This window comes from Schistocerca serialis, chromosome 4 (genome assembly GCF_023864345.2).
Source record: "Schistocerca serialis cubense isolate TAMUIC-IGC-003099 chromosome 4, iqSchSeri2.2, whole genome shotgun sequence".
Classification (NCBI taxonomy): domain Eukaryota; kingdom Metazoa; phylum Arthropoda; class Insecta; order Orthoptera; family Acrididae; genus Schistocerca; species Schistocerca serialis.
Window position 1 is genome coordinate 778,194,314 of NC_064641.1, and position 144,179 is coordinate 778,338,492.

Sequence of the window (144,179 nt, forward strand, 5' to 3'; positions counted from 1 at the left end):
GCACGAGGGAGGACTCGAACCTCCTCCGGGACCAGCCGCACAGTCCATGACTGCAGTGCCCTAAACCACTTGGCTAATCCCGTGTGCCAATGCATTAAGTGATGCAGTGCAGCCGAAGTGGCAACGCAGTCACTACATCTGCTGGTACACATCTTCCGGAAGACGAAAACCGAATTTTGGAAACTGTTTTTCACTGTCGTGTTTATATGTTAAGGTCTTAAGCGGGTTTGCTAGCCCATTTAAATATGGCGCCTGGAAAACAGATGATACAGTTAATGATTTAGTCAGCGCAATCGCTATTTCTCTTTGATTAAGTGAGGTATAAACAGCTTCAGTCTAATATTTCCACTTATCCTTTACTGTACAAAAAGCCACACCATCCATATTAGCTGAAAATTTTTAAAAACAAGACAAAAACTGACTGCCCAAGCACGTTTCAAATCCGGTTGCGTCTACATGGGAGCGAAAATCGATTGCAGAGTTGGAAAACTGGCAACAAGAAGCGGATTTCCAGGATCGATTTTGAAGTGTTTACATGACCACCCAGAAGCGGAATTGGGAAATCGGTTTACGAAATCCGGTTTTGGGAGCCCCAGGTAAATGGGGTGTGTGGGAGCTTACAGTGCCAAGACTCCTATACGTATTCTGCTGGCAAGAGCCGTGCAGCCCGCTACCTGTCGAGTGACAGCTATAGTGGCCGGCACGAAAATAGGGCTTCAAGGTCATCTCGCCCTCTTATGGCATGGCAGTCTTTTTTTAATAGTGATTATCTCAAATGTTCATAAAAATTAAAAAAATATTGGGCAACTACATTTTTAGTCTAGAATATGTTGGAGTACTTTCCAAAAGAAAATTCTCACTAGCTGCTAGGAAAAAAAATGTAAACTAACGTTACAAGATATTTTGGACAAAAATAATGTTTTACTTCAACCTGTGGTAGTAAAAGAATCACTCATGTAATTGGACTGAAAAAAATGAATATCCTCAAAGTTTACAGATGCATTTGCTGCGTCTTTTATTTCGGAAACATAAAAGTATTCTGAGATAAAAAATAACATATTATAAGAGGTGTGAAACTGTGACGACTGCATAGCGAAAAATGTAGTTGCAGACGAATTTTCGCTCTGTAGGACTGCGAAGAAACTTCCCACGAGAAAGCTGTTAAGAAAACTACAAAATTATTTTTGGTAACATTTCTGACATCATTATTGTACCGTATCACGTACAGAGGCAAATTGCTTCCGCGATATTACGTGCGCAGCAGCGCGCGAGCCGTTGTAGGCCATCGCCAAAGAGTTTTGTTCGGATGGCTCGCTTTAATATGACTGACAATATTCCCTACTTCCCGCAAATATGTTACTGGCTGCTAATATATATCCTTCGTCAGTGCATCCATCACTCAAAACGCCAATATACGCTACGCAGAAGTAATTGTAGTTATTTTGAAGCGAATATTTTCACTGTAGTCGAGCAAAATATTTGTTCGAAAGGTTTTGTGAAACCCAAGTTTTATCTAGATTTGCTGTAAGCCTATTATTCTCAGCACGCAATACGAGCTTGGTACACAAAAACCTCGTTCTTTTACTACTGCAATGTCTCTGTCTTGTGTTACAAATTTCGTCCATCATTACAGTTTCTGAATTAAAAAACAAGTGGGCGGAAAAGACAGTGCATTGAAGTGACTGGTCAGAATAATCAATTTTATCACTGTATTTCTACACCCATCGGATACTGTCATCTGTCACACTAAAGTAATACAATTCTACGTTCTAGCTTTTTGTAAAAGTCGTCAAATATCATTTCTATGCTCGTCTCGGAGAATAAGAATATGTGCTAGGAATGTTATGATGCTACTGCACTGTTTATGTTAACAGTCGATACAGAAGCACCACGACGTTTTGCCATTCTATGAACTGCATTACCCTTACCACGAAACAGCCAGTAAATCCTTCTATGAAAAAAAAGGAGTTAAATTTTGAATGTACAAGTAAACTGAATGCAGTAAGATTATATCCGAATGTAAAGACATTCGAATTAATGCAGAATTGACAATCTTATTTTAATTGACAGTTACTGTCGAGTAAACTAATAGCCACCACTTGCGATAAATTCATCAGACGTCTACTGTAAGAGAAAAACATTCGTAGTATGTCCTCTATAACTGAAATGAATAGACAACCATTTAAATCACGTCAGCTTTTTACATAGACGGCACTTACCTGAACTGAAGGATCTTCTGGCTCCGTGTCTTCAAATTCACTGTCGCTTGTTTCAGCCAGATGTATCATCACAGATTCCACTATGGTGTCTCTTATACTCTGGTTCAAGAAACAAGTTTCTTGCAATGCTTCTGCGTGCTTTACGTACCTCTCCTAGTCCTGTTGAGTAACATAGTCAAGAGCTTCCTATGTTAGCTTCTCGACATCAGCAAGTTTGAAAGTAATATTTCTTGTCGCTACTTCTCGCTTTACTTGGTCTCATATCAATTCAATGGGATTACACTGGCAGTGATACGGTGGTAGACGTACCACCTGGGGTCCCATTTCGTTTGCCAGTTGATCTAATTCGCAAGTCTTTTTGACACCTATGTTTTCTTCCTTAGACAGGAGTTTCGACTTCTTTTCATCGACTGAAAATGGAACATTCTTTCTCTTTAACCACTCCATAATATCTGCCTTGCGCCAATTTGAAGGTGGCAGCTTTTCTATCCGAATGGTGTGGTAGCTGGCGTTGTTGTTGTTGTTGTGGTCTTCAGTCCTGAGACTGGTTTGATTCAGCTCTCCATGCTACTCTACCCTGTGCAAGGTTCTTCATCTCCCAGTACCTACTGCAGCCTACATCCTTCTGAATCTGCTTAGTGTATCCATCTCTTGGTCTCCCTGTACGATTTTTACTCTCCACGCTGCCCTCCAGTACTAAATTGGTAATCCTTTGATGCATCAGAACATGTCCTACCAACCGATCCCTTCTTCTAGTCAAGTTGTGCCACAAACTCCTCTTCTCCCCAATTCTATTCAATACCTGCTCATTAGTTATGTGACCTACCCATCTAATCTTCAGCATTCTTCTGTAGCACCACATTTCGAAAGCTTCTATTCTCTTCTTGTCTAAACTACTTACCGTCCACGTTTCACTTCCATACATGGCTACACTCCATACAAATACTTTCAGAAACGACTTCCTGACACTTAAATCAATACTCGATGTTAACAATGGCGTTATCCATCACGATAATTGACCTTTCTTCCGGCGCAGACAACAGTCGAATAAACCAATTATTAAGAACTTCTCCATTCATTTCTGAATGGTAATCGGATTGGCAAGAACTTTTCCCACCACGAAAAACAAATTTGACCTCTGGTATGAAACCTGTGGTTAATGAACCAACGTGGGCGGCGATTAATCGGTCACCTTTACCAGTAGGCACTTTCAAACCGCCGTTTCCTTTGGAGTCGTGCCTTATATACTTTTTGGAGTGGTTCTGCGAAACCCAAGTTTCATCCAAGTACACTAAAGGCCTGATCTCTTCAGCACGCAAGAAGTGCATTGTACGCAAAAACTTGGTTCTTGCTGCTGCAGTGTCTCTGCTTTCCATTAATAATTTGCGTTCGTCATTACACTTCTTGAATCGGAAACCAAGGGAGCAGAGAAGACGAAGAACGGACCTCTCTGAGCCCGAGTGATTAATTTTTTCACGGAGGTCAGTCTGCATTTTTTTAGCCGTTGGATACTCTTCCCTGTCGCAATATCCAAGTACTGTTCTACGCACGAGCTCTTTGTTAAAATCGGCAAAGTCGGTTGATTTCCGTTCAAGTTTGTATCCCTTTCCTGAAGAATCGAAACACTCATTCATGTCTGGAGATTCTTCCAATGACACAAATTTCCTAATACGGCCTGCAGTTGACTCGGAGATACCAAACACTTTAGCAGTAAGTTTACGAATTTGCGCAAAATTTAAGTTATTCCTCGGCCAGATCAGTAAAAAACTTGAGTACATTCGATATGATAATTTTCGATTGTTTACAAATGTCTTTCCGCCCATTACGCACACTGATCGGAGGAGTACTACAAATAGGCCGTTGCTCCTGCATTGTTGTTCACCACAGAACACACGTCAAAGCACCTTTCTAAAGACAGTAAGGCAATGATATCAGACGCGGGCACTCCATATAGCATGGTAACACTGACCTTTCAGCTGCTCTGACCTACCACACCGCTAACATTACCTACATGGCAACAAAGCCAAAAGGCGGGCGAATCACAGCCCACAGCCCCTATTGGCGGCAGGCAGCAACCGTGACGTTGAGGACTCTACTTGCATGCTGGCCACTATAAGAAGGGTCATCAAACTTTGAGAAACTGGTAAGTAAAACAAATTTGAGGGTTGTAGGCTGAACTAAAGTCCTAGGGGCTACAAAGACTGCAGTGTTGGCTTCCGTCACACAGCTTGAGGATGCTGCCAAGGGGCATCACTGTGGGGGTCGGATGCGAGGGACGTCGAGTACGTCCCACGTGTCCTCCAATCGGTCCACTGCTGTGGCTGCCCCAGGTACTGCCTGCACTGAGGTTGGCTGCTCACCTGTGATTGAGTGGGAGATCATTTGCTGGCAGCCAGCGAAGGCACTTTATTGTGAATAGCAGAGTAATCATGTAAATTTAGATTTAGGTGAATATAAACACCATAACTGGGAAACATCACATGTTGAGGCAGCTGTCAAACAAATGTTGGATTACTGACACAACCCTTAGAAGACCCAAGAGGTCTACTAAAGAGACTGCCAGCACTATGGTTGTTTGACCTCTTCAAGAATATTGTTGAGATTGTGGAATCATTACCTGATGGGATTTATGGAGGATATCAGAAACATTGAAAGAAGGTAACTGGTTTTTTAGCAAATTAGGGGAGACAGTGGCCCAGATTTTTTATTTCCCCTTGAGTTTGGATTGGGAGGAAGCAGAGGGATGAGTTGGGGATGTAATATTAAAACAAACACTTTTTCGCTGTGGCACGTTGTTTCCATGACATTTCAGCCATCATCTTTCTACTCTAAATGCAAACAGGTTTGTTGTCACTGCCATACAAAGGATGACATTACAAGTGTAATAACATTACGAAATTAGAACTCACACATAAAGATTTTGGTGTTTGTTTTTCTCGAGTTTTGTACTGAGTGGAATGGTCAAAAACTTGACTCTTTGAACTTTTCACGAAACACTTAACTGTGAATTTCAGAATAGTCGTGAATCATTGCAATGAAATGAAGTGCCTCAGCAGATCCATCCAGAATTTTGGGTTCACCTCCATTATTAGGAAGATACCCACAGATTTCTTCCTCTGAAGTATCAATACGAGCAGCTTCAACTTTTGTAACTTCAGCACATTCAACATCATTACTACCTTCCTTCAAAAATAATGCACCAATATCCATCAATACACACAAAAATTCATCAACAGCTGACGAGACTAATGTACACCACCCTTATTAACCTCCTTAACAACTTTTGCCATCACAATATCACCAGAAACATCATCACCTTCATCACTATAATCATTGCAGTACCGCTGCTTAGTACCTCTTTAGAATTTTCAATACCCTCTAACTCCACCAAACCTCAGCCTCCTCTTGGCACATAGAATCTTTCATTGTATTAACATTCACACACTCTTTTGTCTCATATTCATAAAACAAATCATTTAGACCTAAATCATCATCTTTATCGTTATCTTTCATTATCTTAGGATTATGCCTTTTACGTATGATCTGATCTAAAAATTTACCTATTTGATTCTCATCTCTTACTAATTTCATTTCAAAATTCTGACACCTTTCTGCCAATTTATTGACACCTATCACATTTCCATTTATTCGCGTCCTATTCATCACCGATTTATTTTGCTATCTTCAGAGCGGCGAAACTTAGTTTCCCGATCTTACCTTATGCTGATTCATTTTGCCAGGTGCCAGCCCCTCAAATCTACTTTCTTGGTGTCAGTCCCTTTCACAAAAGTATGTGTTCACATTACCCCTTTCAAATTTATCATCGAATGTGTTCCTGTTACCGTTTCCCTTATCAAAACTGCTGTTTATGTTTAATCAATAACTTCCTGGATATCTTTCATAGTAGTTACTCAGACTGTAGTTATGATTTCCACCCTGAAAACTATTTGTCTGCTTACTTTGCAGTTTAAATTTCAACACGCTTTCTAATTTTTCTACAAAGTCCAAAAATTTGTCTATTGAGTTGCTAGGGCTGTGTACTAGATCCCACTGCAATTTTCCTGGTAACCGCCTTTTCAGCGTCGTTATTTCAGTAAGCACTCCCAATGGACATTTCACATGCATTAATCTCGCAAGTTCACGTTAGCAAAATTCTTGCATTGACCCATTCCCATATTTAAATGTTGGCCATTCAGAAACTCATTTTGGAGTATTGTTTGCAACACTTCACTCCAGAACTTGTTCAGGAAACTGATTTCAAATATTTCGTAGGTAGTGAACATATCACTGTGTATATTTGCCTACGATTGCGGCTCACCTTCCAAATGTCTTTTCATGAATTTTATCTTCATCTCATCGGACATTCCCCTTATAAAACCATCGCTGCATGCTGCTACAAAATTTACTGGGTGATATTTACCGTTGTCTCCAAAACATTTGACCGTTCCCGAGTTCATCCATGGAACTCTTATCACTGTAGAGGTTTGAAGTGCAGCTAAAGAATTAAATTCGCCTTTTATTTCATTGATTTGCCTTTTAACTTCATCATTTTCAATTTTAATGCCAGATTCAACTTGTTTCTTTATTTTATCTACTTCTTTCTCCCCTTTACCTATTCAAATGGATAAGTTGCTAATAGCCTCTCATCACAGCCATTAGAGCATCTTGCCCACTCATACAGTTTCTTACTTTGCCTTCCAGATCTGCCTACAACTTCTCCACCTTATCACTGAAATTTTTGTCCACTTGATCTACCTTAGAGTCAAGTATCCCAAATTCATCAGAAACTTTGCCCATTTCATCCCGGATGGTTTTTACTTTTCCGTCTATCAATGCCTTGATTCCACTAGCAATTTAACCTACTTTATCTTTCACAACCAAAGCTATTTCAAATTGAACTGAATCAATTTTTAAATTTACGTCACCCATATTGGTTTTAACAGAATCAATTTTGGATCCCAATCCTCTTATCGCTTGCACTAATTGTGACATCATGTCCTCCAAAATTCATCTCCCTTGCCTGATTTTGGACAATTTGCCCTACTAAATTTACTGCTGATCATGCTCTCCTGCTATGACTTCGGGCTAAGTGACTCTCTAGAATTTTTGGACCCACACAAACTAGCTGACTGCTTAATTATAGCAATGTCTATTATTGGTGATTGAACTACAGAATCATACATAATCTCACTTTCAGCCTAGGTACTTGCCTTTGTCATGCTAGATCCTTCTGCCATGATATTGCTGCTGATGTTGCATTTGAACCCAACGCTGGAGATCTTGTAGCCTCTGCTGTGGTACAGCAATCTCCGCTGTGTGATGAATCACCGTTCAAGATGCTGCTGCTGGCTGGAACCATGTCCTTTCAATGTTACCTCTTCTTCCATGTTGCCTTTTTTTTTACTCCTAACCAATGTTAAAACTCAGTGCACACAACTGTTGCAAGATTCGTAGCTCAGAGCCCCCAAGCAAACTGCCTAAACTGCTACAGACTTGGGACCTAGATCACAGAATGTCGTTAACTGTGAGAATTACAATTGTAATTTCACAACTATTAAAGAAACCAAATATTCAGTCCTGAATCAATCTCACATTCAGCTTTTGCGAGAGGTCCTTCCTATCAAAGTTCAGATAATACTTTTGAAAACACTTTGCAGACTTCAAATCCAATTCTAAAACTTTCCAGACTTCATATTCTGCAGCTAATACTTTCCAAACTCCAATCCTGTTCAAACATGCAAGATTCTTATCCCTCAACTAACACTTTCCAAATTCCTATCCTGGACAAACCCCCAATTGCGAGCTAACATCCCAAAGATGTTCGGGCTGTGCACCTCCTCTTCGTTGAAATGTCTTGGCTCAAACTCATTTAGGGGTTGAACTGAACATGTCGTATTACACACCCTAAATTAGACACTTGTGACCCTTTGGTTCAATTGTCTGGCTGATGGCAAGTTTGTGATATTGTATGAAACATACAAAGTTAATATAACACATAATAACAGTAATAATAATATCAGGAACTAAATTAACGACCCATAAATGACATAGGCCACACATTTGCGATTTGGCTAGAATAATGTTTATTCAGAAAGCAAACTAATAGCAAAAGTGGTCATATTTAGAATTACTGTTACACTGGAGTGCATATCCATTTGACACAGTTCAATCATTCACAATCACATCACAGAATAAAAGTCCAATACTCCACCTTGTTATCTATGCGAAAAGTTAAGAGTTCACACCAGGCGTGTGACTGCTCACTGCTCAGAGACTAAGTCTCGCGATGTCACACAACCCAAAATTTTCTAAGTCGTTTCACTTCATAGCTACCTACAGACCGACTGTCCACTTTCACATCTCAGTCCGAACTGTACCCTTTGGTGTCTAGACCAGCACTGTCCCTTTGCCTGTCTCCGGCCACATATCCCGCATTCTGAACATTGTTGCTCAACTGACTAGTGCAGTTCCCTTCCCTGAAGCCATCCATCTGATTGCCTACAGCTTATTCTACGTTTTTTTTACATTTTAACATATTTAAATTATCGAAGCTTGACCACTTTCATGTTCTAAATAAAGTAACAATAATATCCATCACACAATAAATGTTAAATTCTTTTACATAAAACCAATACAATTGCCTTATTGACTTTGAATGTCATGGCCAATAGCCTTGCACCAATGTACTTTCTGGTAAACAAATAAAGAACAAAAGTAACTACTATGCACTTAACTTTACAACAATATTCTATTACCTAATGATTCAATAAGGTGTCATGCTGCCATTGTTCAATGTGTTTTGTGTGCAGGAAATGATGATCTGATGCTTAACTGAAAATACTGATAATTTAAATATACTATTTTTTAAGGAAACAAAGTCAGAGAGCTGATATTTACAACATTTGTCATTTTAATGATGCGCTTTTATATGAAATGTACTATCTTTTAAGGAAACAAAGTCAGAGAGTTGATATTTACAACATTTGTCATTTTAATGATGCGCTTTTATATGAAATGTTGATCATTAAGATCGACCAATGCATTCAGATCTTTTGCACTCATGTCTTTGTTACAAAACTTATTAATTTCACTTTAACAGTAAATCCTAAAATATTATAGATATGATCAGTGTTCAAGTTTTATTGGGATCAACATGAAAATTTAAGAAAGATGGTAGATTAAAATTACTGTGGCTTCACTACCTGAATTACTGCAGAATTAAATAGCTTTCATAAATGTTTCCCTTTATGGCAGATCTTAGGTCCGCCATATTTAGCACTGCTATGCCTCCCTGGGCACAAACAGCTCCTATGGGGTTTCGCTATGATGTAGGTTCTTGTCTGTCTCACTTGCACACAACAGTGCTTAGGCCTGATCATCCTGGCCTCATTCAGCACAATAGATGCCTGTGAATTTCCCCATCTCGTGGCGAATCTGCACTCTTTGTGGCACACAGTCCTGGATGACGGGATTTGTTTCACAATGCCTGGAAGGCTGTCTCTTTTGGCCATATACTTAAATAAGAGCATAATGCTCTTTATCTCACAATTGTTTCACCACACATCACTCATTGTGTTCTTTTGGTCAGTTTCATGGAACATGTGTCAACATTTACATTTGACATGTTCTGTAAAATGCTCACCAAGGTAAGACTTGTATTCCAGATTTGGTGACACTGGAAACTCCTCTGATGGAACATGCATCCACAAATTACTCTCAGACTGAGGACAAGAAATGGAATATTGTCCTACAGTGCCCTTTTGCTAGTGTCAATGATTTTTACAATTGCAATGGCTCCTTTAGCATTTCACTCATTGTTTTTGTTGACACCAGTTACAATATTTTGTGTGTTGATGTTGATTACCAAGGAAAATGTTTGATGGGGTTGTATTCAAGAAAGTTTCAACTGAACAAATTCACAGCAAAAGAGTGAATTTTCAACCTTATGACTGTTCACTGGTAAGGCGAAAGATGATACCATGTGTATTCCTGGCAGATGACACTTTTCCATTACAGATAAACATTATAAAGCCTTGTCCAGTAATCCACAACCAAGATTCAAAAGAAAGCATTTTTAATTATGTAATGTAACAGAATGGGACAGTATAATACACAAAGAACTATACTGTATATTTTGGAGTTTGAGACACTGTCACACAATCTTTATGCAAAGTCAAATACAGGGCTATTACAAATGATTGAAGCGATTTCATAAATTCACTGTAGCTCCATTCATTGTCATATGGTCATGACACACTGCAGATATGTAGAAAAACTCATAAAGTTTTGTTCGGCTGAAGCCGCACTTCAGGTTTCTGCCGCCAGAGTGCTCGAGAGTGCAGTGAGACAAAATGGCGACAGGTGCCGAGAAAGCGTATGTCGTGATTGAAATGCACTCACATCAGTCAGTCATAACAGTGCAACGACACTTCAGGACGAAGTTCAACAAAGATCCACCAACTGCTAACTCCATTTGGTGATGGTATGCGCAGTTTAAAGCTTCTGGATGCCTCTGTAAGGGGAAATCAACGGGTCGGCCTGCAGTGAGCGAAGAAACAGTTGAACGCGTGCGGGCAAGTTTCACGCGTAGCCCTCGGAAGTCAATGAATAAAGCAAGCAGGGAGCTAAACATACCACAGCCAATGGTTTGGAAAATCTTACGGAAAAGGCTAAAGGAGAAACCTTACCGTTTACAATTGCTACAAGCCCTGACACCCGATGACAAAGTCAAATGCTTTGAATTTTTGGCGCGGTTGCAACAGCTCATGGAAGAGGATGTGTTCAGTGCAAAACTTGTTTTCAGTGATGAAGCAAAATTTTTTCTTAATGGTGAAGTGAACAGACACAATGTGCCAGAACTGCGAGTTCGCATCAACGATGCTTTCGAACTCATTGATGGGGACATGCTGCGCCGAGTGTGGGAGGAACTTGATTATCAGCTTAATGTCTGCCGAATCACTAAAGGGGCACATATTGAATATTTGTGAATGCCTAAAAAAACTTTTTGAGTTTTTGTATGTGTGTGCAAAGCATTGTGAAAATATCTCAAATAATAAAGTTATTGTAGAGCTGTGAAATCGCTTCAATCATTTGTAATAACCCTGTACATGTGGAAGTTCTAATTGCATCATTCCTTACTTACTGTATGTATGAAAATCAATTAACTTATGATAAAATTCAGTTCTGATCAGCTGGTAGAAGGACTGTACTACAAACCCAAAATATGTTGAACCAAATGTAAATACGATGAATTCATTGAGGACAGCTTCACAATCTGAACACAGGGATTGTAATACATTTATTATTTTATGTACATGTGTAGCTGTAACTTAGAAATGTAAAATATAATGTAAACTTTTGCAGTTCTCTTAAAAAAGTGAAAAAAGTTTCTTTTGTAAACCTTGACATGTCTCCTGTACATCAAATCAAATGATTTAAAAATTGTATGTAATGAGATGAATAAACCACATAACATAACACACTGAGAACATTCTGTGTAGAAATAACATACAAAGGAGCAATAGTAATAATGATAGAACTCAATGTAACGGCACCAAAATAATGTCAGGACCAAAAGTTGTCGTGTGATTGTGTAGTAATTAACAAATATAGTAAGTGTACTGTTATCAATGTACATTGCATGTAATTTCAATGATGAGACAAAATTATTTCAGCATAAGAACCAAATTATATCAACACATTAATTATATCAGACATGTTTTTATAATTTGTCAAGCTAAAATTTGTAACCAGTTGTGTAAAAGCACACAGATTTCAATTAGAACTCTAATTATGTGCAGTTTATACACTGTTTATAGAGATCTTGTAATTGTTCCATGTTATGTAAGGATAAATGGTGCTAACTGTGTTAGTATTGTAACAGTTTTAGTAAAGTATTACACCAATACTGTGTTAGTTCTGGATGAGATTTTGGTATATGTCGTTGTAGAAGTAAACTTATGAAACAATAGTTGCAGTGTGTTGACTACATGATTTTAATAATTACTGTACCATAAAAACTGTCCTGGTACATCTAACTGAAACCATGAATGCTCCATAAGAGATGCATTACTTATTTGCTGAAAAGTAACACCAACCATTTGATGGAAAACAAATACGAAAATTAAATATTTGAGTTTCTTCCCAGAAGCTACAGAACATTATAACATGGTGGAGATGTGCTTGGATGCGCTGAAAACATGAAGACTGGTAAATTAATTATTTTCTCAGTTACAGGTTCACGGGAAGAACAAATATATATATTGTTAAGTGGGAGAAAAACAAAATTTTATGGGCTGGTTTGGACTGCATTACTGTCCAAGAATGTGATGGACAATAAACAGAAACTAAGTTATGAAATAAATGACTGGAAATTGATTGTGTGGAGCACTATAGTCGTGAACATCGAGAAAGTTAAGTAATGTGATTTTCATATTTTTTCTGTGTTGTAGTGAAAAAAAGTGATTAAGCTATATGACACACTTTTTCTGAGGTTCTCAAATACTTAAACCATATTAGATATGGAACATCAGGAAGAGCTGGTTAACAACAAACCAATTTTAAAATAACAATATGGAACGTAGTAATGGTCTTAGCAAGGCAGAAATAATTTTGAACAATAATGTTGAACTGAATTAATTGTGATGAAGGAGCAGTAGGCAGGAATGTTAGCAGTGTTTGCAGTCCTTTCCGAAGCTTCAATCAGAGATAGCTTTTAGAACCCAACAGCAACTTTTTTGAACAACTCTTTAAGCTTTTTGGTGAAGAAATTGACAAACAAAATGATGATTTAAGTAATCAGAATAAAGACTTGGGCAGTAGAATTGAGGCATCAAAAGGTAAAAGAAATAACAGTTTAGAGGAAACAAATAACAGGATTGATCCATCAAAAACTGAACTAAGGATCTGCTTACAGCAATCACTGGCTGGCAGGAGTAATGCTACAAAAAACGAATTAAAAGAGCTGAAGAATGAAATTTTAAATACTAGCGTTCAAGTAGTTGAAATAAGAGAGGATCTCGGTAAATACAGATTAGTTGTAGAGTCACAGCACAAACAGACTGATGCATGGGTCAATACTTTAGAAAGTGAAGTGACTGAATTTAAATCAAATTTTATTGGTACAATTGAGTAAATTGTCAAAAGTTTAGAAATAAGCACAATGAGGTAAAACAAATATCGTCATGTGTTAAGATCCAAGATGGGTCAAAATAATTAAAACCTTGAAAACAAGTTCAGTAATTCAGAGAATAAAACAGAAAATCAAATTTCAGTAATTAATAGTAAAATTGTTAGGTGGCAGCAATTGTAACGAGCAATGTGGATGCATGTAATGATAATGCAGGTAATGTTTGTAGGAAACTAGCTGAATCACAAGAAAGGTTAGCAACTAAAAGCTCCAATAGCAAGTATAATAGGATATAAGCCAATGTACAAATTAAAAGTTTTCCAGGAGATAATACATTTCACCCAGTTGATTTTCTATAACATTGTCATGATAATTTTGTTAGTAGTATGAGCGATTTGGTTAAGATAAAGTTTGTAAAAATTTTTTGGATGGGGAAGCACTCTCTTGGGCTAACCAATATATCAATGCAGACATATCTTACTGTGATTTTGAAAACAGTTTTCCGAACAAATTCTGGTTAGAAACTGAACAAGCCAGGATCAAAACTAGAGTTTTAAATGAACCACTTTATAGAGAAAAGAATGGTAGTATGAAAGAATTTTGTGAAGAGCAACTGAGGTGATTAATTCACCTAGATAAATCATTTGATCAGCTAACATGAATAGATACATTAAAGAGATGATTACCAGACAAAGTGCAATATCATTTGCCTTATGGACTAGAAGATTCCATTGAACAATTTTTTGAAACATGTAGATAAACTAGTCAGGGCATTAGAGAGAATGACAGGTATTGTTTTAAACAAAATGGGTAAGGTAGAATTCCGCATGGAGGGGGCATGAAAACTGCATTGAAATAGGTAATTATGGAAGGAAATTATAGAAATAATTATCAGGTTTATTCAAACTCCTTGACCTAGATTTCAATGTCTTTAAAGAGTTCATCTTCAGGATGATCAATGGTTCAATCCACAGTAGTTAACATTATATAGACGTTAAAATATATGTTAGGTATACAGAAAAAAGTGAAAAATAACTGACTACTATATAACAAATTATTCACACATACTGGTTATATAATGTGGAGGTACATTAATATTGTAGACATGAGGCATCAGGGAAGAGGTAATAGAAGAGGACCACAGTGGAATGAAAGAAATAGGAATTAGAACAGAGAAAATGAAAACACAAATAGATCAAGGGAATGGAGTAACAGTCCACTTAGCCACAGCAGATACAAGAATAGGGGCTATGATCAGATAAATTAGGGAGCATTTCATTGGTAGCTGGCCAGTTTGGGGTGAGGAAACATAAACAAAAGTAGGCTAGTTATCACTAAAAAGATTGTGTATGAGAGAGAAACTTTGGACATACAGCAAAAAAATAGAGGTAGATATGAGATAAATAGAGTGTATTTTTATAGCAGAAGTATTGCACCAATCATGGGCACACAAACAAAAGGTACGGAGAATTATTTAGGAATAAAGGAGATGACTTATCAAATGGCAGAAGTGCTGCATCATTGACAGGCACACACACACACACACACACACACACACACACACACACACACACACACACACACACACACATGCACATACCTGTGTCGCTACACTGTGTTCGACTGCCAACTCCTTAAGGAAGGAGTGAGGAGCTGGCATTCGAACACAGTGTAGGGACACAGGTATGTGCATGTGTGTTTGTGTGTGTGTGTGTGTGTGTGTGTGTGTGTTTGTGTGTGTGTGTGTGTATGTGTGTGTGTGTGTGTGTGTCTCTGCATGCATTTTTTTCGTACAAATGGAAAAGGAAGTGCATTCTGAAAGGTAGCCAAGCTTCGTACCTCTTGTTTGTGTGCCTATCAATGATGCAGCACTTCTGCCTTTTGATAAGTCATCTCCTTTGTTCCTAAATAATTCACAATTGTCAGCCAGAACTTTCTGTGCATTACCATATTTTTAAAAGAAATTTTGGAAGTAAATGAACATTGATAAGTGTGGAGTGGATCAGAAACAATTTCTCATTGTATGGAAGTAGAACCAGACACAGAACCATTAAGAAATTTTTACCACACATCAAGCAATGAAGATTTAGTGGTGAGAAGAGAACTGATGATAAGTCTGATGAATTTGGGCTATGATTTAGAAGTAAACTGAGCTCCATTATCAGAAAAAATATCTTTTGGGATTCCTACAATTCCAAAGTAATTGTTTTAAAAATTTTGTATTATGCTTTTACTGGTTACTTTCTTTGTAGGATATAACTTTATAAATGTAGAAAAAATTCTACCATAACCTAGATATTACGATAACCCCTTTTTTGCTGTTGTTAACTGCCCAAACAAGTCAACTCCTAACAGTTCCATCTTATTACTCTTTTGGTTAAGTTGTAGAAGTATAAATTTTCTTTATTCTTTTGGATACACTTCAAAGCTCCACATATCCATAACTTTCATGCACATACTTCATTAGATCATCTACATACTGTTGCGGCCGACACAACTTTCATTTAGCACTATCTGGGCTGTTCCTCATAAATAATACTCCCTCATAAACTTTATAATATTTTTCCACTTCTTCTCTTCCTTTCTTTCCCAGGTAACTTTTTAAAAGCTTCCAGTTTTCACCATGGTTTTGGTTTTCCTTTATTTCCTTGCAAATCCATCTATTTTTTTTATTTTTTATTTATTTATTTATTTATTTATTTATTTATTTATTTTTGCATTCATGAAGATATGGTGAAATTAGCCAGTCAGTTGCAGAAACAAAATATTTATTCCAACCCCTTGATCTAGGTTTCAACACCTTTTAAAATGTCATCTTCACACGGATCAGTGGTTACCGCTACAATAGTTATTGTTACATACATCTTAAAATATAGGCTAGGTATAGAGAAAAAGTGAAAAATAACTCGCTACAAGCTAAAAAATTATTTGCACTTACTGGTTACGTAATGTTGTGGATGTACATTAAAAATGTGAACATAACGCACCAATGAGAGATAAAATTCACTTCCATAATAATGAGACAATACAAATCATGCAGATAATCATTGTACACTACTTCACAAATGTAACCGGTGAACTGACAAGAATGAGTAAAAATAATAGGACTAAATGGCTTAAAACAATTAAAATATTTAAACTGTGACATAGAAACATGAGATTTAGAACCCGTATGATAATACAAAGGCCCAGTGTATGGCATTTCATTAAGATATCACCAAAAACTTTTTTTGTAAAAACTAGCGAATTATGTAATCTGTAAAATAACTTAATCTACATCGTTTGTGAGTCAAAGTGAGGGAAAAGGAGAGGAGGGAGGGGGAGAGCAAAGGTCAGTTCACTGTGGGAGGGGGGGGAGGAGGGAGTAAATAAAATATTGGGGACAATTGTTATAAAAAGGGAATAAAAAGTACAGAATTACATATTGTGCAGTCTTTATGAAAGACCAAATGGTAATAGAGTGAACCACTTACAATCCATGGAGCAGTGCCACACCACCTCTTCACTGAAGAAAACATTCAGAACCACACCCTCAGCTGGTAGTCATGGTGACGATCTTCTAGGGCTCTGAAGGGGTTATTCTGTTTGACACTCTCCCTCATGGTGCAGCTATAAACTCTTAAAGTGTACCATGCAACCACCAGAAATTGAAGAAATGACTTCAGTGTGTTCATTGTCAAAAACATGCAAATGAACTTCTCCTTCCCCACGACAATGCAAGACCTCACACAAGTCTGCACACCTGAGAGGAGCTCATAAAACTTCATTGGACTGTTCTTCAACATTCAGCCTATGGCTCAGGACTTGCACCTTCCAACTTTCATATGTCTGGCCCAATGAAGGAAACAGGATGTGGATGATGGGGAGGTTATTGATGCAGCAGTGTGATGGCTCTGATACTGACCAGTAGAGTGGTACCACGCAGGCAAACATGTCCTACCAGTAAGGCTGCACAAGGCCATTGCATTGAACAGAGATTATGCTGAAAAATAGGTTTTCATAGTCAAAAGAGTGGGAAATAATATGGTGATTAGGAATCCTGAATAAAATCAACCTGGTTTCAGAAAAAAATGTGTTACATTAGTTACTGAACACTGATCGTATATTATCTGTAAAGGTGGGTTTACACAGGATATCAAAATTAAGTTTGTCATTCTGTAAAATTAGTTTCAAGTTTAAGAAATTTAGTTTCAATTTGATTTTCTTAAGGAGGTTGCCAAACACAGGGAGCATTTGTTGTAAATCGTGGTCAGTTCCACTGAACATGATGAGTATTTAATCTACATACTGGGCATGAATAAGAATATTGCTCTTCAAATCAGACATTTTTGAAGGAGTTTTCTTCCAGTGCACTCACGAATATATTTGCTAAAATTCCAGCTAATAGGCATCCCAATGCTAAGCCAAAAGGTTGTTTATACATTTTATCATTGAACTGGAAGTAATTGTACTGTAACACTACCTACAATGAATTCAAGGGCTGAGATGTTTAGAATATTGAAAATTATTTTCTATAATTTTAAGAGTTAAGTCTTCATGACCATGTCAAAAGGAACCAACTGAGAGAAAGAATTGTATTCCACAATTTGTATTGATGAAATCTACACTATTTTTAACAGAATAATTATTTTCAAAACCAAAAACTTATTTGCTCTTGGTGTGTAGAAATCTAGCCAGTTTGTCATGAGCACTACTTGTCCTATTAACAATAGGGTGGGTCAGGTGGTTATCCTTATGTACTTTAAATTGGCTCTTTAACAGAGGTGGCATTGCAGTTATGTTTGTTAACCTTTTATATTGGAATTCTTTAATATTTTTTGTTCTACCTGACCAATTTCTAATCTCTTTTGGTACTTTCTGGTCGGGTCATTATCAATTTCAGAGATTCTTTTGCTCAAAAAATACTAATTTTTTGGCAACATATTCACTTTTTTGGGCAATAACAAGCATTTTCACCTTATTTGCACTTGTCTCTGAGGCCTCCCTGTTCTTTACCTTACAGTTATACTTGTAATATATTTTTTTCTTCTTTTTGTTGAATGCACTTGTTGGCAGAAATGACTTCTTTTCTAAAATGTTTCTACATTTGTGACCAATTCTGGTCTGTTGGGATTTATCTATTTTTATACTATCAAGACAAATTTTAAGGTTGTGGGCACTGGAAAGCAGTTAGTCAGCCATCAACACAGGGCAGCAGGCAGTGGATCATAGCCATTATGTCACCTGCCTGCCAGCTGGTGGACAGCAGTAGGTGCATGTGGTGTGCCTCCACACTTGCAGCCATAATTAACTGAGACCACCAGGACTGGAGTCACTGCTGACAGAATCAACCAGACAGAGGCAGTTTCAGAACAAGTATCTGCTCAGCCTATGCTGCACTCTTTCTGCATTGCTGGATGACAACACACAGTAGGCTGCTGGATGCCACAGCCATGCCTTTGCTTCCTATATTAAAACATGGTGTGAACCTGTAATAAAGCAGTATGAGAACTCCTCGATGCCTCACTTTCACTGAATGGTGTCCCCATCCATAATCCACTTGGCTTCTTTAAAAACAACAACAAAATTATCTGCAACTCTATGGTCATTTAATGTGGCTGCAGTACTATACTTAAAACCTTTATTGGGTTTGCACTTCTTCCTGCACAAAACATATTGAAGTTTTGATTAACACTTTTTGAAACAAATTATATTCTTGGTAGTTAGCCACTGTTGATATAAGAAAATTAAGCTTAGATGCTGTATTTCTTAGTCTAAACAACTTTCAGACATGTCTGTATTTAATTTCACATTTACAGTTATGCAATCAATCAAATAATACCATTCCAGATGCATCTTATTTGAAAATTAAGGAAATCTGTAAACATACTAGGTATAGTGAGACATAAGGAATCCACTTCTTCATTTAGTTTCTCCTTTTTCTTATAGATTTCACTAATTATGTCAGCCACGATTTGCTCTACCTGTAAGTCCTGAAGTAATTTGGTGTCAAATGAAGTCTGTCATACCATTTATTAGAATCAGTGTCCATACCTGTTTTGAGAATTTAAAAAGAAATGCCCATATACCTGTATTTGGAAACAGCCTTAGAGACCTGGTCAGGTATGAACTTTAATGTCTTGAACATGGCTGAATCCAGCAACTGTACAATGGAATCTTTGTGAGGATGAAGTGAAATACAGCAAACTAGCTGCAGAAACAAAAGGTTTATCCAAACCCCTTGACCTAGATTTCAACATCTTCAAAAATGTCATCTGGAGAAAGATCAGTAGTTACACTTGCAATAGTTAACATTACATATATGTTAAACTATAGGTATAAAGAAAAAGTGCAAAATAGATCACTACCATCTAACAAGTTACTTACACTTACTGGTTACATAATGTTGAGGAGGTACATTAAAGTTGTAGTCATCAGTCCAAAATGAAAGATAAAATTTACTTCCAAAATAATAAAACTTTACAAATACTGCTGATCATCATTAGACAGTACTTCGCAAATGTAACTAGTGAACTGACATCACACTGATGTCTCTTAGGTTAAGGAAAGTTATGGACATTAGAGGACAGTATTTTTATGTGCATGATGTGTGCGTAAGAGTAAGTAAAAGTAGTAACACTAAAATGGCTTAAAACAATTAAAATATTAAAACTTCAATCTACTAACAAGAGATTTAGTGGCCACATGATAATATGAAGAACCAAAATATGCTATTTTATCAGGTTATTGCCCAAAATTTTTTTTTTTAAAAAAAGCAAATCAATTACATAAATTGTAAGGTAACTTAAAGTAGATCATTTGTGAGTGATAGCAAGGGGAAAGACAGAGCGAGGTGGGCTCTGGTGGGGAGGTTGGTTTTTGGTGGGTGGGTGGGAGTTGTAAGTACGATATTAGCGACAGTTGTTGTTTTTGTTGTTGTGGTTGTGGTTGTGGTTGTGGTCCTCAGTCCAAAGACTGGTTTGATGTGGCTCTCCATGCTCATCTGTCCTGTGCAAACCTCTCCATCTCTGAGTAACTATTGCAACCTACATCCTTCTGAATCTCTTAGTGTATTCAGCTCTTGGTCTCCCTCTATGGTTTATACACTCCATACTTCCCTCCAGTACTAAATCAGTGATACCTTGATGCCTCAGATCATGTCCTACCAACCACTCCCTTCTTCTAGTCAAGTTGTGCCACAAATTCCTCTTCTCCCCAATTCGATTTAGTACCTCCTTGTTAGTTACATGGTCTATCCGTCTAATATTGAGCATTCTTCTGCAGCACCACATTTCAATAGCTTCTATTCTCTTCTTGTCTAAACTGTTTATTGGCCATGTTTCACATTCATACGTGGCTACACTCCATACAAATACTTTTAGAAAAGGCTTTCTGACACTTAAATCTATTCTCAGCGTAACAAATTTAGCTTTTTCAGAAACATTTTCCTTCTCATTGCCAGTCTACTTTTTATATCCCCTCTACTTCAACCATCCTCAGTTATTTTGCTGCCTAAATAGCAAAACTCATCTACTACTTTAAAAGTGTCACATTTCCTAAGCTAATCCCCTCAACATCACCTTATTTAATTCGACTACATTCCCTTATCCTGGTTTTGTTGATGCTTATATTATATGCACCTTTGTCTATTCCATCCAACTGTTCTTCCAAATCTTTGGTGTCTCTGATAGAATTACAATGTCATCAGAAAACCTCAAGGTTTTTATTTCTTCTTCCTGGATTTTAATTCCTACTCCAAATTCTTCTTTAGTTTCCTTTACTGCTTGTTCAATGTACAGATTGAATAAAATTGGGGATAAGCTACAATCCTGTCTCACTTCCTTCTCAACCATTGCTTTCCTTTCATGCCCCTTGACTCTTATAACTGCCTTCTGATTTCCATACAAATTGTAAGTAGCCTTTCGCTCCCTGTATTTTGCCCCTGGCACCTTCAGAATTTGAAAGAGAGTATTCCAGTCAACATTGTTAAAAACTTTCGCTAAGTCTACAAATGCTATAAACATAGGTTTGCCTTTCCTGAACCTAGCTTCTAAGATAAGTCATAGGGTCAACATTGCCTCACGTGTTCCTACAGTTCTGCAGAATCCACACTGATCTTTGCCGAGGTTGGCTACTGCTAATTTTTCCATATTGTTATAAAAATACAATAAAAATTTTAGAATTACATAATGTGCAATCTGTACTAAAGACCAAAGAGTAATCTTATTTACAGAAAGAATAAGTAAACATCTCAACTGAACCACTTTATTGTTATATTATTGGAAGTAATAACAGAAACAGGGATGTAGGTACAGGGGTACAGTTTATAATGGGAGGGGTCCTCCATGGTGCACAGTAACTGTAAATAAACTTCTAAACAGACAGAGATTACTGCATAACAGATGTCAAACAATGCACACGACTATAGATAGAGAGATGAATGAAACACATTTGACTCTCAAGAGAGCAATACATCATGCCTTAAATGACTACCATAGCAGAATATTGTCAAGTGATCTTCACAGAACCCAAAGAAATTTTGGTGATGTGTAAAGGCTGTAAGTGGCACCAAAGTTAGTGTTCAGTCCCTAGTGAATGAGACAGAAGCTGAAATTGAGGGTAGCATAGCAAAAGCTGAAATGCTTAACTATATTTTCACACATTCCTTTACAGAGGAAAACCCAGAATTGCCCAAATTTAATTCTCGTACCACTGAAAAGATGAATGAATTAATTATTACTGTCAGTGGTGTTGAGAAACAGCTGAAATTGTTGAAACTGAACAAAGCTCCAGGGTCCAATGGGATCTGGGTCAGTTTCTATATTGAGTTTGTGGCTGAGTTACCCCCACTTCTAACTATAATCTTTTGTACAGCCCTGAAATAAAAAACTGTGCTCAGTTCTTGGAAAAAGGCAAAGATCACACCCATCTACAAGAAGGGTAGTAGAAGTGATCGACAAAACTACCATCCAGTATCCTAGAGATTAATTTGTTGTAGAATATTAGAACATATTCTGAGCTCAAATATAATGAGATATCTCGAACAGAATGACCTCCTCAATGCCAACCAGCATAGATTTTGAGAACATCGATCATGTGAAACCCAACTTGCACTTTTCTCACATGGCATAGTGAAAGTTTTGGATCAAGGCAATCAGGTAGATACAGTATTTCCTGATTTATGAAAAGCATTTGACTCAGTATCATACCTATGCTTATTGTCAAAAGTATGATCATATGGGATATCAAATGAAATGTTTGACTGGACTGAGGACCTTTTGGTAGGGAGGACTTAGCATGTTATCTTGAGTGGAGTCATCAACAGATGTAGGAGTGACTTTGAGTTTGCCCCAGGAAAGAGTGTTGGGGCCCTTGCTCTTCATGTTGTATATTAATGACCTAGCAGACAATATTAATAGTAAAATCAGGCTTTTTGCAGTTGTTGTTGTTGTGGTCTTCAGTCCTGAGACTGGTTTGATGCAGCTCTCCATGCTACTCTATCCTGTGCAAGCTTTTTCAACTCCCAGTACCTACTGCAACCTACATCCTTCTGAATCTGCTTAGTGTATTCATCTCTTGGTCTCCCTCTACGATTTTTACCCTCCACGCTGCCCTCCAATACTAAATTGGTGATCCCTTGATGCCTCAGAACATGTCCTACCAACCGATCCCTTCTTCTGGTCAAGTTGTGCCACAAACTTCTCTTCTCCCCAATCCTATTCAATACTTCCTCATTAGTTATGTGATCTACCCATCTAATCTTCAGCATTCTTCTGTAGCACCACATTTCAAAAGCTTCTATTCTCTTCTTGTCCAAACTATTTATCGTCCATGTTTCACTTCCATACATGGCTACACTCCATACAAATACTTTCAGAAATGACTTCCTGACACTTAAATCTATACTCGATGTTAACAAATTTCTCTTCTTCAGAAACACTTTCCTTCCCATTGCTAGTCTACATTTTATATCCTCTCTACTTCGACCATCATCAGTTATTTTGCTCCCTAAATAGCAAAACTCCTTTATTACTTTAAGTGTCTCATTTCCTAATCTAATTCCCCCAGCATCACCCGACTTTATTTGACTACATTCCATTATCCTTGTTTAGCTTTTGTTGATGTTCATCTTATATCCTCCTTTCAAGACACTGTCCATTCTGTTCAACTGCTCTTCCAAGTCCTTTGCTGTCTCTGACAGAATTACAATGTCACTGGCGAACCTCAAAGTTTTTATTTCTTCTCCATGGATTTTAATACCTACCCCAAATTTTTCTTTTGATTCCTTCACTGCTTGCTCAATATAGAGATTGAATAACACTGGGGAGAGGCTATAACCCTGTCTCACTCCCTTCCCAACCACTGCTTCCCTTTCATGCCCCTCGACTCTTATAACTGCCATCTGGTTTCTGTACAAATTGTAAATAGACTTTCGCTCCCTGTATATTACCCCTACCACCTTCAGAATTTGAAAGAGAGTATTCCAGTCAACATTGTCAAAAGCTTTCTCATAAGTCTACAAATGCTTGCCTTTCCTTAATCTAGCTTCTAAGATGACTTGTAGGGTCAGTATTGGCTCACGTGTTCCAACATTTCTATGGAATCCAAACTGATCTTCCCTGAGGTTGGCTTCTACTAGTTTTTCCATTCTTCTGTAAAGAATTCACGTTAGTTTTTTGCAGCTGTGACTTATTAAACTGATAGTTCGGTAATTTTCACATCTGTCAACACCTGCTTTCTTTGGGATTGGAATTATTATATTCTTCTTGAAATCTGAGGGTATTTCGCCTGTTTCTTACATCTTGATCACCAGATGGTAGAGTTTTGTCAGGACTGGCTCTCCCAAGGCTGTCAATAGTTCCAATGGAATGTTGTCTACTCTGGAGGCCTTGTTTCGACTCAGGTCTTTCAGTGCTCTGTCAAACTCTTCACGCAGTATCGTATCTCCCATTTCATCTTCATCTACATCCTCTTCCATTTCCATAATATTGTCCTCAAGTACATCGCCCTTGTATAGACCTTCTATATACTCCTTCCACCTTTCTGCTTTCCCTTCTTTGCTTAGAATTGGGTTTCCATCTGAGCTCTTGATGTTAATGCAAGTGGTTCTGTTATCTCCAAAGGTCTCTTTAATCTTCCTGTAGGCAGTATCTATCTTACCCCTAGTGAGATAAGCCTCTACATCCTTACATTTTTCCTCTAGCCATCCCTGCTTAGCCATTTTGCACTTCCTGTTGATCTCATTTTTGAGGCGTTTGTATTCCTTTTTGCCTGCTTCATTTACTGCATTTTTATATTTTCTCCTTTCATCAATTAAATTCAAAATCTCTTCTGTTACCCAAGGATTTCTACTAGCCCTCATCTTTTTACCTACTTGATCCTCTGCAGCCTTCACTACTTCATCCCTCAAAGCTACCCATTCTTCTTCTACTGTATATCTTTCCCCCATTCCTGTCAATTGTTCCCTTATGCTGTCCCTGAAACACTGTACTACCTCTGGTTCTTTCAGTTTATCCAGGTCCCATCTCCTTAAATTCCCACCTTTTTGCAGTTTCTTCAGTTTTAATCTACAGGTCATAACCAATAGATTGTAGTCAGAGTCCACATCTGCCCCTGGAAATGTCTTACAATTTAAAACCTGGTTCCTAAATCTCTGTCTTACCATTATATAATCTATCTGATACCTTTTAGTATCTCCAGGGTTCTTCCATGTATACAGCCTTCTTTTATGATTCTTGAACCAAGTGTTAGCTAGGATTAAGTTATGTTCTGTGCAAAATTCTACCATGCGGCTTCCTCTTTCATTTCTTAGCCCCAATCCATATTCACCTACTACGTTTCCTTCTCTCCCTTTTCCTACTACCGAATTCCAGTCACCCATGACTATTAAATTTTCATCACCCTTCCCTATCTGAATAATTTCTTTTATTTCATCATACAATTCTTCAATTTCTTCGTCATCTTCAGAGCTAGTTGGCATATCAACTTGAACTGCTGTAGTAGGAGTGGGCTTCGTATCTATCTTGGCCACAATAATGTGTTCACTAGGCTGTTTGTAGTAGCTTACCCGCATTCCTATTTTCCTATTCATTATTAAACCTACTCCTGCGTTACTCCTATTTGATGTTGTATTTATAACCCTGCAGTCGCCTGACCAGAATTCTTGTTCCTCCTGCCACCAAACTTCACTAATTCCCACTATATCTAACTTTAACCTATCCATTTCCCTTTTTAAATTTTCTAACCTACCTGCCGGATTAAGGGATCTGACATTCCACGCTCCGATCCGTAGAACACCAGTTTTCTTTCTCCTGATAACGACATCCTCTTGAGTAGTCCCCGCCCAGAGATCCAAATGGGGGACTATTTTACCTCCAGAATATTTTACCCAAGAGGACGCCATCATCATTTAACCATGCAGTAAAGCTGCATGCCCTCGGGAAAAATTACGGCTATAGTTTCCCCTTGCTTTCAGCTGTTTGCAGTACCAGCACAGCAAGGCCGTTTTGGTTAGTGTTGCAAGGCCAGATGAGTCAATCATCCAGACTGTTGCCCTTGCAACTACTGAATAGGCTGCTGCCTCTCTTCAGGAACCACACGTTTGTCTGGCCTCTCAACAGATACCCCTCCGTTGTGGTTGTACCTACGGCACGGTTATCTGTATCGCTGAGGCACACAAACCTCCCCACCAACAGCAACGTCCATCATGGTTCATGGGGGGGGGGGGGGGGGGGGCTTTTGGAAGATGATGCAGTTATCTATAACGAAGTTCTATCTGAAAGGAGCTTCATAAGTATTTGGTCAGATCATTCATTCATTCATTCATTCATTCATTTCAAAGTGGTGCAGAGATTGGCAACTTGCTTTAGGTGTTCAGAAATGTAAAATTTTGCTCATCACAAAATGCAAAGAAAACATAGTATCCTATGACCATAATATCAATGAGTCACTGTTGGAATCTGCCAACTCATATATACAGGGTGTTACAAAAAGGTAGGGCCAAACTTTCAGGAAACATTCCTCACACACAAAGAAAGAAAATATGTTATGTGGACATGTGTCCAGAAATGCTTACTCTCCATGTTAGAGCTCATTATATTACTTTTCTTCAAATCATATTAATCATGGAATGGAAACACACAGCAACAGAACGTACCAGCGTGACTTCAAACACTTTGTTACAGGAAATGTTCAAAATGTCCTCCGTTAGTGAGGATACATGCATCCACCCTCCATCACATGGAATCCCTGATGCACTGATGCAGCCCTGGAGAATGGCGTATTGTATCACAGCCATCCACAATACAAGCACGAAGAGGCTCTACATTTGGTACCGGGGTTGCGTAGACAAGAGCTTTCAAATGCCCCGTAAATGAAAGTCAAGAGGGTTGAGGTCAGGAGAACAAGGAGGCCATGCAATTGGTCCGCCTCTACCAATCCATCGGTCACCGATCTGTTGTTGAGAAGTGTACGAACACTTCGACTGAAAAGTGCAGGAGCTCCATCGTGCATGAACCACATGTTGTGTCGTACTTGTAAAGGCACATGTTCTAGCAGCACAGGTAGAGTATCCTGTATGAAATCATGATAATGTGCTCCATTGAGCGTAGGTGGAAGAACATGGGGCCCAATCAAGACATCACCAACAATGCCTGCCCAAACGTTCACAGAAAATCTGTGTTGATGACGTGATTGCACAATTGCATGCGGAATCTCGTCAGTCCACACATTTTGATTGTGAAAATTTACAGTACATACTGACGAAACTAAAATGAGCTCTAACATGGAAATTAAGCGTTTCTGGACACATGTCCACATAACATCTTTTCTTTATTTGTATGTGAGGAATGTTTCCTGAAAGTTTGGCCGTACCTTTTTGTAACACCCTGTATACCTGGGGGTAACACTTTATGTAGGGATATGAAATGGAATGATCACTTAGGTTCAGTCATGGGTAAAGCAAGCGGTGGACTTGGTGGAATGATGAGAAAGTGCAATCAATGTACAAAGGAGATTGCTTACAAATTATATACGTGGCTGGTTCTAGAATATTGCACAAGTGTGTGGGACCCATACCACATAGGACTAACAGGGGATATAGAATGTATTCAGAGAAGGGGTGCATAAATGGTCACAGGGTTGCTTAATTCATGGGATAGTGTCATAGAGATACTGCAGGATCTGAACTGGATGACTCTGAAGATATACATAAACTATCGCAAGATAGTCTGTTAAAAAAGTTTCAAGAACTGGCTTTAAATGATGACTCTAGAAATATAATACAACCCCCTACGTATTGCTCACATAGGGATCGTGTGGATGAGATTAGAATAATTGCTACATGCACAGAGGCATTCTAACACTCATTCTTCCTGCACACTATACTTGAATGGAACAGGAAGAAACCCTAATAACTCATACAATGGTGTGTACTCTCTGCAATGCACCTCATGGTGGTTTTCAGAGTATAGATGTTGGTGTAGATGTAGAAATGACATCTTCATAATCACCAGTACCCCTTCATGTTGTCAAAAATAAGGCCCTGAAAATATGTAGGAAATTTTGGTATTTAAGTTGCATGGAAAGGAAAGCGTTTTTGATGAAGAGAAATTGTTAATATCAAGTATAGATTTAAGTGTCAGGAAGACTTTTCTGAAATTATTTGTATGGAGTGTAGCCATGTATGGAAGTGAAACAAGGGTGTAAACAGTTTAGACAAGAAGAGAATAGATGCTTTCAAAATGTGGTGCTATAGAAGAATGCTCAAGATTATATGGATAGATCACGTAACTAATGAGGAGGTACTGAATGGAACTGATGAGAAGAGGTATTTGTGGCAGAACTTGACAAGAAGAAGGGCTCAGTTGGTAGGACATGTTCTGAGGCATCAAGGGATCACCAATTTAGTACTGGAAGGAAGCACGGAGGGTAGAGGGAGAGGGAGAGGGTAGAGGGAGACCAAGAGATGATACGCTAAGCTGATTCAGAAGGATGTAAGTTGCAGTAGTTATTCGGGAATGAAGAGGCTTGCACAGGATAGATTAGCATGGAGAGCTGCATCAAATCAGTCTCTGGAATAAAGACAACAACAACAACAATAACAAGTTGAACCTGTCCATTTAAAATACAGGCACCTTTATAAGTGAAATGCTTAAAAATTTTCTCATTATTCTAACAAATATATTCTGTAGCCTTTAACTTATATATACAAGAGCTTCAAATCTTCTAGTTTCTGTGGTGCATGTTGCCTTAAGGCCACATTTTTTCATCCCAGAATATATCGCGCAGTATGCATATCTCTATCCCCACATAATGTAATCAAATTGATCACAATTAATAATGGATATGAACAATTTTAGTTGACTGCATTAAAAAAAAATACAGCTTCCAAATTTTCAACATTAGGTAAAGTTATATGAAGACTGAAAGAGAGAATAAGAAGTTAATTTCAATACCTTGGTAACGCATCACACAGAATTATTAGACTCCTGAATAAAAAATATGGCTGCAGAGTTGCATCCTCTGTTGTTAACAGTTTAAAGAAAATTTATCCACACAATTCATGCATTAGGAGAACAGTTCACAAGTTTAGGTGCATATAAAATTGTGTGGAAGACTGTCCTAATTATTATGTAGGACAGGTAGGGAGGTCTTTTAAAATAAGGTACAAAGAACATACACTAGGTAAGGGAGGTGGAAATGTGTGCAACTCAACTTTTGCCAAACCCTTGTTTGCTCTCCAATTCACACTGTCGGAAGCAGAAGATTTAGAGCTCTTGCACAAGGAAGTTGAAGAATACAACTAGATTTGTTGGAAGAATTCGATATTTTTTAAATTTAATCAATGAAGATGGCTTTATATTAAATAATCATGTGCAACTTAAACACTGAAATTGCCAAGGTATTTTTGGGGCCTTATTTTTGATAGCATCAGACATGGGTTTTTAGTAATACAGGTGATTATGAAGATGTAATTTTCCTCTGTACCTACTTCCCTGGTTCTGTTATTACCTCAAGTAATACATTGGTAATATAAATGTTCAGTTTAGATGCTTACTTGTCCTTTCTGTATATAAGATAACTTTTTGAACTTTAGTACAGACTGCATATTATATAATTCTATAATTTTTATTCACATATTTTTATTGTATTTTATAGTAAATACCCCTAATATTTTACTTTTCCACTCACCTCTCACCTACCCACCACCCTCCTCTCCCTCTTGCTTTCACTCAAAAATGATCTACTTTATGTTATTTTACAGTTCACATAAATCACTGGTTTCTTTAAAATTCCAGGATAGTGTTACTGGTTTTTTAAAAATTATTTTGAATGGCAACCTAATAAAATGCTATGGATGGGTCTTTGTATTATGTCATTGCCACTAAATTACTTGTTTCTAGTTTGTAGCTCTAACATTTTCATTGTTTTAAGTCATTTTAGTGCCATTATTGTCACTCACTTACACATACAAATACTGCCCTCTCTCAAATGAAACTTTCCTTAATCTAAGAGACTGTGGACTAATTACAGTCAGCATGATTTCTATGATTTTATTATTACAGAAGTTAATGTTATTTCTTATTGGTGGCTTATGGCTATAATTTTTACATACCTCCACAATGATGGTTTTAAAGATGTTGAAACCTAGCCAATCAGTTTCAGAAACAAAAGATTTATTCTAAAACTGATTGGCTGCATTTCACTTTGTCCAAAAAAATTCAATTCTAGAGTTGCTGCATCGAGCCATGTTCAAGATTTTAAAGCTTATACCTGTCTAGGTTTAAAAGGCTGTTTCCTAATACAAGGATATTTGTTTTAAAATTCTCAAAGCTGGTATGACCATTGATTTTAATAAACAGTGTGACAGACTTCATTTGATGCCAGATTATTTCAGGACTTACATTAATGCCAATTAAGAGCAAATTGGTACAGCAAATCATGACAGACAGAATTAGTAAACTCTATAAGGAAAATGACAATTTAAATGAAGAAGTCTGTTCTTTATACCTCACTAAAGGGTGTTTACAGACTTCTTTATCTTTCAAATAGATTCCATCTGGCGTAGGTTATATTATTGGTTGCATAACCATAAATGTGAAATTAAAGACAGACATGACCAAAAGTTGTTCAGACTTACAAATGGAAGATCTAAACTTAATGTCACTTCACCAGCAGCGGCTAACAATTGTGAATATAATTTTTTTAAAAGTGTTAACTTCAATATGTTTTACACAGGCAGAAAGCTCTATGCTAATAAAAGTGCAGCACTGTGCCCAAGATAAATGATCCTAGTGTTATAAATAATTTTCTTGTTGACTGTAAAATTAGCCTTTATAGCATTAAAATAAACAAAATCCAAGCAACAAGGATCACTCACAAACGTAATATTATTTTAGAAAAAGAAGGCATTCCTGCCAACAACAATTGCATTCAACAAAAAAAAAGTGTTACAAATACTAATTGTAAATTAAAGACTACTGAGGCCTGAGAGAACTGATAAAGGGAATATGATTATCACCCATAAAAGTGGATATGTAGCCAAAAAATTTGCATTTTTTTAGGCAAATGACATTTTTCATACTGCTACTAACCCAGCCCACAAATCACAAAAAGAGATTAAATACTGCTTAGTTAGAGCAAAAAATACTATAAATAATTCCAGAAGAAAAAGATAATAAACACAATTCCAAAGCCACCTATGTTAAGAAGCCAATTTAAGCTGCTTTATCGATGACCATGTGGCCCACCCTTTGTTAATGGGACAAGTAGTGCTCATCCCAAAATGGCTAGATTTCTACACACTAAGATCAAATAACCTTTTGTCTGAAAATAGTTATTCTGTTAAAAATAGTGTAGATTTAATCAATAAATTAAAAATGGTGGAATGCAATTCTCTCTCTCAGCTGGTTCCTTTTGTCATTTCAAGTCTGTACACAAATGTTCCTGAAGACTTAACTCATAAACTTGTAGAAAATAACTTTCAACATTATAAAAAATTAACATAACTACAAATATCTCAACTCATGAATTTATTGTAGATAGTGTTAAAGTGCAGTTACTTCCAGTTTAATAGTAAAATGCATGAAAAGTCCCTTGGTTTAGCATAGGGATGCCCATTAGCCAGAATTTTAGCAGATATATTCATGAATGCACTGGAAGAAAACTTTTTCAGAAGAGTAAGAATCTTATTTATGCCCAAAATGCAGATGAAATACTCACAGCGTTAAATGGTACTGACCATGATTTACAGCAAATGTTCCATGAGTAACAATCTCCACAAGGAACTCAATTTTACAAAAGAATTAAATAATGAAAAGAGGGAACTAAATTTCTTAAATTTGTAACTAATTTTAAAGAATGACAAAATTAATTTCCATATCTTTTGTAAAACCCACCTTAATAGTAATATAATTCTGGGAGACACATGCCACTCACAAGCCCATAAAGCCACATTTTCTCACTCCCCAATACATTTTGCAGTATGCTCAGCTTTAGCCCAGCAGTTTTAAAAAATAAATAATTTAGATCAAATGAATCAATTATTAATGGAACTGGATAGATAAAAAATCTATTCACTGAACAGTGGCAGGAGAACACACACACAAAATAAAGGCTTTTACTGGTGCAAGCTTTCAGAGCCAATGGCTCCACAGAAGGGTTGAAGGGGAAGGAAGAGGGTTGAAGGGAAAGGAACTTAAGAGGTTTAGAAGAAGGGGTGGAGTTCAGAAAAGTCACCCAGAACCCTGGGTCAGTGGAGACTTATTGGACACTATGAGAAGGTAAAAATAGATTATTTTTGTTGTTACAATTAATAATGGCTATGGCCCAAGTTTAGTTGGTGTCATTTTAAAGAAAAATACAGTTTCTAAATCTTTAACTTCAAGTAATATATGAGGACAGAAAGACGGAAGAAGAAGTTACTTTCAGTACCATTTCTGAGTAACATATTGTACAGAGTTAATGGACTCTTGAATAAAAAATGTGGCTCCAGAGCTGTGGTCTCTGTTATTAATAGTTTAAAAGAAAATATAATCCACACAATTCATGCACGAGAAGATCAATTCACCAATTCAGGTTCTATAAAATTATGTGCAATAACTTTCGTAATTATTATATTGGACAAATTGTAAAATAAGAAACAAAGAGCATCTGCTAGGTAAGGGAGGTGGAAATGTGTACAACTCAACTTTTGCCAAATCCTTGCTTGTTTTCCAACATGTAGCACAGAAGCTAGAAAACTTAGAGCTCTTACATAAGGAAGTTAATGGTTACAGACTAGATTTGGTGGGAGAATTAGAAAATTTTTAACCATTTCAATTACAAGGATGGCTTTATTGCAAATGAACAGGTACAACTTAAACACAGAAATTTCCTAGATATTTTTGGGACCTTACTTTTGACAATGTTAGACAAAACAGTCTTATGGTGATTGATTATGAAGATGTCATTTTCCTCTGTATCTACATCCCCCATCCTGTTATTACCTCCAGTAATACATTGGTAATGTAATTCATTCAATTTAGATGTCTACTTATTCTTCCTGTATATAAGATTACCTTATGGTCTTCAGTATAGTCCACACATTATGTAAGTCTATAATCTTCATCCACACATTTTTATTGTATTTTCTCTCACTCTTGTGCACACATCCTGCATGTAAAAGTACTGCCCCCTCTTGTCTGAAACTATCTTAACCTACTGGACATGGGTACAATGTCAGTTCAGTATATACATTTGTGAAGTACTGTCTAATGACAGTCAGCATATTTGTATGGTTTTATTGTTGTGGAGGTAAATGTTACTGCATTTTATGGACTATAAGACTGACATTTTTCTTCAAAAAATTGTTTTCAAAATTCAGGTGCACCTTCTTCTAATAAGTCACAGGTGCACCTTATACTCAAAATTAATATAAAAATGTCCAGTGTTGGAGTCCTAAAAACAGCCAAATATTTGATGGTGTGTGAAACCTAGCTCTCTCTGGCAACATTGGATTCAACTGGCAGCAGCAGTGCACCGATGCAATGAACATGAGTTGTGGGAATTCACAAGCTTGCTAACACTGTCTCCTCCCCACCCTGCCATCACAAGGCAGAACACTGTCTAGCCTATGATGTCATTGCAGTCTATGGTGCCTTTGAACTTGAACTGAAAGTGATTTTTGTTATCAGTAACAATACAATAATTGTGTTAGTAGCTATTTCTGTAAAAGAAGAAAATAAAAGGTATTCATATTATGCATGCTATAAATTTAAAGTAATACCATATGCAGAACAACATGGAACCAGAGCAACTGAGCGGCATTTTGGCCCTCCACCAACAGAAAAAAACCATTCTCGTTTGGGGGCTAGTAGATAAGAACTGAAAAAAATGGGGAATACTAAATGTGCAAATAGAGGACCAAATGCAAAATGGCCAAAACTAGAAGATGACATGTTGAAATGGATTCAAGGACACCATCAAAATGGCACTGGAATTAACACAAAAATGATTCAAAGAGATGCTCGTAAGCTAGCACTGGCATGGAACTTAACAGACTTTGAGGGTGGAGGTGGTTGGTTTTACAGGTTTAGGAAGCATCATGCATGGACTTAGCATGTGAAACAAAACAAAAATACCTCAGAAAATGCCACAAGAGTATGAAGAGAAAATATTATTTTTCCATCACTTTATCATCAACATTGAAAGAAAACCAGTGTGGAAATAAGCCAAATAGCGAATATGGACAAAACTCCTCTGACATTTGCTGTGCCAAGCAACAAATCTGTTGCCCTGAAGGGTGATAAACTGTAACTACAAAAACAAGCGGACGTGAAAAAATTCATTTCACTGTTGACCATTAATGTTGTGCTGATGGTATTAAACTTAATCCAGTGATCATTTACAAGAGCAAAACAATGCCAAAACCTTCTGAGATACTGCTTAGTGTTGTTCATGTACATGACAAGGGTTGCACGGACAAGGCTGGTATGAAATTATGAATTAACAGTATGTGGGAGAGAAGTAAAGGTGCTTTATTGAAGAATATTTCTCTTCCTGTACTAGTTCAGTTAAGCAGTCATTTTAAAAATCCTGTGAAAGAGAAACTGAGGCAGGAAAGTACAGAGTTTGCTGTTATTCTGGCAGGACTTCACAATTGCAAACTCTTGATGTCTCGACAGATAAACCATGGGTGATGCATGAAACCCAACATGAACTAACACTAAAGAGAGCTTTAAAATGATCTACAATAAAACAACTGTGTCAGTGGATAAAACAACCATGGTCTAGAGTGAGAGACGACATTATTCTCAAATCTTTCATAAGTAATGCTCTTGATGGCAGTGAAGACCATCTTGTATATGAAGAGGACAACGATTATGTTGAAGAGGAAGAGGAAGAAGAAGAAGACGAAAGTTCAGATGATGAGTTCCATGTATTTTAAAGGCCAGTTTGGTTTTATCAGCTAATAAATTTTTTTCAGTGTGGTTTTGCAATAAAATAATAAAAATGGAAAATGTTATTTTTTAGAAAAAATTGCTTAAAAATTAAGGTGCATCTTGTTGTTGTTGTTGTTGTGGTCTTCAGTCCTGAGACTGGTTTGATGCAGCTCTCCATGCTACTCTATCCTGTGCAAGTTTTTTCATCTCCCAGTACCTACTGCAACCTACATCCTTCTGAATCTGCTTAGTGTATTCATCTCTTGGTCTCCCTCTACGATTTTTACCCTCCACGCTGCCCTCCAATACTAAATTGGTGATCCCTTGATGCCTCAGAACATGTCCTACCAACCGATCCCTTCTTCTGGTCAAGTTGTGCCACAAACTTCTCTTCTCCCCAATCCTATTCAATACTTCCTCATTAGTTATGTGATCTACCCATCTAATCTTCAGCATTCTTCTGTAGCACCACATTTCGAAAGCTTCTATTCTCTTCTTGTCCAAACTATTTACCGTCCATGTTTCACTGCCATACATGGCTACACTCCATACGAATACTTTCAGAAATGACTTCCTGACACTTAAATAAATACTGGATGTTAACAAATTTCTCTTCTTCAGAAACGCTTTCCTTGCCATTGCCAGCCTACATTTTATATCCTCTCTACTTCGACCATCATCAGTTATTTTGCTCCCCAAATAGCAAAACTCCTTTACTACTTTAAGTGCCTCATTTCCTAATCTAAATCCCTCGGCATCACCCGACTTAATTAGACTACATTCCATTATCCTTGTTTTGCTTTTGTTGATGTTCATCTTATATCCTCCTTTCAAGACACTGTCCATCCCATTCAACTGCTCTTCCAAGTCCTTTGCTGTCTCTGACAGAATTACAATGTCATCGGCGAACCTCAAAGTTTTTATTTCTTCTCCATGAATTTTAATACCTACTCCTAATTTTTCTTTTGTTTCCTTTACTGCTTGCTCAATATACAGATTGAACAACATCGGGGAGAGGCTACAACCCTGTCTTACTCCCTTCCCAACCACTGCTTCCCTTTCATGTCCCTCGACTCTTATAACTGCCATCTGGTTTCTGTACAAATTGTAAATAGCCTTTCGCTCCCTGTATTTTACCCCTGCCACCTTTAGAATTAGAAAGAGAGTATTCCAGTCAACATTGTCAAAAGCTTTCTCTAAGTCTACAAATGCTAGAAACGTAGGTTTGCCTTTCCTTAATCTTTCTTCTAAGATAAGTCGTAAGGTCAGTATTGCCTCACGTGTTCCAGTGTTTCTACGGAATCCAAACTGATCTTCCCCGAGGTTGGCTTCTACTAGTTTTTCCATTCGTCTGTAAAGAATTCGTGTTAGTATTTTGCAGCTGTGACTTATTAAGCTGATAGTTCGGTAATTTTCACATCTGTCAGCACCTGCTTTCTTTGGGATTGGAATTATTATATTCTTCTTGAAGTCTGAGGGTATTTCGCCTGTTTCATACATCTTGCTCACCAGATGGTAGAGTTTTGTCAGGACTGGCTCTCCCACGGCCGTCAGTAGTTCCAATGGAAAGGTGCATCTTATAGTCCATAAAATACAGTGTATCTCATTAGTGGCTTAAGGCTACAGTTTTGACATATCTCCACAATATTGTGTAATCAGTAAGTCTAAATAACTTCTTATAGGGTAATGAGTTATTTTTCACTTTATCATATGTGGTCAGTGCAAAATTCTGCTATCACATAATTATTTCTTTATTTCTTCAAAAACTTGTTGACAATCATTATTCCATTCCAGTAACATATTCCTCATTAAAAGGTTATTCAGAGAAGGTGCATTCAAAGCTTGAGTTCTTACATATTTTCTTTAAAAGTTAGCTAACCTAAAGAATTATTTAAACTCCCTTTTTTACTTAGGGGTAGGAAATTTACATATGTCTGGAATCTTATCACAGTCAGGCAAAATTCCTTTCTCAGAATATCAGTGTCCAATAAATTTCAGCTGTTTCAAAGCAAATTTACACTTCACTGACTTTAATGAAGTTCCTCCATTTCCTCAACTTTCTCCCTACTTCTCTTAATAACTCCAAATGCTCTTTCCAACTTTTTCCTATGATTAAAATATCATTTATATAAACAATCAGTCTTGCTAGTAATTCCTACCCAAGAACAAAATCTAAGTGTCACACAAACTCTGTGACAGAAATGATTAATCCAGATGGAACAAAATGGTGTTGATAAAATCTACCATCATACAGAGAAGCATTATATTTACTGGATTTGGGTTGAAGTGATATCTGTCAAAAACCTGAGGTAATATTAAGACTAGTCATGTAAGTTACATCTTTAAATTTATGCAATAGTTCATATATTTTCAGGATTGTGAGTTTCTCTCTCTAATATTTTGTTTATGTGTGTCAAATCCTATACAAGTCTTATCCCTCCATCTCTTTTACATACAACCAAAAGTGGAGTATTGTCTTCACTCCAACTCCTTTCTATACATCCCCAGTTTTCAAATTTTTGTAGTTCTGTTTCTACAGCCTTCCTTCTAGAGGAAAGTATTCCATAATGTTTGATGAAAAATAGTTCATGGGCACTTAAGTTAATTTTACACAGGTAATTCTTCAACCTCCCTGTATGCCATCAAAACATCACAGTACTCCAATAAAAATCATCTATACACTTTACTCCCCAAGACTTTATTAGTACTGTCCATGCCATTTGTAATGATTTATTTTGTTTAAAAAGAAATTTCTCTTTTTTGTTCAGTAAAGTATAATTCCTTATTGTTCCAACAAAATCCTACTTTAACTTTTACAATTCAATTCATCCCCAGCATAATGTCCTTGCTCAAATCAGGCATCACAAAGCAACCCTTGATAAATTGTATGTTATTAATTCTAAATGACAGTAATATTTGTTTATTCACAATTTTTCTATGTTTTCCAGTAGCTCCTCTAATCTTATCTCTATTACAATTAACTGAACAAAATTTGGACTGTGTTTTGTTCTATCTCTTAATTTTTCAGATACTTTACAAATAGAACTCTCAGTGTCAATCATACAGTTACCTTCCCATTTATCATTTTCAGTATGAATGTAGGGAGTTTCCTGTACATCACTGTCATCTTTGTTTCCTGTCTCATACAAAAGATCCTTCTCAGTTTCTTTGATACCTATATCTGTTACTTCATCTTTGATTGTGTGTGTTTCTATTTTTGGCTTCAGGGTAGTCACAGTTTTCTGAATTATTTCTTGTCTCCTCCCAGAACTTTGGATGCAAGCTTTCACATACCTTTTTCATTGTATCTTTTGTTTTACTGACTCTGATTTCATTAACATTATGATCCCATCCCAAGTTACCCTTAAAATTTCATTACTTATTCATTTTTCATACTCCCTATCAACCTTAAAATTGTTTACTGTTTTATTGTTATCAGCTGGTAAAATCTCAATCTCAAGTAGCTCCCCATCACAGTTCTGGGCTTCCTGGATATGTTTGTTGCTGTCCCCATAAATTCCTTCCTTTAACATTTTATCTTTAACTTCCACATAAATCATGCCATCTAATTTTCCCTAGAAGTCTTTCTCACTTCTTATTTTCTCTTCAACATCTTCACTATCCTCACTAATATCGATAGTTACATCTTCACTGATGTCACAATGATCATCTAAGATACCCTCTTCACTCCTCTTACTGCTACTATGTAATATAGCATTTTCTTCTTTACTTACATGATTGTCAGGATCACCAGCTTGATGATTAGAAACAGTAATTTCTCTTTTTGCATCTGTTACATCCTTTGCCAAAGATGTTGTTGAGTGACAAGTGATATACGAGGGGCGGCACTTGAAATTAGCGGAGGTTGAGGCCAGGTGCCACTCGTACATCACTTGTCACTCAACAACATCTTTGCGACTGTACTTCCACCTCGACTGACATCTTTGCCCAATCTCTTTGCCTTTACAAAAAAGATGTGCGGATGGATATGTGTGTGTGTGCGAGTGTATACCTGTCCCCTAATCCCCCTAAGGTAAGTCTTTCCGCTCCCGGGATTCGAATGATTCCTTACCCTCTCCCTTAAAACCCACATCCTTTCATCTTTCCCTCTCCTTCCCTCTTTCCTGATGAAGCAACCGTGAGTTGCGAAAGCTTGAAATTTGTGTGTGTGTTTGTGTGTTTTTTATTGTGTCTATCTACCAGCGCTTTCTCGTTTGGTAAGTCACAGCATCTTTTTTTAATATATTTTTCCCATGTGGAATGTTTCTTTCTATTATATTTATGCTGTATACACTATTTTACAGGCAGACATCACAACCTGAAATTTAAATACATACATTGCTATATTGTGTGAAGATCAGAAAGTGTCATTTTTTTGTTGCAAAAACTAACTTACGCTGTATACGCTGTTTTAGAAATGGATATTACAACTTGAAATCTTCTACTCAATAACAGCTTTTCTCTATTAATGAATGCTTAAGTTTAGTAGTATTTACAGTAGCAGTCTTGAGGTCAGATGGTAGCCTGTTATAAAAGATTGTTCCCTGTTTGTTACATTATAGTCTGGATTTTGCTTCACAAATGTTATTGCCTGAAGGATGCACATAGAGTAGAGAGTTAGTGTTTTATATTTTCTGAAGATTTCTCGACAAGGCTCTCTCCTATTTACCTTAGCTAACCCTCTGAAGAGCATGTCTGTATAGACAGTGGGTGCCCCACCTCATATCTCAGTACCATATTGAAGATGTGGATTAATCACTCTGAAGTATATTTTTCTCAAGTTGTCATGGTCCATGACGGCTGAGACCTGTCTCAGCAGATACATCTTTATATTAATTTCTTATAAATATGGTCTGTATGTTCTTCTCATGATAGGTGTTCATCAACACTTATACCCACAAATTTGTGTTTGTTTGTGTAGCTAAGAGCCAATAGAGATGTAAATTGAGTACTGTTTATGTTCTAACTATAGCTAAGCATAAATTTCATTGTCACTGGCTTCTCTGTAATTGGTTCATTTAACAATTCACTTTCAACCCTCGCTTGTTCAGTTTCTGACCCAATTTATTCAGAAAGCTTTTCTCAAAATCATAAGCCATCTCTCTGTTAGTATACTAGTTAGCCAAAGAGAGTGCTTCCCCATCTAAAAACTTTTTACAAACTTTGTCTTAAGCAAAGCAATCAAACCGCAGGTAAAATTATCATGACAAAGTTGTAGAAAACAACTGGTGAAGTGTATTATCTCTTGGAAAAATTTAAATTGGTACAGTGATACGTACCCTGCTACAGTTATTATTGAAACTATTAGTTGCAAAACTTTCTTCCAGTTCAGATAGTTTTCTACAAACATTACCTACACTACTATCACATCCATCCACATTGCTAGTTACAGCTGCCTCCACCTCAACAACTTGTATCATTAGTTACCAAGATTTGGTTTTCTGTTCTACTTTCTTAATCATTAATTTTACATCCAAGGTTTTGATTTTTTGACCCATTCTGGTCTTAATACATAGCTTTCTTGTTTTATCACATTGTACATTGTTTCAAAACTTTCACCCATTTTCTCTACTGTTTCAGTAAATTTTGTTTTAAATTCAGTTACTTTACCTTTCACAAAGCCAACCCATGCATTGATTCATTTGTGCTCTGACTCAATAACTAATTTATCTTTGTTGAGAAACTCTCTTATTCTGGCAACTTGAACTTTGTATTTAAAATTTCATTCCTCGACTGTTTTAACTTGGTATTTATGACATCAATTGTACTGCTTAGATCACTTTTTGATGCTTAATCTCTATCACCAAAGTCTTCATTTAGTTCACTTTTTGATGCACTTCTTTATTCTGTTTGTTAAATTGTCCCATCATAAATGCCTTTAGCTGTTGATGTTGGTCCTCAAAGTCCTCTGTGATCAAAATCCTTGAAGAGGATGCAAACACTACTAGCATTTCTACCTACTGCTTCCTCATCACAATTTTGATTAAGTTTGTCATTATTGTTCAAAATTATTTCTGCTGCACTAAGATCATCACAAGTTCCATACTGTCATTTAAAACTATGTCATTATTAACTACTGATTCCTGATTTGCCATGTCTAATTATATTGCCTCAACACTCCACAACCTAAAAATAGTTTTCACATGACTTAAACACTGTCTATGACTACACCACAGAAAAAAATTGAAATTTACAGTACTTATATTTTCAGTGTTTATGATGATGACATCCCAAATAATTAATTTCCATTCATTTAGCTCTTCACATTACTCGCCAATCCACGTACTTCAGTTTTGGTCAATAATACTGTTGATGCCATCAATATCCATAATTTAGAATTTTGTTTGGAATTTTGTTTTGATGATGCATGGAAACCTGAAACTCAAAATTTGATTAACACATCCATCTCATGATACTAGGCAGAAGCATTATTTGCATGTCAATACAGTAAGTACAGACATTTGTAAGAGAGGAGTGTATCATACTGGCATAATGCTGTACAGTCACATGCCACCCTTTTTGAAACAGATGCAAAATTTACAAAAGTTTAAAGTGAAACTGAAAGAGTACTTGCTTGACCACTGCTTATATTCTGTTTCTGAGTCCTTAGAGTACCAGAAAAGTATAGTGTAACTGCTCAAATATTCTTAACCAATCTATCATTTTATTTCATTATATTAATTTTGTCATCAATATTCAACATGTATTGAATAATATTCGATTATTTATCTTTTCAAAATAACAATGTGTATGATGTTGTATATACTGTATGAACCTGACTTGTCCTACATCGTTTGTGCAAAATATATTCCTAAACATGATTTACAGGACCAATAAAGAAATACAAATACAAAGATATAATTATGTCTATAATTTAGGTTTAATGCAGCTCCTCCACTGAAAAATATCATCTGGTTTCAGTTTTATGTAATTTCAGGCAATTCGTGGTGAGTTCACCAAAAAATAAAGTAGTCAAAATATGCAGAATTCTTTTAAAATATGTAGGCAACATGGGTTTAGTGCCTAAAAACTGACATAAGATTAGATGCTATATTGCTACCCACTGTGGGTGCTTGGACAGGAGACAACAATAACTTAATCACTTTATCCATTGTTTAAACTGAACATATTTCAATTTGTAATTGAAATTTCTGTACTTTCACAAAACTAGTTTTGGAATTTAACATTACATATCATTAGAACAAATCTGAAACAGTTAGTTTAAAAATATCACAGTTTTCGTATTAAAACTTTATGAAATACATCAATAGCAATGCCATAGTTATTTCTGTAAATTGCTTTAAATTTATGGTATAAATTTTGTTGCTAACTTGAATGCTGTATTTTTACAGTGGCTGTGTCATAATTACTATTACTATTCTACATATAAATTCCACAAAGCATATGTTGGCCCTATGTTCACATTACGGTCAACATATTTTTGATTTGTAGTGCAATACCTCCATAAACATATCAGAATTATTTAATTTCGTAACACAGGAGGTTAGCAATGTTACAATTTAAACTTCTACACATTTGAGTATAGCACCTTGTCTAATATTGCATGATAGCACATAATCTCTGGTATGTGTGGAATTGTGCTCTTCATTTAATACTGTCCAAATCTGCTACATGACACAGTGATCATGACTTTAGACCACCACACCTCCACCCCTTTGCCATAAAGGCCAAGGAAAAGCAGGCAACAGCATATGGTATAGACAGTCAGTTACCCATCCAAATACTGCCCACACCTGACAAGCAGCTCTATAGGTTTACAATATAGAAGACACTACAAACAATCCTGATAGACGAACATCCACAACTGAACATTATAGCAGAGGCTGAAAATACTGCTTCATTTGTAAGGTTCTTTTTATTTAAAACATGACTGGTTGTGGGCTCTTACATGCCCATCACCAGGTGTTATACTGAAAATAAATTAGCTCCACTCTCTTATTTATTTTCAGTATAACACCTGACAATGTGCATGTAAGAGACTGAAATTGGTCATGTTTTAAATAAAAAGAACCTTACAACTGAAATCGTGTTTTCAACCTCTGCTATAGTGGACACTATTTGTTTAGCATGTGAATCTGTAATTACGTGTACACATTTTTGTAATGCCTGCTAGAGTCGCACAAATTTCCATGAATTTGCAGTAATCATTCAAATGTCATGCAGTTTTTCCCCATAGATATTGCTGTATGAAATTTCCATAAATGTATGGTGAAAGGAAATTTCAAATGGCTCTTAAAACTATGATTTTATAACAGGTTATGTAGCCTAGCAAGAATTATTTCATTTTCTGCCTGAAAATTTCACATTATAAGGTAGGCCTACATCATTTAGCAAATGACAACAGCTTGGTGTTACTTGTAGCTGTAATTGGATTTCCCAGCCCCAGTGGCATTATCCTGGTATAGAGGAAGAGATGTTTGCCATAAAGTGTTATTAGTGGTCGTTTATGAAATTACAAATGTACATGTGATGGTGTGAGTTCAAGAGAGCACTGTACTGTAACATTATTTACCACAGGAATCAAATTTTTATTTCAGGTTGAAAAAGAAAAACTATCATCTGTAAAAATTTTGTTTCAGTATATTCTCACATCGAAATGCAAGTTGAGTAGTGTGGTGCTGACTAAGATGTCTCAAAATATTCTGCTGATTTTTCCACCTTTTGTCCAAATTTCAAAAGAATGTTTCAGTGAAATCTAGAATACTTTTGTCATTTTCAGCAAATTAAAAACAATGAATGGTTTTGAATATTCCAAAATATATATGCTGTTATTGTCATATTTGAGCTTCTCTTAATAAATGAGTATTATACATGGGCTTCATCTCATCATCTAGTGACAGATTAATTTTATTTACATCATTGCTAGAGGTTGCAGAGACGTCTAGCCAATCGCAGTATTAGAGGGGCAGCCACGATGTTGAATGGCCGGCAGTAGAGAGGTGAGGCAGGAGAGCAGGTCAATGCTGGCCCAGTGAAACTCAGCTATCAAAGGTAAAACTTTATTCACACAAGCATCTCTTTTGCAACAGCATGTAGTAGTGACCACGCCCCCACAGCATGTGGCAGGGCCTTGTGGCCAGTGAGGTGACATCCAGCATCCAGTTGGGTTCTTGCAGTAGTAGCAAACTCTGCAGAGTATATCTTTGCCTCTAGCACTGATGGTGTGTGGTGCAGCGGTGCCCACAATGTGATGGCAGAAAGTAGCTGTTGTTCCCAGGAAGCAAACTGCTGCTCCTGGGCAGGAGTCCAGTTTGCTGATGGAGTGGGCCTGGAATGGCCCTGATGTACCATGCACTGAGTCTGGAAGGTTGGCTTATTACAAGAGGCAGATACTGTGACAGAGACCCGAACTGGTGACTTCTGCTTGTGGTTGTAGATTGTTCAATCATCTAGTGCAGGCCCTATGTCCTAGTAGAACTGCTAGGCTGCAAATGAATCTTCTAACAAAATGACAACTATTTATTCAGATAGCAGTGCACACCTTAAGATAATGTGCTGCATCCAGTCATGTTTTAAACAACACTACTGAAACTGATCAATGGAGAAATCTCCTTGGCTGTACTGCAAGAACTGTGCCTTACTGCTGTGCTGGCAAGTTTCACCGTGCTTCTTTCTCCACACTCTCACAGCTTATCCCATGACCTTGCAACCTCTTAAACTCCAAGGAGTACATTTCTCATCAAAATTCACATTACAATAATCCACATAAACTCATTTCATGCTCTAGGGATCCAGTCCACCAGAATATGCACTGCCAGTGGATTGGGTTGATGAGCAGCTCTCTACCTAAGATGAGGGCTATGCAAAACAGATTGAGAACCTCGGTGGTGCTACATATCATGGTACTCAGTCACAGTTGCTCATTGTTGCTCTTCCCTACATCACTGCATATGCTGCCTCAACTATTCTGCTGAAATTCGTCCCTATTGTGCAGCTATTATATGGTTCAGGGAATCAGTTAGGTCTTGTTTCAGTAGTTCTTCTGATCAGTACAGCTGAGGCAGTGTTACTTTCAACTTGGTAGTTCGTGCGACCATGGTTGGTGTTGGAAGGTTTGCCCTGTTACGTCACATGCTCCACTGTTGATCAGCTACCCACTACCTCTCACCTCCACTCATCTTTCCTCTGTGAGACTTCCCTGTTCATAGTAGCTGACCAATGCTACCATGTTGTCATTCACAGCTTACTGGAAAAATGGTGTAGGTTCCACTGTGCCCCTAACACTCTGGCCAGGCACACTCTAATCTTCTCCCTCCAACAGTGTTGCATTTCCTTGTCCTTCATTAATACACATCTGTTTCTTTCTGAGATTAAGAACACACTGCCTTTCCTTACTTGTGTAAATTTCCCATGGAGTGGATGGTATAACATTTAAACTGTGCCTGTCTATTCGCTACTGGGAATGGAGCTAGTACATAACTTTGCCTGGTCAGTCCTCACTTTTGCTGATGCTATATGGCAATAGAAAGGTAAACTCTGTCTACTGGGCTCTGTAATCACTCTCACCTCTGGCCACACTTCCTGTTACAGCTTTTTCAACTCCAAGTATTGCTCTGGTGACAAGGGTATAGGGCTCAGCTGCCCAAGCAATGCGTGATGAATGGTTCAGCATCACCACCTGAAATGGAACCACCCTTCCAGATGACTCATAAATTCTGCAGATTATTATTGTAACACACACATATAGGAAGACCAGCTGCAGTAAGACCAAGGATTCTCTTTCCTAGCGGAGCAACCTACATCCAAAGGAATTTAGATTAAGTATTCCTTAACCAGCAACAGAGAACTGACTCAATAAATACAAGTTTTTTTCGTTTTTTTTTTTTTTTATATGTTTAACCAGTGGTGGAGGAGAGAAAGAAGCATGTGCTTAATTCTGTAAGTGCCGATATTACTATTTGATGCAATCTATAACATGTGAAGAACTCGCTGATCACATTGATAGTAACTGGAATACTTCCCAAGGTAGTCGGAACATTTCACACCCATGCAATATTCTGTCTGCTAGCGATTGTAACAGCCTCATCATAGTGACTCTTGCTTCCAACACATCCACCTGTGCTTGCATGATTCCCAGATCTCAGTTTATGGTATCCTCTGATGCCTTCACATATTTCATCATCTCACTTGTCAACTTCTGAAGATACTCATATTATTCAACACTCTGTTCTCCAATTTTGCTATCTGCATGGTATGCCACTCCACCACTGACTTACTACCCTCTGCCAACTACTTCGCCACTTTTACAATTTCACTCAACTCTCAAATGTCAGTGGCATCTGCTGTTTTGAACATCCAGCATCGACCAAACACTTCTTCTGTCGATGTAGTGAATGTGGCACCATTTCTTCTGCTTGATGCATCTGTTCCCGTGTTCCCATAGTCATTCATACAATTTATGCAGGTTCTCACATTTCCCAGAAACTTCCTCAAGCACACGCCTGCTCTCGGCTCCATGTCAAAATCCAGAAAACACCTCCAGCCTCCTCACTTCATTCCTTAACTTTCACGCTCCAAAAATTAAACTTTTAGCATCAATTGATGGCTTGTGACCATCTTAGCCTCTTGTTTTGAAAAAGAACTCCTCCATCCAGTTGCTGATTCCAAAGCACCCCCAACTCCATCCAGGTGAAGAGGTGAATCCCCACTGCCACAACTATAACCCTGCCATCGTTGCCCTTGGAGTGCAGCAACTTGAGGACAGGAACTACCATCATGCCACCTGCACCTCAAAAGGACTGTTGTGAGTGGCCAGTGTTTGCATACAATGAAAATTAAAAGAACCCTTACTCTAACACAAAATTTATTCAATACCCCAATGTACACTCCTGGAAATGGAAAAAAGAACACATTGACACCGGTGTGTCAGACCCACCATACTTGCTCCGGACACTGCGAGAGGGCTTACAAGCAATGATCACACGCACGGCACAGCGGACACACCAGGAACCGCGGTGTTGGCCGTCGAAAGGCGCTAGCTGCGCAGCATTTGTGCACCGCCACCGTCAGTGTCAGCCAGTTTGCCGTGGCATATGGAGCTCCATCGCAGTCTTTAACACTGGTAGCATGCCGCGACAGCGTGGACGTGAACCGCATGTGCAGTTGACGGACTTTGAGCGAGGGCGTATAGTGGGCATGCGGGAGGCCGGGTGGACATACCGCCGAATTGCTCAACACGTGGGGCGTGAGGTCTCCACAGTACATCGATGTTGTCGCCAGTGGTCGGCGGAAGGTGCACATGCCCGTCGACCTGGGACCGGACCGCAGCGACGCACGGATGCACGCCAAGACCGTAGGATCCTACGCAGTGCCGTAGGGGACCGCACCGCCACTTCCCAGCAAATTAGGGACACTGTTGCTCCTGGGGTATCGGCGAGGACCATTCGCAACCATCTCCATGAAGCTGGGCTACGGTCCCGCACACCGTTAGGCCGTCTTCCGCTCACGCCCCAACATCGTGCAGCCCGCCTCCAGTGGTGTCGCGACAGGCGTGAATGGAGGGACGAATGGAGACGTGTCGTCTTCAGCGATGAGAGTCGCTTCTGCCTTGGTGCCAATGATGGTCGCATGCGTGTTTGGCGCCGTGCAGGTGAGCGCCACAATCAGGACTGCATACGACCGAGGCACACAGTGCCAACACCCGGCATCATGGTGTGGGGAGCGATCTCCTACACTGGCCGTACACCACTGGTGATCGTCGAGGGGACACTGAATAGTGCACGGTACATCCAAACCGTCATCGAACCCATCGTTCTACCATTCCTAGACCGGCAAGGGAACTTGCTGTTCCAACAGGACAATGCACGTCCGCATGTATCCCGTGCCACCCAACGTGCTATAGAAGGTGTAAGTCAACTACCCTGGCCAGCAGGATCTCCGGATCTGTCCCCCATTGAGCATGTTTGGGACTGGATGAAGCGTCGTCTCACGCGGTCTGCACGTCCAGCACGAACGCTGGTCCAACTGAGGTGCCAGGTGGAAATGGCATGGCAAGCCGTTCCACAGGACTACATCCAGCATCTCTACGATCGTCTCCATGGGAGAATAGCAGCCTGCATTGCTGCGAAAGGTGGATATACACTGTACTAGTGCCGACATTGTGCATGCTCTGTTGCCTGTGTCTATGTGCCTGTGGTTCTGTCAGTGTGATCATGTGATGTATCTGACCCCAGGAATGTGTCAATAAAGTTTCCCCTTCCTGGGACAATGAATTCACGGTGTTCTTATTTCAATTTCCAGGAGTGTATTACAAAACAGCACCCTACACATAATATCATAAACAATTACCAATAAGTTCAAAGAAATACTTCTTTTATTTTCTCAACCTCAATGCAAAGGGCACATTCTGCATGAGTCCATCCACTTTCTTACGTCCACTCCTCTATTCCTCCTCTTTGTGTCCTTCTGTGGCTTTGGTCCTAGTACTCCTGAGACTAAATCTAGATCACTTCAGAATGGCTGCAGGTGTTCTACATGCACTATTTTCAACTTTGTCAGCAACTGTAGCCTAACATTGACTGATGACACAGACTCACACCATGCATTTCACTTCAGTGTCCTGCCTCTCTTATGGCGTCATTTTATCTTTCTGCACCTGTTGCCATACTTCTATTGCCAGTCTAGTGAAATTACAGTTTGACTCTCCATCCTTCTTCCCTTAATTGTATCAAATGTTAATTGCATTTTCTTGCCATACAGTGTCTCACATGAAGAAATCCCATATTATTGTGTGCTGCAATGACAAATAATGTGAGTTTATATAGTAACTTAACGTCCTTCTCATTGTATGGTGCACCTTTTTTGTTCCATCATTTGACTGTAGGTGAAGCAGACTAGTTCTCAGTTTTTTCACACACTATCAATATAACTTTTTATCAAATCTGACATAAAATTTGTCCCTTGCTCTGTAATCATTGTCTCCAGGACCCCAGACAAGTATCCAACTGTTTACCAGTGCTTGTTTGACTGCAGCCGCTAGCTAGACTGGTACAGTGATCATCTGCACATTCCATATAAAGTGATCTGTTATTGCCAACACAAAATTATTCCCTGTCGGCATCCAATTATATGGGCCTAACACATCTCCCCAACCATTTCAAATGGCTTTGGCACTTCTGACAGTCTCTGTAATGGTATTAATTTATGACTCAGTTCCATGTGCTGTACACACTACACACAATTTCTCACATACTGATCCACATCTTCCCTTCCACCAATACCTTTTAGCCACCCTTTGGCTTGTTGCTCTGCACCCTCCATGACCAGATAGTATGTGATCATGCACATATCTCAGTACTTCCTCCTTTAACTTAACTAACACCATTACCAATGTTTGTAACCTAGTTAACTTACACAACATATCGCCATACATGTCAAACTGTGGCTGTGTCCTGCTATTAGTATTCTGCCCTGCTTGTACTATTGCTACATTCCTACTCAGAAAATCCATATTTCCTTGTTTCTTATCTGACTTATGCACTACTTCCTAATCAAACTCACTGAGACTTAAGTCCCAACTTCTTAATCTGCTGAACAAGTCATTTTTCCTCAGTGACCATTTCAAAGTGTCATGGTCAGTCACTGTTTTAATCACTTCCCTTTCACTGAAAATATGTGACACCATATATGAGGCTTATCATTTGTTTTTCCATAGTAAAATAGTTTTTCTCTGCTCTGTTAAATTGTCTCAATGTGTAAGCCACAGGATGCTCCTCACTATTGACTCAGGATGCACCCCAAAACATGGTTAGATGTGTAATGTGATATTATAAATTCCTTTGAAAAATCTGAAGAAATTAAAACTGAACTTGACATCAAAACTTCCTTCAATCCTTCAAACTTGGTATGACAATCATATTTTTGCACATTCCACCTCTGCATACATACTTTCTTCATCTGAGTTTAACAGGAATGACTTTTAGTGGACTTGGGATTCCCTCCCATGTTTAACAGCTGCTTATTTCTTCCCTGCCTACCCCTGTTACTGTTACCAATGTTCCATTGCTGATACCGTCATCTCTACCCCACTGAGGCTGGCAACACTGCCTAAGCACATGTCCTATCTGTGCAGAACAATTCACAGCTATCACATACACCCATTGACATATAGGCCTCCTTACATTCCATAGCTAAACTGACACCAGAATGCAAATCCTTTGGAGCACCTGCGTTTACCCTTCTAGACAAATCAGGTGATAAGCCTCTCAGGTATTGCATGGCTTCCTGCAGCAAAACTTTACTCACTTCATCATTTTTCCATAGTTCACATGTATGCACATTCACCTTTCATACATTATCAACAAAATCCTCCAATGCCACCCAATGTCGCTTCATAACAATACTTAATCACTCCATAAAGAAACTTGCTCTGTTCTGCTTCTTATACCCTTGCAGAAGCCTCTGTTTTAATTGCTCAGGTGTTTCCACATTCTTCAATGTCTTTGTACATCCCACTAAATGCAATTTTGCCACCTGTAACAACTGATCGTCAGCCCATCCTCCACACATGCCAGCATCATCAGTTCCTCCATGAAAGATACCATATCCTCAGATGACCTTCCAGAATTTGGAGTGATTAGGCTGGTGGCAGCTGGATCCACCTCATGTGCTGGCATCTGGAGTGATGCTATTTGCTCATCCTCAACTTCAGTTTATCCTCATAACTCTTTTATTATCTGCCGACAGCTGTGTTACCTTTATTCACAATACACATATTGCCTCTGGCTCCAAAAGGCTCCACATCCATGATGCTGCTCCTAGATAATCTTATTCCCTCATTCATACATAATACAAAGTACAAATATGCAACACCTCACACACTGAAAATTACTGATAAATTACACCTTACATCTTATCGTTAACCATCTAGATTCCCTGCACTGCTTCACAACATGACCATAAAAGTGGCAGCTAAAGCACTCCACTAACACTGATTCTGTGCACAGTCCAGGATGCCTGAGCATATTGCACTGCAGACATCTAATAGGCTCCAAGTGCTGCTGTCTGCAGATACCCTGAAACTCAGGTACATCAGCCAGTTCCTCTGACCTAACCAAAGGAACCTTTAAATTATGGTGACATTCCCACCTACACTCCTGTCTGTCACACACACCAAAATAACCAACAGTTCACCAAGCCAAGCCAAACTCATCTTGCAATAAATTCGCAGTGTTGTTACTATAGTTGGAATGCCACTACTTTGCACTCACCAGAGGCCAGGTGCTGTTGCAATACCTCACCACCACATTCTGACAGATTTGCCCATAAAATAATATTAACATTACAGATGGAGCAAATTCTCTTGCTTGTCTGTAACTAGTGTCTTGCATTCATATGCTATGAGTGGTAATGTGTCTAATGTGTAATTGTTCATGGAGGATGACTATTAAGAGAGTGAGAGCAATCCAATGCTGAATAACAGTATTTTTCATTAGGCTGGTAGTTCAATTTTGTACAGAGAGATGAGGAATGCATTCTTCTTCAATAATTTTCAGAAATGTTCACATCTTTAATGTCATCATTTTTCCTGAGATGAGGAATGCATTCTTCTTCAATAAAATTCAGAAATGTTCACATCTGTAATGTCATCATTTGTCCTCCCAAATCTTATAAAAATATGAGAGTTGTGCAGTATTGTTCCCAGTGATTTCTGAAACTCTGTCTAAATCACTATACCTTTTCATTTTCTGATATTCCAAAAGTATGAGACACAAAATCTCTGACTGCTGCTTGCAACTTCTAATGTTGAAGACTGTTAAGTTAGTTTTTTTTTTTTTTTTTTTTTAATTGAGTCCTTTGATCATATGTAGTACAGCGTACAGGATGATATTGGACTTATTACTAAGTTCAAAATGATACATATTTAAATAATCATTTTTCAACATGCTACCAATTTCAATAGTTGTAGTTCTTACAATGATACAATGTTACAAATTACAGTAGCTTTAGTTCTTAACAGTTATTCTGGTCCAAATATTCCTTTACTGAGTAGAAACAGTGTTACTGTAGATATTCTCTGACAAATCTTTCAAAAGCACTAATATTTTGTAAGCATTTTATACTATTTGATAGTCTATTACAGAGTTTAATACCCAGATAGCATGTACCTTTCTGATACAAACTGGTACTGGCTGGGGGTACATGCAAGTTATATTTTATTCAAGTATTATAATCATGTATATCTTTGTTTTTTAAAGTATTATCATCATTTCCAATCATATACTTTTTTTATATAATAGAAGGAAACATTCCACGTGGGAAAAATTATATATAAAAACAAAGATGAGGTGACTTACCGAACAAAAGCGCTGGCAGGTCGATAGACACACAAACAAACACAAACATACACACAAAATTCAAGCTTTCGCAACAAACTGTTGCCTCATCAGGAAAGAGGGAAGGAGAGGGGAAGACGAAAGGAAGTGGGTTTTAAGGGAGAGGGTAAGGAGTCATTCCAATCCCGGGAGCGGAAAGACTTACCTTAGGGGGAAAAAAGGACAGGTATACACTCGCACACACGCACATATCCATCCACACATACAGACACAAGCAGACATATTTAAAGACAAAGAGTTTGGGCAGAGATGTCAGTCGAGGCAGAAACGTAGAGGCAAAGAAGTTGTTGAAAGACAGGTGAGGTATGAGTGGCGGCAACTTGAAATTAGCGGAGATTGAGGCCTGACGGATGACGAGAAGAGAGGATGTACTGAAGGGCAAGTTCCCATCTCCAGAGTTCGGATAGGTTGGTGTTGGTGGGAAGTATCCAGATAACCCGGACGGTGTAACACTGTGCCAAGATGTGCTGGCTGTGCACCAAGGCATGTTTAGCCACAGGGTGATCCTCATTACCAACAAACACTGTCTGCCTGTGTCCATTCATGCGAATGGACAGTTTGTTGCTGGTCATTCCCACATAGAATGCATCACAGTGTAGGCAGGTCAGTTGGTAAATCACGTGGGTGCAAATAACCAGAGCCACTTCCGTCCCCTCAAACCCAGAATCCCCCACAGAAGAACCACAAAAGTGCCCCACTTGTGACAGAATACTTTCCGGGACTGGACCAGACTCTGAATGTGGCTCTCCAGCAGGGATACGACTTCCTCAAATCCTGCCCTGAAATGAGATCCATCCTTCATGAAATCCTCCCCACTCCGCCAAGAGTGTCTTTCCGCCGTCCACCTAACCTTCGTAACCTGTTAGTTCATCCCTATGAAATCCCCAAACCACCTTCCCTACCCTCTGGCTCCTATCCTTGTAACCACCCCCGATGCAAAACCTGTCCCATGCACCCTCCCACCACCACCTACTCCAGTCCTGTAACCCGGAAGGTGTACACAATCAAAGGCAGAGCCACGTGTGAAAGCACCCACGTGATTTACCAACTGACCTGCCTACACTGTGATGCATTCTATGTGGGAATGACCAGCAACAAACTGTCCATTTGCATGAATGGACACAGGCAGACAGTGTTTGTTGGTAATGAGGATCACCCTGTGGCTAAACATGCCTTGGTGCACAGCCAGCACATCTTGGCACAGTGTTACACCGTCCGGGTTATCTGGATACTTCCCACCAACACCAACCTATCCGAACTCCGGAGATGGGAACTTGCCCTTCAGTATATCCTCTCTTCTCGTCATCCGCCAGGCCTCAATCTCCACTAATTTCAAGTTGCCGCCACTCATACCTCACCTGTCTTTCAACAACTTCTTTGCCTCTACGTTTCTGCCTCGACTGACATCTCTGCCCAAACTCTTTGTCTTTAAATATGTCTGCTTGTGTCTGTATGTGTGGATGGATATGTGCGTGTGCGAGTGTATACCTGTCCTTTTTTCCCCCTAAGGTAAGTCTTTCCGCTCCCGGGATTGGAATGACTCCTTACCCTCTCCCTTAAAACCCACTTCCTTTCGTCTTCCCCTCTCCTTCCCTCTTTCCTGATGAGGCAACAGTTTGTTGCAAAAGCTTGAATTTTGTGTGTATGTTTGTGTTTGTTTGTGTGTCTATCGACCTGCCAGCGCTTTTGTTCGGTAAGTCACCTCATCTTTGTTTTTACATATACTTTTTTACGTACATTAGTGTGTCAACAATAAACATACACGGTAGAGGTAGTATATTCAGTGCTTTAAATATTGGTTTGCAGGACTGTCGAGCACCACTTCCTGTCATAATCCTAATGGCTCTTTTTTGTATTCTGAAAGTCCCTTGAGCTGCTGGGGAATTTCTCCAGAATATGAGTCCATACTTGAGATGGGCATTGATGTACGCATAATAGGCATGCAATAGTGCCTGTTCATTTAGGCATCGTTTGAGAACCCTAAGAAGATAACAGCCCGTGCTCAGCTTAGCATTAATTTGTGCTATGTGTTTGTCCCATTTTAAGTCTCTTTGTATCCAGATGCCGATAAATTTTGTAGCCTCATCATTTGCAATAGGGTGCTGATTGATTTTTATTTCTGGATATATCAATGTGGTGTTTTGGTGGTTATGGAAATTTAAGGCTACTGTTTTGTTGTAGTTTATTATCAACTGATTTTCTGCTGTCCAATTACTTAAATGTTTTGTAACTGTGTTTACTTCTTCTTGTATATCTTCATTTTTTGCTGCTTTTACCAGTATTGTTGTGGCGTCGGCAAACAGTATTACTTTGTGGGAATCAATATGTATATCCAAATCATTGATATATAACAAGAAGAGTAGGGGTCCCATTACCAACCATTGCGGTATCCCGTAAGTGATTGGGCTTTCTGATGATACATATTCTGTGATTATTCATGCTTTATCATCTATATGTCTGATGGATACTTTTTGTTTACGGTCGCTGAGAAATGAACGAATCCAATCATTCGCCAACCCCCTAATTCCATAGTGCTCTAGCTTCTTCAATAGGGTTTTGTAGTTTACCATATCAAAGGCTTTGGTTAGGTCCAAAAATATACCTGTTGTTTGTTGTTTTTCATCTATTGTTTTTAATACAGTAGATATGCATTCATAGATTGCTGTCTCCATTGATTTCTTGCTTCTAAAGCCATGTTGAGTATTAGATAGCACACTATTTTTGTTTATAAACTTTAACAACTTACTACACATAATTTTTTCTATTACTTTTGAGAAACAGGATGTTAATGTAATGGGACGATAGTTTATTACTTCATCTTTGTCACCAGATTTGAAAATAGGGATGACTTTTGATGTTTTTAGTTGATCTGGAAAGATGCCTGACTCTAGGGAGCAGTTGCATAAGTGAGTAAGGGGGTCAATTATATTTTGGATACAGAGTTTTAGGATTCTGTTTGGTATTACTGTTGCACTTGTTTACCACTTGATGCTGAGTTGAACTAAAATTAGTTTTTATTAAATTTTCAGCTATCCCAGTGAAGTATTTGTTGAATATGATTGCTGTTTCTGTAGGCTGTAAAATCTTTTTTCTGTTGTGTATCAAGACAATGTTCTCCTCAGTTCCCTTATTTTTGCCAGTTTCTTTTTTAATGATGTCCCACATAGCTTTCACTTTATTTGTAGAATTATTTATGTAGTAATCATTGTACATTCTTTTTGCCTGTTTAATGACCTTTTGTAAGATTTTAGTGTATGTTTTGTAGTGAGTATGCATTTCCTCAGTGGCATTATTTTCTTTGTAGATTCTGTGGAGCTCCCTTTTTTTCTGGCAAGAAGTTCTGATTCCCTTAGTAATCCAACCCTTTCCTCTTGTCTTCTCTCTTATAAGTTATTATGTTGTAACACTGACAGAAATTTGGGAACACTTTTCAGCTACAGTTGCCTCCATCTCAAGACATAGATAATCTCCTTGTGAAGAATAGCCATTGCAATTACTTTCCACAAAGTAGCAGTAATCTTTCCATATTGTCTTTCACTGAGCACTTATTTACCAGCTAGTGTCATTAATTCCATTTAACTATGGCTTGTCCACACTCCATTGTGTTACTAACTCTACCTTGACCTACAAACAACATCACCTAATCACCAAATTGTATGTAAGATAATCCACTGCAATATCTCACTTTAAAAAAAATGTAATCCAAATATTTTTTATGTATGTCTCAAAAAGAGTGGGTGAAGCAGAACTCCTTGTTGAGAAGGAAGCGATAAGCTCTAGAAAGCTTCTGATTTATTTTCCTGGTTATATCAGGAGTATGTGAATATCACAGTGTATTTCTCAGGTGGTAGGATTGCATCCTCCTTAAAGATCCCTGTCACAGGAGCTGGCCTGAAAATGTTCATAGAGTCTCCACACCACAATATCCAGTATCATGTGAGTGAGGACGTCCTGTAGCAAAAAAATATAGATGGATGTTCTTCTCTCATTACTCTCACCATTACTACTCAAAACTAAACTCCATATGAACAGGCCTTGGAATCATCACTACTTCCATCAGTATTTGCTCATTTTGCTGATAGGAGCTAGTTCTCCAAGCCACTTTCATCAACCATTTGGTTTTAATGTAAATCATGCTAGTTGCTTGGCATTCTTTTCTCCTCCCCATTTTGTTTTGCCGCTACTCATCTCCATCCTGTCTATTTCCTTTCCCACTATATCACCATCTTTCTTATGTTCCGAGATATTACTGTTCACCAAGCTGGTAGTGCAGATCATAAATTAAATGTGTTCATCATATACTCAATCAAGAGTGTGTATAAAAGGTGACTAACAACTGGAAGCAAAGTATTGAAAACCAGGAAAAAAGAACACCGTTTAATTCAGTGGACTATCTGAAATTAAAAATGGAATCTGGATTCCAAGCAATAAAATTTTTTACTGTTTTGTCAAAACGTAGAAGGTACCCTCATTGAAGAAAAACTAATAAATTTGAAGGATAAACAAAATATTGTTTGGAAATGGTTACTACATCAACATTACTCAACATAATGTTAGTGACTAAGATTTAGTACAAGCTGTGAACATATACTAAGATAAGTTTCCACAAAACAAAATGAGCATAAAATTTGATGTCAGTCTTCAAAGGCAAACTGAGACATCAAGTGTTTTCTTCCTGTTGCTATAGTATAATGGAGTACTTAGACAAAAGTAAATAATTTGCATAAATGGTGCCACTAAATGAGGTCAGAAAATGAAAACAAATTATTCATGAACGTATCACACATTTGTACAGCCTCCAGTAGAAACAACCATTCCATTTAGGAGAAAAAAGGGAAACTAAGATGAAGGTAACAAAGTTCATTTCCGGGTTTAATAGCACATGTGCACCAACTTCTTAAACATCACTATATAGTTATCAATAGATAAATAAATGACCATAAAGTAGAAACAAATTATTTTAATTATGGAAGTCACAAAACTCAATAAAATATGAAACCAAATGTGCATACAGATTGGAACTAAGCTTATAACACATCTTTCTGATCCACAATATTCTGTCCTCAATTTTCACTAGCCCCTTCCCCCACTCACCCCAATCCCTGTTCCCATTTCTCCCACATAAACCCATTAATCTATACTCACACTTTACTGTCTGCTCCAAAGGTGTGTATTCAACTGATGCAATGCAAGCACTGGGAGAGGATGTGGCTCACTTCCTGGTCTTGGAAACTTAGTAGCTGATGCAAGTGGGATACATACAGTCATTTCAGTGCCCCACAAACTTGTAAAATGTGCTGTAATGGAGTCTGTAAATTTTTCTTTGTTTCTGGGTCAGATCATGTAATGTGGTGTGTTTCTATAAATTTGAATGTTTAAGATAGTCTTAGGTTATGCCATATGGTTACAATTCAGTTATTCTTACTTTCCTTTCAAAAATTCTGCTTAATTAATTAAATTTTATGAACAAGTTGAGCTGGAAGCACTAGGACACTGTGCTGGAGATCAAAATAACACCTGACCTGTTTTGTTTATTACTGCAATACTGTTTTCATTCAGTGACAACTCTGCTACTAAAATGTGTGATACAAGCCATTTCCAGTATCTGACTATTAAGCGCTCTATAATAACACACTAATTTCACATTTCAGATTTCCATTATGTTGTGAGTACACCAAAAGCAGCAAAAGTATGTTTTGGATCTGGCTGTCAACGTGATGTTATGGGAAAGCCAATATCAAGACACGGAATACAATTCACAACTGAAAAATTTGTTAATATAGGCCCAGCATCTTATGAAGTGAAAATTGATCTTCTATTACACAAGGTAAGATGACGAAATGTTTTCAATAACTGGAACACTTGTGGAACTCAGTGGTGCTTGTTAGGAAGTTCCTTGGAATTATATAGTGTGATCAGAAACAGTTTTAAAATCTTATAAGGATGTTGCAGGGTAGGTTGTGCTGAGAAATATTGTTAAGAGAAAAAAATTGATACATTGCACCATTTCACGTTTAATTAGCATTGGAGTTATTCAGTCAGGTGGCTGTAGGCACAAATTCAAGCGGCCTGACAGAGACAGTGTTGCCAAACTTCCCCTTCATTTGGTTTGCTCAAACAAAACAAACATGGCTTTTTCTCTCCTAGCTTAAATTTAGCACTCCTGAAAAGATTAATCTTCATCAGTAATGAGTGTCTGAACAAGTGGTACTCCACAAACCCACAGATATCTGTGCATTGCCATGTTTTAGCACCTGCACATGCTCCAATTTGCACTCACAATGACTTGATTGGCTAACATCAATGGGAAATTGCACAACATATCGAATTTTTTTCTTAACGATTGTTTCTCAGCACAACCTACCCTGCAACATCCTTATCAACTTTATAGAGTGTTTCTGACCATCCTGAGTATGTTTTAAATACAAATGAGGACAAGCAACCACACTCATATAAGTGATTAGTGTGTGGCATGTATAAAAATGCAAAAGAACGGTGATGTAACTAACCTTTAATATGGTCCTCTGTTTCTACTGTACATATATCTAAACACAGATACCCTAACAAACCCATTTCTACCTATTAACAATGGCTCATATTGACAGTAATTGTGTGTGGGGGGAGGGGGAAGTAAGGGGGGCTGGGGAGCAGGGGGTGATAACTGCTGGCAGTGGGCAAGGAGGTAAGTGGAAGAGATAAGACAGAGGAGGAAACAGGCGGCTTTCAGAGGAAGTAGCAAAACAAGGACACCAAAGGTGATATTGACAAAACAGAATACGTAACATGAGGGTGGGCATGGGGTTAGAAGAAAGAAGAGTATGGGAGAAAGTTAAGCAGGAAAAAAGTTTTGACATGTGAAGAAAAGAAGTATGGAGACTGAAAGGAAATGAAAAGTGTTGGGAAAGGGCTAGGAGAGTTTTAGATTAAATTTCTTGAAGGTATGTTCCCATCTACATGGTATGTAGTTCAGGAGAGGTAGTGCTGGGTTGGAAGATCCAAATGACATCAAAAGAGAAGCTTCTACAGAACTGATTGGTTTTTATAGTAGTGTCCCCTTCCACTTTCACCCATGGAGCTTCAGACTGAAAATTAAAAGCAAAAAGGCATTACAAGTTGTGGGAACTGCTCAAAGAAGTAAAATTATAGTGCTTATAATATAGCAAACAACAAAAAAGCCAAGTAAATATTGGGAAAGGAAGTGGATTAGTTTGGTTAGATTACTCCACAAGCTAAATCATCTAAATACATGTACACTTCAGAACATAACTTGATTTGTTTTAATCAGAGGTAGAGGAGTTGTCTGGTTTCAGTTTTTGTATATGCATAAACTACGTATTGATGGAATGATTATTGACATTTCAAGATACGATATTTAATGCTTTCAGAAATCACCAGTCAATCTGAATTGTAATTCAAGGCACTGATTATCTTACTCTTTTCCTCATCTGGTTGTGGATTTCTCATTTTGATGTTGAAATGACATCTATCTTCCCCTTGGCAAAATAAAATTTTGTGTTGCAATCTGCCATATGAACAATGAGTTTCTGAGGCTCATTGAACATCATCATTTATAAAAATAAGCATTATATCATGTGAGTTAAATTCTTTGCCAGCAATAATACATTCACAACTACATCTACATTCTGAAAACCACCATGAAATGCATGGCAGAGGGTATGTCCCATTGTACCATTTATTAAGGTTTCTTCCCATTCCATTCACATATGGAGCACAGGAAAAATGGTTGTTTGAATGCCTCTTGTGTGCTGTAATTGTTCTGATCTTATCCTCATGATCCCTATGTGAATGACATGTAGGGGGTTGTAATATATTCCTAGAGTCATCATTTAAAGCCAGTTATTGAAACTTTGTTTAACAGACATTCTTGGGATAGTTTATGACTCTCTTCAAGACTCTGTCTGTTCAGTTTCTTCAGTATCTCTGTGACACTCTGTCATGGATCAAACCTGTGACAATTTGTGCTGCTCTTCTCTGTATATGTTCAATATCCCCTGTTAGTCCTCTTTGGTACTGGTCCCACACGCTGGAGCAATATTCTAGAATGAGCCCCTTGAGTGATTTGTTAGCAATCTCCTTTGTAAGCTGACTGCACTTCCTCAGTATCCTGCTATCTGCTTTACCTACAACAGAGCCTATGTGATCATTCCACTTCATATCCCTACAAAGTGTTACATCTAGGTATTTGTATGAGTTGGCTAATTCCAACAGTGATTCATTGACATTAAAGTTATAGGATACCATTTTTTTCATTTTGTGAAGTACACAGTTTTTCATTTTTAAACATTTAAAGCAAGTTGCCAATCTTTGCATGAAACATTATCAAGATCTGCCTGAATATATAAGCAGCTTCTTTCAGACGATACTCTTCATTAGATATAACTGCATCATCTGCCAAAAGCCTGTGGTTACTATTGATATTATGTGCAAGGCTATTAATGTACAACATCAACAGCAAGGGTCCCAACACACTACCCTGGGTCACACCTGAATTTACTTCTACATCTAATGATGACTCTCCATCCAAGATAACATGCTGCATCCTCCCTACCAAAATGTCCTCAATCCAGTCACAAATTTCACTTGATACTCCTTATGATCATACTTTTGACAATAAGCATAGTTGTGCTGCTGACTCAAATGCTTTTCAGAAATCAAGAAATTCAGTAAGTCATGTGACAAAAGTGTGAGTTGGATTTCACATGATCAATGGTTTTGGAATCCATGCTGTTTGACATGGAGGAGGTCATTCTGTTCCATATACCCCATTTGTTTGAGCTCAGAATATGTTCTATGATTCTACAATGTATTGACTTCAAGGATATTGGACAGTAGTTTTTTGGATCACTTCTACTACCCTTCTTGTAGACAGGTGTGAGTTGTGCTTTTTTCCAAGAACTGGGCACATTTTATTATTTGAGGGATCTACAATAGATTATAGCTGGAAGAGGGGCTAACTCGGCCACAAATTCAATAAAGAATCTAACAGACATTCCGTTGGGCCCTGGGGCTTTGTTCATTTTTAATGATCAACTGTTCTAAACACCACTGACGCTAATACTTATTTCACCCATCTTTTCAGTGGTACGATGATTAAATTGGGGCAATTCTCCTGGGTTTTCCTTTGTAAAGGAACATTTGAAAATGGAGTTAAGCATTTCAGCTTTTGCTTTGCCACCCTCAACTTCAGTTCCTGTCTCATTTGCTAGGAACTGGACGCTTACTTCGAGGCCACCAACAGCCGTTACATATGACTAGAATTTCTTTAGTTTTTGTGGAAGATCATTTGACAGTATTCTGCTATGGTAGCCATTGAAAGCATCATGCATTACTCTCTTGATGGCCAAACACATTTCATTCAGCACTACACTTTGTTTTACTCCTGTTGCAGTAATTTCTGTTTCCTTAGAAGTTTATTTACAGTGACTGTGTACCATGGAGGATCCCTACAATTATGGACTGTTTTACTCAGTACATATCTATCTAGGGCATTGTCTATTATTCTTTTAAGCATCAGCCATAGTTCTTCTTCATGCTCCTGCCCTGCGCTGAAATTTCAAGTTCCTCATTGAGGTATAAAACTGCTGATTTTTTTATCTAGTTTACTGAACATATATATCTTTGTTTTAGTTGTCCTTTTTACATTGCTAATCATTGATGCCACAACCACATCATGGTCACTGATACGAGTTTTGATGTGGACACTCGCAAAGAGTTCAGATCTATTTGTCACCGTTAGATCCAATATATTTCCATCATGAGTGGGATTGCAAATTATCTGTTGTGGGTAGTTTTCAGAGAAGGCATTTAGCAATGTTTCACTGGAAGTCTTATCATGTCCACTACTAACAAAACTATTTTTTTCAGTTGGTTGTTGGGTGATTAAAGTCTCCACCAATGATTACAGTATGATTTGGAAACCTATATCTGCAATAAATGCACCACTCACATTTTCCATTTGCTTATCCTTTCACCACACACTTAAATTTTCCCAAAAATTCTCACTGCCATCAATTTTAGGTTTCAACCAGCTTTCTGTACCTAGAATTGTATGAATTTTACTGCTTTTCAAGACCACTGTTGTGAATTCTTTGACAGTTAACCATCAGGATTGTAATACTCTCATCTTTTGGAAGTATTTATTTTGATTTTACACTGATATTTCTGTGTTTCCTACAGCAATTGTTATATGGATTGGAAGGAGAGACACCTAATCTAAAAAAAACCTTGTGTGCATCCCACACACAGTCAGCTACCTGAGCAGCAGCTCTGATGTGTAGTGTACAGCTAACCCATTTAGGGGGATCCTATATTATCAACCCTATGCCACAACTCCAGGAAGTTGCAGCCTAGCATGACACAGAACCTTTGAAGTCTCTGCTTGAGACCTTCCAATTCTCTCAGAACCAAAGGGCCATGATCAGTTTTGGGGGCAATGCTGCAAATTGTGAGCTTTGTTGAAATTCCATGCACAAGGATGGTCTCCTGAACCTTCTCTGCCAAGAGTTGGAATGAACCAAATATGACCTTGAAGCCTAGATGACAGACATCATTTGTTCCAATGTGCATCACAAGCTGCAGCTGATTGCACCCTGTTGCTTCAGTGGCTGCTGGAATAGCCTCTTCAGCATAATGAGGCCCCAGGCATACACACTGAGTGTACCTGGTGTCATTTCCTGTCCCTTGCTGCCATTTCTCTAAGGGATGCCATCATTCACTGTACATTTGAACTGCTAACGATTATTCAGCCCCTGCCCTTTTGCATTTGCCTCCTCTTGATGCCACACAAAACAGGTGGAATGAGTCTCGCTGACTCAGTTTATGTGAAAGATACCTAACTTGTTGGTTTGGGAGGTCACCAAAACATCCTGAGTCCTCCCTAGTCCCAGTCCATCCTGTGCAGGATGCCTAGGTCTACCACTGACATGCCACTCTGTCAAGTGGATGAGTAATGACAGACGCTGTACTTTCTGCAGAGGAAACAGGATCCATGGGAGGGGATAATACTTGAGTTACCTGTGGTACAGTTATCACAGATACACAACTCTCAGGAGCTCTCGCAACACACCGATTTGCAGAAGCTACCAAACATCTGACAGTAGTCAGGCCAATTTTCAGCTGCTTATGAATGTCAATCAACTCATCCTATGTTCTAGAACAGCAGGGGCTACATCTTGGCTGGTGCAATGTATTACAGGACAGTGAACAAATAACTTTAAATTAAGTCTGCTGATTATCTTTTAATCTTTTAAGCCAAAAAGTTGCCAATTCCGTATAAGAATTGAAGCAATTACACAAAAAGCAACACGAAAACCTGTGGAAAAAATTATTAGCCTCCTAAAACTTTTTGGGGTTAATTATAGTTGTTAGCAAACTCGAAAACTGAGTTAATTTATGATAAATGTAGGCATCATATATGGCTACTCCTCTTTATGGGAACACTAGATGTAACAAAATATGTTTGTTAGAATATCCGCTACAGTAACTAAACCACAAATGCTGATTTACTACAAATTACTCATATATTATGCACAGGACAGTGTTAGCTTTCAAAAACTGCATTGATCTGAAATTCAGAGATGATATATTCTTTGGCAGCAGCTGTGAGCCAAAAATGATGGTTTGCTACAAAATAAGTTATGTATTCAAAACACTTGTACTGGTAATCTATGAAAATATATATTTTTAAGTCTCCAAATATTCTCAAATATAATGAGTTTATCATGTAATTATGCAATGAAATCAGAAAATGATTGTTTTGGACAAGAATAGAAGTACTGTTCTCAAAAATTTTAAAAGAGCACAATTAAGTTTAAGCCTACAATTGAGACAGCAGTATGAGTTTACATGGGGCTCTTGAATGTTTGAAATTTCACAATGTATCACAATACAAACAGGTATCAATACAATCAATGAAAGATTCTGAAGAAGCAATGTTAATAGTAAAATATGCAATCTAGAACTTCAGATTGGCATGTAAACCTTATATACGCAGTCTCACACAAAGGAAAATTCTGAAGTCAGCTTTTATACATAAATAAATGTTTGAATGGCATGTATTTTTCACTTAGCTGATTCTGTGGCAACTTCTGCACTTGCATACTGGAGAAGAACACTGCAACAGGAGTTTTTCTCAGTCAAAATGTGCAGCACCAACAAAGCTTGTCTTCTGCCTGTTGTAGCTAAGAACATGAATCTGTCATGTAATCAGTTGTTGATGCACTGTGCTGCTGACTGTCAAGTGTTTAGTCAACTCTAATGACAACTACATAATCGTCAGCTGGCATTTGTTCAAGGAGATTTGTGAGCAGCTGAATCAATTCCTTGTATTGATCACATAAAATTTGTATGCAACAAAAAATTCTCATTTAGTGCCCTCATTGAGTCAACAACATTGATTGATCTGTTCATTGGTGTTTCTCATAAAATAAATTTGAACAGATTTGTGATCTGCATTTGGCGCTGGTAGTACTGATCCTGCACAATGGTAAAATCTGTCCTTGCACTTTGAATGTTGTCATACAATTCTCACATACTATATTTGTTGCACCAAATGATGTCATCTGGTAACATGCATTATAATTCCATATGTTCAGCAAAAATTCTTTTGATTGGTTTGTCACCTGATACCAATGTTGATAATGGGTGGTGAATTTAATTCTCATAATTTTACTTTTCCATTCATGCAGTACATTCATTATGTTTTAATCTTAAGTTTGAGGACACTGTGTTACACGCACAATTTGTCCGTTTTGCCAATAACCACACTTGGATGAAGACTGTAATAATAATCAGCATCATAATAAAATGTAGCAAGATGTAAATCAGTATGCAGTGTTCATCTGAATTGTTTCATTTTATACATGTACTGAAATTATATTTTTTCTTCGGAAAGCTCTTTGTATGACTTGGATTCCTTCTTACAAATTTCTGTTATAAGCTTTACATTCATGAACTGCTTATGCAGTTTTTAGAATTACTGTTCTGTATTTAAAAAACAAATTTTTATTAAATCATTAGCGAACCCGGCAATGCTTCACAAGTACGAAGCATGTATCGGAATTGGATATACATCCTAATCTCCTCCTCCCCACTCTCTCTATCCGCCCTTCTTCCCCCTCCCTCCACACTTTGTCTATCTCCTTCTCCTCCTCCTCCCCCTCCTACCTCTGTCCATCACCTCCCCCCTGCTCCTTCTATATCTTTTATCCTACACTCTTTCTATCCATCTCTTCCTCCATTATCTCTCTGTCCATATCCTCCTTCCCCTTCTTTATATCCATTCCTCCCCCCCCCCTCCTCCATCTCTGTCCATGTCCTTGCCCACCCCCTCTCTCTCTCTGACCTTGTTGATTGTTATTGCAAATTGAATCTTGATTGGGAATAGAAGTCAAGATGAATGTGTTAATCAGTTGGAATCATCAGTACACAGTCTATGAGAGAGACCTTTCCAGTTGCCGGATCTGTGAGGACAGTAACTTTAATAACAGTATTTTGCATAGTTTTAATCTACAAACAGATAAGATTATAAAGTTATCCAATAAGACAACTTTCCTGTTTTCTGATAAAAATGACTACAAAAAGGAAAACAAAACCACACATTTTCACAGCAGAGTTTAGCATGTTATTTCTTACAATCAGTTTAACTGAAAGTGTTTAGTGTATAACATGTCTATATCTCCAGTGGTTTAGGCTGTGCGTTGTCTGGCAGTCAGTCAGTCACTTCGTCATGAAGGGTTTCATCCAATTAAATCGTTCCTTGAATGTGAGTGAATTCAAACAAAACAATTTCAGTAAGATTGTGAATTCATTGAAATGAAATAAATTGGAATTCATTGTTCTGACAATAATTTTTTGTTTTTTGATGCATTTGTTGCAACTCTTGATGATGACTGACATTTTTTGTCTTTCTGCCCAGAAAGAAAATGATTAGTGCCAATCCTTCACCAACTCTCGAGCATGCCATGTACAACTATCCATGAGAAAAACATGGCCATTCAAGGTTCATTCCACACACTTCCAATAACTCACCTTGGTATTTATTAATTGTAATTGCAAATGCAAGGCAAATTGGAAATGGGCCACATTTAAATTGAAATGGCAAGTTGGTTGTAATCAATGGTATTTTTGCAATTGGAACATCCTTCCTTTGAACTTTCCTATGGTTATCATTGCTTCAATCACATTTTTCATCAGTGCCTTAACAGTGAGTCTTGCTGCATTTCATAGTTTCAGTTGGTCCAGATTGTGTAACATGATTATCAATGGGCTAACTTTGTGCAGCAAACTCTGAGAGGCCATTTCAGGAATTCAGGTGGATAACTGACTACATCTGAATTGGTAATTGGATTGATTAATTGAATGCAATTGGCCAGCAATTTGACTTTAAATTTTTATGTTCAGATTGTCTACGTCCATATTTTTCACTATCAGAATAGCTCGTTTGTTCAACCAAAGACGGTTTTTGTAATTTGCATTAATATGATGCAATGATTATGCAGTTGGCCTGCATTGCATGTATGCCAACCAATATTTTGACACATCACTGGTGGCATTTTTTCCCCACAGAAATAAACTACAAACTGAAATCAATTAAATGTATGCAGCACACCAAATTTCCATGAATGGACTTCAGCAACACATCAAAGATATAATCACTATCAATAACACACTGAAATATTGATTTCTATTGTATTCATTTTCATAAAATATCAATATTCAATGTGGAATTTGTTGTTGTTATAAAAACATGTGACAGTAGGACTATTAAATAAGACTCCATATGTGGACACAGTGAGATGATTCAGCAAAACAATAGGCTTAGTTAACAATTCCTCAATCACGCAACTCCACACATTTATGGATAAGTGATATCAAAAATGTATCTGGATAGTGGCACACAGAGATATATAACACATTTCCATGAGTGACAAGTGTTGATACTGATGTGAAAGTAGCTTCATCAGTGAAGAGTATGAATTCAATTAATTGATAATTAGTGATCATCCATTTGTAAAACTCTGATCATTGAGATTCACAACCTATGACAAGCTGCAGCACTGACGGATGAAACAACAAATGTAAGCCATGCTGACATTATATTTGCCATTTTTTTATATGTTGAATACTGATATATATCAAACTTCTCCATGGCCAAATGATAGGATTACATCATACTGACAAAAAGCCATGTATTGTGATCCTATTGTTTTCTTTTGCACCCTCAAAAGTGTATGTACTGAAAACTGTACCAGTCACAAGAAGTTTGTAGAGGACACAAGTAAGCACTCTTGAAACAAGTTCCTGGGGTGGAATACCATGTAAAGTATTCTTGTGTGGTAAGAAGAGCACTGTCATTACAAAACTGATAAAGAAAAGTGATATTAGCATTTATAAAGAGTTGTGGAATTTATTGAAATTTTTGTGATTTATTGAAATTTTTGTGTTATCATCAACACAGCTTGAAACTACCACCCCTTTTCATTCAAACACTGTGTGTTTTTATTTTGATTAACTTATCTTCACGGAATAAAAACTAGACATGTATTTAACACAGTTTTACTCAGAATTTTGCGTACAAGTCTTCATAAAATATTTATTGTTCCTCTTGAACTACTAGCATACTTTCAGTAATAAATAAATACTTAATTTGATTACAGCCTATGAGTATATATGGAGTTGGCCCAGGAGCCAGAAAAGCACCTAGGTTCAAGATAAAGTATCCAGTGGTCCCATCACCTCAGAAGTACTACCTGAAAAGCTGCATTGCACCATCAACTCCAGCTCAAGCTCCATTTAACTCTGATGTACAGCGTATGAAAACACAAGTAAATCTCAATCCTGGGTAAGAACAAAATTTTCACAAACTTTTATCTGTAGCAGTACAGAAATTGAAGATACTGAGCTATTATACTGAAGGTATTTTCTGTGAATGTGCCAAGACATTCGATTGTGTAAAACATTAAAATATACTTGAAAAACTAAAATGTTATGACAGTCCTTATCTTCATAACAAAAAGCAGAGACCATATTGTCAAAATACATCACATGAATACAGCCAAGCTCAAACTGAAGAACATAAAGTATGAGCTCCCATGGATTACTTTACTGGGTCCTTTCTTTTTCTTTCCGTACATAAATGCCATTTGTATGACTTTAAGAAACTATTCCAAAACTGATTTTTGTATAGTTGGCTTTTCTCATATCGATGAATCCAATAGAATTCTTGAAGTAATGGGAGCTCACTGCATTTGAAACACACGTCCACTCTCAACCAATATGAGTAGCATAACACAAGCAGTGAGATGTATAGATATGTCCATTAAAGGAAGAAATTGTCAGAGAGAACGATCTGCATAACAGTCACAGAGTTTGTTTCAGCTTTTGATTTTATAGATAACACTGATGACATGGGAGTACCAACACAGGGTTCAAACTCAGCTGTGCGAGATACAGTCCAGATGATCAAAGGACCAACATCCATCTGGTTTACAATAAACACCTTTAAGTTCTAACATTACAAAGACATGGATTATGCAGTTTCATACAAAATAAACTCCCAATACAAAAAATAGACATCAATGGTGTGGTGTAACCGCCTTTCTGGGGATTAATGATGTCAACAGAAAATAATTCGTAGTAAATGTCTTTATGAAATATCACTTTTCTCAATGGTATCTGGAATAAATGTTCTTGACATTTGATGGGTGTAATCCAGTTTGTTCAAAATATTAAACATTGACCAGAACTTATTGCTATTTCATTGCTTCACTGCAGTTGATGTTTCCTGTAAGTTTCTTAAATGAAAACAGGCCAAGGAACACCATGGTACACCATACTGGAATCCAAAATGATTTTTTGAGGATCTTGCTAACAACTGGTAGATTTTAGTACATAGCAAATGAACTAATTACAATTGAATCAGTAATTTTGATAAGGCCATGTATCCACCAAAATAAAATTTTCAGGAGAAAGAAAAAACTGTTTTGATTGCAAACCAAAGTGTAAAATGTCTTTGCTGTATTCAGACTACAGTGTAGGATATGTAACATAATGTGACCATAAAATTGTGTGCCAAACCAATATGTGACCTATTTCATGGTCCTTAGACCTTGTAAATAACCATCTTGAGTATCTTTATCAGCAAAACTATTCATATGGGTAAATGTTTGCATTTGCAGTTCCTCTGTCACAGTCGTGAAACACTTTCTTGGGCACCTGAAGACACCAACACAATCAATCAACATGTGATCAAATAGCCCATTTTTCAAGGCATGGGTGTAGGCTTATTAAGATAGGATTTCTATGAGTATTGCTCATTATGTCAGTAAGATATCACATAAGGTATAGTTATTGTGTTCTAGGCTCAACATCAGATACCACACCCACCTGCATTGAGGTCCCATTTTCCGTACTGCTATGACATTCTCACCATAGTTCACATCCTGTTCCCCTTGGACTTTTGCTCTTTTTACTCTATCACGTTTACTCAAACTACCCTTTTTCCTTCTCTTTAAACACTCACAATTACTGACACTATCACTTTCACTCATTGTAAACAATAGTATGACATAACCCTACAAGGAAGCACTGTCAGTTGTCTAAGCAAGCTTATGCTAGGCACGCAGCGCTTCAGTGGTCAACATGTGACCTAACAACTGGTGACTTCAAAAAGCCAAACCACAGGAGATATGGCTCTTTTCCATGGAAGGTGAAACATGACTCTTGGCATCAGCCACAAAGGAGTGAGCAGGACATAGCCTTTTCACAGTGAATGCCCATTTCTTCAAATACTCCCAGATTTTAAGGTAAAATGGAAAAGTTGTGGGGATGGACATATAGACCTTTCAAACTGACTGGTTCAGTTGCGTAAGTTGTTGATAATTACAAAAAATGTTGTCAAACAATGGTTACAATTGAAATGCAAGGAATGTGACACAAAGATGATTACTTATCTTTTCTTTTCATGGAAGAGTAAGTGAAATGATACAAACAAACAATGTTAATTACATTTTAGTTAATTACACTGAAACTACATTATCTCAGGTATTGCTACCATGTTTCAAGCTTATAATATGAGTACATTACTTTATAGCATGAACAGGATTTCAATATGCAATACAACAGTCCAAATAAACAATTTGTTTATGTTGTTAATCTACTTTTGTTTCATAAATTACAGTAATTATAAGGTAATTAGATGTTGTTATATGTTAGCGAGAGTAGGAAAAGGGAGAGAAGGAAACATAGTAGGTGAATATGGATTGGGGGAAAGAAATGAAAGAGGAACCCGTCTGGTAGAATTTTGAACAGAGCATAACTTAATCATAGCTAACATTTGGTTTAACAATCATAAAAGAAGGTTGTACACATGGAAGAATCCTGGAGATACTAAAAGGTATCAGATAGATTATATAATGGTAAGACAGAGATTTAGGAACCAGGTTTTAAATTGTAAGACATTCCCAGGGGCAGATGTGGCTCTGACCACAATCTATTGGTTATGAGCTGTAGATTAAAACTGAAGAAACTGTAAAAAGGTGGGAATTTAAGGAGATGGGACCTGGACAAACTGATAAAACCAGAGGTTGTACAGAGTTTCAGGGAGAGCATAATGGAACAATTGACAGAAATGGGGGAAAAAAATACAGTAGAAGAATAATGGGTAGCTCTGAGGGATGAAGTAGTGAAGGCAGCAGAGGATCAAGTAGGTAAAAAGACTAGGGCTAGTAGAAATCCTTGGCTAACAGAAGAAATATTAAATTTAATTGATGAAAGGCGAAAATATAAAAATGTAGTAAATGAAGTAGGCAAAAAGGAATACAAACGTCTCAAACATGAGATCGACAGGAAGTGCAAAATGGCTAAGTAGGGATAGCTAGAGGACAAATGTAAGGATGTAGAGGCTTATCTCACTAGGGGTAAGATAGATACTGCCTACAGGAAAATTAAAGAGACCTTTGGAGAAAAGAGAACGACTTGTATGAATATCAAGAGCTCAGATGGAAACCCAGTTCTAAGCAAAGAAGGGAAAGCAGAAAGGTGGAAGGAGTATATAGGGGGTCTATACAAGGGTGACTTACTTGAGGACAATATTATGGAAATGGAAGAGAATATAGATGAAGATGAAATGGGAGATACGATACTGTGTGAAGAGTTTGACAGAGCACTGAAAGACCTGAGTTGAAAGAAGGCCCCGGGAGTAGGCAACATTCCTTTAGAACTACTGACGGCCTTGGGAGAACCAGTCCTGACAAAACTCTACCATCTGGTGAGCAAGATGTATGAAACAGGCGAAATACCCTCAGACTTCAAGAAGAATATAATAATTCCAATCCCAAAGAAAGCAGGTGCTGACAGATGTGAAAATTACTGAACAATCAGTTTAATAAGCCACAGCTGCAAAATACTAACGCAAATTCTTTACAGACGAATGGAAAAACTAGTAGAAGCCAAACTTGGGGAAGATCAGTTTGGATTCCGTACAAATATTGGGACATGTGAGGCAATACTGACCCTACGACTTATCTTAGAAGAAAGATTAAGGAAAGGCAAACCTATGTTTCTAGCATTTGTAGACTTAGAGAAAGCTTTTGACAATGTTGACTGGAATACTCTCTTTCAAATTCTAAAGGTGGCAGGAGTAAAATACAGGGAGCGAAAGGCTATTTACAATTTGTACAGAAACCAGATGGCAGTTATAAGAGTTGAGGGACATGAAAGGGAAGCAGCGGTTGGGAAGGGAGTGAAACAGGGTTGTAGCCTCTCCCCAGTGTTATTCAATCTGTATATTGAGCAAGCAGTAAAGGAAACAAAAGAAAAATTCAGAGTAGGTATTAAAATCCATGGAGAAGAAATAAAAGCTTTGAGGTTTGCCAATGACATTGTAATTCTGTCAGAGACAGCAAAGGACTTGGAAGAGCAGTTGAACGGAATGGACAGTGTCTTGAAAGGAGGATATAAGATGAACATCAACAAAAGCAAAATGTGGATAATGGAATGTAATCTAATTAAGTCGGGTCATGCTGAGGGAATTAGATTAGGAAATGAGACACTTAAAGTAGTAAAGGAGTTTTGCTATTTGGGGAGCAAAATAACTAATGAATGTTGAAGTAAAGAGGATATAAAATGTAGACGGGCAATGACAAGGAAAGCATTTCTGAAGAAGAGAAATTTGTTAACATTGAGTATAGATTTAAGTGTCAGGAAGTCGTTTCTGAAAGTATTTGTATGGTGTGTAGCCATGTATGGAAGTGAAACATGGACAATAAATATTTTGGACAAGAAGAGACTAGAAGCTTTTGAAATGTGGTGCTACAGAAGAATGCTGAAGATTAGATGAGTAGATCTCATAACTAATGAGGAGGTATTGAATAGAATTGTAGAGAAGAGAAGTTTGTGGCACAACTTTACAAGAAGGAGGGACCAGTTGGTAGGACATGTTCTGAGGCATCAAGTGATCACAAATTTAGCATTGGAGGGCAGCGTGGAGGGTAAAAATCGTAGAAGGAGACCAAGAGATGAATACATTAAGCAGATTCAGAAGGATGTAGGTTGCAGTAAGTACTGGGAGATGAAGAAGCTTGCACAGGATAGAGTAACATGGAGAGCTGCATCAAACCGGTCTTAGGACTGAAGACCACAACAACAACAACATGTTAGCTGAATAGTTTCCTCTTTTAGCTGGGATAAAATGCTGAACTTATCCACTTCACAGAGTTGATTTGTTGCTGTTGCTGTAGAAAAGAAATAAGTTGAAGTCCTGGTATAACAAAGACTGACCGAGTGGGTAGTAATGCCCAGATTAATTTGTGCCACATGTAATTTTGAGTTTCAACATTGTTTATTTCTGTGTTTGAAATATTTCCAGCAATGAGACACGCTATTGTACAACTGTAAAAGGTGGCATAGTGTGTTCCTTTAAGAATCAATTACACAATTACAAAACAGATTGGCACAGAGGCCACCTCAAAACTTTGAGCAAGATTGGGTGCACAACAGTGGTTCTGCATGGGCCTTATATACACTTTGCTGCAATGAAGTGATAATTAAAATCAGAAAATTAGATAAATACAATGAATTTTGACAGATATCAGAACAGTGAATGACACTGCATGAATCCTAAAATAAAAGGACATTACATAGTACATGAATTTCATTACATTCACAATGAAAAGACTCAGACATGTAAATATAAAAACACATATTACATTTAAGTTGATAGTTCATAAAATATCAAATATAATATCCCTAGTTTGTTTCCTAGCTTTAATAAAAATTTACTACATTTCAGTAATAACAGTCTTTTGAAAATGAGCCTTACAGACAGGATAATGCTTTGCAATTACATAATAAGACTATTATTTTAACTTGATTCTGTTCTTTACTTTCAAATAATATCAGATTTAAAACATGTGTCATAGACAATGATCACAGTTGTATTTTAGTGATTTTAAGAAAAGACTATGGTTTCAAACATTCCTACCAATTACAATGTCTACTTGAGGCATAAAGAATACATAGTACAGGTTTATTCAATCATAACAGTTCCCAAAGTATAGCATTACTCATGTTGCTGATATCTGGTTATGCTTAGGATTGCTGTTGACATGTTATTAGCTGTTCTATTATTTAATGTGAGAGGGAATCTGTTCATAACAAATTTTAAAGAAGTGGAAAGGAACTAGCTGTTATCTTTCACAGCCAATAGCATAGAACTTGACACTATGATAAACAGAGTTGTTATAGGTTTCAAACATTATAATTACAGTATATTTGGTATCTCTTTTGTTAGTCAGTTGTTTGTAAATGAAAAGTTCTGATTATAGTTAAACAAATTGGCAATATATGCTCCTACCAATGGATGGAAGTAATATTAATGAGTACTTTGAAATGAAGTTGTTGAAAAATATGTTAAAGAGTTCAACAGGCGAAATTACTTACATTTGTCTAACCTAATGATGTAATGGTTAATCATGCAATCAAAATGAGCTTCAAAATCATATGAAAAATGAGCTGTTACATTTCAGTACACTCCCCCCCATACAAAAAGTATTTACAGCCCCCAGTGGACAAAACTTTTGCAGGCAATCCACAAAGTTAAGGGTTAAAGGTGAGGCCTTTGTGTAGGACTGAAACTTTTGTGGTGCTGAGGATTTTGGTAGAAAATTTAACAACAGTGTTCCAGGATTGTATGGGCTTTGGATTTGGAATGTTGGTAGGGAGTTTTGGGGATGTGACAAGTTGAACATCTAAGTGCTATGATGGATTGACGAGGCAGAGTACTGTGAGTAGGTTAGGCATTTGATAGTGGTGCCCCAGGGTGGCAGTAGGGTGGCAGCAGGTTGGATAACTTATGGAAGTGGTGTCTGGAATGCTCTTCCAAGTTCCGGAGAGCAAGGGATTGAATTTCAGAAATGTGATGTATGTAATAGAGATTGCACAGCAGTGATATCTTGCAGAGGGAGCAGAGTTGGTTCTGGGACACCTGTGCCATGACAATATGTTTTTGCAGTACCAAGTTTGTGAGAGACAGGGACTAGTGGAATCTTAAAAGGTGGGGATCATTGTGAAAGATGGGGTGGGATCCAGGAAAAGGAATTTTTGTGGTTAGGCCATTGGAGGGGATTTAAGGAACAGGATGTGGAACAGGGTTTTAGCCAAGGAAAGAGATACTTTTCTGAAATGGTACAGAAGAATAGAGCAGGGGTCCATTGTGACAGGGATGGCTTTGGGCAAATGGGAAATGAAGTAGGAAATGGGTAAATAAGGGCATTGAGTGGTTGAGGAGACCTGGATAACAGAAAAATACGCATAAAAATACTTATAGGCATGCAAAGACATGTACAGATAGACAAAAACACGAACAAATATGCAAAAATACGTAAAAATATGCACAGATACGTAAAAAGTGCACAAAAATGTGGGAAGAAAGGAATGAGTGAGGTATGGGACTTCATGTGGCACAGAAAGGTGAGGAAAATAAAACGTAAAATACACAACCCTCAATACCCCATTGTAGCTGGTTATTGTGCTCCCAAGGAAAGGATTTTGGCTCACATTGACCACCACTCCTAATCAACTGTCCATAATCTAGTCTCCCACATCAAAGATACTAACCACATCCTTCACCATCTCTCCACCATCCCCACCTCTTTACCTCCTGGTTCCCTACTGGCCAATGTTGATGTCACTTCCCCATACACCAACATCCCTCATTCCCATGGTCTTGCTGCAATTGAACACTACCTCTTCTGACATCCTTCAGACTCAAAACACATTACCTCTTTCCTCACTCTCAACACATAACTACTTCCCCTTTGAAGGGAAGGTATACAAACAAATCTGTGGCACAGCATGGCACCTGCATGGCACCCTTCTATGCCAACCTGTTTATGTGCCATCTAGAGGAAACATTCCTTGCCTCCCAGAACCACAAACCTCTTATGTGGTTCAGATTCACTGATGATATGATCTGGACTCATGGCCAAGGCATTCTAATCTCATTCTTCCACAACCTCAACACCTCCTCTCCCATCCACTTCACCTGATCCTCCACAACAACCAAGCATATCACCTTCCTAGATGTTGATCTCCTCCTCTCTGATGGCTCCATCAACACCTCTGTCCACATTAAACCCACAAACCGCCAACAGTACCTACATTTTAACAGCTGCCATCCCTTTCACATCAAAGACCCTCCCATAAATCCTTGCCACCCATTGGTGGTTTTATGTTGTCATTGCCACTGTAGAGTCTTGTGCCATGGGAAACAGGGAGAGGATGTTGTTTGGTGGCTGGTATCCTTGTTATACAATACATCTGCACTCTATTAACAGAGCTCTTCCATAATAGTCCACATTAGCCTCACTGCTGGTGAAGTACAAGTCTCACTATGTATGCTACTCTGGTCACTAGGTACTGACTGACTCTGAGCTAGAGACTGTGACTCAGACTGGGCCTGTAATTGATGACTGACTGGGCCTCTGGTCCACGGTGGTAATCTAAATACTGGCAGTCAAGAGAGCATTGACAGTGCATTTCTTGCAAGTTTTTCTTTGTCCTCTCTCCTGATAGGTTTGCTTGCTCCAGCACTTACTATCGATCTTCTCATTGCTTCTTGGATGCTGAAGGTCTCAACAAGGCCTTCACAGGCAGGCACTACTCATCAGACATAGTCCACAAACAGGTTTCCTGTGCCATTTCCCCACATACTCTCAATCCTCACAACACCCCAAGAACCAGCTAAAAATCAGAGGTTGCCCCTCAGTCTGCAAGATCTGGGCGGTTGCAGAGGGTGGGCTTACTGCTAGTTGGGAGCTCCAACGTCAGGCGCGTAATGGGGCCCCTTAGGGATATGACTGCAAGGGAGGGGAAGACAACCAATGTGCACTCCGTGTGCATACTGGAGGAGTCATTCCAGAAGTGGAAAGGGTCCTTCTGGATGCCATGAATGGTTCAGAGTGCACCCATCTGCAGGTGTTCTCTCATGTGGCACCAATGATGTGTGTCGCTATGGATTGGAGGAAATCCTCTCTGGCTTCCGGTGGCTGTCTGATTTCGTGAAGACTGCCAGTCTCACTAGCGGGATGAAAGCAGAGCTCACCATCTGCAGCATCGTCGACACGACTGACTGTGCACCTTTGGTACAAAGCCAAGTGGAGGGTCTGAATCAGTGGCTGAGACGGTTCTGCGACCATGTGGGCTGTAGATTCTTCGACTTGCGCCATAGGGTTGTGGGGTTTCGGGTTCTGCGGGATAGGTCAGGAGTCCACTACACACAGCAGGTGGCTACATGGGTAACAGGAGTTGTGTGGCGTGGACTGGGCAGTTTTTCAGGTTAGATGGCCTTGGGCAATTACAGAAAAGGCAACAGCCTCAAAGGGTGTGGGGCAAAATCAGGACATGTGGGGACCAAGCAGCAATTGGTATTGTAATTGTAAACTGTCGAAGTTGCATTGGTAAAAAACCAGAACTTCAAGCGCTGATAGAAAGCACCAAAGCTGAAATTGTTATAGGTATGGAAAGCTGGCTGAAGGCAGAGATAAATTCTGTTGAAATTTTTACAAAGGCACAGACGGTGTTTAGAAAGGATAGATTGCATGCAACCAGTGGTGGTGTGTTTGTCACTGTTAGTAGTAGTTTATCCTGTAGTGAAATAGAAGTGGATAGTTCCTGTGAATTATTATGGGTGGAGGTTACACTCAACAACGAAGCTAGGTTAATAATTGGCTCCTTTTACCGACCTCTCCCGACTCAGCAGCATTAGTGGCAGAACAACTGAGAGAAAATTTGGAATACATTTCAAATTTTCTCAGCATGTTATAGTCTTAGGTGGAGATTTCAATTTACCAGATACAGACTGGGACACTCAGATGTTTAGGACGGGTGGTAGGGACAGAGCATCAAGTGACATACTGAGTGCACTATCCGAAAATTACCTTGAGCAATTAAACAGAGAACCGACTCATGGAGATAACATCTTGGACCTACTGATAACAAACAGACCCAAACTTTTCGACTCTGTATGCGCAGAACAGGGAATCAGTGATCATAAGGCCATTGCAGCATCCCTGAATATGGAAGTTAATAGGAATATAAAAAAAGGGAGGAAGGTTTATCTGTTTAGCAAGAGTAATAGAAGGTAGATTTCAGACTACCTAACAGATCAAAAAGAAAATTTCTGTTCCGACACTGACAATGTTGAGTGTTTATGGAAAAAGTTCAAGGCAATCGTAAAATACATTTTAGACAGGTACGTGCCGAGTAAAACTGTGAGGGATGGGAAAAACCCACCATGGTTCAACAACAAAGCTAGGAAACTACTGCGAAAGCAAAGAGAGCTTCACTGCAAGTTTAAACGCAGCCAAAACATCTCAGACAAACAGAAGCTAAACAATGTCAAAGTTAGCGTAAGGAGGGCTATGCATGAAGCGTTCAGTGAATTCGAAAGTAAAATTCTATGTACCGACTTGACAGAAAATCCTAGGAAGTTCTGCTCTTACGTTAAATCAGTAAGTGTCTCGAAACAACATATCCAGACACTCCGGGATGATGATGGATTGAAACAGAGGATGGCATGCATAAAGCTGAAATACTAAACACCTTTTTCCAAAGCTGTTTCACAGCGGAAGACCGCACTGCAGTTCCTTCTCTAAATCCTCGCACAAACGAAAAAATGGCTGACATCAAAATAAGTGTCCAAGGAATAGAAAAACAACTAGAATCACTCAACAGAGGAAAGTCCACTGTTCCTGACGGGATACCAATTCAACTCTACACAGAGTACGCGAAAGAACTTGCCCCCCTTCTAACAGCCGTGTACCTTAAGTCTCTAGAGGAACGGAAGGTTCCAAATGATTGGAAAAGAGCACAGGTAGTCCCAGTCTTCAACACGGGTCATCGAGCAGATGCGCAAAACTATAAACCTATATCTCTGACGTCGATCTGTTGTAGAATTTTAGAACATGTTTTTTGCTCACGTATCATGTCGTTTCTGAAAACCCAGAATCTACTCTGTAGGAATCAACATGGATTCCAGAAACAGCGATCGTGTGAGACCCAGCTCACTTTATTTGTTCATGAGACCCAGAAAATATTAGATACAGGCTCCCAGGTAGATGCTATTTTCCTTGACTTCCGGAAGGCATTTGATACAGTTCTGTACTGTCGCCTGATAAACACAGTAAGAGCCTACGGAATGTCAGACCAGCTGTGTGGCTGGACTGAAGAGTTTATAGCAAACAGAACACAGCATGTTGTTATCAATGGAGAGACGTCTACAGACATTAAAGTAACCTCTGGCATGCCACAGGGGAGTGTTATGGGACCATTGCTTTTCACAATATGTATAAATGACCTAGTAGACAGTGTCAAAAGTTCCTTCCACAGAGGAAGACTGCACTGCAGTTCCTTCTCAACAAAGGAGGTGGCTTACAAAACACTCATTCGACCTATACTTGAGTATTGCTCATCAGTGTGGGATCCATACCAGGTCGGGTTGACAGGAGAGATGTTGTTGTTGTTGTTGTTGTTGTGGTCTTCAGTCCTGAGACTGGTTTGATGCAGCTCTCCATGCTACTCTGTCCTGTGCAAGCTTTTTCATCTCCCTGTACCTACTGCAACCTACATCCTTCTGAATCTGCTTAGTGTATTCATCTCTTGGTCTCCCTCTACGATTTTTACCCTCCACGCTACCCTCCAATACTAAATTGGTGGTCCCTTGATGCCTCGGAACATGTCCTACCAACCGATCCCTTCTTCTGGTCAAGTTGTGCCACAAACTTCTCTTCTCCCCAATCCTATTCAATACTTCCTCATTAGTTATGTGATCTACCCATCTAATCTTCAGCATTCTTCTGTAGCACCACATTTCAAAAGCTTCTATTCTCTTCTTGTCCAAACTATTTATCGTCCATGTTTCACTTCCATACGTGGCTACACTCCATACGAATACTTTCAGAAATGACTTCCTGACACTTAAATCAATACGGGATGTCAACAAATTTCTCTTCTTCAGAAACGCTTTCCTTGCCATTGCCAGCCTACATTTTATATCCTCTCTACTTCGACCATCATCAGTTATTTTGCTCCCCAAATAGCAAAACTCCTTTACTACTTTAAGTGCCTCATTTCCTAATCTAATTCCCTCAGCATCACCCGTCTTAATTAGACTACATTCCATTATCCTTGTTTTGCTTTTGTTGATGTTCATCTTATATCCTCCTTTCAAGACACTGTCCATTCCATTCAACTGCTCTTCCAAGTCCTTTGCTGTCTCTGACAGAATTACAATGTCATCGGTGAACCTCAAAGTTTTTATTTCTTCTCCATGAATTTTAATACCCACTCCGAATTTTTCTTTTGTTTCCTTTACTGCTTGCTCAATATACAGATTGAACAACATCGGGGAGAGGCTACAACCCTGTCTTACTCCCTTCCCAACCACTGCTTCCCTTTCATGTCCCTTGACTCTTATAACTGCCATCTGGTTACTGTACAAATTGTAAATAGCCTTTCGCTCCCTGTATTTTACTCCTGCCACCTTTAGAATTTGAAAGAGAGTATTCCAGTCAACATTGTCAAAAGCTTTCTCTAAGTCTACAAATGCTAGAAACGTAGGTTTGCCTTTCCTTAATCTTTCTTCTAAGATAAGTCGTAAGGTCAGTATTGCCTCATGTGTTCCAGTGTTTCTACAGAATCCAAACTGATCTTCCCCGAGGTTGGCTTCTACTAGTTTTTCCATTCGTCTGTAAAGAATTCGTGTTAGTATTTTGCAGCTGTGACTTATTAAACTGATAGTTCGGTAATTTTCACATCTGTCAACACCCGCTTTCTTTGGGATTGGAATTATTATATTCTTCTTGAAGTCTGAGGGTATTTCGCCTGTTTCATACATCTTGCTCACCAGATGGTAGAGTTTTGTCAGGACTGGCTCTCCCAAGGCCGTCAGTAGTTCCAATGGAATGTTGTCTACTCCGGGGGCCTTGTTTCGACTTAGGTCTTTCAGTGCTCTGTCAAACTCTACACGCAGTATCATATCTCCCATTTCATCTTCATCTACATCCTCTTCCATTTCCATAATATTGTCCTCAAGTACATCACCCTTGTATAGACCCTCTATATACTCCTTCCACCTTTCTGCTTTCCCTTCTTTGCTTAGAACTGGGTTTCCATCTGAGCTCTTGATATTCATACAAGTCGTTCTCTTATCTCCAAAGGTCTCTTTAATTTTCCTATAGGCAGTATCTATCTTACCCCTAGTGAGATAGGCCTCTACATCCTTACATTTGTCCTCTAGCCATCCCTACTTAGCCATTTTGCACTTCCTGTCGATCTCATTTTTGAGACGTTTGTATTCCTTTTTGCCTGCTACATTTACTGCATTTTTATATTTTCTCCTTTCATCAATTAAATTCAATATTTCTTCTGTTGCCCAAGGATTTCTACTGGCCCTCGTCCTTTTACCTACTTGATCCTCTGCTGCCTTCGCTACTTCATCCCTCAAAGCTACCCATTCTTCTTCTACTGTATTTCATTCCCCCATTCCTGTCAATTGTTCCATTATGCTCTCCATGAAACTCTGTACAACCTCTGGTTCTTTCAGTTTATCCAGGTCCCATCTCCTTAAATTCCCACCTTTTTGCAGTTTCTTCAGTTTTAATCTACAGGTCATAACCAATAGATTGTGGTCAGAGTCCACATCTGCCCCTGGAAATGTCTTACAATTTAAAACCTGGTTCCTAAATCTCTGTCTTACCATTATATGATCTATCTGATACCTTTTAGTATCTCCAGGGTTCTTCCATGTATACAACCTTCTTTCATGATTCTTAAACCAAGTGTTAGTTATGATTATGTTGTGCTCTGTGCAAAATTCTACCAGACGGGTTCCTCTTTCATTTCTTATCCATATTCACCTACTATGTTTCCTTCTCTCCCTTTTCCTACACTCCAGTCACCCATGACTATTAAATTTTCGTCTCCCTTCACAATCTGAATAATTTCTTTTATTTCAGCATACATTTCTTCAATTTCTTCGTCATCTGCAGAGCCAGTTGGCATATAAACTTGTACTACTGTAGTAGGTGTGGGCTTCGTATCTATCTTGGCCACAATAATGCGTTCACTATGCTGTTTGTAGTAGCTTACCCGCATTCCTATTTTCCTATTCATTATTAAACCTACTCCTGCATTAACCCTATTTGATTTTGTGTTTATAACCCTGTAGTCACCTGACCAGAAGTCTTGTTCCTCCTGCCACCAAACTTCACTAATTCCCACTATATCTAACTTCAACCTATCCATTTCCCTTTTTAAATTTTCTAACCTACCTGCCCGATTAAGGGATCTGACATTCCACGCTCCGATCTGTAGAACACCAGTTTTCTTTCTCCTGATAACGACATTCTCTTGAGTAGTCGCCGCCCGGAGATCCGAATGGGGGACTATTTCACCTCCGGAATAATTTGCCCAAGAGGACACCATCATCATTTAATCATACAGTAAAGCTGCATGCCCTCGGGAAAAATTACGGCTGTAGTTTCCCCTTGCTTTCAGCCGTTCGCAGTACCAGCACAGCAAGGCCATTTTGGTTATTGTTACAAGGCCAGATCAGTCAATCATCCAGACTGTTGCCCTTGCAACTACTGAAAAGGCTGCTGCCCCTCTTCAGGAACCACACGTTTGTCTGGCCTCTCAACAGATACCCCTCCGTTGTGGTTGCATCTATGGTACGGCTATCTGTATCGCTGAGGCACGCAAGCCTCCCCACCAACGGCAAGGTTCATGGTTCATGGGGGGGGGGGGGGGGGGGGGGGGGGGGGGCCAGGAGAGATAGAGAAGATCAAACAAAAAGCGGCACATTTCGTCACAGGGTTATTTGGTAAGCATGATAGCGTTACGGAGATGTTTAGCAAACTCAAGTGGCAGACTCTGCAAGAGAGGCACTCTGCATTGCGGTGTAGCTTGCTGTCCAGGTTTCGAGGGGGTGCGTTTCTGGATGAAGTATAGAATATATTACTTCCCCCTACTTATACCTCCTGAGGAGACCACGAATGTAAAATTAGAGAGATTTGAGTGCACATGGAGGTTTTCTGGCAGTCATTCTTCCTGCGAACCATACGCGACTGGAACAGAAAAGGGAGGTAATCACAGTGGCATGTAAGGTGCCATCCACCACACACCATTCGGTGGCTTGCAGAGTATAAATGAAGATGTAGATGTAGATCAGTGTCCCCTAAGTCATCCAACAAAGCCCCAGTGTGCAAGTGAACCATGTTTTGCATCAGAACTTTGATTATTTATCATGATGTCCTGAAATGAGCTACATACTACCCAAGTTCCTTCCCATCCCTCCTAAAGCAGTGTTCCATCACCCACCTAACGTTCACAACATCCTAGACCATAAGCCACTTCTAACACCAACCCCTTGGACTCAAGTGCAAGACCTGTCCAATCCATCCACCAAGCACTTCCTTTTGGAGTCATTGTCACAGCAAAATAGGGGAGAGTGTGTCACTGACACGATACAGAATTTGGGATGAACGTCATTAAAACAAAGACATTTTCTGCTGCGCACAATCTTCTCACAAAATTTCAGTCACCAACTTTCTCCTCCAAATGCAAAAATATTTTGTTGACACCAACCTACAAAGGGAGAAATGATCATCATAACAAAATAAGGGAAATCAGAGCTCACACAGAAAGATATAGATCCTTGTTTTTCCCACATGCTGTTTGAGATTGGAATAATAGAGAATTATTGTGAAGGTGGTTCAACGACCCCTCTACCAGGCACTTAAGTGTGATTTCCAGAGTATGCATGTAGATGTAGATGTATCTTACTTCATCAAAGGCTGGGCCACCTGTGAAACCAGCCATGTTGTGTATCAGACCTGCTGCAACCTTTGCACAGCTTTTTATGTTGGTATGACTACCAACCAGCTGTCCAATAGAATGAATGGTCACAGCCAAATTGTGGCCAAAAGCAAGGTGGCCCAACCTGTGGCTCAACATGCTTCTGAACATAGTATGCTTGATTCCAGCCATCTGGATCCTCCACTGCTCCACCTGCTTTTCTGAACTGTGCAGATGGAAGTTATCTCTACAACAAATTATCTGCTCCCAAAATTATCCCTGCCTCAGCCTACAGTAACCTACTGCCTTCACATCCTACATCCAACAAATTCCACCCCGTCAACCTATCACAACCTGCCCTTTCACATTCTCTTTTTGTGTGCCACCCACTGCCAGTGTTCCTGTCTTTCCTTTCCCCTTCCCTGCTACCTCCCTTTCCTCTCCCCCTTTTCCACTCCTTTCCTTTTCCATTCCTCTCCTTTTCCGCTCCTCTCCTTCTCTACACCTTTTCTGCTCTCCTCCTTTTCCTCTCCTCTCCTTTTCTGCACTCCTCATTTTCCTCTCTTCTCCTTTTCTTCTCCTTTTTTTGCTCTCTTCCCCCCCCCCCCCTCCACCCACCACCTCCTGATGCTGCACCTGTCAGCCTCTAGTCCCTGCATGCCATGCCAGACAGCACTCTTCTCTTCCCCAACCCATAAGCCACTACTTGCCCTCCCCCTTCTTCCAGGCTGTACATCATTATAAACAACTGCACTATCTGCAAAAAGTCTTATGTTATTATAAATATCATCCACAATGTCATTAATACACAACATGAACAGCAAGATTCCCAATGAACTCCCCTGGGGCATTCCCAAAGTTAGTCCTCCCTACCAAAAACTCCTCAATTCAGTCACTGATATCACTTGATACCTCATATGATTGAACTTTTGATGATAAGCTTAGGTTTGGTACTGAGTCAGTTGCTTTTTTGAAATAAAGAAATACTGCACCTGACTACCTTGATCCAAAGCTTTCACTATGTCATGCGAAAAAAGTGTAAGCTGGGTTTCATCTGATCGATGCTTTCAGACTCATGGTGGTTGGCATTGAGGAGATCATTCTGTTCAAGATACCTCATTATGTTTGAGCCCAGAATATATTCTAAGATTCTACAACAAACTGATCTCAAGGATATTGGACAGTAGTTTTGTATAACACTTCTACTACCCTTCTTGCAGACAGGCTTGACCTGTGCTTTCTTCCATCTACTGGGCATGGTTTCCTGTTCAAAAGATCTACAATAGATAATAGAAGAGGGACTAACTCAGCTGTAAATTCAGTACAGATATGGCAGGGATTTCTTCAGGCCCTTGAGCTGTGCTCAGTTTTAGAGATTTCAGTTGTTTCTCAACACCATTGATACTAATACTGACTTTGCCCATCTTTTCAGTGTACAAGGATTAATTTGGAGCAATTTTCCTGGGTTTTTCTTTGTGAAGGAACATTTGGAAATGGAGTTCAGCATTTCAGCTTTTGCTTTGCTACCCTCAATTTCAGTTCCTGTCTCATTCGCTAGGGGCTGGACATCAAATTTTGTGCCACTAACAGCCTTTGCATAAAACCAGAATTTCTTTGGGTTTTGTGAAAGATCATTTGACAATATTCTGCTACAGTAGTCATTGAAGGCTTCATGCATTGTCACTTGACAGTTAAACATTTTTCATTCAACATCTCTATCTATACTCCTATGTTCTGTTTTACATCTGTTATGCAGTAGTCTCTATTTCTTAGAAGTTTCTTTACAGTAACTGTACACCACAGCTGGTCCTTCCCCTTATGAACTTTCCTACTCGGCACATGTCCTCCAGTGCGTGGTCAACTATTATTTTAAACTTGAGCCATAGCTCCTCTACTTGAGCCATATTTCCTCCTGCCCTGTGCTGAAAGTTTCAAGTTCCTCATTGAGATATGAAATTACCAATCTTTTTTCTCATTTACTGAACATATATATCTTCCTGCTTGTTTTAGCTGTCCTTTGTACTTTGATAATCATTGTTGCCACAACTGCATCATTATCACTGATACCAGTTTCGATGTGGACATCCTCAAAGAGGTCAGGTCCATGTGTTGCCATTAGATCCAATATATTTCCATCATGAGTAAGGTTCTGAACCATTTGTCCTAGGTAGGTTTCAAAGAAGGCATTTAGTAATTTTCACAGGTTCTCATATCATGCCCACCACTAGCAAAACTGTAATTTTCCAAGTTGGTTTTGGATAATTAAGATCTCCACTGATGATTACAGTATGATTGAGGAACTTATGTACATGTAAACTGAGGTTTTCTCTAATATTTTCAGTGATGTCAGGAGATGAGTCTGGTGGGCAATAGAAGGATCCAGTTACCATTTTATGCCCACCCTGATACTGAGTCTTGCCCAAACAGTCTCACAAGCAGCTTCAATTTCTGTCTCAGTGGCTGTGATCTTCTTGCCTACTGCAAAAAATACAGCACCTCCATTTTGTGTTAGCCTATTCTTTTGATGTACACAGAAATTTTACACAAAAATCTCCGCATGCACAAGGTTGGTCTTCTCAACCTTCTCTGCCTTCGTTGGAATGATCCAAGTATGACCTCAGAGCCCAGATGACAGGCTTTGTTTGTTCCAACATGGGTTGTAATCTGCAGTTACTTGCACTCTGTTCCCTCAATAGCTGCCAGAACAGCTTCTTCAGCATGTTGAATGAGACCCACAGTCGTACACAGTGAGTGCACTCTTGTCCATAGCTGCCATTTGTTGAAGGGGTACCACCATTCATCATACATTTGAACTGCAGAGTATTAATACACCCCTTCCCTTTTGTGTTTGTCTCCTCTTGACACTGGATAAAACAGTTTTCCCCAAAACAGGTGAAGTGAATCCCACTATTTCAGTTTCAGTGAAAGACAGCACCTCAAACAACCTGAGTCTTCCCTGGTTCCCCTACACACAGTATAGGACCCTTAGATCTACCATTGAAATGTCACTCATAGTCAAGTGGGCAAGTAATGACAGATCCTGTGCTTTCTGCAGAGGAGATGGGGTCCACAAGGGAGAATAGTACTTGAGGTACCTTTGGCACCAGTACCACAGGTACATCACTCACAGGAGCTCTTCCATCATGCTGATTTGCAGCAGTTTCCAATTGTTTGACAGTAGTCCAGGTGATTTCCAGCTGCTTATCAATGTCAGCCAATTCATCCTGTGTTCAAGAACAGCATTCATAGTGGGGCTGCATTTTGGCTGGTGCAATGTATTACAGAGCAGTGAACAAACAACTTCAAAATAAGCCTGCTGATTATCTTTTATATATGTTGTGCTAAAATGATTACTAATTCCCTATGAGAATCAAAGCAAATGCATGAAACAAAATTTCCATTAAGGCAACAGAAAAACTTGTGGTAAAAATTAATAAAAATAATAATTTCCAAAAATGTTTTTAGGTTCATTATAGCTGTTATAAAACTAGAAAATAGGGTCAATTTATGATAAATGTAGATAATATGTACTCTTCTTTAAGGGATAATGAGATATAATACAATGTGTGAGTTAGAAATCTGCTACTATAACTGAATCACAAACACCAAATAAGATTATGCACAGGAGAATCATAACTTACAAAAATTTTCAAAAATGCACATTTATTTGTGTTAATATGCAATTAAATTTGGGGTGATTTTTTGGCAGTGACTTTAGAGTGGAAATCAATAATAGGCAAAGTGCCTAAAAACTGTGTCCAATGTATTTAGCTCTTTTTTTTAATATTTTAATGAAAAAATCTCAACAACATTTTTTTATTGTCTACAATAAGAGCCTCACACGTGCTGGAATTTTTTAAGTTCTCTTCCTTTTATCAGTAAAAATAAATATTTTATTCTGGAAAATGCTAAATATGCTAAATGCTGTACGGGTATCAGCAAAAACAACGTAAATGGCGATGAAAGAAAACTCAAGCATTTATCATTTTTGTTAACAATAAACATTTTACAGATACACTACCCTGCAATTATATTATTTCTAATCCTCCTTTTAATTTTACAGAGCAAAAAGCAATTTTAGTTGATTAACTGTATGAAAAATGTTCTGTTAGCTACTTTAAAATACAGCAGAATCTGTGGCAGATCCCTTTTCTTTTCAGCTGACAAGTTGTTTTTACATTGATGTGATGATTGAACAGAGTTCTTTATTATGTATTATTTCTCGAAAATCTTGTAGGTGCTCCAGTCTTCAAGTTTGTTAAATGTTGTTCTTGTTTTGGTGCAATTTTTTTCACTTGAATCCAGCTGTATTTGTAAATATTTATTTTCATTGTGTTAATATGTGTACTGGCTGCTTTTTTAAAATGAAAAAATCCTCAGGCTAGAGCATAGTAACCACAAACAGAATGTTATGTGTCGCATTCTCCATAAGTTTTACAAGGTAATTAGGTACTTGACACGCTGACATTCTTCCAGCCCCATATGTTTTTCAATCTGGGAATAATCTCTGTCACACACTGTTGACATTAGAAAGCTTTGTGGCTCTTAACCTGCTTTAGCCTCACCAGTGGGCCAACACATACCACTCATGTTATCTTCCAGACCTTGTATGAACTATTAGAAATGATCATAGTGCTTAGCCCACTTTTCAGGTTGTTGGCAGTGGCACTTAGCTTGGCTTTTTGGGTCTAACTAAAAAAATGTTTTTGTCATTTAGCCCATTATTGATTTCTACTCTACAACTTTGAATCACAAACATTGATTTGCTACAAAATAAGTTAGCCAAAAACACTCATACCATTAACTTATGAAAATATTTATCATGTAATTATACAGTGAAATTAGAGAACAGATGTTTTGGATAAGGATAGGCCTATAGTCCTCAAAATTTTTAGAAGAGTACAAATAATTTTACTCCTAGAATTGACAGTAACAGTAGGAGTTTAATGTGGCACTTGCAAATGTTTGAAATTTCACAATATATCACAATACAAATGGATTTTGATACAATCAATGACAGTTTATGCGGAAGTGACATGAACAGTAAAATATGAAAAATTCATAATTTCAAAATGACACATGAATTTTGCATACATTGTTTCACATGGAAAATTCTGAAGTCAGCTTTTATATATAAATAAATGTGTGAATTGTACAGATTTTTTACTTTGCTGTTTCTTTGTGAGCTTCTATACTGGTGTGCTAAAGAAGAACACTGCAGCATGAGTTTCTCTCAATCAAAAGCTAGAAAATGTGCAACACCAACAAAGCACATCTTCTGTCTGTTTGTTTAGTCTTTTTGTAGTATTTCTTCAAGTAGGGTACGGCAATGAAGTCCCATAGTAGATCGTTTGTTGTTTTCAGTTATTCAGGGCTAACCCCATAAGTAGAAGTACAGTGCTGAAGCACTTCACTTGCACAACTGGTGTCTATAGATGGTCAAAGAATCAGCTGAGAAGCACTGCCCTCTCCAGAACAGAGGCCGTCAGCGTGATGTGAATTCTGGCACTTATCAATCGCACAGAGGTCGCCTTGTCCTAGTGTAATGATACTATTTTTGACATCATCTAAATCTTTTCTAATATATTTTAGTGCTTGACCTTGACTCTCCAGCTTTTTATCTAATCAGTCTAATTTTTACCCTTGTTGATCCAACTATTTGTCTAATTTCTCATTCTGTTTTTCAAGTTTTTCCCCAATCTTGCTGTCTAGTTTCTGACTTTGTTTATGCATTATTCTCCCCAGTGAGCTTCACAAGCATTATTAGAAGAGTGCCACTATTGCCAACTATCTCCTGATGACTGAAACCTTGAATCAGTGAATGAATACTGTCTGAATCTGCAACTACTTCTTCCCCTTCAAATTCTATATCACTAACATTACTTTCAACTGTCTCCTCATTATCTTGTATCAGATTTTCTATCTCCTACACTTCCTGATTGTCAACCTTAGTGTCATCGCACAGCATGAAGATATTATACAAAACAAAATCAAAACAACAAAACTCCATAAACACCAAGTTTTTCACACAGCCTGCTGAATTAATAACATTGCAGAAAAGATTAAATAACTGCAGGTCATGTACCTCAGTTGTTGTATTGTCCAAGTTGATTATAGATACTAGTACTCAAAGTTCTACAGTCTGATTTCCACATTCTCATACTTTTTTGGATCCAGAATGTTTCAGTGTACAGTCCAAAATTTCACTGTCCAAATAAAATCAACTGTCAGTCTTGATGTTATGGTATACCTGAAACTCACAAGCTGACTTTAATACTCTGACCTGAATTAAATCACTGTTGCAGCTCATTCCAGTGCACTGCAGTGTAATCACCTTGCTGGGGATAAATGATGTTGACAGAAAATAGTTCAAAGGATAAATATCTTAAGAAATATTAATTTTGTCAACACTAGTTGAAATTAATGTTCTTGAAATTTGGTAGGTGTAACTCACTTCATTAAAAATGACAAATATTGCCCAGAACTTATCTCCATTTCATCGTTTCACTGCAGTTGATGTTTTCTGTAAGTTTCTTAAGTGAAAATGGACCAGAGAGCATCAAGGTTCTCAAAGGATGTGAAAAGTCAGTTATTGCTTCAGGTGTATAATTTATTATGCCACATAGTGCTGCTCAAGATCTTACATCATACTGGGCCTCCCACACAATTTCTTGTGGGTCTTTTATATTCTTCCCGACAACTGATATATTGTTGCATGAAGTAATTTTGCTAGTTACAGTTACAGAAGTAGTTGATAATTACAAAAAATGTTATCATCCAGTGTTTACAACTGAAATGCATGGAAAAGTAAGTGAAATGATAGAAATAAATGATGCTAATTACATTTTTATTAATTACACTGAAACTACGTTATCCCAAGCATTTGTATCATGTTTCCTGTTTCAATTATGAGTACATTATTTTTTAGTGTGAATAGAATTTCAATATATAATATGGCAGCCAGAATAAACACTTTGTTTACATTGTTAATCCGGTTTTGTTTTATGAATTACAGTAATCAGGAGGTATTTTGATATTGTTATGTTAGTCAATTATTTTGTAAGCTAACAGTATGATAAACAGAGTTGTTACAAGTTTCAAGCATTGTAATTACAGTGTATTTGGTATGTCTTTTATTACTCGATTGCATGTGAATGAAAAGCTCTAATTGCAATTAAACAAATTGAATACATATTCCTACCAAAAGATGGAAGTATTATTAGTGAGTAATTTGACATGAAGTTTTTGAAAATTGCATTACAGAGCTCAAAACAAATTGAATACATGTTCCTACCAACAGATGGAAGTATTAAGTTTTAGAAAATTACATTACAGAGCTCAAAAGGCAAAATGTTTATGTTTCCTACCTAATGATATAACATTTAGTCATGCAATCCCAGTTAACTTCAAAATCATATGAAAATGAGCTGTTGCGTTTCAGTGGGAATACCCTGAATGAAAACTTTGTGTAAAGTGCCTTGGAGCTTGACTGGATAGCTTGCAGAATAAAATCAGTACATTGACAACTAATCAAGAAGATCAGTTCAGCATATTTATCATGCAGTACCCCACATGGTATTGGTTGTGAAGCAGCCATTGAAGTCTACTACTTTGTGCTCAGCTATAGTTTCTCCCAGTAGTTGGAGCAAAGTTGAGCAAACAGTGTCAGAACAGTTAGTGGCTACAACACTACCTTTGCATTATGTAGATGGGAACTGTCCTTACAACATAGCCTTTGAGCCTACAATCCTCCTTTCCTCAGTATTCATTATATCCTGTCCCAAATCCACTCCTGCATCCATCCCCGTACCTACCTTTTCACTCATTCACACACTCCTCTCCACGTTCTCCCCATTTCACTGTCCCATCACCCTCTCTCAAGCCACTACTCCACTAATATTCCCATCACCCCCTCCCAAGCCACTGCTCCACTACTATCATATCCCCTTAGTACTAAGACTCCCAGCCATCAGCTTTACCCATTCCCTTCACCCCTTCCTCCCACTCCCTACTTCCTTTCTTTTCTAACTAACTCCTCTTGATACAGCCCCTCACCGCAGTCAAGGTGTGGTGTCTGTATAATGTAACAAGCTGGGGCAGTGTGATTTTGTGTGTGTGTGTGTGTGTGTGTGTGTGTGTGTGTGTGTGTGAGAGAGAGAGAGAGAGAGAGAGAGAGAGAGAGAGAGAGAGAGAGAGAGAGAGAAAGTTAACTCTAAAGAATACCATTCAAAAGCTTAGAAATGTTTTCAGTTTTGCTAATGTGCCTGTCGACAGCTCAAATACACAGTAAATTATTACCTTTACTCTTTTCAGTAGACCTGTAGAAAATTTGTAATCTCCTTATTTGAATGAAAGCATCTGTTCAAGTTGTTGTCAAACACAGATCCAAGCATAGTTCTGTTTCATTTCCTGTAGTGCTGATTAGGATGTAGTTAATTGTACAGCAACAATGTGAAGATGATAGTGTAACACTCAAAATATGTTGGTAACTATTATTTTGAATTGTGCATTTTCAACATAAGAACAATGAAGCAAAAAACTGGTGAAGAAAGAAAAAGTAAGAATAAAAAAATATAAGCTGATAAGAAGACTGTATCCCACAATCATTAACAAAAGTCCAAAAATTAGAAGAAGCAGTATAAACAGGATAAGATAAAAATGCTACACATGACAATTGCTGAAGCACTGCAGCACGAATCAGGGTGTTAAGTTACAAATAGTCTGGACTCTGCCAGCAGGAAGATAATAAACTGCCCAAAGTAACCATCAGACTTTAAAATGAATTACAACTGTCAGTTTATTCATATTCTCATCTGATGGATACTGATCTTTTGTAAAACAATTTCTTTCACCATTATAAAGAGGGTTAGATAATCATAACTTAGTTTTCTCCTATTTCAATTATTACAGTTCATTAAATAATTAAGAATATCACATGTTTGTATCAGACCTGTATATTGTTCAAGTTATTCTGTGGAACATTTATGTATTTTCTTGTTAACATGCAACTTTTATAATGTTGTGATATTTGTTTACAACCTTGACACACTTTTCAAAACAGAAGATTTTATCTTCTTTCACACTTCCATGTTTGCATGACCTCCATATTAAAGTTCGGCTCCAGCTCACTATCTCTCACAATACATAAATTATGAACTCAGTAGTTGTTTATTAGCATAATTATGTGTTTGTACCTCATGTGTATCTTGGTTTCAGTCCAGGCACATATAATCCACAAAATAAAAAAAGTCAAATGGCTTTTCTTCATAGTTTTGGAGGAAAGAAGAGAATCCTTCCTCATGTGGATGTAAGATGTGTGTACACCAAAGATGAGTGTTCATTCTGCCACAGACACCCTTGTGGAGATTATTGGCACTTTAAGTACTCAGAATTCATGTGTCAACAATGTATGCAAAAAGTCAAAAAGGGAATAGCTCATCTCATTCCCTTAGGGAAAGTGGACCAATTCAGAGTAAGTTGTAAATTTCAGTGAAACTTTCCTGTGATTGAGAATGTGAATCCAAGTGAAAGTGAGAGAGTTTGTTTGTAATTTTAAGTGGCTTTATGTTTTATGTATTTTCAGCTTTACCTATTTAACCATATTCATTTCAGTCTTTTTTTACCAAGGGCACTAACATACTCACTGTTTAGGACCTTAAAATCAGAAATCCACATAGTTGTAAAGCTGCCCAGGTGTAAAAAGAGTTATTGAAATCAATATTCCTTGGAAATAAAATGTTTTAAAAGATCTTGTGATGTCCAAGAAAGGTGTAACAGGGTCATAGATACCCCATCTTTCACTTAAGATTACAGGTGGCACAGAATGTGAAGAAAGTATTTAAAAAGTATTATTCGGAGCAATGCAAACAGGCCATATATGCATTTATGTACATGTTCTGTATGCACATTTGTTTATTTCTGTCAGTCAATTATTATTTTGACATAGATTGTCCCATGTAATGGTGTTATTAAGTGATTTATAAAAGGGAAAAACCTCTACTTAACTTGTCTTGGGGTAAGTGGAATTATATTAGAAATGGAATAACTTACATTCTAGCTAAATATTTCTTCTGATGGAGCAATGTATGTGGAGATAATGTGGAAGAACAGTTTAATTAAGATGTATTCTGATGCAAAAGAATTGTCCTATGTCATATTGTGGTACAAAGACTCATGGCAAAACTTTTTGAAATAGATAGTATTTTTTTTTTTTTTTTTTTGTTTTGTTTCCAATACTATCCATTTTTATGAAAATTTTCTGATGAATAGGTAGCATAATATTGTAGGTAATCCATCTGTCTTATCCGATGACCTACATTGGCATGGTACGTCTCCAATTTTACAGAGAATCAACCATATCTGTATGTAGGCTACTTTTATGGTGGGGTTGCCACTCCCAAAGGCATTTTAAGTTATTGCCAGTGCCCTCTCCCCCCCCCTCCCCCAGAGGGGGGAGGTGGAGACGTATTTGTGTACCCCTTCTATCTATGTCTAGTGTATATCGGATAGTCAAATGTCTCACCATTTTTCAAAATGTTGGTGCACTGCATAACTGAGGTGAACTTGGGAACCAGCCCAGTATTTAACTAAGAGAATTTGGAGAACTGCCTAAAAACCACATGCGGACTGGCCAGCACACACACACACACACACACACACACACACACACACACACACACACACACACACACACACACACAACATTGCTGTCCCATGAGGCAGATTCATTCCAGAGCCGGCACACCTACCTGTGTCCTGGTGGTCATTGCTTTAATTGGCTAGGCTTTCCAGGCAGGTTAATTGTAGATCACATTCCAAAAATAAAATAGCACTCATTATGTACTCTATGTACAAGGAGGAATGGTTAGTATTCAGGAATGTGACAGGAATGATCGTTTAAAGCAAAAGAGTACAGCAAACATGTGCTCTAAAATGCATACCTTAAGAGCTAGGACCACCTTTATCTTCCATACTGTGTAATAAATCTCTTCTGCTGCAAGCTCTTTGCTTTCCATGTTTTGTGAACTGTTAGTATGGACCAAAATAGTAAAAAATGTTCAGTAAATGTGAGCTATGAGCACTTGGTTATCTTTGCTACTGTGAAACACATATCTTCTATTGAACATAGCTCTTAAGGTGTGCATTTTAGACCCTACCCTAACTACAATTTTTACTTTGAATTGTTGGCAACTGAGGTGTGGATACAATTGAGTAGATATAAGGGTGAGGCTTGTACCTTGAGCCAGGATGTACCTTGAGCCAATCTTATCTATCTGGTCTTTACTCTCTCATTTCACTCTTTTTCACACCAAAGGCTGCCTACACTGATAAGAGTATAGCCAGTAGTTGTTACAGGAGCAAGGACCAACAGTTTCAGTTTCCTACAAAAATCATCATTTTCTTCTGTTCTTAATTCAATGTTAGTACAGCTATGTATGTAGCAATAAATGGAAAGTTAAATGGTTGGTATTTATGACAGACATATATTGTGACAACCATGCTGTGATAGTCCAGCCATGTTGTTACTGCAGGTTATGTATTTATTTAATTGTATGGTGATTTTATACGATATACAGTTGATACAAGGCAAGTGATTTTATACAATATACATATGATACAAGACAAGATTAAACCTTAAAGTCCGTGTTTTTCAACCAATTAATTAAGCTGGGTGTGAGAGTGAACAAGTCGTTGGGAATTCCAGGATATGAATGAAATGGACAGCGTTGGACTAAATCTTCAATTTTCTGCTCTTCTTTATTACATTCACACATTGGTGAACTGATCCAGCCCCATTTGCACCTGAAGTATCTACAACAACTATGTCCAGTCCTTAACCTGTTGAGGCTGCACCAGAGGTTCCTTGGTAGGTCAAAACCTTTTGGCTTTTTTGTGGGATCAAGGTAATGGGCTCTTGTTCCCAATGTTTTTGTTGTCCATTCATGCTTCCAGCTTTCATTTAGATCAAAACCATCTGCGATGAGTTGTCCTGCAGTAACACTTGCTGGTCTTCTTGATTGCAATTGTTGCTGTGGCATATGACAGAATTCCTGATGCAGTGGTAGACGGGGTGATGCAGAGATTTTCTTGGCCTCCCTCAGTAGAGCTTGTTTCCGCCTTAAGTGAGGTGGAGGGATGTGACTCAGTACAGGTAACCAGTGGCATGGGGTTGATTTGATGGAACCAGTAATACAGCGCATTGTGTCGTTAAGTTTTGTGTCTACCTTCTTCACATGTACACTTTCCAACCAGACAGGTGCACAGTACTCAGCAGCAGAGTACACAAGACTGATGCCAGTTAAATGCAGACAGTCAGCAGAGGTTCCCCAGGTTTTACCACTGAGCGGATGTGGTATGTTGTTCCTTGCAGCAACTTTATGAAAAAGCTTGGTGATGTGCTCTTTGTAGCTCAGGGTTCTAATTAGAGTGATTCCGAGATTTTTAGGAAAGGATTGTACCTCAACATTTGTCCATTGAGCAGAACTCTTGGTTTGTAGTTCACAGCACAATTCGCTAAATGGAAACAAGAGACCAGTTTTTGATGTGCTTGGGATCAATCTCCAGGTCTTAAAGAAAGTTGACATCTTCTCCAGATCCTCCGTAAGAATTCGTTTGCCATCTTTGAAATTACTGCCCTGTGCTACCAGTGCGATGTCATCAGCATGGATGAATTTAGTTGATATTGTGGTTGGTAAATCATTAATATATAAATTGAATAGTGGTGGGGCTAAAACAGATCCCTGTGGTAGTCCGTTATTTAGTTTCCATTTGGGGGTTTTATAGCTGCCTAGAAACACTTCAAATTGCCTTTCACTAAGTGTGCTGGATATAGATCCATAATTTCTCGACTTGGTACAACTTGCAGTAGCTTGTATATCAGTCCCTGTCACTAGACAGTGTCATACACAGCTGTAAGGTCGATGAAGATAGCTGTTGATTTCAGATGGCCTTGAAAACCTGCTTCAATATGGGTAGTTAGGGCAAGAACTTGATCAGTGCAGCTGCATCCTTGTCTGAAGCCAGCTTGTTCAGGAAGGCTAGCAGGCTCAACGAACGGTGCTATTCTGGTTAGGAGGACTCATTCCAAAAGTTTGAATGTTCAACTGAGCAGTGCTATAGGGCGGTAGCTTTTAGGGCTGTCTTCAGGCTTGCCAGATTTGAGAGTGACTATAACTTTCGACAGTTTGAATTGTCTGGGAAGTTTGTTCTCTTTGAGTATGTAAGTAAAGAGCAAAGTGAGTCATCGTATGCAGTGTGGGCCCATGTTCTTAATAAATTCGTTATAGATGTTGTCAGGGCCAGCAGCCTTGACGACTTTCAGTTGCTTGACAGCACTTTCTACTTCCGCTATGGAGAAGGGCTTGGAAAGTGGCTCATTTCTTGGGGCATTGCGCTTGAGGTTAGAGAGCTTACATTTTACTGCTCTGGTATGATTCTTGTCTCTCTTTGCCCTTGTGAGGTCTGCGATCCGGTTGGTAATGAGGTCGGGGCTCAATTTAGGATATGGCTTTTTGAGGTGTTGCTTGCCAGTTAGCCCATTCAAGACTCTCCATGCTTTCCTACTTGACTTGGCAAAGTTCATTTCTTTGAGTGTTGCTTCCCATTTCTCTCGTCTGTTCTTGTTTAAAGAGTGGAGTAGCCAGCCAGTGTGGCCGTGTGGTTCTAGGCACTTCAGTCTGGAACCGCAGGTTCAAATCCTGCCTCGGGCATGGATGTGTGTGATGTCCTTAGGTTAGATAGGTTTAAGTAGTTCTAAGTTCTAGGGGACTGATGACCATAGATGTTAAGTCCCATAGTGCTCAGAGCCATTTTTTTTTTTTAAAGAGTGGAGTAGCTGTGAGCCTACTGTTTGATTTCTAGAACTTTAGTATTCTTGATATAAAGCCTCACTTTCTTGGTCCCAGCCAGGAACATATTCCTTTCTGTAACCCCTAGGAATGTTTGACTTAGCAGCTTTGGTAACTAGTCTAACGAAATCATCATAGTTGTTTGCTGTAGCCTGTAAGTTCTTTGCAGCTAAGTTGGAGTCAAGGTCTTTTGAGAATCCATCCCAGTTAGCTCGTTGAAAATTCCATCTGGGTAGGTGCATTGAGTTTACAAGGGGAATTTTTAAACCAATTTCTGTCATAACAGGATGGTGTTGGCAGTTTGGTTATGTAAACCATTTATGAAAGTGGTAGAAAAAATTGTACCTTGCGCCAGTCAGTTGTATTGAACCTTTGGCATGGCTCAAAGTACAATGCATAATTAGGAAGAATGTGTTGCAATAACAGCAGTATAAATTTTGAGAGATGCCAAGGAGCAAGATGGATAACAAAAGCTCTGAAAGACGCTGCAGCTGTTGTGGAGGCAGGACTATCAGTGAGATAAGCAGCAAAAGATTTTTGTGTTTCAAGAGCCACTCTGCAGAGATAATTACAAAACCCTAAGTATGTGTCGTACAGAAATTGTGCAGTCCAACACGTATTTAGTCCTGTGCAAGAAAGTGAGTTGGTTGATTACATCATAACTGCCTCCAAAACACACTATGGATTGTCCCGAATTGAGTTTTAAAAAATTGGCATTCCACTTTGCTATGTTAGAGAACAAAAGCATGCCTCTATCTTGGGACAAAAATGGAGAAGCTGGTAAACAATGGTACATCGACTCCGCTAAATGTCATGAACCACTAAGCCTAAGGAAGCCTGAAGCAATGAGCCTAGCTCGTTCAACAAGTTTTACTAGGCATAATGTTGCAGTGTTCTTCAACAATTTACAGTCAATAATGGACAAAGTAACATTAACACCAGAAATAACATTTAATGTTGATGAGAGTGGTAACTCCAGAGCACATGTGCCAGGAAGAATAGTAGTAGCAAAAGGATGCAAGCATGTTAGATCTGTGACATCAGCTGATCATGGCAGTACTGTTATAATGATTGCCTGCTCAGCCTCCAATGAAATTACAGTTCCAGAGTCACTACAACTCTTCCATGAAACAGTGTGTGTACAAAGGGAAACGAAGGTTAAGAGTGTTGACTGACACACCTGAAAAGCGTCAAGTAGAAACACAGTGTGCTGTATGAGAAGAAAAAAAGAAAGTGTAATCAGATAGTGAAAGGAAACTATTGTAAGTCAAATGCAGAAGGAAGTAAAACTAAGAAGAAAATTATAGCTGTCTCTACAGCAGTCAGTGACTGTGGTCCAAATGGTTTTTGTGAGGACAGTGACAGTGACATGAGTGTAAATGACTTCTCATTGCAAAGACAGTCAGATGAAAATGAAGCAGATATATTTCAACTGATGTAGGCACAAATGTACAGGAAGTACAACATTCTGGACAATGGGTTTTGATGAAATTTGAAACAAAAAAAGAAATAAATTTGTGGGAAGGATTGTTTCTGTAAAATATGGAGACTTGACTGTGAAATTTCTATGAAAGGGAAGAGTAAATGGAACATTTGTATGGCCTTTAGTAGAAGTTGTTGGTGAAATTTCACAAGAACATGTTGTCTCATTACTTCCAGAACCATTGTCTCATTACTTCCAGAACCAGCATTATGAAAGAGTGGGGAACGAGATTCCCTCCCCATTTTCATGGCTACAACATTAATTAATCATAAATAAATTAAACTTTCTAATAGATATTAAAAATATGCTAATAGAACAATATAGATGTGCTACAAAGGCTTCAAGCAGTAAAAGTAACTTTTGTTCTTAACTGGTAATTCACATGCGCTTTGAGGCTCAATTATTTACAACAGATATAATACTATTAAAAGTGTGTGTTTATTTGGATGTTTTGTTTAGTAGCCCTGTGTGTATGGCCAATAAATTCTGTTCATAATGAATGACTGTCAATTTATTTTCAACTGTGGCACATGACCACATTGCACCTTGCGTCAAATACAACACTTTGTAAAAATGTCTCTATAACTCAGCCATTTAAAAAACTGATTATAGGTTGTATATCTAAAAACACAGATGATGTGACTTACCAAACGAAAGTGCTGGCAGGCAAAGAGTTTGGGCAGAGATGTCAGTCGAGGCTGAAGTACAGAGGCAAAGATGTTGTTGAAAGACAGGTGAGGTATGAGCGGTGGCAAATTGAAATTAGCAGAGATTGAGGCCTGGCAGATAACGAGAAGAGAGGATATACTGAAGGGCAAGTTCCCATCTCTGGAGTTCTGACAGGTTGGTGTTAGTGGGAAGTATCCAGATAACCCGGACGGAGTGACACTGTGCCAAGATGTGCTGGCCGTGCACCAAGGCATGTTTAGCCACAGGGTGATCCTCATTACCAACAAACACTGTCTGTCAGTGTTCATTCATGCAAATGGACAGTTTGTTGCTGGTCATTCCCACATAGAAATCTTCACAATGTAGGCAGGTCAGTTGGTAAATCACGTGGGTGCTTTCACACGTGGCTCTGCCTTTGATCGTGTACACCTTCCGGGTTACAGGACTGGAGTAGGTGGTGGTGGGAGGGTGCATGGGAGAGGTTTTACACTGGGGTGGTTACAAGGGTAGGAGCCAGAGGGTAGGGAAGGTGGTTTGGGGATTTCATAGGGATGAACTAAGAGGTTACGAAGGTTAGGTGGACGGTGGAAAGACACTCTTGGTGGAGTGTGGAGGATTTTATGAAGGATGGATCTCATATCAGGGCAGGATTTGAGGAAGTCGTATCCCTGCTGGAGAGCCACATTCAGAGTCTGATCCAGTCTCGGAAAGTATCCTGTCACAAGTGGGGCACTTTTGGGGTTCTTCTGTGGGAGGTTCTGGGTTTGAGGAGATGAGGAAGTGGCTCTGGTTATTTGCTTCTGTACCAGGTCGGGAGGGTAGTTGCGGGATGCGAAAGCTGTTTTCAGGTTGTTGGTGTAATGGTTCAGGGATTCCGGACTGGAGCAGATTCGTTTGCCACGAAGACCTAGGCTGTAGGGAAGGGACCGTTTGATGTGGAATGGGTGGCAGCTGTCATAATGGAGGTACTGTTGCTTGTTGGTGGGTTTGATGTGGACGGACGTGTGAAGCTGGCCATTGGACAGGTGGAGGTCAACGCCAAGGAAAGTGGCATGGGATCTGGAGTAGGACCAGGTGAACCTGATAGAACCAAAGGAGTTGAGGTTGGAGAGGAAATTCTGCATGTTTGTGTTTGTTTGTGTGTCTATCGACCTGCCAGCACTTTCGTTTGGTAAGTCACATCATCTGTGTTTTTAGATATATTTTTCCCACGTGGAACGTTTCCCTCTATTATATTCATATCATTAATTTGAATCCAACAATTACGTTGATTATAGGTTGTGATTCATTTGATAGGAAATAAGACAAGCAATGCATTGGGTAAATGGGTACATTAAAAACCTTATTATTGCATCTGCTAAGACAATAAAAAAAGTACATGCCTGAGGTACAAGCCCTTCCCCTACCCGTAATCAAAACATGCTGTGGAGAATTAAGATCCTCAACAAATATAAGGAAAGTAATTGCACAATATGTCACATTTTAGATGTGTTTTTCCTGTTATTGGAATTATAATGTTCCAGCTAGAGATACTTCAAAATTATGGACAATACTGATAAAGTATTCTGGAAACAATGTACAGTGTTTACATGTCTCACAACTTCAACATTTCATGATACGATTGATCACCCTGTGTAATTCCTCCTAATTTATATTTCTTTGTATGCAATATTGGATGGTGCCATATATTTCAGGTGTACAAGCTATGATTATGTGTACTATGTAATAAATGAGATCATATATGTTGATAAGGTTTTTGTCAGGTAGCACATGTTACCACCTCTGGAAATCACTGGAAACATTTCTAAGATGTTTTGAGGAATGTGGGTTTACCCAACTGTATTCTACAAATAGGAAAATCCAGGATAAAATAACAATGGTGTAAAGGGTAGACTGATACGATGTAGAGGAGGCATTGAGTAGCCACTCCATGTTGGTATTCAAATTCAGATAAAACTGAAAAATCTGTCTTATCAGTCACTTTTTAGAATTTTCAAGGCTTATGACTCTTTAAATAACAGTCCAATTTTATAAATATTTCCAAGCTTCAACATGCTTGACAGTTTGTGACTCAAACAAAGAGTAAAGGAGTAAGCATTGATACCATGTTATTTCATATTATGATATTATACGAAAGTGACAAATCGCAATATTGTGTAACGGATATAACATAACCTTTTTGGAACACTGGTCTTACTCTCACTCTAGTTATTGTTACTTTTTAATAGTTTTTTGTGGCTAAAGATAGAAATCAGCCTCCCAGCACAGAAAATCAGAGATCCTGCTTCATTTCACCTAGAAGCTAATTAGGTTGCTGGTGAGCAGTTTCCTAATTTTTCATCATATGTGATAGCAATTCAAAGTGCCAACTCCACAATACCTTGTTTTTCTCTCACTGGTAACTCAGGCATTTACAGCACATGACTGGTGGAAATTTTAGTGGCACAGTACTAGCCAAATTTCTCCATGGTACCTAGCAAAATTGAATTTGTTTCTGAACCAGTCTCTCATCATGTTTTAGAGATGGATACTTAATGATATGTTGAAGCGAAACCCCTTTTACTATAATATAACTTTTTTCGTAGCTGATTGTCTTGAAGATGGGCTCTTTGGCCTCTTTTCAGGGTATGACTTAGGTTTCCAGATTTGGCTGTACTATGAAGTATACCCCTTCTTGATTTGTCGAGTTGATGGTTTGTTAAATGCCATATAAAACATTTTCTTCATTGAGTCTACAGTATTGATAATTTCATGGACAACTAGTTCACAAGATATGTCTCACAAAAGGTTCCACAAGACTCTTCCTTCCCCAACTAAACATTACTATCTTTGCAACTGTCTTCTCAACACTCTATCATACAATCAGACTTACCACAATGTGTGAATAAGTAGTCACTGTCACTGTCCTCACAAAAACCATTTGAACCAGAGTCACTGACTGCTGTAGATACAGCTATAATTTTCTTCTTAGTTTTACTTCCTTCTGCATTTGACTTACAATAGTTTCCTTTCACTATCTGATTACACTTTCTTTTTTTCTTCTCATGTGGCACACTGTGTTTCTATTTCCTGCTTTTCAGGTGTGTCAGTCAACACTCTTAACCTTCGTTTCCCTTTGTACACACACTGTTTCATGGAAGAGCTTTTGGTAATGGCTGTAGTGACTCTGGAACTGTAATTTCATTGGAGGCTGAGCAGAAATGCACTTTGTGCTGGTGCTAGTTCATTGTTCCTAGATACTGATTCAAAGTAGGCTGCGGTCTATCCATCACATGCAATGTGAAAAATTCATCATCTTGGAATATGTTTCCATTTATGAGCCTTAACCCAGTTGCTTGAAATCCAGATTGAATATTCACAGGTGTGAATGCTGATGGATCAGCCCAACCTGCAGTTTCAGCAACATTGTAAATGGTTAAAAGGATTTTCAGGATGTGACTGCAGCCATTCTGCACATGAAGTGTTGTAGAAAGTTTTGTGTGGAACAAAGACAGTTTTATCTAGAGGTTGCAGCTCGTGGCTATTATGTGGTGGCAACATTGGTAAGGTTACACCATTGTCCTTTGTTAATATTATACTGTCCACAGTGATATGATTTTTGTGGTAGTTAAGAATTAGCAGCACTTTCTCATTTTCATTTGGCTTTGCCTGGGAAATGAAGTGTTCAAAGTATTTCCAAGAAATACTGCCGTTGGACCAGCCACTTGGATGTGAATATCCTATAGATCCAGTTAGTGCACCCTTTAACATATGTTCTTAGAGTTGACTTGAACTTGGGTGGCACACAGTTGTCTAATGCATTAATGCAGGCAATCATTATAACAGTACTGCCATGATCAGCTGATGTCACAGATCTAACATGCTTGCATCCTTTTGCTACTACTATTCTTCCTGGCACATGTGCTCTGGAGTTACCACTCCCATCAACATTAAATGTTATTTCTGGTGTTAATGTTACTTTGTCCATTATTGACTGTAAATTGTTGAAGAACACTGCAACATTATGCCTAGTAAAACTTGTTGAACGAGCTAGGCTCATTGCTTCAGGCTTCCTTAGGCTTAGTGGTTCATGACATTTAGCGGAGTCGATGTACCATTGTTTACCAGCTTCTCCATTTTTGTCCCAAGATAGAGGCATGCTTTTGTTCTCTAATATAGCAAAGTGGAATGCCAATTTTTTAAAATTCAATTCAGGACAATCCATAGTGTGTTTTGGAGGCAGTTATGATGTAATCAACCAACTCACTTTCTTGCACAGGACTAAATACGTGTTGGACTGCACAATTTCTGTACGACGCATACTTAGGGTTTTGTAATTATCTCTGCAGAGTGGCTCTTGAAACACAAAAATCTTTTGCTGCTTATCTCACTGATAGTCCTGCCTCCACAACAGCTGCAGCGTCTTTCAGAGCTTTTGTTACCCATCTTGCTCCTTGGCATCTCTCAAAATTTATACTGCTGTTATTGCAACACATTCTTCCTAATTATGCATTGTACTTTGAGCCATGCCAAAGGTTCAATACAACTGACTGGCACAAGGTACAATTTTTTCTACCACTTTCATAAATGGTTTACATAACCAAACTGCCAACACCATCCTGCACTAGATTGATTCAAATGACGGACCTGAAAATTCTGCTGTGTTACAACCACATGAAGATAAGTTTTTTAACATCGTCCTGCGGGAAAATATTTCAATAATTGTAATCAGCAAAAGATCCAAAGAAGATCTTATGGTATTTGGGAACTAGCCATTCTCAAAAGCATTGAAAAGAAATGTACCACTACAATAATGGAATGACCTAATAACTTTGATGAGACGAAGTGGAAAAACTTCAAATTCAGGTGTGCTCTGCTTGTTAGTAAAGATCAGAAGTGTATACTCATTTAAACTTGCCAGCAGATCTTATGATGTTGTCTCCAAACTTCCTGTCTTCATACACTGGGAGACTCAAAATTTCTTTCACTCCATTAGATTGTCTGGTCAGCAACGATACAGTGAATATTTTAATTAAAAAGCAGTCTTGTTCTATTATTAACACTGTGTTTTGCCTTTGTGTGGGCATCTTCAGGCTATCTATAGGGATAACAAACTAAGCAAAAAATTAGGCATGGCCCAAACTTGCGCAATTCTAAATGTGAATGAGTTGTTACTGACGTTAAAAGTTTCCTTTTACAATGTATTAAAAACATTAAATAGGTTCTGTGCTAGACTGAAGCACACATTGAATCAAATGAACGAGCAGGAACCTAGTCAGGAACAACTAATGTAATGTAATGTAACCACTAGATAGAATGCTAAATAAATAATCAAAATGGACGAGACATATTTTATTAATGTCATACCAGCAGGTCAGAATGGTGTAATGATAGGACTCCACTCACAAAGAAGTATACACATTTAAACATAATATACAGTACTGCTCCAGTAACATCATGGAAGGAACATGAAGCAGGCACACAGGTGACCAATGGAATGAGATTTACATACAGTGCCTGCAAAGGACATACATAGGATGTCACTGTCACCATATTTAATGCTTACAAAAATATCTAAATGATCGATTCACTATAATGAAATTAAGCAGTTACAATTAATCAGAACACAGTCAGCCATAAAGGAACTTGAAAATTACTCGAGGTAGACAGAGTTACAACTAAATAAAACTGTAAATAACTACCAAAAATGGGCATCGTCCCAACAACTGGGGATATTACAGATTCTTAAAAAGACAAGTTCTGACTCAACTTTAAAAGTGTAATGTCTAGGAATGAATTACTATGAGGGAATTAATAAGACTTAAATGGAATCCATTAGAAGAGCACAAAGAAATTTATGCAAAGATTTTAAAAAACTAATGTCACTGAATCCTAATAGCCTTGGTTCCTACTAGAGAGCTGATCATTAAGCAATTGTTCATCAATTGTACACATATGCTTAAGGGCTTCCAACTCTTCCACTAAATTAAGCTTTCTGCCTTCCTGAGCACAATGTAAGATGCAGAGATCATCAAGTGTGTAATTCTGGTGCCCTGCAGTCTTTCAAGGGTTCAACAAATGTAGAGTGCTGCTTTACTTGACCTTTTTTAGTTAACAAATGCTCACTAAATCTCTTTCTAAACAATCTTCCTGTCTGATCAATATAGAATTTATGGCAGACGTTGCATACCGATCTTTAGTAGGCCTCTATGCACATAAGAGTTCCAAATGTTATTATATGGTGAAAGAGCTGCATGAACAATGAGATTTTTGAATAACTTAGCTAACTGATATGATAATTTCCCCACAAACAGCAGCTTTATATGTCTCTGTGGTGGTGGCAAAAGATTCAATTGCATAGTGTTCTTGTTACCAGGTAATTTTCTTTTATATAGTCTATCTACCATCTGTGCATTATAACCATTAGTAGCTGCAGTAAACCTTAAGTTATCAAGCTCTCTCTTTATAGATAAAGTCTGAGGGGGACACTGTAGATGTGGTAAATCACTTTGGCTCTGAGCACTACGGGACTTAAAATCTGAGGTCATCAGTCCCCTAGAACTTAGAACTACTTAAACCTAACTAACCTAAGGACACCACACACATCCATGCCTGAGGCAGGATTCGAACCTGCGACCGTAGCGGTCGCGCGGTTCCAGACTGAAGCACCTAGAACCACTCGACCACACCGGCCGGCCATAAATCACTTTGTTTATGCTGATATGGACAGCATGATGAAGCATGGATAACTGCACTACTGGTTGTGGACTTCCTAAAACTATCAAAACGAGTGGAATTCTTCTCAAAGTGCAACTGTAAACCTAAACAATTAACATCCTCATTATGATTCATAACTCCATGTGTAAAGGACATGTTGGGATGTAAAGTATTAAATTCACTTCTTAACTGGGAAACATCCATGTCAGGTCCATTGAATATTATAGACATGTCATCTACATACCAATGATAAACAAGTACTTTATTGTGTAAATTGGAGTTTCCCTTAAAGTATATTTGTTCCAAGGAATTCACAAAAATGTCCACAAGGCCTCCAGCCATACAGTTCCCCATAGCCAAGCCATCATTCTGCTTAAAGACGTGATTGTTAAAAGCAAAGTAGTTATACAGAGTAGGAAGTCTAAGTAAAGACATAAGCTCAGTGATCTCATCAGCTATGAGACTACCATGTGTAAAAAGATTCTTTTGGTTGACTGCATTAGTATCATCTGTTGGAATGTCAGTATAAAGATTTTTTGATATCAAGACACAGCATGCAACACCTGGTGGGAAAGCTCTGCCCTTAGGGAGCTGAATTAAGTCATTCCTATTAGATACTGAATAATTTTCTTCATATACAAAATACTTACATAAAAGCTGAATCAAGAATTCTGAAGGCAGCACCCGAGGGTTGCCAATGCTGTTAACAATAGAGCATTTAGAAAGCCTTTCTTTGTGAATCTTTATCTGAATATATAGAGCTGGTGCTTTGGAGTTCATTACCTCCAGTTTAGATAAAAAGTCAGGATTGATAATATTACCACATTTGCCAAAGCAAACATTTGTTTGTTCAATGTTATTTTTGTGGAAAAATTGGATAGTTTTTGCAGTATAGTCCTCCTTATATAAAATGACAAATGTATTTGCTTTGTCAGCATGGGTAACGAGGGCATCTGCATTCTGTAACTTTGATGATGGGAGCATCACTACTGCTAGTTTGCAATGCCCCCATCTTTCCCTAAATCAATAAAAACTGTGGAATAAAAATGCCCTAGTTATCTGCCTTGCAAAGGCAATATGGCTGTCACTTTATATAAGATGAACTATATTGCAAAAACTATCCAATTTTTTCATGAAAATAACATTCAAAAAATGTTTTACAGTTTTTTAAAATGTTGGAAAAGGAAAACATATTGGCAGACCCATCTGATTGAATGCATGCTTCAATCAAGCACAGAGCTGTTTCACAGCTTTTAATACATTGTGAAAGGAAATTTTTAAGGTCAGAAACAATTCCTCATTCACATTTAAAATCATACAAGCTAGGAACATACCCTAATTTTTTATTACTTTGTTATTTCTAAAGATAATCTGAAGAAGCCTCATCAAGGCGAAACATGTTGTTAATAAAATAACAAGTTGCAACCAAGATTTCTTTTTAAATTCAGATATTTGTTTTATCACTGTGTATTAACAGGGACAGTAAAACATGAAGAATAATCATACCACAGCAGCAACTGATTAGCACTCCTGCATGGTGGTAGCAGTCAGTGGTGGACAGGTCGGTGCTGCTGTGGTACTGGTTATTCTTCATGTTTTCCTGTCCCTATTAATACATAATAATAAAACAGATATTGCATTAGTCTAGTTTTGGACCGCATGTAAAATTCCACTTTAAAAATCTTTCCTTCGACACTGGGCATTGCATGAAAGACATAATGATATGTATTTGCTTTAGTTGTCTCCAGATACATATTGCAAAAATGAAATTTCAGATATCTATTGAAATTCCTCAGAAATTGTGTTTGGCAATTTTTATGGGAGACATCCTGTACATATGTATATGTACAAATTTTTTTTGAAGACTGCTGTTAGTCTACTTTATTATTTGATCTCTATTCAGAGAATGTCTAAAAATGATGTTGACATACCTACACATTCAACACATTACCAAGTCTGTGGTGACAATTCAGGAAAATAGGACATGAGGAAGAAGTACAGGGTGATTCAAAAAGAATACCACAACTTTAAAAATGTGTATTTAATGAAAGAAACATAATATAACCTTCTGTTATACATCATTACAAAGAGTATTCAAAAAGGTTTTTTTTTCACTCAAAAACAAGTTCAGAGATGTTCAATATGGCCCCCTCCAGACACACGAGCAATATCAACCTGATACTCCAACTCGTTCCACACTCTCTGTAGCATATCAGAGAGACCAAAAACAGGAAAAGTTAACGTAATATTGGTAAACTGCAGGAGTATCCAGGGCAAGGTTCCTGAATTAGTATCTCTTATTGAAGGAAATAGTGCGCATATAGTATTAGGAACGGAAAGTTGGTTAAAACCGGAAGTGAACAGTAACGAAATCCTAGACACAGAATGGAATATATACCGCAAGGATAGGATAAACGCCAATGGTGGAGGAGTATTTATAGCAGTAAAGAATTCAATAATATCCAGTGAAGTTATTAGCGAATGCGAATGTGAAATAATCTGGGTTAAGTTAAGTATCAAAGGTGGGTCAGATATGATAGTCGGATGCTTCTATAGACCACCTGCATCAGCAACCGTAGTAGTTGAGCGCCTCAGAGAGAACCTGCAGAACGTCGTGAAGAAGTTTCGTGATCATACTATTGTAATAGGGGGAGACTTCAATCTACCAGGTATAGAATGGGATAGTCACACAATCAGAACTGGAGCCAGGGACAGAGACTCTTGTGACATTATCCTGACTGCCTTGTCCGAGAATTACTTCGAGCAGATAGTTAGAGAACCAACTCGTGAAGCTAACGTTTTAGACCTCATAGCAACAAATAGACCGGAACTTTTCGACTCCGTGAATGTAGAAGAGGGTATCAGTGATCATAAGTCAGTGGTTGCATCAATGACTACAAGTGTAATAAGAAATGCCAAGAAAGGAAGGAAAATATATTTGCTTAACAAGAGTGATAGGGCACAAATCGCAGAATATCTGAGTGACCACCATCAAACGTTCATTTCTGAGGAAGAGGATGTGGAACAAAAATGGAAAAAATTCAGAAACATCGTCCAGTACGCCTTAGATAAGTTCGTACCGACTAAGGTCCAAAGCGAGGGGAAAGATCCACCGTGGTATAACAATCATGTACGAAAGGTACTACGGAAACAAAGAAAGCTTCATCATAGGTTTAAGAGTAGTCGAATCATAGCTGATAAGGAAAAGCTGAACGAAGCGAAAAAGAGCGTAAAGAGAGCAATGAGAGAAGCATTCAACGAATTCGAACATAAAACATTGGCAAACAATCTAAACAAGAACCCTAAAAAGTTTTGGTCATATGTAAAATCGGTAAGCGGATCTAAATCCCCTATTCAGTCACTCGTTGACCACGATGGAACCGAAACAGAGGACGACCGAAGAAAGGCAGAAATACTGAATTCAGTGTTCCGAAACTGTTTCACTGCGGAAAATCGTAACACGGTCCCTGACTTCAGCCGTCGCACGGACGCCAAAATGGAAAATATTGAAATAAACGATATCGGAATTGAAAAACAACTGCTATCACTTAGTAGCGGAAAAGCATCTGGACCAGACGAGATACCCTTAAGATTCTACAGTGATTATGCTAAAGAACTTGCCCCCTTTCTATCAGCAATTTATCGTAGATCTCTGGAAGAACGTAAAGTACCTAGCGACTGGAAGAAAGCGCAGGTCGTTCCCATTTTCAAGAAGGGTCATAAATCAGATGCGAATAATTATAGGCCTATTTCGCTTACGTCAATCTGTTGTAGAATAATGGAACATGTTTTGTGTTCTCGTATTATGACGTTCTTAGATAATACAAATCTCCTTCATCATAACCAACATGGATTCCGCAAACAGAGATCATGTGAAACTCAGCTCGCCCTATTTGCCCAAGAAATTCACAGTGCCGTAGACACTGGCGAGCAGATTGATGCCGTATTCCTGGACTTCAGGAAGGCATTTGATACGGTTCTGCACTTACGTTTAGTGAAAAAAATACGAGCTTACGGAATATCGGACCAGGTTTGTGATTGGATTCAGGATTTCCTAGAAGAAAGAACACAACATGTCATTCTTAACGGTTCAAAATCTGCAGATGTAGAGGTAATTTCGGGAGTACCGCAGGGAAGCGTGATAGGACCTTTATTGTTTACAATATACATAAATGACTTAGTTGACAACATCGGTAGCTCAGTGAGGCTATTTGCAGATGACACGGTTGTCTACAAGAAAGTAGCAACATCAGAAGACTCGTACGTATTCCAGGAGGACCTGCAGAGGATTAATGCATGGTGCGACAGCTGGCAGCTTTCCCTAAACGTAGATAAATGTAATATAATGCGCATACATAGGGGCAGAAATCCATTCCAGTACGATTATGCCATAGGTGGTAAATCATTGGAAGCGGTAACGACCGTAAAATACTTAGGAGTTACTATCCGGAGCGATCTGAAGTGGAATGATCACATAAAACAAATAGTGGGAAAAGCAGGCGCCAGGTTGAGATTCATAGGAAGAATTCTAAGAAAATGTGACTCATCGACGAAAGAAGTAGCTTACAAAACGCTTGTTCGTCCGATTCTTGAGTATTGCTCATCAGTATGGGACCCTTACCAGGTTGGATTAATAGAAGAGATAGACATGATCCAGCGAAAAGCAGCGCGATTCGTCATGGGGACATTTAGTCAGCGCGAGAGCGTTACGGAGATGCTGAACAAGCTCCAGTGGCGGACACTTCAAGAAAGGCGTTACGCAATACGGAGAGGTTTATTATCGAAATTACGAGAGAGCACATTCCGGGAAGAGATGGGCAACATATTACTACCGCCCACATATATCTCGCGTAATGATCACAACGAAAAGATCCGAGAAATTAGAGCAAATACGGAGACTTACAAGCAGTCGTTCTTTCCACGCACAATTCGTGAATGGAACAGGGAAGGGGGGATCAGATAGTGGTACAATAAGTACCCTCCGCCACACACCGTAAGGTGGCTCACGGAGTATAGATGTAGATGTAGATGTAACAGTTTGGATAGCTGCTGTTATTTCTTGTTCCAAATCATCAATGGTGGCTGGGAGAGGTGGCCGAAACACCATATCCTTAACATACCTCCATAAGAAAAAATCGCAGGGGGTAAGATCAGGGCTTCTTGGAGACCAGTGATGAAGTGCTCTGTCACGGGCTGCCTGGTGGCCAATCCATCGTCTCGGGTAGTTGACGTTCAGGTAGTTACGGACAGATAAGTGCCAATGTGGTGGCGCTCCATTCTGCTGAAATATGAATTGTTGTGCTTCTTGTTCGAGCTGAGGGAACAGCCAATTCTCTAACATCTCCAGATACTGTAGTCCAGTTACAGTAGCACCTTTGAAGAAAAAGGGACCAAAAACTTTATTGGCTGAAATGGTACAGAAAACGTTCACACTGTTAGTGTGGAAAGTTGCTTCATCACTAAACACTATCTTTGAAACGAAAGATTCATCTGTTTCCATTTGAGCAAGGATAAAATCACAGAAATCGATTCTTTTAATCTTATCAGCTGCAGACAGTGCTTGAACCAATTTCAGACGATAAGGTTTCATAACTAACCTTTTTCGTAGGACTCTCCATACAGTTGATTGTGGAATTTGCAGCTCTCTGCTAGCTCTGCGAGTCGATTTTCCTGGGCTGCGAACAAATGCTTGCTGGATGCGTGCTACATTTTCATCACTCGTTCTCGGCCGTCCAGAACTTTTCCCTTTGCACAAACACCCATTCTCTGTAAACTGTTTATACCAACGTTTAATACACCACCTATCAGGAGGTTTAACACCATACTTCGTTCGAAATGCACGCTGAACAACTGTCGTCGATTCACTTCTGCCGTACTCAATAACACAAAAAGCTTTCTGTTGAGCGGTCGCCATCTTAGCATCAACTGATGCTGACGCCTAGTCAACAGCGCCTCAAGCGAACAAATGTACAACTAAATGAAACTTTATAGCTCCCTTAATTCGCCGACAGATAGTGCTTAGCTCTGCCTTTTGTCGTTGCAGAGTTTTAAATTCCTAAAGTTGTGGTATTCTTTTTGAATCACCCTGTATATTCTCTAAGTGGCAAATAATTATTAAAATAAATTTACATGGTGGAGTGAAAGGGAATACAACTGTTTTGTTTGCATTGAATGAACTTAGTATTTTTTCATCTGAAGTGTGGACTATTGCATCAAAGTTTTCCAGACAGTACTGTTCCTTTAATGGAACAAATCTGCAATTGTATACACTGTCACTCAGTTTACACCTTACCCCCCCCCCCCCCCCCTCACAGTCCCAGCAAACATAGCTTCTTTGGAGGCCATCTGCTCCCAACAATTAATCACCTCACTGTCATAGCAGTTAACTTCCATACTGTGTCACAACCAGCCTTACACTCCTTCATGCTTTAGTAATAGGGATTGAGTCAATGAATGGGAAACGACTGCAGTGCCACCATTCTCAGACTTGTCATACTTACAAAACCATAGTGAGAAGGAAAGAAGCAGATGTAGCAGTAATGTAACAGCAGTATTTTGATTTCTGATGTACATGTCCCTCAGTGCTAGACTCATGTTGACTCTGTTCCTCATCTCTGCTGGCTAGAAACTGTCAAATGATGATGATGACGATAGCTATAATTATAATAATAATTTGTCTGGTTCAAACAGTCTTCTATTTTACTCAAGTCAAAGATCTTTTCACACTTACTTTACTAAATGTATCTCGTACAATAAATAAATTACATGAATCCAGACTGAATTCTCTCTCTGCAGCAGATTGTGTGCTGATTTTAAAATTCCTGGCATATAAAACTGTGTGCTGGACTGGGATTTGAACCTGGGACCTTCATCTCTTTCAGGAAAGTCCTCTACCAAATCCAAGCACAACTCACAATACACCCCTTCAGCTTCATTTCCACCAGTACCTCATCTTCTGCCTTCCAGACATCACAGAAACTCTTCTGCAAACCTTGCAGGACTAACACTGCTGGAAGAAAGGGTACTGCAAAGATATGGCTTAGCCAGAGCCTAGGCGATGTTTCCAGAATGAATTCTCATTCTGCAGCAGTGTGTGCACTGATGTGAAACTTCCTGACAGAATACAACTGTGTACCATACTGAAACTCAAACCTAAAATCATTATCCACTTAGCGAGCATAACAGATAATGAGTGAAAATAAAGTAGTTTAAGTAGCAGTACTGCTTACATCCTTCAGTAATTTGCATGAATTGATTTATTTTTTTCAGAGAGTTCGAGATTGTTCTTTCTTCCACAAGCATCAAGGGTCAGAAGCTGCAGTCAGACTAATGTCAGCAAATAAAATAAAACAGCTTGAAGTAAAAGAAGCCTACTTGAGTCAATTTTTTAAATAAAGGATATTTAAAATATAGTTTCTTCCAGTGCTACTGTATCTTTGGAATTACAGAGGGTTAGCCAAATCATTACTTCATTTACAAAAAAGTTCATGTATTTTCTTTTTCATTTTAATGTAAATATTATATATCCATTCTCTAGAAAGAGCTAATAAAAGCTGAAAACCTAATAAGTTAATATTGCTTACAGGGTGGATCATAAATGAGGAAAAATTTTCTGTGCATCGTGTCACACATTGAGCTACAAATAGGAAATTGTTTTACTCTTGTTCGCCTGTTTATAAATGGCAATGCAACTGAATTCAAAAACAAAATCAAGAAACTGTATGTCTGGTTAATCCAGGTGGAAAAGAGTGGCAAGATTACAGAACTTGCTCTTGTTATAAACAGTATTTTTTCTTGCTCCATTGGCCATTCTTTCATTTATAGCTGAAACTTTATATGATTTAGGACTGTTTATTCTGTCACTGGTGGAAATATGTGGCTCACAAGTTCTTATAAGATTGCTCATACTCTATGATGTGACAAGTGTTTCCCCTTATCTTCCTAGTGCTGGATGATACAAATCATAACTTAAGTATGTCATGTGATACATATGTGGAAGAATAAACTGTTCAGCTCTTCAGGTTCTTCCTCGCCTTGTCCAATAGGTTACTCTTATTCTTTATATTGTGAACAGTAGATACAGAAGGCAAAAAATACCAATGGTTTTTTACTTCTTATTTTCCTCATTTATGACTCACGCTGCATATTTGAGAGAAAGTTGTAAAAATATAAGCTTCCTAATTAAAAAACTAAAACCAATTGGTTATAATGTACGTGGCTTAAATAATTATGTATTTCTAATATATAATCATCATTGATTCACTGTAAAAATATTCCCATGAGAAAACATAGAATTCCTTCTGTGTCAAAAGATAATGCAGCACTTAAATTTACTGAAAGTGAATGAAATCAAAATACAACCATCTGCATATAAGTAGCCAAGGGTGTATTTACAGTTCATTAAACACATTCAATATTTGTAAGCAAGGATGACTAAAGTAGTATACACTTACAGTGGAAATGTCCTTAATTCATTAGACAACAAATTAGAGGCAACTGGCATATTCTGTGGCCTGTCACAACATTCTTTTAAGTAAATTAAAATATTATGGCATCACTGGTAGTGCTGCAAAGTGGTTTCAGTCATATCTTACCAATAGAAAACAAGGGGTGTCATTATGTAACACTTCAGCAGTAGGCCATCAGACATCATCTGACTCGGAAGAAATTACATGTGGTGTTCCATACTAGGTCCGTCCACTACTTTTTCTTGCGTATATTATATTAACGACCTGTCATCTGTTACACTACCAGATGCCAAGTTTGTCTTATTTGCAGATGATACAAACATTGCAATAAATAAAAATCAAATATAAATTTTAAAAGGGCAGCTAATCAAATTTTTACTGACATTAATAAGTGTTTCATAGCCAATTCACTGTCATTAAATTTTGAAAAACCCACTATATGCAGTTCAGAACTTTCAAGAGATTTCCTTCTAGTTTGTGTATAAAATATGATGACATGGAAATAGGAGAAGTTGAGAGTGTAAAATTCTTGGGATTACAACATGATAATAAATTCAGTTGGGAGCGACATACTAACAAACTGCTAAAGTGCCTAAACAAGTCTGTGTTTACAATGCAAATGATGTCAGATATAGGAGATATAAATATAAAAAAAACTGGCATATTTTGTTTTTTTCACTCCATTATGTCATATGGTATCATATTTTGGGGTAACTCCACAAACCAAGAAAAAATATTTAGAGTACAGAAGCGTATAATAAGAGTAATGTGTAGTGTAAATCCAAGAAAATCATGTCGAAACCTATTCAAACTACTAACCATAGCTTCTCAGTATATTTATTCCTTAATGAAGTTTGTTGTAAATAATACATCTCTTTTTCCAACTAACTGCTTAGTACACAGTATCAATACTAGGAATACGAACAATATACATAAAGATTTAAAATCACTTGCTCTTGCCCAGAAAGGAGTCCAGCATTCAACAACGCACATTTTCACTAAGTTACCAGCAACCGTTAAGAGTTTAGTTTCAGACAAGGCACAATTTAAACATAATTTCAAAGAATTTTGTGGACAACTCCTCCTATTCCATCCATGAACTTCTCAACAAGTGCAGTAGATCATTTTAATGAAAATTTATTATACTTTAATTTTTGACAAAACTTGGTTGTAACAGCCAAGTAAGTACCTACTGTGTGAATGATGGATGTATGGAAAGCAGATGTAAGTCTTAAGTCTGTAAATAGTGGAAGTTTAATTTTAAATCTTGTACATAATTTGACTGTTTTTGAAATTAATAATTTACTTTAATTTTTGACAATACTTTGCTGTAATAGCCAAGTAACTAGCGACTGTGTGAATGATGGATTTAATGAAAGCAGATGTAAGTATTAAACCTGTAAATATTAGAAGTTTAATTTTAATTCATGTGCTTAATTTTGCTGTTTATTGACTGAGGATCATTAAAATTAATGAAACTCAAGTTTTTATAATTACATTTTTGTAATGTGTTTATCTGACATGTTCCACACCCAGGAGGATCCTCTCTTTTGTGGGTCTATGGAATGAATAATTAACCTAATCTAAAGCTAAGACACTGAGATTTATCTATGTAACATTTAATGAGACACTACCCAATAATCTTAATGTAGTAACACAGTTCACATTTTCCGTTACACTTCACTTAGCATAGACTGGGAACTGTGTCCTAGGCATGCCCGATGTGAACTGAACGGGCACGGCCCTTGCTGCCTGAGTAGTTGTTGTTGTTGTTGTTGTTGTTCCGCCGGGAGAGGTCACGGCCGAATTCTCGCGTGCCCTCTGGTAGACGGGACTCTACTTGCGGCAACTACCGTCCGTGACACGCCGTGCCAATGTGCGCCTCCCGCGATCTTTCTGGTGGCTACTGCATTTTTAACCATGCATTATGTACTGCAAGTCACACTTTTATGTATTTGAAATAAGGACTAATTCCATGTGCTCCAAACATACTGGATGTGATACTATATGATTTTTTCACTTTTAAAGAATAGTCTCAAGGGCAGCTCGTTCCCCTCAGATGATAGTATGTATCACACAGAAAGTTTGTGGATCACACATTGTTTGTGAGAATTCATTCTTGCAGCATTTACTTCACTGATGGGCGAAACATAAAGTTGTGAATAGTAACTCTCTAGCATAAAAAATTTATAAGTCGATAGTAGGCATATGTTATACTTCTTTCATTTAAAGACTACGCCAAATCTGCTATTGGGTTATATAGATGGAGCATTAGCACCAGCATCACCTGTCCCCTGTTTTAATTTTAAAAAATGGATATCCCTGACACAGAACTGAGTAAAAGCTGAAAATCTTTAGAACTACATCCATACTTGAAATCAAAAGTGGAGGAAGAGATGCAAAAAGAGTACTGTACCACTTCTCACTTGGTATCTGAGGACTGATCTTACACAATGTTCTGCTCTGCTCTCAGGCTCTCTTTTTTATTCCTGGAAGCTAGTTTCATGTTTTTTCTTGTCTAAAATTGCTTATTTCAAAAAGTGCAGATCACCTAAAAAGAGCCTAAAGCAAGTTTGAGAACATAGTGAACAGTTTGTGAACTGATCAATTCTGGTACATGCTCATCTAAGAACAACAAAGGAAAATGCCAGCAGGGGACTCTCTGGGCTGCACTCGGTTCATTGGGTTCTACAGGCAGTTTATTTGAACCTTCAGTGTCAATCTAGGGGATCAAACCAATTTACATTTTTGCAGCCATAATCTTTCCGTTTCTATCATAAAGTTGTTTCATCTTACTGTATGAAACACCACATCACAAATGTCTTAATTGTTTTCTTGGATGGCCCGACATAATGTAAGTCAATGTGTTTCCATGGATTTCCTTGTACACTGGAAACCAGTAAATGTTAGCTGCTTGTCTTCCCTTGAAAGAGAAAGCAAGTTATGGATGGTATTTTGCTTTGGACACTTCTTCAAAAGAGTCTGGATGCCCCTTGATGTATTGAAAGAAATCCCAAAATCTTCCCTTAACTTTATCTCAGTTGTTTCTGTGGCTCAAGGAACTTGACAATGAGTATGGTATATTCATCCATAAGTAAAACCCTACACATTTGTTTAGGGAAATCCCTGAACAAGCCAAGAAGCACTTTGATCTTCTAAGCAGCCGGACATGTTTCAAGTAAAACCTTGTGAAGAAGACTGGCCTGAACCAAACTAACCTCCAGAATGTCTTGCTTTATACAAACCACTAATGTAATGAATAATTACTATAATAATATTGATTTATACAAATCAATAATGGCATAAATAATTACCAGGAATCTATCGCAAGGATGGTCAATACATGGTGCACAATACAGTTCTCTGAGAAAGAGCTTCTAAATATTGTACTCAGGGCACACAAAGAGGAACTGTAGCCTGAGATACAATGAAATTTCCTTGCCTAAGCACAATAATTATAAATAGGCTGGTTATTGAATGAAACAATGGGTATACTGTTGCCAGTTGCTGTTTACTGGAGACAGTGCCAAAGGTTACTCCAAAGTCATAACACAACCAATACATGCCATATTAATCTACATAAATCCACCTGATGATGGAGTTTTAAACCTTTGAAACACAATGTGGAAATAAATAAACTATGATTAATAACAGCAAAAATGTTATTTCATTTGATTTCAGTAACAGTTGTGGTAAAAAAAATCATTTTTAAATATTACTAATTTTCATGGTGTATGCCCCTGATGGTTAACTGTCCTTGGAGTCTTCAGTTATATGAGTTTTGCTGATTCATGTACAGTGATTACAATATGAAGCAGGTAAAACAATGCAGATATGCTTTCTCTGCCAGTTGTACCGGTTGGCCAAAACATTTTAAAATGCTGAGTGCTTTACCTTTGGGTAACTCAGGTATAGCAACCAGATAAGTTTATTTTTAAATATAACATTAAGGGCAGTTTCACCATTCTAGTTCCATAAATTAAAATTATGACAGAAGGAGTGAAGGGACTTTGAAAAATGCTTTTCTTGTCTATTTGTTCAGACACCTGAACATCAAATGACAAATGATGATCTATAGTTGAAAATTGGAGAAGCAGGAAACAGAAACGCTGTCTACAAATAAAGAGCACTGAATATGACTCTTCATTTCTTAAAGTGGCATTACTAAAGGCAAAAATTACAGAAAAAGTTATGCAAAACATAAGTCTCATAATGCAGGATTTCACAAACAGTGCAAATATTTTGATGAAGGAAGAAATTGAAAATACAAGGCAAAAGATGTCCAATCCACAACATAGACCCAACACAGTGAAGAGGGAAAAAGAAAATGTGTTACACATAAATTAAGATGAAACACCTACAAGAAGAGAGATGTCATAAGGTGACAGAGGAAGATTCATGGGAGGAATAGCTTTTCTCATAAAACTGGGGCTAATATGAATAATCACGGCTATCAAACAGGAACACACATTACTATAACATCAGTGTACTTCCAGCTGAACAGAACAGTCACACATGAAATAAGCCACATATGAAATAAGTCAGCTGATCACTCAGGGTAAACATGATAAATCTGTAATTACTGCTAGAATTGGTGTACAATACTACGAAGCAAAACAATAGTGGAAAAGTTACAGGAAGAAGGCTTTGTCGTAGTTAAATAATTCCAGCACAAATACATACAGGGAGCATGAGGAGAAAAGGTACATGCTTTGAGACATGGTAGTATTAATGATTCTGAACAAAAAACTTCATATGGACATATGCCCTATTGCAAATGGCTTCTGAGCTAGAACATGCTTAATATCACGTTTGTATGTTTTCCTTTAATAACTCGAAAACTGCACACTCCAATGAAAACGTGTCTCAGTACACAATTAAAGTAAATTAAAATTGCAACAACAAAAGGTCCTATTTATTTTTTGTTAGGACAAACAGTTTGCATGAAGAGATCACGAGAACATTGGAAATGTCATGGGACATGCATGCACTGTAGCTCAAGTACTTTTCGTAGGCCAGTTTGAGGTAGTTTTCCAACTTGATAGACCACAAGTATCCTGTATTAAAATGTTTGTCTCAACTTCCCCTATACTACTATGGTACGCTGTAAACAATGACAATGAATAATACAGAAAATAAATAGAAATGTACATTGAAGGTGTCCTATATCAGAAACCATTTGTAATAGGGAATATGTCCATGTCAAGTTTTTTGTTCAGAATCACTGATGCTATCACCTGTCAAAACGTGTACCTTTCCTCCTGACTCACCCTGTATATTTCCCACATGGCAAAAGCACAACAGCCATTGCTTTCATTAGAGGACCAACCAGGGGCAACATATCACTTCTCTGAACTACTAACCACACACCACTTCAGAAAAATATTCCTCTGGAAATACGTATCCAAGGTGAGTGGCAAAAAGCACAAGAAGAAGTGAAACAACTACTTACAAGAACAATAGACACTGGGAAATTGGAAGCAAAATCAGACAATATAAAACAAATTGAAATGCTAATAGACAATATGCAACTAGAGGGAGAAACAGAAGCATTAGCAGAACTTCTAAGACAAGCTGAAATCCCAGGAAGAAAAGAGGAGCAAAAAATGGGTTGATACACAGTATTACAATTAGGAAGCCTACACCAACTACAACAGTGCACAGGGAACCCCACACTCCTCAGAACATATGCCAAAAATTGATGTAACTACAAGAAAACTCTAAATGAAAAGAAGAGAGCATTCTGGGAAAAAGAAGGAAAGAAACCAGTGGAGGAAGTCACAAGAGACCTATCTATTGAACTAAGGTCCATAAAATGAGTCAAAACACATTACTTCAATATGAAAGAATGAGGAATGCACCTCAACAACATACTGAACAAGAAGGAATTAAAAGGCAGACGAGAGAGCAAACAGAAGACACTACCACAAACAACTACAGAGTGGATCCCATTGGCCACAGAAGAGGTCAAAGATACCATAAACGGCACCAAGAACAACAAAGCTCCAGGCCCTGAGAGACTATACAGTGAATATTTAAAAGATGCAGCCCAAATACTAACAGCAATGTGGACAACACTCTACAACGAGTGCATAGAAACAGCCTCCATTCCAGAACAGTGGAGACAATCAATAATAACAGTATCATATAAAGTGAAAGGAGACTCCACGGACACTAAAAATACAGAGTCATAGCCCTAGAAAACCTAACTTTGAAACATACAGAAAATAATAAAGCAAACAATTGACAAACACCTCCCCAAAAGCCAAACAGGATTCAGGAAAAGGAGATCAACTCTAATCACTATAAAGCTCCTGCCAAAGAACATATGGGAAGCTCTTGAAGAGAGAGAAAAGTCTTATGTAATATGTATAGTCTTCACAAAAGCCTTTGAATGTATGAACACAAAGTTGGTGACCAAAAAACTAAAGTAAACACTAAGTGAAAAAAATAAAACATATGGATATGAATCATAACTGCAATATTGCGGTGGAATGAAATGAGGATCTCAGGTAACTCTTCCTGTCACAGCCAATACTCCAAACAAATGGAGTACTTCACGGAGACCCAGTGAGTCCTGTTATTTATTCTTGCAGCAGAAGAAATTTATGAATACCCCAGAGGGATGATGTAATCACATACGCATATGCAGATGATACTGAATAGGCTCAAAGACCATTGCAAAGCTACAAGAAACAATAATTGACTTGGAAGACTGGTGCATCAAACATGGCTTTAACATAAATATGGCAAAAACAGCTCATAAATTGAGGAAGAGCACCTGCAGCAGCTGAGATCTTCATACAGGAGAGAAGACTGAAAGTTGTACCAGACTTCAAGTACCTAGGGGGTCACAATACAAACAAGAGCAAAGTGTTTTCCACAACATGTAACAGAGAAAGCAATAGTGGCTGTCCATGAAATAGAACACATTAAATACATCAGTCCAGAGACAGCAATGTCACTATTCAGAACCAAAATCTCACCAGTACTGACGCACAGCATTGAAATCATCAGAGCACATCTCACAGTGAAAAACCTGATTACACTCGATAGAGTAAAGATGATATATAGAAAGAAAGCAACCAGAGTCTAAAAAAGACTTGTACATACCTGTTGGCAAGGGAATACTTCCTCATTGAAGATCTGCTGATGAATCTGATGCCATCCAAAATCAGTGATTCAGAATGTCTGCTAAAAACAATGAAGGAAAAAAGGGAAGACATACCTCCAGAATTTTACAGCACAGGTCAAAGGAAAGCTTCATGTCAAAGGAAAGCTTCATGTCAAAGGAAAGCTTCAAGATGAGACACATGATCACCAGAATAGCTGTCCATGGTTTCCAGCACATTCTTTGCAACAACATGTCATATCATAAACCAAATGCAATTATTCATCTTCCAATATTTTGGCAACAAAGCCTGTAGACATTGTCAGAGAGTGTAGTAGGAGGACTTCTGAGAGCAATGCCATGCCTGTTTATTCCTTGAGACACTATTTGATTAAACTGAAAAGTCACAGATGAGATGCACTGAACATTGTTGGAATGAAAATACCAAGTGCAAGATGGAAGTCCATAATGACATACATCAGGTAGCTAGTATTTCATAGTGTAAGACAGTATAGAGTCAGATGAAAATTCATGAGCAAATATCACAGATATGAACAGATTCCATCTTTGTCTAAACAGAAACCCATATCTCAGTTGATTAATTATCTGCTAGTCCCATTTCCGAAGCTTCTTTAACCATGGTCACAAAAATACATGGTGGTGGCCAGATCTGAATGTTATTGCACAGCCTGGTAGTTAGAAAGAGAAATCATCTGTGGATTTTTTTTCTATTTTTGTAATCCAATAATGCACCATCAATCACACTGCTGCATAGAGTAAAAAACAGGAATGGCATTTCATTCAGAAAACATTCAGTGACACTCCTTGATAACATCTAAATGGTTTATAACCAAAACATGGAAATGTGAAATAGTAATGTCCCTCACACACTCCAAGTGGTTACTGGGACAGTACACTCATTACAAAAACTTCAAGAAAGAATATTACAGTATTCTGAGGAAATAAAAGCATATGTATGAGATAAAGATAATAAACACCAACATATAACCACTTACCAAGAGAGGTGGGAAGTGGTCAAGACAAGTACAATTTTCACATTCAGGGGGAGTACTGGATGAATTTCCTTCTGACTGCCCAGATTTAGGGTTTCCATTGTTTCTGTTAATTCTTGCAACAACTGAGATATTTCCTTTAAATAAACCACAGATGTTTTTCATCTTCAGTTTTCTCTGAATGAAAAGATGCTCTGTCTCTAATTATCACACTGCTGCCAGTGCATTAAAATACTGACTAGGCCTCCTTTTTGCTGTGGTTACATCCAGTATTATGAATGTTTTCTGAAACTACAATGAGTGACTAAGAAACTTCTCAAATATTGATACAAGATGGGCTAATAGCTTTAACATCAGTTACAAGTCATCTTTGTGCAATACTGAAAAAAAAGTTCCTCTAGAAAATTCCAGCTCTTGGGTTCAGGAATTCTACAACTAAAGGATGGGCAAGAAGGATGATCTGCTTCCAAAAATTGAGAAATTACCTAAGTAGTTTTCATTAGGAAGATTTATCAAGCACTTCTTCTTGTGTAAAAGTATATTTCTGCAGAATGCTTATTGCTATTTGGATGATGATAGGACAAACTTTCATGTTTCGGATGATGATCTCATCTGACATTGGGAGAGGATCTGTTTTCAGTACAGCAGAAACTAGCAACTTTCATAATTGAGCTGCTCGGGGGAACAAAATGGTAAGCACCAAAATCACAGTTTTGAGATTCAACGCATCTAAAGTTTCAATTGATCTGCAAATCTGAATAATTTTTTTTGAACAGTCCTTTTATTCTGTAGTGATTCTAACATCTATCTTCTACTATACAAACATAAATGAAACTCAGAACTGACTAAAACAAACGAAATATACAAAAATTATTACATTACCATACACCGTTAACAACACATAGTGATAGAACATTACATATTAAATTTTACAGTAAGTCTTCAGCACTTTACTGAAACTGCAAAATCATTCATCATTCTCATCACTAATGTCTTTTTCATCCAAAACTATTGGCTTTAGTGACAGGATAAATCCATGGTGGATAGGAGGTATGTAATTTTGAAGCGACAGGACGTCAGCAACTTTCTTCTTTTCAATAAGCCGTGGCCCATAGTATTTCAGTCAAAGCATAGGAACTGGTCCTTGCCTTCAACGTTTCCTGAAGCTTACTTCATGCCAAATGTCATGACAAAATGTCTCGCTGATGAATAAAGATGATGGATATTCGGAGGTCACCTTCCACCTACATACTTTCCTTAGGTTCACATCTCGACCATCAACTGTTTTCTTTCTGAAGACAAACGCTTCTTGAGAGTATTGTATTTGATAGAAATTCTCTCTTTTCATATTATATATAAGCAATGGATTCTTCTTAGCTGACTTCATGATGATCTCGCATCACTGATCTGGACTGTACACATCTTGTACCTGTCGGCGAACGTAATTTTAATTTTCAATTGTCGCGAAATCTCTATCGGATGGCAACACTGTGGGCCCACTCACAGGGAAGTGGTATTCAATCACACGAAATCTACCTGTTGAAATTAGATATTTACAAAGTAGTACCATGTTCCAGTTCTTATTTTGGCCACAGCAGCACCTTTTCTGAGACGACCTCTTTGTCTGTTCGAGGGCCCCTTCCTGAACGGTTTCTGCCAGAGCGATACACTGTTCGTTGTTTTGGGCAATATGATCTGATTCGCTATTAACCTGTATAACAACAAAAACTACTATTACCGTTACCATTATTATTATTACATGTAACAATATAAATGAGAAATGCGCATTCACACACCACTTAGCCGAAAAAATGTAGCCATTATAAAATAACCTCAAAATTAACGTACTTCAGGAACGTAATGGTATGTGCTTGCACTTACCATTATGTTCATGAAACATACTAAAGACAGTATATTTACAAAATAACATACCTCTGAGTCATCTGAATCATTAGGAATGTATTCTGGACCCCTCTCGAAGATATTAGTACCATTGGAAGTATATTTCTCATCTTCTGCCATGTCCACTGTTGCCATAATCTCCAAGATGTTTTTACTTGCCGCCATTCTCTCTGTCACTTACCATTATGTTTCCGCAACAGACGGACAGTGGCGCTTACCATTAAGCTCGGACCTGACATCTGTTGAGTGAATTTGGAACTACTAGTAAGTTTACTGCATTGTGCATCCCACAGGTGGTGTCATTAGCCATCTACCACAAAATACACGGTGATGGCGCTTACCATTGTGTTCCCCTGAGCAGCTCAATTTTGTGAAATCAAATTCTTACACACTGTTTTTTCAACAATCCTTTACTGGCACAATAATAAATTCCGGAAACTTTCCAGCTGCTAGTTTGCATTTGGCACACTGTAACACTTGTCCTTGGTTGCAGGGTGTTATTCCTCCCTTAACCCAACAGCATAAAATGATGAGCTATAGTCACATGAAGTTACTGTGGGATTTAAACCGTATGACTAGCTCAGCTTGAAAATGCATGTTGCACTACACAAGTGCATGTAATTCAGTTTCTAGCTCATAGATGATTCATAAATTTATTCTGAAATGAAGCATAGGTCATGTGGTAGCTGATGTTAGTAAATGACCAACATAATGGTGATGAGGAAGGTTTATAGTAATTGCTAGAGAGTGTAGAGTTATCTGAGTACAGTGTTTGTAGATGATCGTCAATGAGTGCCATCACTATGAGACTTCAGGCAAAACCATAGACTCATTTCTAAACATATATAACCCCAACTGATAAGAAAAAGATTATCACAAAAGGGAGTGTTACATAATACTCAAGAGAAAATAGAAGTTAAACAACATGCAAATGTAAAAAGTGTGATGTTGCTCTGTATTTAGAAGATTGTTTTGTATCACCAATACAGTGTACCACATTGGTGATGTGATACTCCATGTGTTGACACTGCTTCAGTGTCACACTCAAAGCAGATGGCTGTAAAACCTAGCTGAGCATCAGTTTCCCTCTGAGAATTTATTCTATAATAGGGTTTCCAAGATGGCTGGGTGTGCGTGGCAGTTCTCTGCCTAAGACAGATGCAGGAGCAGGAGGAGACAGTTTATAGTTATATGTACATGATTTTTACTGTATGTCTACAATCATTGGACTCTGAAATTGCTAGCATCAGCCAAGCTAAGGCATGTAATTGCATCTCTGGTCTGGTGTCTGTAGGACATAGTGCTGAGTGTGCACTTCTACTGCTGTGGCCACAGCAAGGGAAATCTCATATTTCCCAACCTTTAATAGCTGTTCTGCTGTGAATAAATCAGACTGCACCAGGCACATTGGTACATGGCACAAAAGTCCTCTGCTCGCACGCCAGCATGGGTGGGGATAGCTGGATCCCCCATGTTGTAATTCCGTGAAGTCAGCAGAGTGCTGAGCTGCCCATTCACCATGCTGCTCAGGCAGCAGATGGAGGCTGAAATCCCATTGATCATAGAGAGGGCTGCATTACTGAAATGGTGCTCAACTGGATGTCACATTGCTGCACAGCTGTTCAATGGAAATGGCTGGTCAGGGAGGGTTTAAATATATCTGCTCCCAGCTGATTTTGAAGAAGTGTTCATGTTGTACACCATGCAGAAATGTTCTGGAAAAGAGGAAATGAGAAACATGGCTGTCATCACACAGAAGTCAACCTAGTCAAAGTGGCTCACTATGGCTGACCCCACAACATTCACATGCCAAAGTCTGGCTGTTGCTGAAGGATGCTGAGCCAGCAAGAGTGATGAAAGGCAGCAGCTAATATCTGTTTCCTGGTGCATTGTTCTGGGCTCTGAGTTCTGCTACAGTCCATCCCATTACAATTTCTCCCTCCTAAGAACAACCCAGTCTCCAAATTTCCAGCAAGTTTTAAGATGGCGGTGTATATACAAACTGTGGTAAATTGCTCTGTAAATTTTGAGTTATTATCATCAGTAAAGTGTTGTTCATGTGATATTATAGTGGAAAAAGGTATAAGAGCATGCTCAGTGACGCATAAATGGTATCACTCAAGTTGTTTTGTGAAATTAAACTCTGATACAATCTCGTGTGATTGTGGTCAACTGTGTAACGGTCTCCAAGTAGTAACGGAAATGTGCAGTGCCAGAATTGAACTAAATGTGTTACATGAGCTTTATTGTGATATAAATGCAGCTAGAAAATATGTAGAAGTTCTGGAAAATCTAAAGCAAGTATTGAGGAATCCTCTTGAAAACAAAAACTGTGAATCAGAAAGTGCTTACGGCAGGCCTAGTTCTAAAAAGCTACAGTACAATTTCGCCATTCTAGATGATGTAAAAGCAAACAAGGAAGACCTTAATGATACTGACTGCCATCTAACAGACACTGCTGCCCCAAGAGGCAGTAATGGCAGAAATACATATCTTAGGAAATCCAAGTTAGTTGTTTACTCAGACAGTCATGGTCATGATCTCGCAAAAATCTTGCAAAACAAACACAATCTTAGAGCTACCAGCTATGTAAAACCTGGGGCCCCTATGAACAAAGTTATAAGGAACATACAGCGTGATAACAATAAACAAGAAAATTGGGTTTTAGTTATAATTGGTGGTGCAAATGATGTTTATTGCAATGAACTAAAAAGTGCCATCCATGACCTCCGGAAAACCCTAGATACAGTGAAAAATGAAAGTGTAATAGTGACTGGAATACCACACAGATATGACCTAATATAAACATCATGAGTCAACCAGGAAATTATTAAGGCCAACAGGCAATTTCGCAAAATATGCAAAGCATACAGAAACACAAACTTCCTAGATGTGAAATTCTTGGAAAGGAAACACTTCACCAGGCATGGTATGCATTTAAATATTCATGGGAAAAAGTTCATAGGTTCTAGAATAAATGAGATGGCTGAGATGATGTACACAAAAAACAACATCATGCCTATTATTGTATCAACTCAAAATGGAGAAGCTATCTCATCACAGATGATACCAGCAACAAAAAAAGCAGTAGAACAAACACAACCAATAGCAGTTACACAAAATGCAGCAGAACAAACAATAATCAAACCAAAAATGCCAACAGCAGCATCACCATCAACAGCAGCATCACAGACAGCAGTAACAACAGAAATCCCAGAAATAGCAGGAGCAGCAGTACAAACAATAATCGGAACATCAGTGCCAACAACAGCATCACCATCAACAGCAGCATCACAGACAGCAGTAACAGCAGAAATCCCAGCAATAGCAGGAGCAGCAGCAGACATGGAAACAACCATCCATGGGGCAGCAAGTAGATGGAAAAGGACACCTCCTTCCCATCTGAAGGATTTTTTAATTGTAGATATGACGAAAAAGAAGCCACCAAGATAAGTAACATTAAATGTCCAACAGTACTCCACCAAAACATTCAGTGTGTAAAAAACAAAGTGCAACAGCTGGAAGTCGAGTCACAAATTTTAGACAGCACTGTTATCTGTACTACAGAGCACTGGTGTAAAGAAAGTGAAATCTTATATATTAATTTACCCTCATATGTCGAAGCATGTTCTTATTGCAGAAACACAATGAAAGGTGGAGGATCATGTATTTACGTTAAGAACAGCATTGAATTTAAAGCCAGAAATGATATTATCATGCTAAGTGTAGACAAAGACTTTGAAGTGTCAGCAATAGAGATAGTTGCTATAAGTATGCCCAAGAAACTAACTATATTATGTGTATATCGTTCTCCCAGTGGTAATTTAGAGATATTCTTTTCAAAACTTATACAAAACCTAGAACTAGCGTTGACTCTGAAACATAATATCCTTTTGTGTGGGGACTTTAACATGAATACAATTAAAACAGATGACACCAGTAACACATTTATGAATAACCTACATAGTTTTGGTCTATCATCACTAGTCAACTGTGCAACAAGAATAACCACACATTCATCATCTACCATTGACCATGTAGCTACAGATGTAGGCAGAGAAAACTGTGGTGTACTTGTCAAAAACCTGGGACTGTCTGACCATCTATGTCAGATTATAAAAGTAAAAGCTTGTGTAAAAAAAGAATCAAAACTGTATGTATATAAAAGAGTCTACTCTCCATCAACTTTGCAAGAGTTTTCCTTAAAGTTAGCACATGAAAGTTGGGAAGGAGTATACATAGAAACTAAAGTGAATAGAAAGTTCTCCAATTTTATTTCTGAGTTTAAATTAAAATTTGAAGCATTAATTCCCATTGGAACACCCACCAACAATAAATGGATTACTAAAGGAATTAGAAAAAGTGCTCAAACTTGTAAATACCTAAGCTCCATTAAAAAGGACAATAGTGATCCAGTTTTTTTGCACTACTACGAAAACTGCAAAAAGATCTACAGGAAGGTACTCAACACTGCAAAACAATCAGCCAATGATAGGTTCATAAATTTAGCCAGTAATAAAAGTGTGGGTTCCTGTAGTCATGTCCTAGTTCATGAACCACGGGCAACGTATGAGTGGCCAAGTAAGTGGTCCCGACAGTCGGGATACCAGTTACTTTGGAAGAAGGCTGGGCATCTCGGACATATTCTGAGTCGTGGTCACCTTTGTGCTCATACGGCAAAGACTACCAAATCCACCGGTTAGTCCCTCAACCGTTAGGGGTAAAACCCAATGGGACTCGGGGCAAGTAAGGCTAGCAACCTGCTTCCCTGGTACTTTAAATATGATGCTGGCAACAATCAGAGCAAAATGGCTCGGACCTTTGGAGGTAACGGAGTCCCACATCTAACTGACAAACCAGGGACTCCTAAGATACGACTTGGTAAACAAATGGTAATGAGATGGGGAGCTATTAATATCAATGGGGGCTACTCTGGGAAGAAGGTAGAGCTGGCAGAGGCTGCAAGTAAGATGGGGCTGGATGTTTTAGCTGTTAGGGGTAAGGGGTGAGAAAGAAGAGGAAGTGGGGGAATACAAGGTCTACCTGTCAGGAGTCAAAGCAGGAATAGCACAATGGGGTGTAGGGCTTTACATCAGGAAAGAAATGGAACCCAGCATAGTTGCAATAAGGTATGTAAATGAACGACTGATGTGGATAGATTTGACAGTGTCTAGCAAGAAAATAAGGATTGTGTCAGTATATTCGCATTGTGAAGGGACAGATCAAGATAAGATGGATAGTTTTTATGAGGCACTCAGTGATGTAGTTGTTCTGCTCATGGGGGATTTTAATGCCAGGATTGGAAATCGAACAGAAGGGTATGAAAAGGTTATGTGTAAATGTGGAGAGGATATGGAGGCCAACAGTAATGGGAAACAACTCTTGGATTTCTGTGCCAGTATGGGCTTAGTAATCACAAACTCCTTTTTTAAACATAAGAACATTCACCGATATACTTGGGAAGGCAGGGGAACCAGATCTGTCATTGACTATATAATAACAGATCAGGAATTCAGGAAGGCTGTGAGGGACACACATGTATTCAGGGGATTCTTTGATGACACTGATCATTATTTAATCTGCAGTGAAATTGGGATTGTGAGGCTGAAAGTGCAGGAGGTCAGGTCCATATGTAGGAGGATAAGAGTGGAGAAACTTCAGGATAAGGAAATCAGGCACAAGTACATAACAGCGATCTCAGAAAGGTACCAGTTAGTTGAATGTAGTCAATTACAGTCATTGGAAAAGGAATGGACAAGGTACAGGGACACAGTACTAGAAGTGGCTAAAGAATGTCTTGGAACAGTAGTGTGTAACAGTAGGATGAAGCAAACAGCTTGGTGGAATGACACAGTCAAGGCAGCCTGTAAAAGGAAAAAGAAGGCATATCAAAAATGGCTACATACTAGAACTCAGGTAGACAGAGAAAGTTATGTTGAAGAAAGAAACAAAGCCAAACAGATAATTGCAACATCCAAGAAGAAATCTTGGGAAGACTTTGGAAACAGGTTGGACACTATGGGTCAAGCTGCTAGAAAACCATTCTGGAGTGTAATTAGCAGTCTTCAAAAGGGAGGTAAGAAGGAAATGACAAGTATTTTGGACAGGTCAGGAAAACTGCTGGTGAATCCTGTGGATGCCTTGGGCAGATGGAGGGAATATTTTGAAGAGTTGCTCAATGTAGGTGAAAATACGATCAGTAATGTTTCAGATTTCGAGGTAGAATGGGATAGGAATGATGATGGAAATAGGATCACATTTGAGGAAGCGGAGAAAATGGTCAATAGATTGCAGTGCAATAAAGCAGCTGGGATGGATGAAATTAAGTCGGAACTCATCAAATACAGTGGAATGTCAGGTCTTAAATGGCTACACAGGATAATTGAAATGGCCTGGGAGTCGGGACAGGTTCCATCAGACTGGACAAAAGCAGTAATCACACCAATCTTTAAACATGGGAACAGAAAAGATTGTAACAACTATAGAGGCATCTCTTTAATCAGCATTGTGGGTAAAATATTCTCAGGTATTGTTGAAAGGAAAGTGCACGTATTAGTTGAGGACCAATTGGATGAAAATCAGTGTGGGTTTAGGCCTCTTAGAGGTTGCCAGGACCAGATCTTTAGCTTAAGGCAAATAGTGGAGAAGTGTTATGAGTGGAACAGAGAATTGTATCTATGCTTTATAGATCTAGAAAAGGCATATGACCAGGTTCCTAGGAGGAAGTTATTGTCTGTTCTACGAGATTATGGAATAGGAGGCAAACTTTTGCAAGCAATTAAAGGTCTTTACATGGATAGTCAGGCAGCAGTTAGAGTTGACGGTAAACTGAGTTCATGGTTCAGAGTAGTTTCAGGGGTAAGACAAGGCTGCAAGCCATCTCCACTGTTGTTCATATTATTTATGGATCATATGTTGAAAACAATAGACTGGCTGGTTGAGATTAAGATATGTGAACACAAAATAAGCATTCTTGCATATGCGAATGACAGTTGTGATGGCAGATTCGATTGAAAGTTTGCAAAGTAGTATTTCAGAGCTAGATCAGAAATGTAAGGACTATGGTATGAAGATTAGCATCTCCAAAACGAAAGTAATGTCAGTGGGAAAGAAATATAAATGGATTGAGTGTCAAATAGGAGGAACCAAGTTAGAACAGGTGGACGGTTTCAAGTTCTTAGGATGCATATTCTCACAGGATGGCAACATAGTGAAAGAACTGGAAGCGAGGTGTAGCAAAGCTAATGCAGTGAGTGCTCAGCTATGGTCTACTCTCTTCTGCAAGAAGGAAGTCAGTACCAAGACTAAGTTATCTGTGCCCCGTTCAATCTTTCGACCAACTTTGTTGTATGGGAGCGAAAGCCGGGTGGATTCAGGTTACCTTATCAACAAGGTTGAGGTTACGGATATGAAAGTAGCTAGGATGATTGCAGGTACTAGTAGATGGGAACAATGGCAGGAGGGTGTCCACAATGAGGAAATCAAAGAAAAACTAGGAATGAACTCTATAGATGTAGCAGTCAGGGCGAACAGGCTTAGATGGTAGGGTCATGTTACACGCTGGGAGAAGCAAGATTACCCAAGAGACTCATGGGTTCAGCAGTAGAGGGTAGGAGGAGTCGGGGCAGACCAAGGAGAAGGTACCGGATTCTGTTAAGAATGATTTTGAAGTAATAGGTTTAACATCAGAAGAGGCACCAATGTTAGCACTGAATAGGGGATCATGGAGGAATTTTATAAGGGGGCTTTGCTCCAGACTGAATGCTGAAAGGCATAATCAGTCTTAAATGATGATGATGATGATGATGATGATGATAAAAGTAAAGCTACATGGGCTGTAGCGAAACAAGAAACAGGAAGTGTGAAGCAGAGAGGTACAAACACACAAATCAGGAACAAGGAAAACTTAGAAAGTAACCTGAAAGAAGTAGCAAATTATGTGAATACAATCAATACAATAGAGGGAAACATTCCACGTGGGAAAAATATATTTAAAAACAAAGATGATGTGACTTACCATACGAAAGCGCTGGCAGGTCGATAGAAACACAAACAGACACATACATACACACAAAATTCAAGCTTTCGCAACAAACTGTTGCCTCATCAGGAAAGAGGGAAGGAGAGGGAAAGACGAAAGGAAGTGGGTTTTAAGGGAGAGGGTAAGGAGTCATTCCAATCCCGGGAGCAGAAAGACTTACCTTAGGGGGAAAAAAGGATGTGTATACACTCGCACACACACACATATCCATCCACACATATACAGACACAAGCAGACATATTTAAAGACGCTTGTGCCTGTATATGTGTGGATGGATATGTGTGTGTGTGACATAAGCAGACATATTTAAAGACGCTTGTGCCTGTATATGTGTGGATGGATATGTGTGTGTGTGTGTGTGTGTGTGTGTGTGTGCAAGTGTATACCCATCCTTTTTTCCCCCTAAGGTAAGTCTTTCCGCTCCCGGGATTGAAATGACTCCTTACCCTCTCCCTTAAAACCCACTTCCTTTCGTCTTTCCCTCTCCTTCCCTCTTTCCTGATGAGGCAACAGTTTGTTGTGAAAGCTTGAATTTTGTGTGTATGTATGTGTCTGTTTGTGTTTCTATCGACCTGCCAGCGCTTTCGTATGGTAAGTCACATCATCTTTGTTTTTAAATATAAATTATGTGAATACTTACTTTAGCAGCATTGCAACGAACTTACAGAAAAATTTTCCAAAAGGTGCTAATCAACCAATACAGAAGCATATAGGAAACTCAATGGTATTGCTTCCAACTACTGAGGAGGAAGTATGCAATGTTGTAAGGCAATTACAGAACAAAAACTCGGTAGGTTTAGATGAAATCCCAATGTGTGTGCTGAAAAAGTGCATAAACAGTATCAAAGCTCCACTAACAGAAATCATAAATGAATCCTTCAAAACTGGTTGCTTCCCTGACTATCTGAAGCATGCCAAAATTTTACCAGATCACAAGAAAGGTGACATAGAAAACGTTGAGAACTACAGACCAATAGCCCTATTGTCATGCTTTTCCAAAGTGATAGAAACAATAATGAAAAATAGGTTTTTGAGCTATCTAAGTAAATTCAACCTTCTCTGCAATGACCAGCATGGTTTCAGGCCTGGTAGAGGTACAGAATCTGCAATAGCACAATTTACAAAAACAGTTTTAGAAGCACTAGATGAGAACAGCTATGTAACTGGTCTGTTCCTAGACCTGCCTAAGGCATTTGATACAGTTGACCACCAGAAGCTGTTGCATAAATTAGAGGTACTAGGAGTAAGGGGAGTGGTTCTCAAATGGTTTCGTTCATATCTAGAAAACAGAGTACAGTCAGTAGAGATCACACATGTCTTCAGTGGCTCAAAGTACATTGAGAAACATATATCTGATCCACAATATATTAATATTGGGGTCCTTCAAGGAAGTGTACTAGGCCCTGTATTATTTCTGGTGTATATAAATGATTTTTCGCAGCATGTCAGCCATGGAGAGAAGATATTGTTTGCGGATGACAGCAACATAGTAATCACCAGTAAGACACCAGCACAAATGTTGGAAAATTCTACTGAAGTGCTGAGGGACGTTCACAAATGGTCTCAGGAAAACAAAGTAACTCTCAACGTAAAGAAAACAAATACAATATGCTTTAGAATGAACAGAAAACAGAGTCCCTTAAATTTAAAACTAGATAACATCTCCATAGATGATGCACCCACAAAAAAATTCTTAGGGTTGCACATTGACAGCCAAATGAAGTGGAATGAACATACTAGGAAACTCTCGAAAAAGATATCCACAACATGTTGTGCACTTAAGAGTCCTTGTATCCGCATTCAGTAGTGAATGTTTGAGAACTGTATACTTTAGTTATGTTCATTCAGTAATCAGTTATGGTATTATTTTATGGGGAAACAGTGCTCAGAATTTAAAAACTGTATTTAAAATGCAAAAGAGAGCAGCAAGAATTATAACAAAAAGTTGTAAGCGGGCCCACTGCAGAGAACTTTGCAAAACATTAGAAGCTCTAACTGTTCCTTGTGAATTTATATTCCAAACCATAGTGTACATCAAGAAAAATATAGAAAATTATAGCACAAATAGCAGTTTTCATAACTATAGTACAAGAACAAGTCACTGTCTTCACCTAGACAGGAAGAATAAACATAAGACTCAAAATAGCTTTTTGTATGAAGGTGTAAAACTGTATAATTAACTGCCACAGAAAATAAAAGAAGCAGATAACATGTACCACTTTAGGAAAAATCTTAAATTGTTTTTGCAGGAACACTGCTTTTACACTATAAGTGAATTCCTTAGTACAAAATGATTGTAAGTAGCTTTTGTTTCACAATATTTTGATAAGGAGCAAAAATGATTGTAAATAACTTATATGTCACAATGTTTAACTGCATGTAACACCAAAATGTATAAATATATGAATGTACATAACTGACAATATCCATACATTTTAAAATGTCCACATATGGCTAGATAAATAAATAAACTGAAAACCGGTTGTAACACAAGCCCAAATTCACAATCCTCCTCCACACTTTTTTTTACTAGCACTTGGCTCACAAATGGAGTTTTTGTTCACAACTGATTCTGTCCTTTGTCAGATGTTTCTTGTTGGTGGAGTTATTCTGGTCTCAACCCACCATAGGTTGATAGTTAGCAGGGGTGGAATTTTGGGTAACTTTCCACTTCAAATGGTTGTAAACAATACATATTATGGCTAAATTCATGCAGGCAGTTGACTTTCCCATTGTTATGAGTTGGTATTTTACATGGTCTAAAAGGTGCTTCATTGATTTGTGACCATTTTATGCAGCTAACATGATGTAGGGAGGAGAGCATGGTCGAGTCTAAAGTGTAACTCAAGAAGTCAGGTTTTCAGAAAGTAGGATTTCAAAGAGTAGGTTGGGTATGTAAATTAATGTGTGGATGATATCTAAGGTGGTGGTTCCAGTGATTGTGGTGGACAATCAAAAAGTTGGTTTGGTAACATTGCGTCGAGTGTTGTTATAAATAACCCTTGACCCTTGTAGCTCTAATGCTGTTGTGCCACTGTAATGTCCTTACTCATAATAAGTAAAAATAATAACCACAGGGTTTCCCACAGATTATAACAACTGCCGACTGACTCTTTGGAAGAATTCTGTTTTGTTTGTTGTCTGTTTTTTTGGAGTGGAACAAAGTCAACTCACACAACCTGCGGATGATGTGTAGGGTAAAGTTAAGTTAACTGGACCAGTTCTTAAATTTTGATTTTTTGTATTCATATTTTTTCATAAGAAGTAAGTGTTTAGCATATCATTGTTTTGGTTGCTATGTAGTATATATTTGAAAAAATAATAAGAGCCTAACCTAAATATTAACGAAAGTAATAAAAAATGTAACATAGTTGCAAGTGGTCCACTTAATCCCTGCTAGTCAATTGAGCCATGCTGTGAGGTTAGTTGAGCCTCCATCATTAAATGGTATACATTCAGAAACAAAATACACATCAAAGTAGCAAATAACTGCACGCTATGGAATACAGTATAATGGCTTACAAGTAATAAATTACTGGATCACAACAGTCTACAAAAGGCTCTAAATAACTAATATGACATAAAATCAATCAAATCACAATTAAAAGAAAACTTATTTGCATACTGACCTGACCACTGAAATGTTTTTGATGGTGTTGAGCCAAGTTGTGCAATATCTTTTAATAAATTAAACCACTGTTTGACTGTGTATTACTATATTTATCTCCTGTACTATCTAAATTTTGGCTTTTATGCCATTGTCAAGTACAATGGTAAAAGTTGTTAGACTATCATTATGTCACATCTGTTATGACAGATATGGCATAATAATGGTCTAACAACTTGTAGCATTTTACTTGATAATGTCATAAAAGCTGAAATCTAGATAGCACAGAAGATATATAGTGTAACACACAGTCAAATGGCAGTTTACCCTTTTAAAAAACTCATTGAAATGTGTTAGGTAATTTCAGTAAAACACCAGTAACTCGTACAAAACTTATTTCATGTGTTCACATAACTTTTGTTATTTCACTCATACATATGTATAATTACAGTTGAGTTTCATATTTTAGGACTTGCAAAACCTTAGCAGTGTAATGTCTGAAAGCTATAGAATGGTCATCATATACTTTCACAATGAAGAAATTTTCCAAAGAATACACCATGTTTTTTTCCGCTGAAGAAATACCCACTGCTGTAGATGTGTTGCCCTAACGTATTCTGAAGGCTCTTCCGATTCTTCCAAGTCAAATACTTTCTTTTTAAGTTTACATTCCTTTCATTTCTTGACCATTTTCCTATCAGTGTATTAGATTTCTTCAGTTTCTTCTGTTACTCTAGTTTCTTCTTCACAGTTGTTTTTGATGGCAGTGTATGTCGTGATCATTAATTTAGTTTTTTTAGTGAGGCCAAATGTCTTCTGAAGACAATGCCTCACTTCTTTTGTTACTGAACTGGCTTCTTCAGGAGGCTGACGAATGTTCAGGTCTGCAGTTATGATCTTGTCAGAAACATCAACAATGGAAGTAAGTGGCAAATTAACTCTTCAGATAAATAAGTCAATTAGCCAAATAATCTGGCTAACAGCCTTCAGGTCCAAAACTATCTGTGTCTAGTAGTTCCATGCCACACGCCTTAAAATTGCTGCATATATTTTGGTTGGTAATGACAGGGAGAATTCACTGCAACTAGTCCACCAACATCATATGTTTGTTTGGCATCTCTGGGCTTGCCACAAGATCACACTGTGCTGCATTATGGAATTTCTTGAATGAAGCAAATCTCCTAAATCAGGAGGATGTAGCTTCTGGCTTTTATGAGGTGTCAGAGTGAGCAAAATAGTGTGAAACTCTTTTCATGACACTTTTGTAAAAACGTTTAGGTATTCATTTGATGGCTTAAGATTGTTGCTACCAGCTACTAAAAGAAGAGCCTTTCCCATGTATCATTTAAAGTGTTAACTTAGGAACATTCATGCTTTTTCTAATTTCTGCAAAGAAACTTTTTCAAGGATATGTTGACTGACTGATTCTTTACCAACAAAGCAGAAAAAATGCGCGCACACACACACACACACACACACACACTCTCTCTCTCTCTCTCTCTCTCTCTCTCTCTCTCTCTCTCTCTCTCTCCCTCTATGAAGCCTATTTTCATAGTATGCCTAGTTATTATGCTTAGTAATGCTTCTATTGGTGTGAATATAGGAGTAGATACAAGGCACGTTTTTAGTGGTGTTAACTGAACCACTAACCAGTTAACCTCAAAATGGGTGGTTCACTTAACCCCATATGCACTAGCAAAATATATTTTGCAACAGCATAATCTAAACTGAAACAACATTTTAAAATGAGGTATGTAATCAAATCTTTAAAATGATATTTTTTTACAAAAATCATCACAAACATAACTGATAGTCAATGACTAAAGATATAATAAAAACAAAAAAATCAAAAAATTTGCTTTGAGTCTTGTTATTCAATGATAGTTAAAAATACAGCAGTTATCTATTTTATTTGCCGATACAACAGGTGAGTCCATAAAAGGCTGTGAACTTAAGACACAGAAATTTTCTAAAAAATAAAATTTCTCTACTTGTTCATTTTTAACAGATGGTTCAGTTAATTGCACATGAATCCCTCCATGCCCTCATCATCTTCAAATCATTTCCCCTGAAGAGCTCCTTAAGTGCCCCAAAAAAATGAAATTCACAGAGCGATAGGTCCAGGCTCTAGGAAGATTAGCCAGTTGAGTTGAGTACATTTGTTCTAGTTTTGATACCATTTGATCTTAAGTATGGGGCCTGGCATTGTCATGGAGGAGGATGGCCTCTCTAATCTATCAGTCTTTCCTTTTGTGGCAGTATGCAGCCCTCACCTTGTTCAACAGTTCAATGTTAAGCAGCACTGATTGCGTGCCACTCATGCACTGGTGAGCAAAGAGCTTCACCAGTTAAATAAAATAGTTGAAAGAACTTTTCCAGGTGCCAGTCAAGCCTTCACTTTCACTGGGGCTATCTCCCCTTTCCTCTGCTACTCCACACTGGCTTGTTTTGGCTCAGGAAAGTAATAGTGGACCAACTTTTCATTGCAGATGATGATCCGATTAAAAATTCACCACCAACTTTCACAAACATTGCCTGTAAGCCTCTAACAGACCTCCAAATGTCTCAACTCTTGAACTGCAGTCAAAAGGTGAGGGACCCATCTGGCACAAACTTTACAGAATTTTAGGTCATTTATGTTGCAAGCTTGACAGGTCCTATAACTTACTCTGATCCGTTCTGCAATTTCAGATACACCCACCAGCCGATCTTCTTCAAGAACACCTTGAACCACATGAACGTTTTCGTCTGTAATTCTGGTCCTGTAACAATGACCATGTTCCTGATTTTTCACTCATTCTTGTCCTGCCTTGAGCTCCTTGTCCCAGGCACACACAGAAGTACTTGACAGTGACTTGTCCCAAACTGTGCAGTTAATCTCCAAAAAATTTCCATTGCTTGAACTCCTTCACAAGCAGAATTTTATCATTACACATTGCAGAATGGGAGATGCACCTATTGCTCAGACGTAAGCACTACTGGTTGGGAGTGTGGGATGGCCAGCTCTCACCATTCCTAATGCACCCCCCCCCCCCACCCCACCCCACCCCCGGCATACTTGAAGTGTGGGCCCAGTCCTACCAACCACCAACCATAGACACTCAGGGAAAACTCCCATTTACATTTGATTTGCTCTGATTTACTCCTAGGCTGCCTATCAGAGCACTTTGTGATAGCTTTGCCTCTCCAGAACTGCTGTCAATGCTGGCAGCCACAATTCTGCTTAAATCTGTTTCCCTATATACAGGACAAACTACCTCACATAAAACATTGTGCTTTATCATTCTTAATTCTCCAGCAAAGGCTTAACTATTCACACAGAGATAACCAGATCAGCCCCTACATAAACCCAGATTAACTTTCTAGAACCTTTCAATATGTTATCCCGCGGGTTAGCCTTGAAGAGACCTGGTATGCAGTTTAGGTGCCCACCCCTATGTGTGATCCTTGCACTTGCAGCAGTAGTGGTTAAGATGAAGTGATGCCCCATTCAGTTTCAAGTCAACTTTGGTGTGATGCACAACCAGGAAATCTAAACCGAGTATGATGTCGGAGGCACTGTCAACTGCAAGGAGAACTTCTACAATAACCCGGAAATTGCTTCCTCCATTCAAAATCATAGCACTGCCAAACCAAGTGAATTAATATGACCCCCACCTACATCACTTAATCTCCAGCACAGTGGATTCTTCTACTTTATGAAGTACATTCTTACTTGTTAGCAGATACTTGAGCTCCTCTATCTAATAAGAATTTGCACAACTTTCCTTTTGCGTACCTGTCAAAAAACGTCTGGCACAGAGTTTTCACAGAGGAGACCTGTGCAAACCCTTACTGGGAGGGCTACACATTTGTCACATGGCCCCTCCCCTGTTTAACAGCAGGACAGGACGTCCACATGATGACCACCTTCCCTGTCTCTGTCAACTTTTGTACATATAATTCTGTTTGGAATGTCCAAAACACTCACCTGCTTGACATTGTTCCCAGCATTTACAGTTCATATGACCTGTATGATGATATCTAAAAAGATTTGATACCTATACTGAATATTGCTTTCTTTTCTTTTGGTTTGTTGACCACATCAGATTCAGCTAGTGCTAATGCAGTTTCTACTGCTTAATCCAGAGGCTTCAGGAACTCCATATGAACTCTACATGACATATCTGGCTGCAATTTCTGTAAAAATGCATCAGTGCTCTCTACTCAGCCTCCTGCAACACAGCGTTATTAACATTATAAACCTCAGCGAGCTCATACGTATTGATATTAATTTTCCGAATGTAGTCTACGGCTGAAAGCAAGGGGAAACTACAGCCATAATTTTTCCCGAGGGCATGCAGCTTCGCTGTATGGTTAAATGATGATGGCGTCCTCTTGGGTAAAATATTCCAGAGGTAAAATAGTCCCCTGTTCGAATCTCTGGGCAGTGACTACTCAGGAGGATGTCATTGTCAGGAGAAAGAAAACTGGCGCTCTAGGAATCAGAGCGTGGAATGTCAGATCCCTTAATAGGGCAGGTAGGTATGGACAGGTTAAAGTTAGATATAGTGGGAATTAGTGAAGTTTGGTGGCAGGAGTATCAAGAGTTCTGGTCAGGTGAATACAGGGTTATAAATACAAAATCAAATAACGGCAGTAGTAGCCGACCGAGACAGATGCAGGAACAGGGAAGTAACTGCTTTTGTGACATTTATGAGTTCCTAACCAGGAGCGAATTTTACTATATTATCTGTGTGCTTTAATAGTTTAGTTTCTTGAGTTTCTGTGTGTAAATTTAATACCTAATAGCCACTGTTCTTGCAATTTTGTTTGCATCAGAAAGTAAACCGATTTTGTGGCATATTACAAGTTCGTAATCAGGGGCAAATTATTTAGTTTCACCTGAATGTTTCAGTAGTTAGGTTTTTGAATATCTGTGCATAATTAGACACAGCTCCTGCGATTTTGTCAGGGTTTACAGTAGAGTTGTGCAGCATGTGTCGATAGTCCGTTTGTCTGCATAGTTTAGTTTTCCACGGTCTTTAGTATGGACAGGGACAGCAATTGTTGTGTGCACATGTGAGCCGAGTTGGTGACACTTTGCTCTCAGCTTCAGGCTGTGATGGCTTCGGTTACACAGTTTGAGGCTGCAGTGGATGGGCACCACTGTTGTGGGCCGGCCGTGGGAATCCAACAGACGTCCAGCAGGTGCGAGTCCTCCAATCGGTCCTCACCGGTGGCCAACCCAGTTACTGCTCGCACTGAGGCTGATCTCTCACCTGTGGTCGAGTGGGAGGTCGCCCCGGGGGCGAAGCAGGTGGCGAAAGACTTCCCAGGCGGCCGCACGTAAGGCCTCCCCCGGTTTGTCTGACAAACAAATTCCAGGTGCTGTCTGTGGCTCACACTGTCACTGAGCCAGATGCTGTTGCCTGTCCTTGTTTCAGAGGAAACCACTCTATCTGCAAGATCCGAGCAATCACAGAGGGTGGTTAGTTGCGTTATCGGGCCCCTTGGGGACTTGGCTGACAAGAAGGGTAAGAAAACCAATGTGCACTCCGTGTGTATACCGGGTGGAGTCATTCCAGATGTGGAAAGGGTCCTCCCATATGCCATGAAGAGCACAGGGTGCAGCCAACTGCAGGTGGTTGCTCACATCGCTACCAATGATGTGTGTCACTTTGGATCAGAAGAGATTTTCTCCGATTTCAAGCGGCTAACAGAAGTGGTAAAGTCTGCCAGTCCTGCTTGCAAGATGAAAGCAGAGCTGACCATTTGCAGCATAGTTGACAGGACCGTTACGGACCTCTGGTACAGAGCCAAGTGGAGGGTCTGAATCAGAGGCTCAGAGGGTTCTGCAACCGTGTAGGCTACAGATTTCTCGACTTGCGCCAAAGGGTGGTTGGGTTTCGGGATCAGCTAAATAGGTCAGGTGTCCACTATACGCAGGAGGCAGCTACACGGGTAGCAGGGGCTATGTGGCATGGACTGGGCGGTTTTTTAGGTTAGAGAGTCTTGGGAAAACACAAGAAGGGCTTCAGTCACAAAGGGTGCAGGCTGAACACAGGAAGAACGTAGATACAGGAACCATTGGTATAACAGTTGTAAACTGTCGTAGCTGTGTTGTGAAAGTACCAGATCTCCAAGCACTAATAGAAAGCATTGATGCTCAAATCGTTATAGGCACTGAAAGCTGGCTAAAGCCAGATATAAGCTCAGCCAAACTTTTTGCGAAGAACCTAACAGTGATCCAAAAGGATAGGCTAAACACGGTTGGCGGTGGCATGTTTGTTGCTGTCAGAAGCAGTTTAACTTGTCGCAAAATTGAAGTAGATACTTCCTGTGAGTTAGTATGGGCAGAGGTCATTGTTGGCAACTGGAATAAAATAATAATTGGATCCTTTTACTGACTCCCAATCCAGATGATACAGTTGCTGAAAGGTTCAAAGAAAACTTGAGTTTGATTTCAAACATGTACCGACTCATACGATAATAGTTGGTGGTGACTTTAGTTTACCCTTGATACGTTGGTGAAAATACATGTTCAATTCTGGAGGTGCGCATAAAATATCATCTGAAATTGTGCTAAATGCATTCTCTGAAAATTATTTTGAGCATTAGTTCATGAGCCCATGCGAATAGTAAATGGTTGTGAAAACACACTTGACTTCTTAGCAACAAATAATCCTGAGTTAATAATGAGCATAAAACTGATTCAGGGATTAGTGAACACAGAGTTGTCATAGCGAAATTGAATATTGTAATCCCCAAATCCACAAAAAATAAGCGAAAAATATACCTATTCAAAAAGGCAGATAAAAATTCTTTTGATGCCTTCCTGAGATACAATCTCCTCTCATTCCAAATTAATAATATAAGTGTAGACCAGATGTGGCTTAAATTCAAAGAAATAGTATCGGTAGCAACTGGGAGATTTATGCCAAATAAATTAACAAACGATGGAGCTGATCCTCCTTGGTACACAAAATGGGTTAGAGCACTGCTGCAGAAACAACGAAACAAACATGCCAAATTTAAACAGACGCAAAATCCCCAAGATTGGCAATCTTTTACAGAAGCTCGAAATTTAGCGTGGACTTCAATGTTTGATGCTTATAAGAGTTTCCACAACAAAACTTTGTCTCGAAACCTGGTAGAAAATCCAAAGAGATTCTGGTCGTATGTGAAGTATGTTAGTAGCAAGAAACAATCAATACCTTCTCTGTGCGATAGCAATGGAGATATTATCAAAGACAGTGCTGCCAAAACAGAGTTACTAAACACATCCTTCCTAAACGCCTTCACACAAGAAGATGAAGATGAAGTAAGTATTCCAGAATTCGAATCAAGAACAGCTACCAACATGAGTAGCATAGAAGTAAATATCCTCAGAGTAGTGAAGCAACTTAAATCACTTAATAAAAGCAAGTCTTCTGGTCCAGACTGTATACCAATTAGGTTCCTTTCAAACTATGCTGATGCATTAGCTCCATACTTAACAATCATATACAACCGTTGACTCGACGAAAGATCAGTACCCAAAGACTGAAATGTTGCACAGGTCACACCAATATTCGAGAAAAGTAGTAGGAGTGATCCACTAAATTACAGGTCCATATCATTAACACTGATATGCAGCAGGATTTTGGAATGTATATTGTGTTCGAACATTATGAATTACCCAAAGAAAACGGTCTATCGACACACAGTCAACATGGGTTTAGAAAACATCATTACTCTGGAACACAACTAGCTCTCTTCACATGAAGTGTTGAGTGCCATTGACAAGATATTTCAGGTCGATTCTGTATTTCTGGAAGGCTTTTGATACTGTACCACACAAGCGGCTCGTAGTGAAATTACGTGCTTATGGAATATCATCTCAGT

General features: G+C 38.4%; 1 protein-coding gene across 2 annotated transcripts; it reads left to right on the forward strand.

Moving 5' to 3' along the window:
* The first annotated feature begins 57,345 nt into the window (after window positions 1-57,345).
* Window positions 57,346-114,013, forward strand: LOC126474944 (uncharacterized). Of its 2 annotated transcripts, XM_050102463.1 has the most exons (5): window positions 57,346-57,453; window positions 57,754-57,929; window positions 67,780-67,964; window positions 92,693-92,948; window positions 113,441-114,013. In XM_050102463.1, the coding sequence occupies exons 2-5, from the start codon at window positions 57,825-57,827 to the stop codon at window positions 113,564-113,566; spliced, it is 672 nt and encodes a 223-aa protein (XP_049958420.1). In that variant the 5' UTR covers window positions 57,346-57,453; window positions 57,754-57,824; the 3' UTR covers window positions 113,567-114,013. The 2 variants fall into 2 exon arrangements, with proteins under 2 accessions (XP_049958420.1, XP_049958421.1); XM_050102464.1 differs by lacking the exons at window positions 57,346-57,453; window positions 57,754-57,929 and adding an exon at window positions 58,909-59,040.
* The last annotated feature ends 30,166 nt before the right edge of the window (window positions 114,014-144,179 follow it).

Excerpts from the sequence above, each read along its gene's own strand:
- LOC126474944 (XM_050102463.1), top strand. The coding sequence starts at position 57,825 with ATGGGAAAGCCAATATCAAGACACGGAATACAATTCACAACTGAAAAA. Across the intron at positions 67,965-92,692 it reads CAAGTAAATCTCAATCCTGG|TCCAGGCACATATAATCCAC; the intron begins GTAAGAACAAAA and ends TCTTGGTTTCAG. Across the intron at positions 92,949-113,440 it reads GGAAAGTGGACCAATTCAGA|AGAGTTCGAGATTGTTCTTT; the intron begins GTAAGTTGTAAA and ends TATTTTTTTCAG.